Genomic DNA, 144,179 nt, shown 5'->3' on the forward strand with positions numbered 1-144,179 from the left:
CACAGTAATCCAAAGTACATGTTCAGATGATTTTTGCATTCAATTCCTGTTAGTATAAGTCTACTTGGTTCCTTCATGACCTTTCTCTCTCCACTCACTTTGAAGGATTTTGTGTTCATGCTACCTCCTCACTCCTGCACTGCTGTCGATCATATCCGTTAAATGGTATATGTTCAGCAGAATTAGGCCAATCGGCTCATTGTATCTGCACCACCATTCAATGACATCATGACTGATTTGATCAACTTTAAGTCTACTTTCTTGCTTCTAGCCCTTAACAGTTGATTCCCTTTCTGATTCTAGGCTGAGGGAGACATTTTTAATGTACTTAACAACCCAGCCCTGGCAGCACTCTGCGCTAAAGAACTCCACTGAATCACTACCTTGTGAGTGAAGGATCTCCTCAATTTTGTCTTAAGTGGGCAAGCCTTTATTCTGAGGTGATGCCCTCTGGTCTTGTGGACTCACATCTACCCTGTAACCTCCACAAAGAAACTTGTACATTTGACTGAAGACTCTTCTCAATCTTTTATGTTCCAATGACTACAAGAACGATTCCCTGAACCTCTCCTCCTGAGACAGTCCCTCGGTACTTGGTCAGCTTTGGGGACCTTCTCTGCACTGCCTCTGATGCAAGTATAGCTTTCCTTAAATAAAATGCCTAAAACTGTTCGCAGTCTTCAAGCTGTGGTCTAACTCGTGCCTTGTGTAGTTTTAGCAAAATCTCCCTATTTTTAAACACCATTCCCTTTGCAATAATGATCACTTTTGCAATGCATCACTTCACACTAAACTGCAGCTGCCAGCTATCTGCCCGTTCTCCCATTTTCTTGTCATTTTTCACTTCCTCCCAACATTTTACTATCACCAAGTAAACGGGTAGGCTATAACAAATTCTTTACCAAAACACACTACTAATTAGCCACTGCCTGCTATCGGAAAAGAAACCTCTGCTGTGAATTTCACTGTCCACTTGCACTGTGTGCTTATCCCTTACTCCTCAAATTTCACTGACAACACCACCAAATGATTCGAGTCAAAACGTGTGGCGCTGGAAAAGCACAGTGGGTCAGGCAGCATCTGAGGAGCCAGAGAGTCAACATTTTGAGCATAAGCCCTTCATCAGGAATGATGAAGCGATTTAATCTTTTGGGTAAGATTACAACCTCATGCTTTCAATATCTATTACTTTGTTCCCTCTCTCCCCTTCAATTGTCTTATTCTGAGTGAGTATAACATTAGTCTGGATTACAGTGTGCAGCTCCGGGTCTATAAACCATTCCCTTGAATGACATGCCTAACTAAGTACATGTTCAGATGATTTTTGCATTCTCTTCCTGCCGAATGATGAAAAGATCAGGCGTTCCTGATGAAGAGCTTATGCTCGACCCGTGGACTCTCCTGTGGCTCGGATGCTGCCTGACTGGCTGTGCTTTTCCAGTGCCACACTTTTGACTGACTCTACAGCATCTGCAGTCCTCACTTTCTCCTCCCTGAATCAAGTGCTGGAGCATGGTTTCTCCATCTCAATGGGACAGAGGTGAAATTGGAGTTGTGATAAGAGTGGGAAACTTGCTGCGTCATTGCAACACCAGCTCAAGTTATCTGCCTGATCCATCTCCACAAACCCCAGAGGCAGGGAGTCCAGTGCAATGCTAAACCCATCAGAACCACTCCCTGCATGGCATGACCACAGCGAAAATCCTCATGGGATAGTGAAGGTTCCAACAAACAAAAGGAATGCTATGGGCTAGTGCCACCCATCCCCCTTGACTCACATCACTGCTTCCCCTGGATCAAGGTATTGCCCAGGGATAGGGAGTAAACCTAATTCTATGGGTTGTGGGATGCAGCTCAAAGCAAAGCTATCAACAGCCTCTGAAAATCTAGTCTGTCTCTGGAACAAACCCATCTGGAGTCAACCTTGATCCCATTGTTGCATTTTTCCTGGTTTTGAAAATGACCACGGCCGGGGGGGGGAAGGAGCTTGGTGGGCCAGACTGGCTGCAGGTTTGTTAGTAAATTCCAAAAGGAGTTTGAGTAAACACTCAAATGAGAAATGAAACAGCCAGGGCTGTGAGGAAAAAGGAATGGGAGTAATTCAGTGGTGTTTCAAAGAGCTACCATATACATGATGGACCAAAAGCATACTCACTCAGAGTCTCAGTCTCTAATTCTATAACTGAGTAAAGAGATAGGTCCTTGTATAGAGCAGACACTCACTATTCTGTCACCTGACTCACATGCCAGTGGAGGTCTGTCTGTCTATTGTATGGAAATGGCCTATGTGATGACAGTGCATTCATGCCAAAAATATTCAGCTATGTCACATTACCACTGCCTACTCAGATCTGTGGATTACAAATCACCTGTCAGTGCACTGCTTATTATATTTCCTATTTCACAGACCAGCGCTCTATATCCTCTGTGACTTTGTACATTGTGATCAGGAAAGGCCCCATCTCATGTTCGAGGGAAATGTTATAATCCCCACCTTAAAGCTCTGACATCATGAATAAAGCATTAGAGCTACATTTTGACAGTGAGGGATAGTGTAAAAGGAATGATAGTGATTTGGAAGTTAATTTTATATCTCTCTCAATTTTCTTTCAGTCGAATTCAACAGCTTCCAGATAACTGGAGCCCCATATCTCTCTCAATTTTCTTTCAGTCGAATTCAACAGCTTCCAGATAACTGGAGCCCCACACTGACTGAATCACATTCGTCTTGACACCATGAACTCCCAACACATTCCAAGTTACTGATTCCAAGTCACAAAAAATCCCAGTGCAATCCAAACACTGATTTCAATTCACCAAAAATTCCAATACATTTCAAGTCACCAATTCCAAATCCCAATGTTTTCTAAATCACCAATAATCCCAGAAATAACTATTAATACTGACTGCAGTCTCACTCATGGATCAGCACTGTACACCTTTTCCCTACCCCAGCTCCCCAATACAGGGGAAAAAGGATGATGTAGCCAAATCACCCAACACAGACTGGACTGACCGTGAAACCTTACCTGCCTAGATAGCCCAGACTTCCATTAAACCAATCTCAACAGTGACTATGTTACTGGCCTAATAAGCCAGACACCTGGGCGAGTGATTTAGAGTTGCAAATTCCAATCCTGCCAAGGCGGCTTAAGTATATCCAGAATGAGAAATTATTGTCAGCAATAATGAGATTTTCCTCTAAAGTCAGAAGAGGTAGAGTCTCTTTTGAGGTGGTTTTCTTGATAAGCAAGGAGAGGTGAAAGGTTAAAGGAACTGGGAAGAAATGTGGAGCCCTCAGATCAGCCATGATTGTACTGAATGATGGAACAGCTTTGAAGGGCAGAGTGGTCTCCTCCTATTACTTATCTGGTTCACTGATGTCCTTCAGGGAAAGAAATCTGCCATCCTTACTCAGTCTGGCCTATATGGGACTCCAGACCAACAGCAATGGGGTTGGTTCTTAACTGTCCTCTGAAATGGTGAAATGCCAGACTAACAAGTTTCAGGTGTCCTTGTCAAGACCAATTAGGAAAGATGCTGCCTTTACCAGTTGTTTCCCCATTCCACGGGTGAACTGAGAAAAAAAACACTATTTTTGAGTAGGAAGGCATTGGTGGAGAGTGGGGATGGGAGGGGTGTGTGGGGAGGGGGTAGTGGTGAGATAGCATTGGGGAATGTATGGCATAGTTGGGGGAACATATTGTGCATGTCCTTCTCATGCAATGAGCTCAAAACACACAAGAATAGTAGCACGGCCGACTGTTTTGGTTCATGCTAGGGACCTGAGCAATGACACTGCCAGTAATAGGTTAGGCTAAATGGAAGGGGGATAAGCTGCTGCTTTATCTTATTTATTGCAACACCATCCTCTCCTACATTATCTTGACATCTGCTTGTCTCCCACACACCACTCAAATATTTCAATTAGCTCATTAAATAAAGGATGGTGATAATAACTTGCATTGGGTTCCATGCTGTTCAGCAGAGTTCTTCAACTCTAGTTAATCAGATTCAAAACCAAAGAATCAATAAATAACACTTGCATTTATGTGGCACCTTTCCCAGTCTCAGCATATCCCAAATCCCTCACAGACAACGAAGTACCTTTGAAGCTCTGTTGCATTGTCTTCAATGTCATGTGGAGGTGGTGATGTTGGACTGGGGGGGACAAAGTCAGATGTCATACAACACCAGGTTATAGTCCAACAGGTTTGTTTGGAATCGTAAGCAAGCTGAAGTGTCATTCACCTGACAAAAGAGCAGCGCTCTGAAAGCTTGTGATTTTAAATAAGCCTGTTTGACTCTAACCTGGTGTTGTGTGATTTTTAACTTTGTCTTAAATGTGACAGCACATTAATGCACAGTTAAGCTCCCACAAGCATCAAAAGGTAATAACTATATTATCCAGGTTGTTTTTAGTGATATTGGTTCAGGGATGCATTTCTTATCAGAATCATACTCCTGTCTGAATAGCCCCACAGTCAGCTGTTAGTCCATTTGAACAATGGAAGGTCCTGTCCAAAGAGCCTTGCTGAGTTGCTGCGATGTTAGTTCATACATTAGACACTGCTGCTACTGTGATCAGCAGTGCAGGGAGTGAATGTTGAAGATTGTGGATGTGGTGCCAATTCAGTGGGCTGATTCGTCCTGGATGGTGTCGAGCTTCTTGAATGTTGTTGGAGCTGCACCCATCCAGGCAGGTGGGGAGTATTCCATCACCCTCCTGACTTGTGCCTTCTGGCAGAAGATGGTTTCTGTTTTTACACTGATTTGTTGAGCTACCTCATCATCCTCCATTAGTTAGGAGTTTAATGATTCACTGCTGTCATAATGGGAAGAGGCAAAACTGAAGATATTGATCTGATCCAATGGTTATGGAGTTATTTCTCATTGTTTATTGCTTGTTATTGCAGGAGTTTGGCATACTTTGCAGCTTCACTAGGTTGATACATCATTTTCATGTTTGCATTCTCTTTGCTATTCCTCATTGAGACAGTGTTGTTTCCTCCATCCCCTGTCTTGATGGTCGTGGTAGAGTGGGGAATATGTGGCACCACAAGGTTACCAATTGTGTCTGAACATAATTCTGCTGATGGCCCACAGAGGCCATGAGATCTATTCTGAGTCTACCCATTTATCATGGCACATTGTACAATTATAATCAAGATTTCATTAATGACAGGATTGGAAAGGAAATCTTGTTGAATTGTTTAAAAGTGGATATACAAGGGAACTGGAGAGAAAGCAGGAAATGGGGATCATGTAAAATCAGCCCCTTCTCATTCAGAGAGATTGGAACCATAAAAGGACAGCACCTTCCAAACCCATGACCATTTCCATCCAGGAGGTCAGCAGGTACATGGGAATACCGCGTCCCGCCCCCACAAGTTTCCCTCCAAGTCACTCACCATCCTGACTTGGAAATATATCGCCATTACCTTAAGTGTCGTTGGGTCAAAATCCTGGAATTCCTTCCCTAAGGGTATTGTGCGTGTACCTACCTCACATGGACTGCAGCGGTTCAAGAAGACAGCTCACCCCCCACCTTCTCAAGGGACAGGTAATAAATACTGGCCCAGCCAGCGATGCCCATGACTCATCAGTGAATAAAACATTGATTGGCGCCTTCCTGATGTAAGGATTTCTAAGCCACGTAAGAGCTTCCTAGCTTATAAAAGTATATTAAAAGTTATCTTAGTGACAAATAGTGGCAGTTTGTCACAAATATAAATTTGAAATGTAAAGATGTCAGGAGATGCTCCCTGTCCATTAGAGAGAATTCCATGTGTATTGAAGAATGTTGAACATACTGATATGTTGCTCTGGTCAGGGGTTTTCCTGAGGCTGTGTAGGCTGGAGCTGGGGTATAGATATTCATTAACACGCTGAACCATCCTCCTTGGAGTATGCGTCCAGTTCCCATCGACGATCTCTTCAGTATCACTTGGAAGCAAATAATTGGAAACTAGAACAGGACCAATGGGTTCAGTAGGTTTCTGATTCCCTGATTAATGTGCATCAGCAGACTCATCCTCTGTGTTAAACATTGCATTGAAATCTCCAAAGCTTAAACGTCCCCATAAATCTGCAGCTGCAGCATTCCCTGATGTTTGATTTGTCTGCTCCATCAGCTCAGGAATATCCTCCCTAAACCTCTTTGCTTCTCTACCTCTCTCTCTCTCACTTAAAATCACTGACTGAAAATGACCAGTTTCACACATACTTAGCTCAAATGTCCTGATACATAACACTGTGGCTTGCTACAATATTTTACTCAGTAGACCATCTTGTGAAACAGCATGTGACATTGTTAAAGGTGCTACAAAAATGCAAGTGAGTATTTGGTCCTCGCATTTGGTGAGGTGGGTCTAGAGTTTGTGTATCTAACACTGTATTCGCAGAATCTGCCACTCTCTGTCCTTATGTAGTGCATTCCTTGTTCTGTCAGATTTCCAGAACTGGCTCTACTCATTACAGTTAGCCCAAAGATAACCAACTACAGGAGCTGGCAGCAAGGTAGGCAGTGAATTATTTGTCCTGCACATTATTGCTTTGCCCATGGATATGAAATATGTGCTGGAACATTTGTGCCTCAATTTGATGCCAGAGTTTGATACAATAGATTTTCTGGTCTTGTGCTGTTACTGTTTTTGTCTGGGAGCTTAGTGTGGTTCAGTAGATTGTATTTGATTTCACGAGTCATTACGTGTGCAACATGAAACAAGGTCCCCTTTCAGACAACTATTTGTTCCAAATTTTCAACATGAAATGTGACGGGTTTTCACGACAAATATTTGCTGAAAACGTTCCGCGTTGTCTATGGTTGCTACTTTGGGTTTTTTGTTTTGGATCCATTCTTGCCTTTATCTCCCAGAGGAATCCTGTTCCCTCCTGGTGTTGTCTGTGCTGCCTGGATTGCGCAGTGCAGGAGGGAAGGAGGAGGGGAGGTGAGGGGAAGGGAGCTGTGGTCGGGAGAATGGGGCGGGAGTGGGGAGGGGGCATGGGCAAGGGGAAAGGAAATGGAAAAATGATTCCGTCATGAAAGCGTGTGTAATGCCGCCAATCCGCCCCAACTCCCTCAGCACCTCCAGAGGTCAGACTGCAGTCAAAGCCTTGGATTGGTAGGCCTTCCTGATGATGCAGTGTATGGCGAAACGCACAGACTTAAGAAGCATCTGCTCAGCAAGGTCTGAAGCCAGGAGGTTGTCTGGGGGATAGTGTCTGTTCTGGTTGGCTCCGTGAACCATCATTGTCTGATCACAGTGGCCACTTGTTCACTCACATCCACCAGGACTCCAATTAATGTAGACCCAAGCTGCTAGTTACACTATAGCATCTTTTGTGTGTTTTGACAAGGAGATAATCTTTATTCCAGATTACGCTGAAATACAACAACGAAAGGAATTTGTCTGCATCACCAACTGGCAATAGGATCAGCTTTTGCGCAGCCTTGAGTCTTCTTTTCTCCAATGGTCGCACAATTCCCAGCTCTATTTTCAGAGCTGAAACTGGGCGCCTCCAAGCCTATTCAATGCTGACTCTGAGACAATGGGCACTGCCAATTTCGGGCAGTTTGCATCCTGGCTTTACCTCTCTGGCCCAGAACCCCAACTCTTGCTTGGGTGTGTTTCTGCTAGTGTTACCTCCCAATGCAGCACTCTCCCCATTGGTCAGTTGGTCACCCACTGTGTCCATGGATTGGAAGGTTAACAGTCTGAACGTAGTGCAGCAACCTCTCCCCCTTCTTCAAAAACTATTCCAAACATTCTGTATTTTTTAAAAAATGCCTTGCTGATTATTTTCCAAGATTTGCATTCAGTCGTGTCCAATAGAATTCCTCTAGCAGCTCCTGGATTAATTTTGGAGATCTGGTAACATTACCAGGGATTGAAAAAAATTCAGAGTATGGCAGCTTGAGACAGGATAAAGACAGAGTGAAAAAAGTTTCTAAAAAATACAAAAGAATTGCGGATGCTGGAAATCAGAAATAGAAACAGAAATTGCTGGAAATATTCAGCAGGTCTAGCAGCGTCTGTGGAGAAAAAGCAGAGTTCATGTTTCGGGGTCCTTCCTCAGAACGTTAACTTTGTTTCTCTCTCTACAGATGCTGCCAGAACTGCTGAGTTTTCCAGCAATTTCTGTTTTTGTTTCTGAAAATGGTTTAATCCCATTTGATCCCAGGTGTGGATAGTTGAAGGAGGTTATCCAACTACTGCATACCCCTGTGCGATTTCTCAATTAGAAGTTTGAAAGGTGACTACAACTGAGCTACAAGGATAAGGTTGGTGGATACATGAACCCCTGCAAGTTCCCCCCTGAGCCACTCACCATCCTGATCTGGAAAAATATCACCGTTCGTTTACTGTCACTGGTTCAAAATCCTGGAATTCCCTCCTTAAGGGCATTGTGGGTAAACTCACAGCAGGCGGACTGCAGTGGTTCAGGAAAGCAGCTCACCCCCACCTTTTCCAGGGGGCGACTAGGGACCAGTAATAAATGCTGACCCAGCCAGTGACACCCTCATCCTGTGAATGAATAAAAAGTAAGCAGTGCCTGAGTTGCAAACGGATCCGTCCCTGAGTGCCCAGGGATTTGTAAACAAGTTGGAAAACAATACAGGAAAATATAAAGCTGCATTCAAAAATACAGGAAATGTTTGTTTGTTAGATCTTTAAAATTGCAACCCTGTTTGTAAGTATTAGCATTTGTAGCTACAGATGTTCATAATTCAAGCACCCCTTGCACTCGTGGCACAAACTTTGTGCAAACTACTTCCATTTTCCTCCTATTTATAATTCTAAAACTATTAGATTTGGAAATACTACGAGACCAATGGCACTGCTATTACCCAGTCAGAAACAAAGAACATCTTCATTGCAATGGGGAGGAGTAATTGTTGGGGAGGGACCTCTCATGGTGCAGTGTTTGTGTCCCTACTCCTGGACCAGGAGCCTTGAGTTCAAGACCCACCTGCTCCATGGATCTGTAATAACATCTCTGAACAGGTCCTTTGGAAAATACCTGAGAGGGAATATTGCACCAAGATTGGTGTGCTACGTGACTCATGATAGAGCAGGAGAAAGTGAGGACTGCAGATATCTGGAGATCAGAGTCAAGAATGTGTTGCTGGAAAAGCACAGCAGGTCAGGCAGCATCCGAGGAGCAGGAGAATCGACATTTCGGGCATAAGCCTTTCATCAGGAATGAGGCTTGTGGGCCGGGAGGCTGAGAGATAAATGGAAGGGGTTGTGCTGGGGGTGGGGGTGGGTGGTGGAAGGTAGCTGAGACTGCGATATGGAGGTGGGGGTAATGGTAATAGGTTGGAGAGGAGGGTGGAGCGGAGAGGTGGGGAGGAAGATGGACAGGTAGGTCAGGTCATGAGGATGGTGCTGAGTTGGAAGGTTGGATCTGGGATAAGGTGGAGGGAAGGGAGATGAGAAAACTGTTGAAGTTCACATTCATCCTGTGCGGTTGGAGGGTCCCAAGGTGGAAAATGAGGAGTGAGAGGGAGGACATGCAGGTGCTGGGCCTCCTCCATCGCCAACCCCCAACCACCCAAAGCCTGGAGGAGGAGCGCCTCATTGTCCGCCTTGGGACCCTCCAACCATACAGCATTAATGTGGACTTGAACAGTTCTCTCATTTCCCCTGCCCCCATCTTAGACCAGATCCATCCTTCCAACTCAGCACCACACTCATGACCTGTCCGACCTTCCATCTTCCTTCCCACCTCTCCGCTCCACCCTCCTCTCTGAGTTATCACTATTACCCCCATCTCCATCGACCTATCGCACTCTCAGCTACCTTCACCCCCCCCTCCCACTTATCTCTCAGACCCCCAGCCCACAAGCCTCATTGGCTTATGCCCGAAACGTTGATTCTCCTGCTCCTCAGATGCTGCGTGACCTGCTGTGCTTTTCCAGCACCATACTGTCAACTGATGATAGAGCAGGGGTACTCATAACCAAAATTGTCAACTGTTAGCAACACAAAGTTATCAATGGGGGTAGGGCAATGAACCCTAAATCAGTGGAGGTGAGGAATCCACTATAAAAGCAAGCTTTTACCAGACCATGGGATTACTTTCCTCACTGGTGGTCTAATTTGAGGGTCACCACACCTCACTGAGGAGCATTCCTCACAGTAACCTCTGCTGGATCAAGAATTGATCCCTGTTTCAGTTAACACCACTCTGCATTGTAAACTAGCCAACCAGTTAACTGGATTAACCTAGCCCACTCAACAGATGTGCTGAATAACTGGCCAGAATCACAGCTCAAATCTCAGAACAATGACAGAAAATAGATAATAAAATTCCAGTCCAATGTGCCTGATGGTCCTGTGAAAGCGTTCTCCGATTAGTGGAATGCCATGCCCGCTTGCCCCAGATCCCTGCCATTGATGTTCCCCCATTCAATTATTGGAAAGTTATTATTAAACCTGTTTCCATTTCTCTTTTCAGCCCACACATTGCAGCTCAGAACAGGCCAGTCTTTTGAACGACTTGTGCCGTAGTTGAGTGTTATACCCCGAGGGGAGTCTCAGACAAGTTCTGTTTATGTTTGCGTTGCCCTGGGTAAGAGTTGAACCTGGGAGAATGCGATTAATGGATTTCTTTCAGGTTAAGTGGGGGACGGTCAGTGAGCTCTGTGATGTGTCGCTGACCTAGCAGGGAATCCTGTTTCATAGTTTACCCAGTGGTCTGGTCCAGCAGCAAAGATACGTCTCACTAACAGTCATTTGCTGTTCACTAATCTTCATCAAATCACTACCTTCCAGCCAAAGACTAGCCCATTTGGGAGGGTCTGAGAATGGACTGAATTTAAAAAAAATAGAGTAGGTTACCTCTTTGCCCCTGGGGAGTCCATGTACAAACAATACGTTTTGTTGTTGAAAACATTTCAGACCTCCAGAAAAGCTCACACCCAGCTAGCCCCCTCCCCACCTGTGTCCACCCTCCCACCTCCCACATATCCTCCGGCAGAAATATTTAATAGGTTTAGGTGCAAATGATGAATGAAAGCCACCCCCTCCTCCACCTCCTTCATCAATCATTATCAGAGGACTGATTGCCTGGAGCTGCCTGTATCAGTAAGAGATGAGCTGAGGCAAAGTTGTAAAGGTGTCAGCTTCCACTTCTTTCTTTAATTCCTTCAAATATCACGGGATTTTTTTTTTTAAATCGCCCTTTCTCACTCGGAGGCGTTGCCCTCCTGCTGCTTGTGCCTTTTGATGGCAGCTCCCCTCTGGAACCCAACACAAACTGACCGTTTGTCTACTATAGGTCCTGCCTTCTGGCTGTGTTTGCCAAACTGGCAACGCTCTGGTTGAATTTCTCACCCTTGTGCCCGATCTCTGTGACTTACTCCTGACAGACAATCCTCTGAGATCTTTGTTTTTCTCCAGTTCAGCCTTTTGTGCCTCCCTGGTTTTCCTTAACCCTCGTTAGACCATCGGTCCTTCACCTGCCTGGGTCGTAAGCTTGGGAACTCCCTCCCATCAGTCCATCTCTCTCCTCCTGAAAATCTTCCCCTTAATTCAGTTAAAAATCACACAACACCAGGTTATTGCCCAACAGATTTAATTAGAAGCACTAGCTTTCGGAGCGCTGCTCCTTCGTCGGGTGGTTGTAGAGTATAAGATTGTAAGATACAGAATTTATAGCAAAAGTTTACAGTGTGATGTAACTGAAATTATATATTGAAAAAGACCTGGATTGTTTGGAGCGGCACTCCGAAAGCTAGTGCTTCTAATTAAACCTGTTGGACTATAACCTGGTGTTGTGTGATTTTTAACTTTGTCCACCCCAGTCCAACACACGCATCTCCAAATCATGACCCCTTCATTCAAGCCCCTTGCTACCCTAATATCTCCTTATGTGCCTTGGGGTATCAAATTTTGTTTGATAATTGCCCTGGGGAGTGCCTTGAGTTGTTTTATTATATTAACAGCACTATGTAAACTCAATATATTGTTGTTGTAAATACTTTGAACATCTCAACTAGATTGCAGTGTATAACTCAATCTCAGGTACCTGCTTTTCTATATAAACCATCTGAATCCCATGACAAGATGAAAATTCATCTCTGCGTTGTTCATACCTTCTCTAATCCTTCCACAGTGAATCAATCCCTCTTAAAACTGAAAGCTGCTTTAGATGTTCTAATTATTCAACATATATTCCTAATTTAATTTAAATTGTTGGGTAAGTCAACCATTTGGACAATCAAAATCCTTCGAATAATAGGGATTGACTGACCTGGTGAAGGAGCAGTGCTCCGAAAGCTAGTGCTTCCAAATAAAACTGTTGGACTATAACCTGGTGTTGTGTGATTTTTAACTTTGTACACCCCAGTCAAGATCAGGCTAATTTTGAGTGAGATCAGGTCCTAACTCAGAGGTTAGAGGAACTCTCTATTCTCTGTTACCTGGAGAGACCTAGGGTATTCATGACAGCGAACAATATATCTTTATTTACTAGTGATCTGTGAATAATGTGGGTAAATGGCACTGAGGTAGGTGATCAGCCATGACCTGAAATAATAGCAACTTGAGAGACCGAATGGCCTTGTAATAATAGAAGTGTTGATTTGTTGCTATAATACATGTGACCTTTCTTACCTTTCAGATTAACACCTTTCTTTGATAATCCTCATCTCGCCCTGGCTTCACCTGTCCCTATTGCTGTTAAGGGTAACACGTTGGCTCAGTGGTTATAACGGCTCCCTCACTGCACCAGGGTCCCAGGTTCGATTCCAGCCTTGGGCGACTCTATGTGGAGTTTGCACGTTCTCCCAGTGTCTGCGTGGGTTTCCTCCCACAATCCAAAGATGTGCAGGTTAGGTGGATTGGTTATGCTAAATTGCCACGTAGTGTCCAGGGCTGTGTTGGCTGAGTGGATTAGCCATGGTGAATGTGGGGTTATGGGGATAGTGGGGTGCTATTCAGAGGGTCAGTGCAGCTGAATGGCCTCTTCCATAAACTCTTCTAAACTACAGCATCTCTGTGTTCCTATTGATCATTGCTCCATTGCCCCTAGTTTCTAGAATTCCCTCTGTCTGAGCATCTCTCTCTCTCTCTTTTAACAATCTCCCCTAAATCTACTTTTGACTAAGCTTTGCTCACCTCTCTCTGTGTCTGGGTGTTAAGTACTTGCCACTGGGTAAAAATGTGACATCAGTGCAACTGGTTGTTTTTAGCTGTGAGAGCTGGGATGCTTTTTGCTCAGCTCTCTGTAACACAGACTCAATATCAGACAATAAGGACACATTCAGCTCAGCAGCATTCAGGATAAAAACCTGTTTAACTCAATAAAGCCCTCTTTGCCAATTATTAGACATGTATAGTAATTCATTGTGATGTGTACTTATGAAAATACAGTAAAATGTGTATAAATCACCATAATTAATGTAGTGACATTTTATTTACATAAATTTTTAAAAATGAAATTATGCATCCAAATTTAAGATAAATTTCATGTTTCGTTCCAATCACGGCTTCTCGATTTCCTGAGTGGTTACGAGACATTGCCTTAATCCAAGGATGTAACACCGAGGAGGAAGCAGTCCTTGCTGCTGCTGATGGGACCCAGAATGCCGTTCCTGCCAAGCTGCCTCATCATTGCCAATATTCCAACCACCACCATAGCCCCGAGACTCTCCCAACCCAGAAGGACCTGGGGCCCTACCTCAACTTCCAAGAACTGCTTGACCATCCAAATTAACTCCCCCTTGGACCGAGGGATCATTCACTCCACTGTTCACACCAAAGGAAAAGAACAGGCCCCGATTCGTCGACACAGGAGTCATTCCTCAGGCCATGGCCATGAGGATCCTGCACTCGACATCTCCCCACAACCTCTCCATCACCACCTCAGCCACACAAGGAGGAAATTTGATCCAAAGTCAAATGAAGAAAAATAAAATAAGAAAGAAGGATGTGGTCAGCCATGTGAGAGGGAGTGGATGGGCCAGGAGCCCAAACACAGCCTACCCTGTCCCCTCCACCATCTTGAAAACAACATGTTGAATCTCCAAGCTAATGGCAGAGAGACAGAGGCTGAGTGGAATAGTCCAAGCTTCAGGTTAGTGCGTTGCAGGGAGGGAGGTTAAGAATTAAATCCCACTAGGACTGCTGGGAGAACTTAAATTCTAGTAATAAAATCTGGAATTGAAAGCTATTCTCAGTAATGGAGACATGGAATTATTGTTTATACTTTAAAAATCTGGTTCACTAAGGTCCCTTAAGGAAGGAAATCTGCTGTCCTTAGCTGGTCTGTCCTGTGTAGGACTCCAGATCCACAGCAATGGGGTTAACTCTTAACTGTCTTCTGAAATGACCCTAACAACCTTTGGTGCATGTATGGAATGAGCTGCCAGACGAAGTGGTGGAGGCAATTACATCATTTATAGAGTTTTGGAGATGTACAGCACAGAAACAGACCCTTTGGTCCAACTTGTCCATGCCGACCAGATATCCTAAATTAATCTAGTCCCATTTGCCAGCAGTTGGCCCTCTAAACCCTTCCCATTCACATACCTATCCAGATGCCTTTTAAATGTTGCAATTGTACCAGTGTCCACCATTTTCACTGGCAGCTCATTCCATACACACACCACCCTCTGCATGAAAAAGTTGCTCCTTAGCTCCCTTTTATATCTTTCCCCTCTCACCTTAAACCTATGTCCCTCTAGTTTTGGATTTCCCTACCCGACGAAAAAGACCTTGTCCATTCACCCTATCCATGCCCCTCATGATTTTATAAACCTCTGTAAGGTCACCCCTCAGCCTCCGACGCTCCAGGGAAAACAGCCCCAGTCTATTCAACCTCTCCCTGTAGCTCAAATCCTCCAACCCGGGCAACATCCTTTTAAATCTTTTCTGAACCCTTTCAAGTTTCACAACATCTTTCCTATGGAAACCAGAATTGAACACAGTATTCCAAAAGTGGCCTAACCAATGTCCTGTACAGCCACAACATGTCCTCCCAACTCCTACACTCAATGCACTGACCAATGAGAGCAAGCATACCAAATGCCTTATTCACCACCCTGTCCACCTGCAACTCCACCTTCAAGGAACCAAGTACAACATTTAAAAAGCACCTGGATGATTATATGCTTAGGAAGGGTTTAGAGGGATATGGGCCCATTGCTGGCAAGTGGGGCTAGGTCAGATTGAGATGACCAGTTGGTGCAGTCAAGTTTGGACCAAAGGATCTGTTTCCATGCTGTTTGACTCGATGCCGTTACGTTCCTGAACAGTGAGGGATGCACAATAACTGTTGGCCTAGACAGTGATACATACTTCCCATGAAAGAATAAAAGCTTTTTCTGATCATTGCATTATTCATTGTTTAATTTTTATCCTGTTGTACCGAACCTGCAATGATATCTTGCAAGCTTTATGTTTAGGCCTCTTTTAGTGCAATGGTAGTGCTCCTACCTGTGAGCTCGAAGGCCCTGTTTCAGGTCCGACCTCCTGTAGAGGATGTGATAACATATCTAAACAGATTGATTAGGAAATTAAATGCATCCCAATCTGTAAGCTCTATTGTACGGGCTCCTGTGGTGCAGTGGTAGTGTTCCTATCTCTGAGCCAGATGGTTCAGGTCCCACCTGCTACAGATGGGTGTGAAAAGATCTGTACTTGCAATCTTCAAACCCTTTTAATCTTCTGATGTGAAGTTTAGCTCCCAGTTAAACCATGCAACCAGAGAGTGATTTGGTTCTGGTGCGAATCAATGCACTTACGATGGAGAGAAACATTCTCCAGATTCATATCGTTAAACAAAATAATGACTAGGTACACCGACCACCAGAAAGCTCCCTGTAATTAGTGTTAATATCTGACCTGAGATGCAATGAGTAACCAATTGCTTGGCCACCCAAACTAGCTGCTTTTTTCTCAATCTACCAGCTACAGGTTTTGGTGATGGGGTGTGGATCTGAGTTACTCAGAGCCAATTGTCCATTTGTGGGATGTGGGTGTCACTGGCTGGGCCAGGATTTATTACCCATCCCTAGTTGCCCTTGAAAAGGTGGAAGTGAGCTGCCTCCTTGAACCTCTGCAGTCCTCATGCTGTGGATTGACCCACAATGCCTTCGGGAGGGGATTCCAGGATTTTGACCCAACAACAGTGAAGGAACAGTGATATATTTCCAAGTGGGGATGGTGAGTGACTTGGAGGGGAAATTGCAAGGGGTGATGTACCCATGTATCTGATGCCGTTGTCCTTCTAGATGGTTGTGGTCATGGGTTTGAATGGATTTGAATGATGCCATTGAAGGAGTCTTGGTGAGTTGTATGATGTGCATTTTTACTTATCAATGTTTCAGCCCAAACCTGGGTATGGTCCAGGTCTTACTATATTTGAACTTGACTGCTTCAGTATCTGACGAGTTGTGAATGGTGCTGAACATTGTGCAATCATTGATGAACATTTCCACTTCCTACCTTATGATGGAGAGAAGATCATATTCAAGACCTTGTATTTCTCACTAAGATCACCACCATCTCCTCAAGTGCAAGGTTAGATATCATGGAACACAGGGAGAACTAGCCATTTGGATACAGAACTGATTCAAAGGTAGAAGACAGAGGATAGTAGTGGATAGTTGTTTTTCAGACTGGACACTTGTGACCAATGGAGTGCCACAAGGATCGGTGCTGAGCCCATTACCTTTCATCATTTATATAAATTATTTGGATATGAACTTAGGAGGTACAGTTAATAAGTTTGCAGATGACACCAAAATTGGAGGTGTAGTGGACAGTGAAAAGGTTACCTCAGATTACAATGAGATCTTGATCAGATGGGCCAAGGGGCTGAGAAGTGGCAGATGGAGTTTAATTTAAATACGAGGTGTTGCATTGTGGGAAAACAAATCTTAACAGGACATATACACTTAAGAGTGTAGCTGAACAAGACTTTGGAGTGCAGGTTCATAGCTCCTTGAAAGTGGAGTTGCAGGTAGATAGGATAGTAAAGAAGGCGTTTGGTATGCTTTCCTTTATTGGTCAGAGTATTGAGTATAGGAGTTGGGAGGTCATGTTGCGGCTGTACAGATGTTGGTTAGGCCACTTTTGGAATATTGCATGTAATTCTGGTCTCCTTTCTATTGGAAGGATGTTGTGAAACTTGAAAGGGTTCAGAAAAAAAATTACAAGGATGTTGCCAGAGTTGATTTTTAGCCAGGGTTGGAGGATTTGAGCTGTAGGGAGAGGCTGAATAGGCTGGGGCGGTTTTCCCTGGAGCGTCGGAGGCTGAGGGGTGACTTTATAGAGGTTTATGAAATCATGAGAGGCATGGATAGGGTAAATAGACAAGGTGTGTTCCCTCAGATGGGGGAGTCCAGAACTGGAGGGCATAGGTTTAGGGTGAGAGAGAAAAGATATGAAGAGACCTAAGAGGCAACTTTTTCATGCAGAGGGTGGTGTGTGTATGGAATAAACTGCCAGAGGAAGTGGTGGAGGCTAGTACAATTACAACATTTAAAAAGCTTCTGGATGAGCGGGTTTGAAGGGATATGGGCCGGGTGCTGGCAAGTGGGACTAGATTAGGTTGGGATATCTGGTAGGCATGGACGGGTGGGACCGAAGGGTCTGTGATTGTGCTATACATCTCTATGACTCTAAGAGCAATTAGGGATAGGTAAGAAAAATCTTGGCTCAGTCCTTGATGTCCACATCCCCTAAAATAATTAAGGAAAGAAAATATGATGGTCCTAATGCTTTAAGCATTGTATTTTGTCCTGGTTGGGACAGAAGTACCAATTGGTCTGCTCCAAAGCCAATAAAGTAAACAGCTTGTGAAGCCTTGAGGTTTTTTAAAAGTTGGAACAATAGAAGCAGCCTGAATGGGTTGGGTCACACTCCCACAGGACCAGGATTTTTAGTTTTAACTTTCAGCAGTTGCTGGGGTCTTGAAGCTGGATGTGGAAGCTCTTATTCCTCTCTCAGTTACAGCGAAAAACTGGGGTTCCCTTCCTGCTGCTGGAATTGTATGTGAGACAATCTACTGAATTTGCCTTTGCCAAGGGTGTGTTTATGGACTGTTACTATATTGGAACAGTTAAGTAGTAGTAGTTAATACACATTATTTTATTAAGCATTTTGATAGTTAAGTTAATTCTTATCTTTTTTATTTTGTCTGTATTTTAATTATAGTGTACGAATAAGGAACACAATGTCTTACACTTACCTTTAAAATAAGAAAAAGTTTGGGTCTAGACTACCTTCTTATTATATTTTGAGGGGGTTTGGTCTGGTCCATAACAATGTTGTTACATTATGTACCATGAATCAAAGATGTGGATTGTTAACCTGGAGAATGTGAGCTGAAATCCTCCCATGTTGAATTTAATTCAAAAAGAGCAACTGTCAGAAAAGCCTAACTTGTTCCTTAATGTTTCTTAGGAAGACAGAGATAAGAGACCATTCAACCTGATGAACCTCTCCCACTATTGGATTTGATCATTGCTGATCAAAGACTTGCCTTGCAGTCACCCTAACCCCATAACCCTGCGCATCACTGGGAATCAGAAATCTATCAGTTGCTACCTCAAACACACTTAAATCTGAGCTTCCCCAGCTCTCTAGGGTAGACAATTCAAAAGGTTCACAACCTTCTGGATCTAAGTGGCATCCCCCTCATTTTTAAATTCTGCCCCTGGTTCTAGACTCCCCAACTGGGGTGGGGGAGGGGAAAAGATCTGACTGTGACTGTCCCTTTATTTGTAGGTTTGGGAATGAAAGCTGCTGTATTTACTTGGTCAGGATTCGATGCTGAGTGTAAGACCCAACTAGAGAGGTTGACCTTTCCTTGCCCCAAGCAAAGTAACCACCCATCGGTTTGTAAAGGAACGGCAAGTCAATCCATCTCCATTCCATCCCGGGAATGAGGAAAAATGACAACATCTCTCACTTTGCAATAAATGCTTGAGGGGATCTTGGCCACTAATGTCAGTGGAAAATGTGATCCAAATATTCAGAAGAAGGCATGAGAAAATAGCAAAGAAAAAGAGAGAAATGACCTGATAATGATTATGAATGAAGGATTTCAATGTCTGGGCTGCTACTGTTTGTGGATTATCTTGCTCTGTGTTATCTTGACTGAATGCCAGAAGCCCAGTCATTTGAAATGCTTCAGCCTGAAAGCTTTGACCCTCTGACAGTGCTGATAGAGAGAGTCAAGCAGAGTCATGGAGCTCAGTACGGAGCAAGGCATATACCTCCTGGGCAGCAGAGAGGGAGAAGGTATTTGAGAATCTACTGCATCCATGCAAAGACCTCCTCACATTATAATCTCACCACCCACTGACACACAATCCCAGAGCAATGAACTAGGGCATTGGCAGGATCGGCCTATCGCCCACTGGATTCCAGCCACATCCTCCATCTTTCATGCAACCTGTCAGCCTGAGCTGCCCTTTTCACTTGTTTTCCTGTTAGGATGAAACCATCGCCCTTTTGGTCATCTAACCAGCCCACCCTCACCCCATCACTCACCTTTCACTGTCCTTCCCCTTCATCTCACCTGTTCTCTGGCTCTGCACTAATTTACAAACAATTCCCTTTCCATTTCTAATCCTGGCTGTTTGGGAATCTAAACCCTGATATATGCTCCCACGGATGCTGTCTGACCTGCATTGTTCTACTTAAAAATAGGGAGACAACTGTCATAGTCATCGAGACATACGGCACAGAAACAGACCCTTCGATCCAACCAGCCTGTGCCGAACATAATCCTAAACTAAACTAGTCCCACCGGTTTGCTCCTGGCCAAACCTTTCTTAATCATGTATCTATCCAAATGTCTCTTAAACATTGTAATTGTACCCACATCCACCACTTCCTCAGGAAGCTCATTCCACATGCAAACCACCCTCTGTGCAAAAGGTTTGCCCCTGATGTCGTTTTTAAATCTTTCTCCTCTCATATTAAAAATGTGTCCCCTCATTTTGAAATCCCCCATCCTAGGTAAAAGACACCAACCATTAACCCTATCAATACCCCTCATGATTTTATAAGCCTCTATGAGGTCACCTCTCAACATTCTACACTCCAGTGAAAAATGTCCAGCCTTTCTTTATAACTGAAACCTTCCATACGTGGTAAATCTCTTCTGAATCTTCTCTAGCTTAATAGTATCCTTCTTACAATAGGGTGACCAGAACGCGACACAGTATTCCAGAGGAGACCTCACCAACCATTACTGCATGGACCGTCTTCCAACCTCGTGAACTGCCCTATAGTACCCCTCCGTCCATCTCTCCCTCAACAATACATCATTTACTCTGCTTGTGCACTTTACTTCAGCAATCCATGTTGAAGTGGAATTTACTTCCTCACACCTCTTTGTGTAAGGGACTCTGTATTGGAAGAGATGGGGTTTATTTAAGGGACGCTGTATTGAATGAGATGCCCGCCCACTCCCCGGTTTATCAGTGCCCACTCTGTGCTGGAGTCACCCACAAGTAGGAAACTTTCTTCACATCCACATTGTCACGGCCTGTTTATAATTTTGAAGATTTTAATCATTGGGTTTGTTGAGCTGTTCCAGGTGTGAAAAGACCCAAATTATTTGCACCCTTTCAACTTAATTCATCCTTGCCCCAATTGTTTTTCTGTATTTTCTGATGTAGAATGAAGATGATTTATAGTATAATTCCTATCAGACTGAATGATAGAAAGCTCACTCCCAGATGCCACCTGGCTGGAAAATGATTTTTATCGTTTCCCTGCCAAGTTTGAGGCATTATCCAAAGTGTAGGAGATAAGTGTTTTCTTTTTGATACCAAGATGTGAATTCAGCTCTGACTGATGTGATGAATCTCCCTTCTTGGACGATTGTAAAGTTGTGTATGAGATGAGGTTCCCAATGTTTGAATGAGTTACTATGAGCTGAGGAAACAAGATGTTCAGATTGGTTCTCTCACACTGGTCAAACAGAAAGTTGTGGTACGTAACTCTGTGTCACTCTCAGTGCAGTGCTGAGGGAGTGCCACACTGTCAGAGATGTTGTCTTTCAGATGAGATGTTAAAATGAGGCCCAGCCTGTCCCCTCAGATCTTTTGATTAACAGCAGCTGAAGTCTTCACTGATATTTATGTCTTAGTCAATATGTAGAAGATGATTATCTGGGTAATATATCAGTTATTGGAGTTTGTGTGTTATTTACGACACTACATCATGGTAGGGACTTACATAAAAAGCAGAAACCATACAGACACCTTCAGCCCAATGGGGAGTCATTTATATTGACAAATCTAATATCCATTTGACCTTCACCAGCATATACCCCTGGCATCATTCCTAATCAGAATCTCATTAAATACTCAGCACCAACTCAGCATTCTCTAAATAAACAAAATCTGATCCAGAAAGAGCCCCCAATACAGAGTACCTTAGAAAACCCTCCAGCTCCTCCAATACAGAGTCCCTTAGATAAACCCCATCTCCTCCAATATAGAGTCCCTTAAGTAAACCTCAACTCCCCCAATACAGAGCCTCTTAAATAAACCCCATCTCCTCCAATATAGAGTCCCTTAAGTAAACCTCAACTCCCCCAATACAGAGCCTCTTAAATAAACCCCATCTCCTCTAATACAGAGTTCCTTAAATATATCCCATCTCCCCCAATACATAACTTCTTAAATAAACCCCATCTCCCCCAATACGGAATCCCTTAAATAAGATTTTACCGAAGATCTTACCTAAGATTTTGTAACCTAAGATAGCACTGTGAATGGCAACAGTGTACACTTGCATTCCTGAACTTGAGTACAAGTGACAATAAAACCTAAATCAAAATTCTGAAGCTCCCCTCTCCCAATACAGAGTCCTTTAAATAAACCTAACATTTCCAAGACAGAGCTGTTTAAACAAACCAATGGCCTCCAGCTTCTCCAGTTCAGTGTAACAGTAAATCAACTGGATATAAAATACCCCAAAAAGAACAGGGGTGTTTGGCCAGATATAAAAATGGAAAATGTTGCAAGTATTTAGATGATCTAGCAGCCTGTTCAAAGAGCATCAACATTTCAGGGCTTTGTTCCCCCTCTGTTCTTTCATTGGATGTGAGCAATACTTTGAATACCTGTCTTTGAGTTGAGTGGCTTCAGTCAACGTCATTGCTGCAGGTCTGGAGTCACATGTAGGCCAGACCAGGTAAGAACATGAATGACCCAGATGAGTTTTTCAACGATTAATGAAAGTTTTATGCTTATCATTATTGAGAATGACTTTCAGTTCCAGATTTATGAATTAAACATAAATCTCACTCACTTTCATGGTGGAGATTTGAATTCACATCCCCATAGTGTAAGCCTGGGTCCACTAGTTATTAGGCTACATTGGCACTACACCAGCACATTTGTTTAAAAATGTTTGAGATGTAATAGGTTTTAGGTGTGTACAGAGGCGAGAAAAGATGGTGAGGGGAGAACAAAGCGAAAATCCTAAATGAAATTTGGAAGGCAGGAGTATTCAAACAACAGAAAGGCATAATGATGAAAGCAAAACATGATAGGAATGGAATTGGCAAAGAAATGAACGATTTTTTTAGAGCAACGCAATAACTAAATCCTACCAACAGCTGCTGTCTGAGAAAATAGGGGAAAGGATTGTGATTATAGGTAAATTATGGTAAATGCTGGAAATCTGAAATTAAAGTATGGAGTAAGTCTGGAAAGTTGGAAAATTCAACGCTGAGTTTCCGTCTCTCAAGCTTCACTTGAACAGTGCAGCGATGGATCGGGGACCGAGAAAGCAGTGTGGGAGCAGGCTAGAGATTTTAAACCTGAGAGCTGAAAGGCAATCGCTCTGTGTTTAATATCCTCAGAGTGCAGCAGATCAGTGGATTCAGCAACTTCACAGAAACAAGGAAGGTAGGTGCAGGAGGAGGCCATTCGGTTGTTCGCCATTCATGGCTGACCGTCCAACTTCGCAGCCTAATCCTGCTTTCCCCCCATAACTCTGCAGCCCGAAGTGCTGTATTTAGTCGCCTCTTGAATACATTCAATGTTTTGGCATCAATTACTTCCCGTGGTAATGAATTCCACAGGCTCACCACCCTCTGGGTGAAGAATATTGCAGCTTCACTTCGAAGGAGTGTTAGAAGTTTTGGAGCGTTACTGTGGGAACCCCTATGTGTCCGAGCTGTGCCAGCTCTTTTGTGGAATATGTGGAAAATTCCTTCTTCCAGTTCTATTCAGCCGTTTCTCATCACCTTGATGATTATATCATTGCCATTTCCTTCTCTTAATCTGATCAGAGTAATTTCAGCAACTTGCTCTTGTTTGACCTTTCTTCCACTTTCATTGTTAAACTCTTCCATCATCTCGTCAACTCCTCTGTGTCCAATTCCGGGGATACCCTGTCAATCAACATCCACTATAAGGCCACTGACTTGCACAGATACTGGGCTGTGTTTTCTCAACCCCACTTTCTGAAAGGACTCAACTCCATTCTCTCATTGTTTCCGTTGTGTCTCATCTGATCTGACAATGCAGATGACTACGTGAAGGTGAGAGAAGGAAGCAAATTAAGAAGCAATAAAATCAGAAATTCCTGTAAAATCTCAGCAAATCTAGCAGCATCTGTGGAGTGAGTCATAGAGCTGTACAGCACAGAAACAGACCCTTTGGTCCAACACATCCATGCTGACCAGATATTGTAAATTGATCTAGTCCCATTTAAGACTATAAGACATAGGAGTGGTAGTAAGGATTTGCCTGCATTTGGCCCATATCCCTCTAAATCCTTCCTATTCATATACCCATCCAAATGCCTTTAAATGTTGCAATTGTACCAGCTTCCACCACTTCCTCTGGCAGCTCATTCCATACACGCATCACCCTCTGCATGAAAAAGTTGCCTCTTAAGTCCCTTTTAAATCTTTTCCCTCTCACCCTAAGCCTATGCCCTCTAGTTTATGGAAAAAAGACCTTGACTATTCACCAAATCCATGCTTCTCATCATGTTATAAACCTCTATAAGGTCACCTCTCAGCCTCCGATGCTCCAGGGAAAACAGCCCCAGCCCTTTCAGCCTCTCCCCATAGCTCAAATCCTCCAACCCTCACAACATCTCTTGAAATCTTTTCTGCACACGTGCAAGTTTAACGTCTTTGCAATAGCAGGGAGACCAGAATTGAATGCAATATTCCAAAAGTGGCCTCACCAATGTCCTGTACAACCACAACATGACTTCCCAAAGAAACAGAGTTAACATTTTGAGTCCACTATGTCTCTTCTTCAGTGCTGAAGAACACCTACCTGTTTGGAAGAAAAGTCATTTTAGACCCAAAACATTAACTCTGTTTCCTCTCCCCAGATGCTTCATACCTGCAGAGTTTCTCCAGCAATTTCTGTTTTTGTTTCAGATCTTCAGCATTTGCAGTACTTCATTTTTATTCAAGTATGAAGCAGCGTTGTTTAAATTATTCAGCGCTTCAGATATGCCTACTCTTTATTTTGACAGAGGTTTCCTCTCCCCATCCCTCCTATCCACTGATAGAGACCTTGGCTCACCTACCCCCTTCTCCTGTACTTCTGTCCTCACTCTTTCTCCTCCCACTGAGAACGTGGCAGTCATTCCTCATTTTTCACTGGCCTCCACATTCACCTCTGTAACCTCCAATGTGATGCCACCACCTACTGCCTCTTCCAGTATTCCAGAAGGATTGTTCCAGCTGCAACACTCTGTCCACCTCTCTATCACCTTCATCATCCACACCCTTTCCCAAACAAGTGCAGAGGACACAAGACTCTTTTAGTACCCCCCTTCTCACTGCCCAAGTCTCCAAATATCCTTCACTAGTGAAACAGTGATTAATGTGTTCATTTTAATCTCTGGTATTTGCTGCTCCTGATGTGGTCTTATCTACACTGGGGAGTCACACACAGACTGGGATGTCATCTTGCAGGATACCTCTGGCAGACTTGTTCTGTCTGCAAGTGTGATCCTGGTCACCTGTCGTTTTCAATGCCCTCTCCCAGTCTGACCTTCCTGTCCTTGCTCTCCAAAGCCCAATGCAATTCAATGTGAGCTCAAAGAACAGCGCCATGAATTTCAATCAGGTACTTTACAAATATCCCAACACAACATTGAGCTCAACAATGTCACCTCGTAACCTGTGATCCTGACTGGCTTTCATACAGAGTTTATTGGTGATTGCACTGTTTCCATTCAAACCTCTTCGAGACATACTTTTTGTTCCTTGTCTCATTCCCAACTCCTTTTACCTCACATTGTCATCCTTTTCTTTATTTTATTTCTCTTGCGTTTCATCCTACAGCACAATCACCGAATGGCACAGAAAGAGACCATTTGGTCCATTCTGCCTGCACTGGCTCTCCAAGTGAACATCATTACTTAGTGCCAATATCCTGATCTTTCCCCATATTCCTGTGCACCATTTCTATCCAAATAATCATCTAATGACCACCTTGAATGTCTTAATTGAACCTGCCTCCACCACATTAATAGATGGTGCATTCCAGACCCTAACAACTCCCTGCGTGAACAACTCTTTCCTCACATCACTGTTGCTTTTTTTTGTAAATCACTTTAAATCTATGCTGTTTTGTTCTTCTTCTTTTTATAACTGGAAGCAACTGTCCACTCTATCTAGCCACTCGTGATTTTGAAAATCTCTATCAAATCTCCCCTCAGCCCACTTCTCTCCAACTTAGTCCCAACTTCCTCAATGTCTCCCTTATAACAGAACTTTCTCATTCCTGGAACCATTCTTGTAAATTGCTTCTGCACTCACTCTCTCTCTCTGTCTCTTTCTGTCTCTCTTTCTCTCTCTCTCCGATGCATTTACATCTTTCCTATAATGAGGAGCCCACAAGTGTACACAATACTCCAGCTGAGGTTTACTTTAAACTCCCAGAGCCTGATGTAGTCACAGACCTGTTGTTCTTACCTCACTATGAAGTATCTCTGCCTCTGTACATGTTCACTCATGTCAGTGTTCTTACAAAAGTGCATTCATCTGAAACGTTCTCCATAGGAGTTAGTGAGGACTGCAGATGCTGGAGATTAGAGCTGAAAAGTGTGGTGCTGGAAAAGCACAGCTGGTCAGGCAGCAGCCGAGGAGCAGGAGAATCGATGTTTTGGGCATAAGCTCCGTAGGAGCTGTCTAACTTGCTGAGTATTTCCACCATTTTCTGTCTTTGTTTTAGATTTTTTAGCATCTGCGGTATTTTACTTTTGTTAACCTTCCTCACAGGGAACTGGCCAATATTTGTCTCTCTTCCAATATCTTTCATTTCTATTTTGGAAAGTTCGTTCTGCACAAGTTGGTAGCTGAGTCGCCCATAATGGAAGTCTGTCTACATCCAACCAATCAGCAATTTCTTCTCATGTAGTATAAAAAGTTGTTCCACTACACTTTGGTATTCTTGCAAATAATCCTGATGAAAATCTTTGACAAAATGAAGCTTTTTTCAGCCAAATTCTACCAAAACCACTAATCTTATATGTTGTAATTTGTCTCTCAGCCCCCTTCCCCCTCCCCAGTCTCAATGAAGGGCCCTGCCCAAACCATTGACTCTCTTGCTCCTCGGACGCTGCCTGACTTGCTGTGCCTTTTCCAGCGCCACACCTTATCAACTCTGATTTCTCCCAGTCTTCAGTACCCATTGTCTCCTATGTTTTAATTTTATCATCTGAAGTCTATTGCACCACCCTTAGTCCGACTTGGATCCAACTTGATTCACCAACCTTTGCTTCATATCTTTGACAAAAAAATGTCCATGGATCTCAGTCTTCATCGTTTAATTTCACCATAAAAAATAGGAACAAGAGCCCATTAAGCCTGCTCCACCATTCAACAGGATCATGGCTGATTCAACATTCCTTACATCCACTTTCCTGCTGTTTCCCCGTAACACTTGGTTCCCCGACTGAACATGAATCCTTCTACTTCAGCCCCAAAGACTCTGTCCACACAGCTCTCTTGTTAAGCTGTTTCAAAGACATACAACCCTCTCAGAGGAGCAATTCCTCATCTCAATCTCAAACTGGTGCCCCTTTACTCTGAGACTATGCCCTCTGATCCTAGACTCTCCCGTGAGGGGAAACATCCTCTCAGCATTGACCCTGTCAAACCCCTTAAGTATCCAATATGTTTCAACAAGATCGCCTCTCATTTTTCTCAACTCCAGTGAGTATAGTCTCAACCTGCTAAACCTCTGCTCATAAGACAACCCCACCATTTTAGGGAGCATCCTACTGAATCTTCAACCACCAGCTTCCAATGAAATTATATCTTTCCTTAAATAAGGGAACCAAAACTGCTCACAGGAGTCCAGATGTGATCTCCTCAGCACCTTGTACAGTTGCAGTAAAACTTCCCTACTCTTACACTTCAACTCCCTTGAAATAAGGGCCAACATTCCATTAGCCTTCCTGATTACCTGCTTCCCCTGTGTTTTATGCACAAGTCTCTCCTAAGTCCCTCTGTGTCGCAGCTTTCTGCAGTTTTCCAAAATTCTGTTAGAGAGTCATAGAGATGTACAGCATGGAAACAGATCCTTCGGTCCAACCCGTCCATGCCAACCAGATATCCCAACCCAATCTAGTCCAATTTGCCAGCACCCGGCCCATATCCCTCCAAACCCTTCCTATTCATATACCCATCCAGATGCCTCTTAAATGTTGCAATTGTACCAGCCTCCACCTCTTCCACTGGCAGCTCATTCCATACACGTACCACCCTCTGCGTGAAAACGTTGCCCCTTAGGTCTCTTTTATATCTTTCCCCTCTCACCCTAAACCTATGCCCTCTAGTTCTGGATTCCCCGATCCCAGGGAAAAGACTTTGTCTATTTATCCTATCCATGCCACTCATGATTTTATAAACCTCTATAAGGTCACCCCTCAGCCTCCAACTCTCCAGGGAAAACAGCCCCAGTCTGTTCAGCCTCTCCCTGCAGCTCAAACCCTGCAACACTGGCAACATTTTTGTAATTTTTTTCTGAACCCTTTCAAGTTTCACAACATCCTTCCGATAGGAAGGAGAACAGAATTGCAAGCAATATTACAAAAGTGGTCTAACTAATGTCTTGTACAGCCACAACGTGACCTCCCAACTCCTGTACTCAATATTCTGACCAATAAAGGAAAGCATACCAAACGCTGCCTTCACTATCCTATCTACCTGCGACTCCACTTTCAAGGAGCTATGAACCTGCACTCCAAAGTCTCTTTGTTCAGCAACACTCCATAGGACCCTACTATTAAGTGTATAAGTCCTGCTAAGATTTGCTTTCCCAAAATGCAGCACCTCGCATTTATCTGAATTAAACTCCATCTGCCACTTCTCAGCCCATTGGCCCATCTGATCAAGATCCCATTGTAATCTGAGGTAACCTTCTTCGTTGTCCACTACACTTCCAATTTTAGTGTCATCTGCAAACTTACTTTAACTAGAATGCTCACATCCAAATCATTTATATAAATGACAAAACGTAGTGGACCCAGCACTGATCCTTGTGGCACTCCACTGGTCACAGGCCTCCAGTCTGACAAACAACCCTCCACCACCACCCTCTGTTTTCTACCTTCGAGCCAGTTTTATATCCAAATGGCAAGTTCTCCCTGTATTCCATGAGATCTAACCTTGCTATTCAGTGTCCCATGGGGAACCTTGTTGAATCCCTTACTGAAGTCCATATAGATCACATCTACCGCTCTGCCTTCATCAATCATCTTTGTTACTTCTTCAAAAAACTCAGTCAAGTTTGTGAGACATGATTTCCCACGCACAAAGCCATTTTGGCTATCCCTAATCAGTCCTTGCCTAGCCAAATATATGTACATCCTGTCGCTCAGGATTCCCTCCAACAACTTGCCCACCACCGATGTCAGGCTCACTGGTCTATAGTTCCCTGGCTTGTCATTACCACCCTTCTTAAACAGTGACACCACGTTAGCCAACCTCCAGTCTTCCAGCACCTCACCTGGGACTACTGATGATACAAATATCTCAGCAAGGGACCCAGCGATCACTTCCCTAGCTTCCCAGAGTCCTAGGGTACACTTGATCAGGTCCTGGGGATTTATCCACTTTTATGCATTTAAGACATCCAACACTTCCTCCTCTGTAATATGACATTTTCAAGAAGTAACCATCTATTTCCACACATTCTATATCTTCCATATCCTTTTCCACAGTAAACACTGATGCAAAATACTCGTTTAGTATCTCCCCATCTCCTGCGGCTCCCCACAAAGCTGTCTTGCTGATGTTTGAGGGGCTCTATTCCCTACCTAATTACCCTTTGTCCTTAATGTATTTGTAAAAACCCTTTGGATTCTCCTTAGTTCTTCCTTCCAAAATGAACAACTTCATATACACCCGATTTGTCAATTTTTTGCCCACTTATTTACCCTTCCAATATCTCTCTGTAAACCATTTCTACCACTCTCACAACCTGCCGTTGCATCTAATTTTGTCTAATGTTGTCTCACAGAGACCATTGTTTTTTGAGTTTGGACATGGGAATTGTTGTCAGTAATCTTTGTGCAAATAAAATCCATCCTAACTTCACTTCTAAATGGCTTGGGTCTAGGTTTAAGAGTGTACTTCCTTCAGTTATGACTGGGCTGCCATAGGGGCTTGAGTCTGAAAGACATGGGCTCCAACCTAATTTCTTTCTCTTTTTAATTAGAAAAAGGTTTGTCTGTGAAATTACAAACAAAGTACTCAGGTGGGGTGCCGTCAACTTACAGTACAGTGTAGAATGCAGTTTTGTTTTTGCATCAGCTTATAACCGTAGGAACTGCATTTGCAGATTGCCAAACATGAACATACTATAGCAATGTAAGAATCATTACAATTTCTAAAAAAAAATTCTTAAATCATAAAAAAGTTCAGGTGAGTTGCACTATTGAAATCAGCAGCAACAATTCAGAGCTAAACCTTATTTCTTATTGTCTTTGCAGAATTCCTGTCACAGATTGCAGGCTGTAGCTCTTGACATGAGTTCAAATCAACAGACAGATTAGTCATGACGAGGCAAATCTTTCTAACATTCTCACTCACTTTCTTTCTCTCTTTTTCATTGTCTCTCTCTCTCTCTCTTTCACTGCTATCCTCTTGTAGCTAATGTTCATAGTGCAGGTTGTCTTGTTAATATACAGTTATGTAATTGCCTTCAGAAAGTGCAGGCTTCCTGTTCCTTGCACAGAATGCAGCTTTGAATCCTTCTGAATGATCATTAGAAGCGGTCAGCAGCTTTTTCACTTAGTAATAAGGCATTGATGTACCAATAATAATAAAAAAAAACAGACTGTAGAAATTAGTTGCATGCAGCTGGTGCTACAGGGAGGTCCCTGTCACTTGACAACTACAGAAGCCTCGTTCTTCACTTTTATAAAGTCTCTTGCTTAATAGACAGTTGCACTGTTCCATTCGGGGAATAAAAAATAAAATTGCGAATGATAAGGTTCAGGATTTATGCTTTGTATTGCAATTCCCCCTATTGATAAGGAATATGCGATGATTTACTGAACATATGCAGCGGTTCACCATGGTCCCCGGGAGGTGTAGTCCATTCTTTAGTGCTTCACAGGATATTAATTAAAAAAGAAAAGCCATGCAGCTAAACTACAACTCCCCAAAATGCCACGTGCCTTCACGCATATCCCATGTTGAGGTGGCATTGTTGGCTGTGATCATGTCTGGTCAAGCCAGGCAGCGCGTTTAGGAGCTTTGCAGGTGTGAAAATCGACGGTCTCTTGGCACTCCTTGCACTTTACTGCACAGCACCAGTGGAACTTGCACTCACACTTAGTGACTCGCACAACCCGAGTGGTATCATAGCCCCGGCCACAGCACATCACTTCACATCCATCGGTATCCTTGGACGACTTGTTGCACATTCTTCCCGCTGTGCCCAAAGACCCTGGGAGAAAGACAAAGTGGCATGGTGGAACTGTTAACGGATAAGAAAGGCATTGAGACACACAGTGGCATTCCACAATTCATAGCCCGGACCAATCTCTTTGCAACATTTCAATGCTGGACAGATTTGAGGAGCAAAATGGCTTTGGTTGAAGATAAATATTGGCCAGGTCACTGACAAAGAACCCCGCTCTTGCTCAAAGTAGTGCCCTTAAATTATATCCAAATGAGTGAGACACAGGGAGACTGTATAACCATACCCGGCACTAAACTACACAGAAACAAGGGCTTATGCCCGAAACGTCGATTCTCCTGTTCCCTGGATGCTGCCTGACCTGCTGCGCTTTTCCAGCAACACATTTCCAGCTACACAGAGACACGAGTTAGACATCAGCTGGAATACTGTGAACAGTGGATGTAGGTTTGCCCTCTGAGCTAGAGGGTTCATTTCCAGGCGTTTCATCATCCCACTAGGTAACATCTTCAGTGGGCCTCAGGCGAAACACTGCTGATAATTCCTGCTTTCTATTTATATCTTTGGATTGGTGATGTCATTTCCTGTGGTGATGTCATTTCCACAGTAGGGTGACGAAACGTCTGGAAATGAACCCTTCAGCTCAGCGACAAACCTACATCCAGAACCTCAACCTGAGCTAAAAATCTTCTCAAAACTCACTACTGTGAACAGTTTTGGTCCCCTTATCCAAGGCAAAATATACTGGCAATGGAGGTAGTCTAGAGAAGGTTAATTGGTTGATCCAGAGCCTGGAGAGGTTTCCTTATAAGGAGATGTTGAGTAGACAGGAAATCATAGGAAATCATCTCATTTGTTTGGCCCCTTCCACCGACACTCTCATTCGTTTGGCCGAACTGGTCCTCATCCTTAACAATTTCTCCTTTGAATCCTCCCACTTCCTCCAGACCAAAGGGGTAGCCATGGCACACGTATGGGCCCCAGCTATGCCTCTCTCTTTGTTGGCTACGTAGAGCAGTTGATCTTCCGTAATTACATCGGCACCACTCCCCGCCTCTTCCTCCGCTACATGGATGACTGCATTGGCGCCACCTCGTGCTCCCGCGAGGAGGTTGAGCAATTCATCAACTTCACCAGCACATTCCACCCTGACCTTAAATTTACCTGGACCAGCTCTGACACCTCCCTCCCCTTCCTGGACCTCTCCATCTCCATTAATGACGACCGACTTGACACTGACATTTTTTACAAACCCACCGACTCTCACAGCTACCTGGATTACACCTCTTCCCACCCTACCTCTTGCAAAAATGCCATCCTGTATTCCCAATTCCTCCGCCTCCACCATATCTGCTCCCAGGAGGACCAGTTCCACCACAGAACACACCAGATGGCCTCCTTCTTTAGAGACCGCAATTTCCCTTCCCACGTGGTTAAAGATGCCCTCCAACGCATCTCATCCACCGCCCTCAGACCCCACCCCTCCAACCGTAACAAGGACAGAACGCCCCTGGTGCTCACCTTCCACCCTACCAACCTTCACATAAACCAAATCATCTGCCGACATTTCCACCACCTCCAAACAAACCCCACCACCAGGGATATATTTCCCTCCCCACCCCTTTCCACCTTCCACAAAGACCGTTCCCTCCGTGACTACCTGGTCAGGTCCACGCCCCCCTACAACCCACCCTCCCATCCTGGCACTTTCCCCTGCCACCACAGGAACTGTAAAACCTGCGCCCACACCTCGTCCCTCACCTCTATCCAAGGCCCTAAAGGAGCCTTCCATATCCATCAAAGTTTTACCTGCACATGCACCAATATCATTTATTGTATCCGTTGCTCCCGATGCGGTCTCCTCTACATTGGGGAGACTGGGCACCTCCTAGCAGAGCGCTTTAGGGAACATCTCCGGGACACCCGCACCAATCAACCACACCGCCCCGTGGCCCAACATTTCAACTCCCCCTCCCACTCTGCCGAGGACATGGAGTTCCTGGGCCTCCTTCACCGCTGCTCCCTCACCACCAGACTCCTGGAGGAAGAATGCCTCATCTTCCGCCTCAGAACACTTCAACCCCAGGACATCAATGTGGACTTCAACAGTTTCCTCATTTCCCCTTCCCCCACCTCACCCTAGTTCCAAACTTCCAGCTCAGCACTGTCCCCATGACTTGTCCTACCTGCCTATCTCCTTTTCTACCTATCCACTCCACCCTCTCCTCCCTGACCTTCATTCCCTCCCCCACTCACCTATTGTACTCTATGCTACTTTCTCCCCAAGTTTGTAAATGTTTGTAAATGACACAAATTTAGGTGGAGGAAGGGGGAGGCTGCAAAAGAACTTGGACAGGCTGGGGGAATGGGCAAAGGAGTGGCAGATAGAGTAGAATGTGGAGAGAGTGTGAGGTTATGCTCTTTGGTAGGAAGCTTAGAGGCACAGACGATCTTCTAAATGGGGAAAGGCTTTGGAAATCTGAAACAAAAAGGGACTTGGGAGTCCTAGTTCAGGATTCAATATGCAGCTTTGTTTAGCAGTTAGGAAAGCAAATTCAATGTTAGCATTCATTTCAGGAGGGCTACAAAAGTAGAGATGTACTCTTGGGGCTGTATAAGCTCTATTCAGGCCACAATCGGACCATTGTCAGTGGTTTTGGGCCCTGTATCTAAGGAAGGATGTGCTGGCCTTGGAGGGATTCCAGAAGAAAAAAAACTCTAGAATCCCTATAGTGTGGAAACAGTCCCTTCAGCCCAACAAGTCCACACCACCCTCCGAAGAGTAACCCACCCTGAACCATCCCCCCTACCCTATTATCCTAAATTTACCCCTGACCTACACATCCTTGAATACTACAGGCAATTTAACATGGCCAATTCATATCTTTAAATTGAGGGAGGAAACCGGAGCAAACCCACACAGACACAGGGTGAACATGCAAACTCCACACAGACAGGCGCCCAAAGCCGGAATCGAACTGGTGTCCCTGGCGCTGTGAGACAGCAGTGCTGACCAATGAGCCACCATGCCAAGATTTACAAGAATCTTCCTGGGGATGAAAAGCTTGTCTTATGAGGAGCACTTGAGGACTTTGGGTCTGTACTCAATCGAGTTTAGTAGGATGAGGATGGTTCTGATTGAAACACTCAGAATATTGAGAGGCCTGGATAGAGTGGACATGAAGATGTTTACACCAGTAGGAAGACCAGGACCTGAGGGCACAGCCTCAGAGTGAAGGGATGACCCTTTAGAACTGAGATGAGGAGGAATTTCTTCAGCCAGAGGGTGGGAAGTCTGTGGAGCTCATTGCCACAGAGGGCTGTGGAGGCCAAATCATTGAGGGTATTTAACACAGAGATAGATAGGTTATTGATTAGTAAGGGGGTCAAGGTTTATGGGAGAAAGCTGGACAATGGGGTTGGGAAACATATCAACTAGGAGAAAGTGAGGACTGCAGATGCTGGAGATCAGAGCTGAAAAATGTGTTGCTGGAAAAGCGCAGCAAGTCAGGCAGCATCCAAGGAGCAGGAGAATCGATGTTTTGGGCAAAAGCCCTTCTTCAGGATTCCTGAAGAAGAGCTTATGCCCGAAACTTTGATTCTCCTGCTCCTTGGATGCTGCCTGACCTGCTGCGCTTTTCCAGCAACACATTTTTCAGTTGGGAAACATATCAGCCTTGATTAAATGGTGGAGCAGACCTGATGGGCTAAATGGCCTAATTCTGCCTCTATATCTTATGGTACTCATTGGAATAAAGAGTAAAGAGATGAGACTTTATTGAAATGTACAAGATTGTTAGGGGCTTGACAGGGTAGAGATGGAGACGCTGTTTTCCATCATGGGAGACTCTAGGAGCAGAGGGTATCATCTCAGGGTATGGGGTCATACACTTAAGACAGAAATGAGGAAGAATTTCTTCTCTCAGTTAAAAATCACACAACACCAAGTTATAGTCCAACAGGTTTATTTGGAAGTATTAGCTTTCAGAGCACCGCTCCTTCACCAGTGCTCCGAAAGCTAATGCTTCCAAATAAACCTGTTGGGCTATAACCTGGTGTTGGGTAGTGTGCACCCCAGTCCAACACCAGCACCTCCAAATCCTTCTCTCAGAGGAGAGTGAATCTGAGGAATTCTTTACCACAGAGGGTTATTGTGGCTGGGTCATTGAGTATATTCAAGAATGAGACAGACAGATCTTTAATCTTTAAGGGAATCGAAGGTTATGGGGAAAAGGCAGGAAAATGGAACTGAGGATTATTGGATCAGCCACTGGTTGGTAGAGCAGGATTTAGCAGGATCCCGATATGCAACTCCCAGCTAACTGCGGAAATGATTCACTGGTGATCAGAAAATCCAGGATGTTTAAATTTGGTGAAGTTTCATTAATTGGGTGGAGGACAATTGCAAATCCGACGTGAAAATGGTGAAGACTAGCACTGGGGGCAGTCGCTGATGGTCGTTACCACTCAAGGCTGACCATCTGTGGGTGGCACGGTGGCAGTGGGCGGCACGGTGGCACAATGGTTAGCACTGCTGCCTCACAGCGCCAGAGACCCGGGTTCAATTTCCCGCCTCAGGCGACTGACTGTGTGGAGTTTGCACGTTCTCCCCGTGTCTGCGTGGGTTTCCTCCGGGTGCTCCGGTTTCCTCCCACAGTCCAAAGATGTGCAAGTCAGGTGAATTGGCCATGCTAAATTGCCCCTAGTGTTAGGTAAGGGGTAAATGTAGGGGAATGGGTGGGTTGCGCTTCGGCGGGTCGGTATGGACTTGTTGGGCTGAAGGGCCTGTTTCCACACTGTAATGTAATCTAATGTGATCTAATCATCTAATCTAATCTGGGAGAGGTGAGCAGTAAGATAAAGCTCCACTGACTGAGAAGAGGGCCCACAGAAAACAGAGGCTGGTGAATCAATCACTCCCACCCCCACTGTCTCCCTGTGCAGTCAACCCCACTGAGACGGCTGTGTCAGACTGGAGCTCCAGACAGAGCTTAACACAGAGGTGGCCATCAAGTGCATTGCATTGCGGTTCAGTGGTTAGCACTGCTACCTCACAGTGGGTTTGATCCCAGCCTCGGACGACTGTCTGTGTGGAGTTTGCACATTCTCCCCGTGTCTGCGTGGGTTTCCTCCCACAGCCCAGTTTAGGTGGATTGGGCATGCTAAATTGCCCATAGTGTTAGGGGATGTGCAGGGTAGGTGGATTAGCTGTGGGAAATGCAAGGTTAAACGGGTAGGATGCTGTTCAGAGGGTTGATGTGGACTCAGTGGGCCGAATGACCTGCTTCCACATTGTAGGGATTCTATGATCGAGATGCAAACCATTGTCTCACAAGACAGTGCACCATCACAGAGGTAATTCTTGGTGGGTATAAGTTGTCCAGGATTGAATTTAGTGGATTGTTTTGGTCATTGTGCTTCATTTGTTGTAATCTTCTCATTAGGGCATACCCAGAATAACTGTACAGCTTCTCGTTAGGGCATACCCAGAATAACTGTACAGCTTCCTTTCTGCATTTTCTGAAGGCTCATTTTCCAAATTTCAATTTAAATGTTAAATTCAGAATTTAATATCCAAAGCTGAGTAATTTTCCTTCTGTGATATATATATACATATATATATATATTTCTGATACTTGGACAGAGTGGTTGTGTGCAGTTTATTCAAAACCTACAAAACCTGATATCCTGAAGCTTCCCCAGCACGGTCCTGTCAACAGAATGAGCCTAATATTTGCTTTTGTGCCAAAATATCATAATGCCCAATGAATCATGAGAGTTAGTGGCAGGTGCAGTGCATTGTACTGGCCAAGTTGGTACATGCAGAAGCCCTTCGACTGCCCTACAATAAAATCAGAGAGTGCTGGAGAAACTCAGACACAGTGTCAGACAGCACTTGTGGTGAGAGAAACAGAGTTAACTGTTTGAGAATGCTATGACTCTCCTTCAGAAGTTTGGGGCAGTATGGTGGCTCAGTGGTTGGCACTGCTGCCTCACAGTGCCAGAAATCCAGGTTCGATTCCAGCCACGGTGACTGTCTGTGTGGAGTTTGCACATTCTCCCTGTGTCTGCGTGGGTTTTCTTTGGGTGCTTCGGTTTCTTCCTACAGTCCAAAGGTGTGCAGATTAGGTGGATTGGCAATGCTAAATTGCCCACAGTGTCCAGGGATGTGAAGGCTAGGTGGGTGCGTCATAGGAAAATGGTGTCTCTAGGTCGGCTGTTCTTTGGAGGATTGATGTGGATTTGTTGGGACAAATAGCCTGCTCCCACTCTGGAGGGATTCTATGAACTGCCCCTGCAATAATGCTATAGCTTTTAATGCAGCAGATATATGAATCTGGGAATGCAGATGTAGATGCACTGATGCTGAAGTGCAGTTGGATTGATTGAGGAGTTGCAAATACACTGATCTATGGGATGTGGGGAGATGGGACAATCACTGGATCAGGGAATGTACTGGGATTTGGCTTTGTATCCTGCCATGGCAGATGGTGGATTGTGAATTCAATAAAAGCCTGAAATTAAGAGTCTAATGGTGACCATTAAACCATTGTCAATTATCAGAAACAAAACCTATCTGGTTCACTAATGTCTTTTAGCTCAGGATATGGGACATGATCTGGCAGCGCAGGTTTACTTATGGAGGTGTTGTAGATTCACTGGTCCCTAGGTACAGATACTGATCTGTTGATATCGATACACTGCCCTGTCGGGTGCAGATATTGATCAGTTGGGTGCAGACACACTGATTGGACTGGGATTGCATATTCACTGAATTGAAAATGCAATTACATTGATCTGGACAGGTGCAGATTCTAAGTTTTTCATATCGAGGATTCAGGTCTTGGTTATTCTTCTTGTACAGTCACTCCCTGAAATCTGTCCATTTGGGGATGTGTTCATCATTACTCATCTCAAACTACAGCTGAAAATGTGTTGCTGGAAAAGCGCAGCAGGTCAGGCAGCATCCAAGGAACAGGAGAATCGACGTTTCGGGCATAAGCACTTCTTCAGGACACGTCGATTCTCCTGCTCCTTGGATGCTGCCTGACCTGCTGCGCTTTTCCAGCAACACATTTTCAGCTCTGATCTCCAGCATCTGCAGCCCTCACTTTCTCATCTCAAACTACAAGCAGCTGACTGACCGTGACCATATTGCAGATTGGTATCAAAGGCTGCTCTTGACTGACCAGACCAGGGCCCTCTGACTGAGAGCCTGACTTGACTGAAGGTTGATGAGAACCAGGCCTAGCTTCCCAGCTGGAGTTGGGTGGTGAGGCCAGAGAGGGGTAATGCGAGTCTGGTAGCTCGGTTATAGAGTCATACAGTCCTACAGCACGGAGACAGGCCCTTTGGCCCACATTGTCCATGCCGACCAAAATGTCCATCCACGCTAACCCCATTTCCCCGCACATGGCCCACATTGTTCTAATCCTTTCCTATCCATGTATTTGTCCAAGTGCCTTTTAAATATTGTTAATGTACCCGCCTCAACCACTTCCACTGGCAGATCAATCCATATGAATACCATCCTCTGTGTAAAAAAGGTTACCCCTCAGGTTCCCTTTTATTCTTTCACCATTAACCTTAAACTGATGCCCTCTAGTCCTCAATTCCCCAACCCTGGGAAAAAGACTGGTGCATTCACCCTATCCATGCCTCTCATGGTCTTACAAACCTCTATAAGATCCTCCCTCAGTCTCATAGGCTCTAAAACAAAAGTCCTAGCTTGTCCAACCTTTCCCTATAACTCAGACCATTGAGTCCAGGCAACATCTTTGTAAATTTCTTCTGCTCTCTTTCCAGTTTAATAACATCCTTCCTATAACAAGGTGACCAAAACTGAACACAATACTCCAACTCGCCAGCGTTCTGTATAATTGCAACATAACTTCCCAACTTCTATACTCAATGCCCTGTCTGATGAAGGCCACTGTGCCAAAAGCAGCATGGTGGCTCAGTGGTTAGCACAGCTGCCTCACAGCGCCAAGGACCCGGGTTTGATTCCAGCCTCGGGCGACTGTCTGTGTGGAGTTTGCACATTCTACCAGTGTCTGCATGGGTTTCCTCCGGGTGCTCCGGTTTTCTCCCACAGTCCAAAGATGTGCAGGTCAGGTGGATTAGCTGTGCTAAATTACCCATAGTGTTCGGTCCATTAGTCTGAGGGAAATGGGTCTGGGTGGGTTACTGTTTGAAGGGTCGATGTGGACTTGTTGGGCTGAAGGGCCTGTTTCCACACTGTAGGGAATCTAACCTCAAGCCTTCTTCACTACCCTGTCTACCTGTGACTCCACTGTCAGAGAACCATGCACCTGAACACCAAGGTCCCTCTGTTCCACTACATTAAGGCCCTACCATTCACCATGAAACTCCTACCTTGCTTTGACTTTACAAAATACAAGACCTCACACTTATCTACATTAAGCTCCATTTGCCATTTCTCGGCCCATTTCACCAGCTGATCAAGGTCCTGTTTAGGGGGCGAAACACTAAAAGGAATATAGTTAGCCTCCAGAGAGGCTGAAAGACAGAGAGTGGGGCTGAGAGAGCTGGAAGACAATGCTGAGAGACAACCTGACTCACTCTGTGAGCTGGGGAATTGCCCTGTATGCAGTGTGCTTGCTTAAACATTACAGTGAGAGTTGCCGGAGCAGCGGTCTCAGAGCGAGGACTCAGTGAGTGATGCAATGTTGGAGGTGCACCATTCCCTGCAAGTTCCCCTCTGAGCCACTCACCGTCCTGAGTTGGAAATATATCACCGTTCCTTCCATGTCGCTGGGTCAAAATCCTGGAATTCCTTGCCCAAGGGCATTGTGGGTCTACCTACAGCACATGGACTGCAGCTCACCCCCACTTTCTCAAGGGCCACTAGGGATGGGCAATAAATGCTGGGCCCAGCCCAGCAATGCCCACATCCCACAAATGAAAATAAATAAAAATCCTGAGGTGCAGGAGTGAAGAGCAGAAATGCCCTGCAAATGGATCAGAGATGGTGATGTGGAGGCTGGTATCAGGGGGTCTGACTGCAAGGTGCATGGACATGAAGTGTTGGTGGTCACTGCCCATGCAATGTGCCCTGAGATGTTGGTGCTCAGTGTCCAAGATGGAAGCCTGAAGGAGCACACTGAGAGCTGGAGTCACCTAGTAGCCGCCTGGACTTTCACTTTGAGAATTCTCGGCATCTAGTTTCCTCACGGTGGGTGGTAGCTGTTTATTAATGCAGTGAAACCCATAGGTAATGAGCCTGACAACAGATAATCATCCCTCTGCAACACCCCGGCTTTAACAGGTATCTCGCTGCTGCTGGGAAATAATCTTCTCTCTACATCCTGGAACTCTGTTGGAAAATGCAGTGAGTGCTCCTGACATCGAGATCGGCATCGCTGGAATTCTCACAGATTCAGGCCGATTTCTCATCATATGAGAAATGCAGGAGGAACCAGGTTTAACAAAACGCTGATAATCCTTGAGTTTCAGCTGCAAAATCAGTAGTGACTCCCAAAAGATTGTCTTGCTGCAGGTTCTGTTTGGCTTCTGTGGAAGTCAAGATTAAGTTGAGAGAGTTGAATGATGGGATCTGCCATGCGCTGTTTCTATGGCATGTTGCTAGGATTTATTAAGGGCCTGGGAGACATATCATGACAGCTGCAAGGTCACTGTCGTTGTTTATGACACGTCCTTTCTTGCTATGGAAATGTAATCGTGCTGCATACATTGGGAAATACAGTTAATCTTACATTTGGACAGAGAGAAAAGGAGATGTAATTTGCAGCACAGTTGTCTTGTTCTCCACTTACATTCAATATTTACTGAGAATTTATTTTTCAAGAAGATTAGATGTTGAAACCAGGGGAATTCCATTCAACTCCCTCCTCCGCCACAAGTTTGACAAGATTACCCCAATCAAAAGGTGGCACCCTTTCAATACCAGGGCTCAGTGCAGACACTAATGGACTCTGACACTTTTAAATGATTTTATTTTATTTTATACATTGATTTAGCTTCTACTGGGGTACGCAGTGAAATCCTGTGCACCACACTTTAAGAAGGGCAAGAACGCATCAAGGGGATGTAGAAAATGCTTACCCGAGTGATTGCAGGGAGAGACAGAGTGAGAGACTGCAGTTTTGTAGAAGGTTTGGAAAGGCTGGAATTAAAAACAGTAAATGCTGGAGAAACTCAGTCAGTCTGCCAGTCTGTACAGAGAGAGAGAGAGAAACAAAGTTAACATTTTGAGTCTGGCGTGACTCTTACTGTGGTTCTTGGTACGGTTCTAAAGAGGAGTCACACTGGACTCAAAACATTAACTCTGTTTCTCCCTCCACAGATGCTGTCAAATCTGTTGGCTATCACCTTCCTAATACAGTTGGATAGAGTTTGGGATGGAACCGTCAACTGATACACAGCCGAGCTCTCTACAGCACTGTGGTTTTCCATCTGATTCCTGATCCATGGGAACCTACTTTTTACCAGATTGTAGACGTTCCCCAGCAACGACAGCACCATCACCGCCTCCCCCCCAAAACAGATCTCTGCGTCTCTACCCTCCTACCACTATCCTGCTCTCACCATGAACAGTTCCTCTGGGAACTACCTTTTGTTTCTTGATAATTGCCTCATTAATCCTTTGGCCTTTAGTCTCCTGCCCTTCAGTTTGTCACATATGATTAGATTAGATTAGATTACTTACAGTGTGGAAACAGGCCCTTCGGCCCAACAAGTCCACACCGACCCGCCGAAGCGCAACCCACCCATACCCCTACATTTACCCCTTACCTAACACTATGGGCAATTTAGCATGGCCAATTCACCTGACCCGCACATTTTTGGATTGTGGGAGGAAACCGGAGCACCCGGAGGAAACCCACGCAGACACAGGGAGAACGTGCAAACTCCACACAGTCAGTCGCCTGAGTCGGGAATTGAACCCGGGTCTCTGGCGCTGTGAGGCAGCAGTGCTAACCACTGTGCCACCGTGCCGCAAATGATATGCTTCTGTTTGTTCTCTCTTGCCCCACCCACTGGCCAATTTCCCCGGCTCTGTGCTTGCTTAAACCTTTTCCAATTTCAAATTAGAAAATGTCATCAATACAAGACATTAACTCTGTTTCTATCTCTAAAGATGCTGCCATACCTGCTGAGTATGTCTAACATTTTCTTAAAACTTGATTAAAGATTAAAAGGTTAAAAGGACAATACAGCTGTAAAGTCTTTGACAGACAAATGGAAGGCAGTTGCTGCATGGCCAGGGACACCCACATCCCACGTGCAAAGAAAACAGCAAAGTTTGTGAGGGAGGATCAGGGTCTCCTTATTTCACACTGACAGATAGAATGACAATGGTGTTCTTAACAAATGATACCTATCAATCTTATCAATTAGTCAGCTGAGAAGATATACTTCCATTGATAGTTCATATAGTATCAAGAAATAATGACCCTCAAAAATGTGTGACCACTTATGGTGGACAACTGCTCTGGTTTGTTGCAGTCTTGGGCAATGTTTATCCCTCAACCATCAACATCGTATTTGCTATAGGATGGTTTACACTCAACACAAACAGAAAATTGCTGGAGGAATCCCACCGCTGCCATTTCTGGGGGTTGCTTGTGCTGCAGCATGTTACATTTCAGTGTTAATCGCTGCTGTGTTTAAATTCCAACAAGACCAGCTTGTTTTTTTGTGGGTGGCACGGTGGCACAGTGGCACTGCTGCCTCACAGGGCAGAGACCCGGGTTCAATTCTCACCTCAGGCACCTGACTGTATGGAGTTTGCACATTCTCCCTGGGTCTGCGTGGGTTTCCTCCGGGTGCTCCGGTTTCCTCCCACAGTCTAAAAATGTGCAGGTTAGGTGAATTGGCCATGCTAAATTGCCCGTAGTGTTAGATGTAGGGGAATGGATCTGGTGGGTTGCTCTTCGGAGGGTCGGTGTGGACTTGTTGGGCCAAAGGGCCTGTTTCCACATTGTAAGTAATCTAATGTAAACTCAACAGATCTGGCACCATCTGTGGGGAGAAAGCAGAGTTAATGGTTTGAGTCCAGTGACTCTTCATCAGCAGAGTGTTCACTGTGTCTGGTATAACAATGGTGAGCAGTGTGTTTAGTGAAAGGGGAAATGTGGACTGCCTGAATATTGCAGGTAGCCTCCCTCTGGGGATGATTGAAAAGTCTGTGACAATGGCTGGTGATTGGGGAGGTGGAGCAGAGTGAAAAAAGTTACCTCTTTAGCAAGATTATCATCACCCCTCTCTGTAATAGCACTTTCAAAATCCTTCTGCTCTCTCATGCTAACTTATCAAATGACAGTTCAAGGTCCTTGAATGCACTGTTGCCACCAACTCTGCTGGTCCCTACTTCTACAGTAATTGTTTCTGAAAGATTCATATATACCACTTGAGTCAAAGTCACGTTGTGTTTGACTTTGATCACAGCTTCCTGATGCACTTTGACCTCTTCAACAGTTTGTTGATGACTTCATTCTTTTTCACACCCAACCCCCTGGTCCATCTCCATGGTACCTGTGTATCCTGAATCTCCTGGTTATCAACTACAATCAAAGTCACTCCGATCATTTTCCATCTCATTGCATCAAGCTCCTGGGTTTCCCCTTCACTGTGTCCTTTTTTAATGGGATCCAAGGCTGAAGCTCACTATTTCCTCCTCCATCAGCTCAGCCACTGATCCTGCACTTTCTTTGCCACCAGAACACTAATTTCTGTACGTGCCTCACTTTTCCCAGTTTACAAATGCCCTTGTCTTGCTATCTCTCTCACAAACACTGCAACCTTTTCAGAGTCAGTTTTCACTTGGTGTGGTATTCCTGATGAAGGGCTTTTGCCCAAAATGTCGATTTTATAGTTCCTCAGATGCTGCCTGAACTGCTGTGCTTTTCCAGCACCACTAATCCAGAGACAGCTTGGATCTTACCTGCTGCTTTATCCATGACACAATAATCAGGCGAGTTCTCAAAGTACACCAAGTCGTTCTTGATCACCCTATCGGAGTGTTTGTTGGTGACAGTGAAACCAGTTCCGTCTTGATTCATGGTGACCTGAACCGCCAGGTGGTATTTCTTTCGCAGGTAATCTCCTGTCTTTCGAAAGTCCGACATTGCTAACCAACAAGTCCTTAATGTACAGGATCCACTGACACCGTGGCATTTACACTCCAGCTTCATGAACCTTTTCACAGCCTGCGGGGTTACAGAGACACTGAGTTATCACAAGAGATACAAATCACCAGTCTCAGATCTGAGAGGGCATTCAAAAAAAGAGTTGCCATTCTCAAATCTTATCCCTGTCCTGGGAGAGTTTGATGGGGACAGTGTAGAGGGAGCTTTACTCTGTATCTAGCCCCATGCTGTCCCTGTCCTGGGAGTGTTTGATGGGGATAATATAGAGGGAGCTTTATTCTGTATCTAACCCCGAACTATCCCTGTCCTGGGAGTGTTGATAGGGGACAGTGTAGAATGGGCTTTACTCTGTATCTAATCTCGTGCTGTCCCGGTCCTGGGAATGTTTGATGGAGGGGACAGTGTAGAGAAAGCTTTACCCTGTATCTAATCCCATGCTGTCCCTGTCCTGGGAGTGTTTGATGGAGGGGACAGTGTAAAGAAAGCTTTACCCTGTATCTAATCCCATGCTGTCCCTGTCCTGGGAGTGTTTGATGGGGACAGGGGAGAGGAAACTTTACCCTGTAACTAACTCTGTGCTGTCCCTGTCCTGGGAATGTTTGATGGGGTCAGTGTAGATGGACATTTACTCCCTTTCTAACTCGGAGCTATCCCTGTCCTGGGAATGTTTGGTGCGGCACAGTGTAGAGGATTCTTTACTCTATAGCTAATCCCGTGCTGTCCCTGTCCTGGGAGTGTTTGATGGGGACAGTGTAGAAAGAGCTTTACTCTGTATCTAACCCCATGCTGTCCCTGTCCTGGGAGTGTTTGATAAAGATAGTGTAGAGAGAGCTTTACTCTGTATCTAACCTCATGCTGCCCCTGTTCTGGGAGTGTTTGATGGGGGACAGTGTAGAGAGAGCTTTACCCTTTATCTAACCCTGTGGTGTCCCTGTCCTGTGATTGCTGGATGGGGGACAGTGCAGAGGAACATTTACTCCGTTTCTAATCATAGTTACTGATTGTACTGTCCTCTGGTACAAGGTCAGCCATTATTTATTAATGACCCTCCACAGTTTGATTGCCAGCTCCATTCCTATTGTTTTCTGAGGAGCACTACTGGAGATGTTTGTAGAACACAACGGCTTTGAACCTGTGGTCTGAAGCTGCTGCTAGTGAGGGTCGATAAATGAGACTGATCCCGTGGATGTATGAGCAGTGTATTGTATGAAACCTCAGTCTCTGCTCTGAATCAGAGTGTTGTGAGTGGACATTCCACCCCACAAACAGAAGCATTGTTTCTGGGTTGTCTCTCACTGGAATACCCGTGTACAATGACTTACAGGAGATGTCTCTTTAAAGGGTGATGACCTCCCTCAGTGCTATTGAATCAGTGGTTGAACCTATAAGTTGTACTCAGGGCCATTAGTTCAGCCCAAACCTCTCATGGGAATTTTTCTGCCTCTCATTTTCCTCTTTTTCGTTCAGCCAAGAGCTGTTAAATCATCTGGGGTACAGTCACTTGAGTGGTCCCTGTCTCCAGGGATCCCAGCCCAGTCTCGCTAGGCCTATGCATCACCCTCCTGCTTTCAGCCACAAGGTCATTAGCTCAAGATCCCCTCCAGAAACCCGAGTGTGGGCATAGCAGATCCCGCAGTGCAGTACCGAGGGAGTGCTGTGGTGTCAGAAAGAGATGATAGAACTAAGGCTCAAACCACTGTTTTCAGAACAGGGGAGTTCTTCTCTTGTCCTGGTCAAGATTCAGGCTTCCACCGAGACTCAAAACAAATGATCTGAACATTTCACAGAATCATTGATTTGCTACAGTGCATGTGGCCCCTTGAGTTTGTACCAAGTCTTCGAGCACCTTGACTCAGTGCCAACCTCGTGCCCTTTTTCTATAACCCTGCATTTAGTTCACTCCTTTCACAGGAGCTTGCTGTGCCTTTATTCCCCAGGTCATAGCAGCAATTACATTTCTAAAATGTATCATCAGTTGCAAAACCCATTGGGATTCTCTGCAGTTATACCGCATGCTCCATGTGTGCATACATTCCTTCTTTAGCAGAATGATGAACGTCAGTAAATGGACATGAACAGGGCTGACCATTTCAGATAGAGATAAGATGGAGGGTTGTGAATCTGAAGAAGTTTTACCATAGAGGGCTGTTGAAGCTAAGTATATTGAAAGTTGAGATAGGCAGCTTTTTAATCAGTAAGGGAATCGAGGGGAAAAGGCAGGACGGTGGAATTGAAGATTGTCAGATCAGCCATGTATGGCAGAGCAGACATAATGGGCTGAATGGCTTACTTCTGCTCCTCCATCTTACAGTCCTATTTAATAGTGGAAATTAAAAATACGGGGGTTTTATAAAGCATTAAAGATTACAGAATGAACAATTCCTGAAAGGCTATTCCACGATGAAGAGTAAGAATTAGAAAATAAATTTTCAGGGAATTGGAAAAAGACTTTGGAGTGTACTTCTTCTCGTTAATCAGGAGAAAACCATTTCTAAGTTCTGCGTTAAACAGTGAACAAAATCAAAATGTATACAGTAAAAGCAGGCCATTCCAAGCCGAAGCAGTCTATACTCAGCCTATTGCCCTTACAGGGATAATGGCACAGAGCTAGTGTCACCAGGATAATAGTCCAGAGTACTCAAATTCTGCACATGTTTCAGTTAATGACTCTGGAATTGAAAGTTTGTCTCAGTAATTTATTTTATTATTAACTCACAGGATGAGGGCATCTCTGGTTGGGCCAGCATTTATTGCCCATCCCTGATTGCACAGGGGACAGTTAAGAATCAACCACATTGCTGTGGGTCTGGAGTCACATCTAGGCCGGACCAGGTAAGGATGGCAGCTTCTTTCCCTAAAGGACATTAGTGACCGAGATGGCTTTTCCCCAATAATTGGTGGCACAGTGGCTAGCGCTGCTGCCTCACAGCACCAGGGATCTGGGTTTGATTCCATCCTTGGGCGACTGTCTATGTGGAGTTTGCACATTCTCCCTGTGTCTGTGTGGGTTTCCTCTGGGTGCTCCAGTTTCCTCCCATAGTCCAAAGATATGCAGGCCAGGTGAATTGGCCATGCTAAATTGTCCATAGTGTTACGTGCATTAGTCAGAGGGAAATGGGTCTGGGTGGGTTACTCTTTGGAGGGACAGTGTGGATTTGTTGGGCCGAAGGGCCTATTTCCACACTGTAGGGAATGACTTCATGGTCACCATTAGATTCTTTTATTGCTGTGGTGAGATTTGAACCCAAATCCCCAGAACATTAGCTAAGCTTCTGAATGAATAATCTAGCGATAATACCGCTAGGCCATTGCCACCCCTACAATGACTGAATGGCCTACTCCTGGTTTCTACATGTCAATGTGTTTTACTCTGAAATGACTGAACATAAAAAATCTCTGCATAATGCCTGTAATTAATAGATTTTGAAGTCATTTATTTTCCACTCTCCTTTCCCATGGTGCTTTATTTGGTGCAAAGCATTCTAGACTTTAATAACTTTGGGTGAAAATAGTTCTTCTACTGCCCCTCATGATTTTTCTGTTGAAAAGTCAGAGATTTAACAGATAGAGTGAAAGTGTTCCCATTGGAGACCAGGTTATAGTCCAACAGGTTTAATTGGAAGCACACTAGCTTTCAGAGCGACGCTCCTTCATCAGGTGACTATCACCTGACTATCACCTGATGAAGGAGTGTCGCTCCGAAAGCTAGTGTGCTTCCAATTAAACCTGTTGGACTATAACCTGGTGTTGTGTGATTTTTAACTTTGTACACCCCAGTCCAACACCGGCATCTCCACATCATGCCCATTGGTGACAGTTTTGAGGACATGAATTTAAAGTAATTGGTGAAAGGAGGAAAGACAATGTAAGGTAAAACCTTTTTGCCAAGAAATGGAGGCAGATTCACAAGGGCTTTCAAAAGGAAAACCTGGTAGTTTTCCAAAGAGGGAAAAAAAGATCCTGGGGTTTGGGAAAAGAGAGTGAGAATGGAGCTAGTTCAATTGCTATTGCAGAGAGTCAGCATCGGTGTGTCAGGCTGAATGGCCTCCTTCTGTATGGTAAGAATTCTTAGAACCTATGATGCAAAAACTCCCCCATCCAAAAGTACTCCTTAAACTTAACATTGAAAACCAAAAGACAATTCCTGCAGGGGCTGGACATCTGAAATGAGATCAGAAATGCTCGAAATCCTCAGCAGGTCTGGCTATGTCTGTGAAAACGTTAACTCTATTTCCACTTCCACAGACATTGCCAGACCTGAGCATTTCTAGCAATCTCTCTTTTGATCTTAGAAAACTAACCCTCCAGTCTCGGGACACAGTGATATTCCAAAATTTGTTTTAAATTTCATGAGAGTCAGGAAGGAGCAGGTTTCTGTAGACAGACAAGCAGCAGTTCGAACCTCACCTCCCTGCTCCACTTAAACCTAATTGTTTTTTGATTTGTTCAAAGGGATGTGGATTTCGTTGGCTGGGTTGACAATTATTGTCCATCCCTAGTTTCCCTGAGGAAGTAGTGGTGAGCTGCTTTCCTGAACTGCTGCAGTTCTCAGGTATAGGTGAGGGAGGGATTTCCAGGATTTTGACCCAGTGACAGTGAAGGAAAGACAATATATTTCCCAGTCAGGAAGGAGAGTGCTTGGAGGGGTACTTGCAGAGGGTTGTGTTCTCATGTATCTGCTTCCCTTGTCCTTCTAGATGGGTTTGGAAGGTGTTGTTGAAGAATCTTTGGTGAATTTCTGCTGTACATCTTGTATTTGGTACACAATGTTGTGACTGAGTGTCAGTGGTGGAGGGAGTGGATGTTTTTTGGATGTGGTATTCAATCAAGTGGGCTGCTTTGTCCTGGATGATGCGATGTATTTTGAGTGTTATTGGAGCTGCACTCATTCAGGTAAATGGGGAGTATTCCATCACACTCCTGACTTGTGCCTTGTAGATGGTGGTCAGGCTTTGGGGAGTCAGGAGGTGACTTACTCACTGCAGGATTCCTAGGCTCTGACTTGCTCTTGTAACCATATTATTTGTATGGCTAGTCCAGTTCTGTTTCTGGTCAATGGTAACACTCCTTGATATTAATGGGGATTCAGTGATATTAATGTCATTGAATGTCAAGGGCTATTGGTTAAATGTTCATTGTCTGTCATTTGTGTGACACATGTTACTTGCCACTTGTCAGCCCAAGCCTGGATATTGTCCAGATCTTGTTGCGTTTGAACATGGACTGCTTCAGTATCTGAGTCATGAATGGTGCTGAACATTGTGCAGTCATCAGCGAACATCCCTACTTCTGATTTTATGATGGAGGGAAGGTCATTGATGAAGCAGCTGAAGATGGTTAGGCTTAGGCCACAACAATGCGGAACTCCAGCAGAGATGTCCTAGAGCTGAGATGACTGACTTCCAGCAACCACGATGATCTCCCAATATCTAGGTATGACTCTAACTAGCAGCGAGTCTTCCCCTGAATCCCACTGACTCCAGTTTTGCTCAGGCACCTTGATGGAAGGACATCAAACAATGGAGAAAGCAGGACTGAAATCATTCCCTCTCTGCAAAAAGCAGAACCTGAAAGTGATGCCCAAAAATATCTAACAGGACAGCACAATGAGTAAAAAATATATAGTTCCTTTGAGAACTTTTTGTTTTGTTTTACAATGCTTTATGCAATAAAATTGATGATGAAATATGTTCTCTATGATAACTGATGCAAATTGATTTAGAAATCATTAACCCCTTGACAATAGTGTTTCCTTTGCATGTTTTGCACATGTGGATGTTATCTGTAATACATCTGATATCAATCTCACTCTCCTGGCATGTTGTCTGATACAAAATTCAACAGATTTTTCATACAGGTCTCTTGGAGACTATTTGTATCTCTAGCCCCCGTCTCACGGCAGTTCAGAAAAGGAAAATAGGACAAAGGAGGCCATTCAGTCTCTGAATTCATTTTCATTATTATCCAACTTTGGCTGATCTGAAACCCAACTTTGGCCATATCCCTAAGTCGCTCTCGTTGAGAAAAGAATATATCCATCTAATAATTATATAAGAACACTAAGAACATAAGAAATAGGAGCAGGAGTAGGCCGTCTGGCCCCTCAAACTGTTCCGCCATTCAATAAGATCATGGCTGATCTTTTCATGGATTCAGCTCCATTTACCTGCCCGCTCACCATAACCCTTAATTCCTTTACTGTTCAAAAATATATCTAAATTTGCCTTAAAAACATTCAACAAGATAGCTTCAACTTGCTTCACTGGGCAGGGAATTTCATAGATTCACTATCCTTTGGGTGAAGAAGTTTCTACTTGAATCAGTCCAAAGTCTGCTCCCCCTTATTTTGAGGCGATGTCCCAAGTTTTACTTGATCTAACAACATTTACAGGAGAGAGTTCCAAATTTCTACCACCCTCTGTGTATGGAATTGTTTCTGAATTTCACTCTGGAAAGGCCTGGCTCTACCTTTGAGTTTTGTCCCTTGTTCTTAATTCTCCAACTGGTGTAAGTTGTCCCTTGAAGTTTAACCAATCAGTTTCTCCTTAATATCTTAAAAAGTTGGATCAAGCCACCCTCTAAACTAAATTTTGTAGAACGTGATCAGGGTAGTTCTTAGCTATGGCCTTAAGTTGCAAGTTTCCCAGAACCAACTATTGCATTCACTGCAATGGAGTAACAGGAGCAGGCCATTCAGCCCTCAAACCTTTGCTGTCCAATTTGATCAATGCAAATTTGCATTTAATCACATTTGTTCAACATCCCTTGCTATCTTAAATGACCAAAATACAACTGACCACCAGCTTTTTGGCACAGAGGACTCCCAGCTTCTTCCACATGTCACGGGAGGAGCTGCTTCCTAATCTCCTTTGTGAATGGTTTAGCTCTAATTTTAAGGTTATGTCCCATAGTTCTGGACTCCCCTACCATTGGAGAAAATTCCTCATAACAAATTACCAGATCCCAAATTAGCCTGATCCCTGGTTGGATCTACAACATATTATTTTCTGAACCTAAATATACTCTATGAATTCTTTCTCTTAGTTATCTTTACCAATTTGATTTTCTCAATCACATGAAGACCAAAAAGACACCCATGATTAATATATTGCCTTTGTTAATGATCTCATTATCTCCTGATTTATTCGCTGTCCTACTGCTGGGGACCTACAGACTATTCTCACATTTTCTTCTAGATATTTCTTTTTTGTACTATATAGAGTCGACATCTTCTGATCCAAGATCATTTCTAGTTATCATATTTATTCCATTTGTTACTAACAAAGCCACCCCATCTTCCTGCCTTTCTTTCAAAAGGTTATACACCCTTGACTATTTGGTACCCAGCTTTGACCTCCTTGTAACCATATTTCTGTAAGAACATGCCCATTAACCCGTGTTTGTATCATTAATTAATGGTTCCTTACCTTTCTTTCCTGCCTTTACATCAATAATTCAGGACTTTATATTAATCACAAATAAATGGTCATTGGTGCCTTTAAATGGCATAAATAACTTATACTCAATAATAAATACTTTTCATTAATAAGTCGGGGTGTTTCATCAATAATTGGTCCCATTACTTCAAGAACTGTTTCTTCATCAATAGCTAACAACCTCTTATTATAAACCATGCAAATTAGTGACAAAGATTTTGCTGCACAGGTTACACCATTAGAAATTTTCTAGGCCTCACTTAAACACTTGCCGAGCTCTCTGGGTGTCAGTTCTGTTTTAAAAGTACGTTTAGCTCAAAAACTGGAGGCTGTGTGCAGCCAAGTCAGAATCAGATTGCATGTCAACCAGGATCCGATTGTCATTTGTTTGACTGGCCTGTTCTCTGTCATCTACTTACCGTCCTGCCGCACCGGTTATTGTGGAGGTTCATCAGCGCCCTGGCATCTTTTTCCTTCTTTTCCTTGGCATCTACAAAATCTTTGGAGAACTTGATTCCATAGTTGATGTTGTCGCTGCAGCCTCCCCAGTCAAACTCCCCTCTCGGGTCCTGGGCTTTGTCCCTCTTATGTGAATCACAATTGCAGCTGTTCAGTTCTCCCTGGCTACAAGCTCGAGTGATAGCGTACACTACACCAGCAGAGGAAATTGCGTAGACAAAAGCAGCCTCTCGGCTACCTGAGGAAACAGGGGGAGATGTGCTTAGAGACAAGGAACTGGACAATGTTCTTTCCCCCAGAGAACAAAAGCAAACAACACTCAATTTCATTATTCATTCATTCACAGAAATGAGTCATTGACCCAGACTGACATTTATTGCCTATATACAGATGTGCTCAAAATTCTTCTGCTGCTGCTTCTGGCCTCTCCTCAATCCCTGTGGAGGTCTGATTTTTAAAAAACACTTTTTCATGGGGTGGAATCATCCCCAGCCAGTCAACATTCATTGTCTATTCCTAATTACCTCTTGAATTGATTGATTGCTAGATCACTTCAGAGGCCCAGTTAAGAATCATTATGGGTTTGGAGTCACATGTAGGTCAGACCATATGAAAATGGCAGATTTCCTTCCATAAAGGAATCGAGTGAACCAGATGGGTTTTTTTTAAAACAACAAATGAATGTTAGCTTCAAGGCCACAATAACTGAAACTAACTATTCAACTCGCTCACTGAACATGGAAATTCTACCAACTAGTGAGATTTGAAGACAGGTCGCCAGGTCATTAGTTGGGGTCTCTGGATTGCTGGGACAATGACAAGAATGTTCTGTTACCACTTCCCCAGCCTAGCACCTCTGCAGGGGAATATGAAGAACAAGAATGGCCACAGGAATGATACTTCCCCTGGTCATGGGGTCTCGAACCAGGGGACACAGTCTCAGAATAAAAAAAGTAATCCATTTCATAGAACATAGAATAGTACAGCCTGGTACAGGCCCTTCAGCCCTCGATGTTGTGCCGACCTTTTATCCTACTCTAAGATCAGACTAACCTACACACCCTTCATTGTACTAACTCTCATGAGCCTATCTAAGAGTCACTTAAATGTTCCTAATGTATCTTACCCTACAGTATAAGCACCCACCACTCCCTGTGTAAAGAACCTACCTCTGACATCTCCTCTAAACCTTCTTCCAAGCACCTTAAAATTATGCCCCTTTGTAATAACCGTTTCTGCCCTGGGAAAAAGTCTCTCATTATTCACTCTATTTATGCTTCTCATCATCTGGTACACCTCTATCAAGTCACAGCTCACCCTTCACTCCAATGAGAAAAGCTCTAGCTCCCTCAATGTTTCTTCATAAGACATGCCCTCCAGTCCAGGCAGCATCCTGGTAAATCTCCTCTGCACCCTCTCTAAAGCTTCCAATTTTAGAGGAGGAACCTTTTCACTCAGAGAATGGCGTAATTTGGAATTCTTTACCCCAGAGAGCTGTGGAAATTTGAGGACATTTAAAACAGAAAGCAATTTAGATTAGATTAGTGTGGAAACAGGCCCATCAACCCAACAAGTCCACACCGACCCTCCGAAGAGCAACCCACCCAGACCCATTCCCCTACATTCACCCCTGACTAATGCACCTAACACTACGGGCAATTTAGCATAGCCATTTCACCTAACCTGCACATCTTTGAACTGTGGGAGGAAACCGGACCACTCAGAGGAAACCCACACAGACACGGGAGAATGTGCAAACTCCACACAGACAGTTGCCTGAGGCAGGAATTGAACCCGGGTCCCTGGCGCTGTGATGCAGCAGTGCTAACCACTGAGCCATTACTTCAAAGGATATGGGGCAAAATGGCGTGGAGATAGAGGACCGCAATGATCTGGTGGACTGGGCCAGAATAACTTGTTCCTACTCCAATAAAAAATAATCTTAAAATTAGAGTGAGGTGATTTTAAAGTAAAATTATTTTCTTGCATAAAGAAAATTTTGTTACTAGCTGAAAATCCTCCCCCAAACAGATGTGTATATCAGAAGCACCAGGCCAATATTTATTGTTCATCCCTAATTGCCCAGTGGGCATTTGACAGTCAACCAAATGTTGCTGGTGGGTCTGGGGTCACAAGTAATCCAGTGGTGCTCAAAGTGGTAGATTTTAAGAAGCTTCTCTCTTGAGGAGTGCGGAGCAAGAGGTGGTGAAGCATTTGGAGGGAAGTTCAAAGTTTGGACCCTCACAGCTATCAACATGAAGTAATTAAAATCAGACCCTTTTTTAAACATGTGCTGATGGATGTGGGCTTTGCTGGCTGGGTCAGCATTTATTGTCCTTGAACTGAATGGCCCGCTAGGCCATTTCAGAGGTTAGAGACAAAAAGACCCTGCAAATTGTACTGCAGTTGACAGGCAAGAGGCAGGAAGAACACAGCAAGCCAGGCAGCATCCTGAGGTGCAGAAGTCAACGTTTCGGATGTAACCCTTCTTCAGGTGAAGTCGTATTGAAGGGTTATACCCGAAATGTCAACTCCTCCATCTCCTGAGGCTGCCTGGCCTTCTACGTTCTTGCAGCCTCCTGCCTGTCTATTACAAGCCATTCCAGAGGACAGTTATGATCCAACCTGGTCTGGAATTACACGTAGGCCAGACCAGATAAGAATGACAGATTTCCTTCCCTAAACCAGATGGACGTCTACAGCAATAGTTACATAGGCTAGCCCGTTTATTCTAGAGCTTTGAAAAACATGAACTTAAAAACCTCAATTTTAGGACACAAACCCACATCCCCAGAAGAGGAACCCACAGTTTTGGATTTCTAGCCCAGGGACAGGAACACTACATCACTGTCCCCACACAGCTCTGCATGAAGCTGCAATTGCTAGGATGCAGACATTACAGAATGTGTAGAGTTGGAGGAAAATACAGAGCTAGGGTGGGACAATGTCATGGATGGATTTGAAAACAATATAGGAATTTCAAAATCAGGTGTTGTTTACTGTGTATACCTTTTTATATTTTTAACTGACAAAAACACTGGTGCAAAAGAGACATTTATTTCCATTCCACTTTTCCCACACACAGAGCCTTATCATTTATTTTCTTGTGAAAGGTGTCAGGTTACATGTTCATTATTTATTGAGGTCAACTAACTGCTAACAAGCAATTGTAAACAGCAGTAAATCCGTGCGCGTTGCTCACTCCACAGTGAACACATTATGCCAGGTCCTGACTGCACAGCACTTTCTGGTCATTGCTGTTGTGCTAACACACTGCCCTTTCACCCATTTCCACCTCTCTCATCCTCACCTGTTTATACTATCCATTCTTTCCCTTTCCTTTGATCATCTCCTCTAGTTGCCAACTCAAATCTTGTCCATTGAGTCAGGTGACTATGTTACAAAATTGTCCTTACCCTGCCTCCCATTCTTTCTTACTCTAGATGTCAGATGACCAAGGGGTTACCCTGATGTAATACAACAATAATAACAATTTGTATCTTTAGCATTTTGGCTGCAGCTTTCCAACATATCTCCTTGATTCAACATCTTATAATAGCATCTTGATTAGTGGTGCTGGAAGAGCACAGCAGTTCAGGCAGCATTCAAGGAGCTTCGAAATCGACGTTTCGGGCAAATTCCTGATGAAGGGCTTTTGCCCGAAACGTCGATTTCGCTGCTCCTTGGATGCTGCCTGAACTGCTGTGCTCTTCCAGCACCACTAATCCAGAATCTGGTTTCCAGCATCTGCAGTCATTGTTTTTACCTCATCTTATAATAGCATTCCATTGACCTGGTCTTGCATATTCTCAGTAACTAGGCACCTGGGGCAGAGAATTCCAAAGGTTCACAAACCTCTGAATGAAGAGATCGTCTCTTTCACAGATCTAAATGCTCCCTTGATTCTAGTTCTCTAGCTGCTTCAGAATTTCACTTTCCAATTCTTTCTTTTACTTTGTTCATGTGATGTGGGGTGCACAGGCAAGGCCAGTCCTTATTTCCCATCCGTAACTAATGCATTTATTACAGAATTACCACATTTCTAGAGGGTCACATATAGGCCAGGTAAGCACAGTGGGTTTCCTTGGCTACCAGTGAACCAGATGAGCTTTTCCAACATTCAGCAATGGCTTCGTGGTCATCACTAGACTTTTAATTCCCAATTTTATTAATTTCAAATTCGGCCACCAGCCACATGCAGACTTTGAACTAAAATCCCCAGAACATTATCACTGTCTCTGGATTAACAGCCTGGTGAAGCAATGTCGAGACTATCACCTCCCTTTCGTGAGAACCAACCAGGATCAGAATAGGTTCTGCTATAACACGTGTTTTGTCTTTGTGAATTTGCTGTAACGGGATTGATGAATTGGGGATACTGTTTCTAAAGCGTGAACCTTTAATTTGTGTGTTGGCTGTAATGTGGTTATATCACCAATACTCTAAACTCTGTTTCTAAATCGCAGTTTTTTTCTGTGGCACGGTGGCACAGTGGTTAGCACTGCTGCCTCACAGCGCCAGAGACCCGGGTTCAATTCCCACCTCAGGCCACTGACTGTGTGGAGTTTGCACATTCTCCCCATGTCTGCGTGGGTTTCCTCCGGGTGCTCCGGTTTCCTCCCACAGTCCAAAAATGTGCAGGTTAGGTGAATTGGCCATGCTAAATTGCCCGTAATGTTAGGTGCAGGGGTAATGTAGGGGAATGGGTCTGGGTGGGTGCGCTTCGGCGGGTCGGTGTGGACTTGTTGGGCTGAAGGGCCTGTTTCCACACTGTAAGTAATCTAATCTAATCTAATCTAATGTGGGGTTGCACAAGAACACAACTGCCACATTATGGAAGAACAACCTGTAATTCTGGCAGATTTCCTTTCCTAAAGGCGTTAGTTTTCGACAGTGGCTCCAGGCCACCATTAGGCCAGGGCTTTTTAAAAAAAATTGAATTCAAATTTTGTTATGTGCTATGGTGGGATTCAGACCAGCCTGGGGTTTGTAATTGCTACCCCAGTAACAACACCACTGCACTACTGCCCCACGGTGAGAATGGAGGATTTATAGAGTCATACATCACGGAAACAGACTCTTCGGTCCAACCAGTCCAAGCCAAACACAATCCCAAACTAAACTAGTCCCAACGACCTGCACTTGGCACATATCCCTCCAAACTTTTTTTTTATTCATGTGCTTATTCAAATGTTTTTAAACCTTGTAACTGCACCCACATCTCCTACTTACCGTAGAAATTCGTTCCACACATGAACCAGTGTCTGTGTAAAAACATATGCCACTCCTGTCTTTTATTAAGTCACCTCTCACCTTAAAAATATGCCCCTAATCTTGAAATCCCCCACTCGAAAAAAAAGATACCTGCCATTCACCTTATCGTTAGCCTTCATAGAGTCATAGAGATGTACAGCACAGAAACAGACCCTTCGGTCCAACCCATCCATGTCGACCAGATATCCCAACCAAATCTAGTCCCATTTGCCAGCATCCGGCCCATATCCCTCTAAACCCTTCTTATTCATATACCCATTCAAATGCCTCTTAAATGTAATTGTAACAGCCTCCACCACTTCCTCTGGCAGCTCATTCCATACACATACCACCCTCTGCGTGAAAAAGTTGCCCCTTAGGTCTCTTTTATATCTTTCCCTTTCACCCAAAACCTATGCCCTCTCATTCTGGATCCCACCCCAGGGAAAAACACTTTGTCTATTTATCCTATCCATGCCTGTCATAATTTTGTAAACCTTTATAAGGTCACCCCTCAGCCTCCAACGCTCCAGGGAAAACATCCCCAGCCTGTTCAGCCTCTCCCTGTAGCTCAAATCCTCCAACCCTGGCAACATCCTTGTAAATCTTTTCTGAACCCTTCCAGGTTTCACAACAACTTTCCGATAGGAAGGAGAACAGAATTGCACACAATATTCCAACAGTGGCCTAACCAATGTCCTGTACAGCCGCAACATGACCTCCCAACTCCTGTACTCAATACTCTGACCAATAAAGGAAAGTATCCTTTCTACCTGCGACTCCACTTTCAAGGAGCTATGAACCTGCACTCCAAAGTCTCTTTGTTCAGAAACACTCCCTAGGACCTTATCATTAAGTGTATAAGTCCTGCTAAGATTTGCTTTCCCAAAATGCAGCATCTCACGTTTATTGGAATTAAACTCCATCTGCCACTTCTCAGCCCATTGGCCCATCTGGTCAAGATCCTGTCGTAATCTGAGGTAACCTTCTTTGCTGTCCCGCACTACCTAAGGTTACCCTGCAGGATTCTCCTCTCAATCTCTCGCCTTGCCTGAAGTATGGTGACCCTTGGGTGAAACTCTCTCTGATAAGAGTAGGACTATGGCGACTTTACCTTTGAATGGGTCACCATTTGCCCTGAGGGCAATTAAGGATGGGCAATAAATGCAGAGCTTGCTGTCAACCCAAGAATGAATTTAAAAAACCCTTGAATAAAAGTGAAACACTGTAGACGTTGAGAAACTGAATTGAAAACGGAAATTGCTGGAGAAACTCAGCAGGCCTGGCAGCCTCTGTGGAGAGAAAGCAGAGCCAACGTTTCGAGTGTTGTATAACCTTTCATCAGAGAGTCTGAAGAACTCACCCACTGAAGAGTCATTTTGGTCTCAAAACATTAACTCTGTTTTCTCCCTGCACAAACACTGCCAGATCTGCTGAATTTCTTCAGTAAACTCTGTATTTGTCACTGTAATATTAATTGGGCCTGATTACTGTGAAATGTAGACTTTCCTGCTCCTCGGATGCTGCCTGACCTGCTGTGCTTTTCCAGCGCCACTCTTTTCAACTCTGACTCTTCAGCATCTATAGTGCTCAACTTCTCCTGATTCTAACCCTGTTTATCCACGCTCATTTTGAATTCACCCCTTTCACCAGCCAGTGACTACAAAAATGACACACACATGTTAAATCTTGAATGAGTTGAGGCTTCAGCTGTTAATGATGCCTCCCACAGCCCAATAGCCCACTGTCAGCTACTGTCCAGAATGAGCAGGTAAGGTACTAACAGGTATTTGGCAACACTTGGAATGTTAGGAGAAAAAAGGGAAATCAGCAAATCTGAACTGAGTCAGTTTCTGGATTAGTGGTGCTGGAAGAGCACAGCAGTTCAGGCAGCATCCAAGGAGCTTCGAAATCGACGTTTCGGGCAAAAGCCCTTCATCAGGAATAAAAGCACTGAACTGAGTCAGTGGCAAGGCCAGCACTGATGTGCCATCTTCAACTCTGTCTGTGAGTCTGTTGTTAATTTTAAGACTGAGATTGATAACTGTTTGTTCAGCAAATGTATTAAGGGATATGGGCTAAAGTCAGGCATATGCAGTGATCAGATATAATCTCATTAAATGGTGGCAGAACAGGCTCGAGGGGCTGAATGGCCTACACCTGTTCCTTTGTTCCTATTGAGTCTCCTGCAGCACCACAACCCTCCAAGACCTTCTGTGCTCCTCCCACTCTGGTCCATGGTGCATCTGTTCAATTACATCATCATTGGCGAGTGCTGTTCCTACAGCAAATAGTGTCCTCAGCCCTGGAATCCCCTCTTTAAAACATCCAGAGGTTTTACCTCACTCTAAGATGGTCTTTTAACTGAGTTTTTGATCATCTGTCCCAATACATTTGGTAAGGATCATTGTCAAATATTGTTTGATAAAATCAACTTGGGACAATTTATTACCCTAAAGGCAATGTATAAGGCAAAGCCAATTTTCTTTTAAAAACAATGACTGAATCTGCCTCTACCACCCTCTTAAGCAGTGCATTTCAAATCCCAGCCACTTAGTGTATAAAGCTATTTCCTTAATTATTTAAAAGAAATAATTGACCCCAAACTAAGTGTATCTGTCTTTGTTGAATGCACAATGGCTCTGATTTTCATCTCAATGGCTAATAGGAATATTGGGTCAACAACTTCAAATTGCCACCAGTGCAACTACAGTGAATATCATAGAATGATGCAGTACAGATGGAGATCATTCAGCCCAACATGACTAAGTCAGCTCTTTGACAAAGAACCTTAAATAGTCCTAACTCGTGTATTCTTTCTTTATAGTCCTGAAATGTTTTGCCCTAAGCAAGGTTTGTGATCATATTTGTTCAATCATTCATTGCCGTTGATTTTCTGGTGTATGATTTAAATTGTTACAGTCACATAGGAGATCAGTGAGAGAACTGAAAGGCTGGAGCAAGATGAGTAACATTGTGCTGTGTCTTACTGCCAGTTTTATGAAGACTCCTCTTTGGTGCCAGTTCTGGCTGTGTTTTCTGCTTTAGATCACACAAATCGAATCATATGTTTATATCAAAAAATCCATACAATGTACAAATGCAAGCTGCTGTTCCTATTCAGTTTGAAGCATGACCTTTTGCCCAAATTGATATTTTAGACCCCTCTGCGATAAAGGACAACATTTCATTCACCATTTTGAGGGCATTTTGTATCCTCTACAATCCTTTAGTGACTTGTGACAGGGTGACTCTCTTTGTCCCTGATTGTCCTTGGTCTTGCATCATTTAGCAAATGTATCAAACCGACTTCTGTCCACCCAGAGTAAGATGACCTCACATTTCCCCACATTGAACTCTATTTACCACTATCGTTTATCTCTGTGCTTTTGTAGCTTCCTGCTCTGAACATACTGTGACTCCAAGCTTGACACTGTCTGCAAAACCTGGGTGGAGAACTCTCTATCTCTTTGTCCTAGCCATCGGGGCGTGTAGTGAAGAACTCAGATCCTGGTGCTAATTCTTGGGAACAGTCCTTGGATTCTGCCAATCGGAACATTTTTACTCTTTCTATCCTACATTTCAACAAATTGCCAACCAGGTTTATTTCCAACTCCATGTAATAGCTCCTTTAATAATCTCTTCTGTGGCACCTTATCACATTTTGTTTAGAAATCCTGTGGTCAATGCTCATAAACACTTCCTGGTCTGTCATCCTTGTGACCCCTTTGAAAATCTCAAACAGATTAGTCAGGCCTGATTCATCACAAATCTGCACTGGTCCTCTTGAATCGACTGATCCCTCATCAATCAATCTGCCTCTAATGTCCAATCATAGTAATTTCCTTAGTTATGGCTTGGGCTGTGTGTACCTCACCCACTGGGGTCATGGTGGTCTCAACGGTGACCTTAAAAGAACGGTGAAGGAGGACAGAGGGAGTTCTCCAGACTGGCTTTCTACAGACTGCAGATCTCCACTTGACTCTAATGCTGTGGTCCTCGGGTCCACTGTATAAATCCTCTCCATTGGAACGGGATAAAGTAGGTTTTAAGGAAATATCTGGAGTAAGGTAATGGGGCAAACTGTGTTATTGACAGAATTTTAGAACCTAGGGGCCAGACCCCTGAAGGTACAATGGCCAGGGGCAGATGGAGAAAGTGAGCATAATTTAGATGTGTAGAAGCCTCATTGAACTGTAGGGTGGGTGGCAATTACAGATGTCGTGAGGGACAGGTTAATAAGGGCTTTGAAAACAAGAATGAGAATTGCAGAACTTTACCTGTCTTTATTCTGCATTGATACTCTTCCCTGTAACAACAACTGATCAAACTCACTCCTGGAAATTCCAAGTATTCCTGGGGCAACTTGTTGTGATTCCACTATCCTTGACATGGAAGCGTTTTCTGAGTTTAGTCCTGTGCAGTCGGATTCCAATTCTGGTGTTCTGTTGCTTTGATCTGGACTCCTGAACCAGAAATAATTTTCCGGGCAGAAAGTGGGAACAGGGGATTGAGTTGGATGAGCAGCCATGGTCATAATGAATGGGTTAAATGGCCTACTCCTGTTTCTATGCTTCAATGTTTTCCTCTACCTACACAATCAAACTGCTTTACTGCTTACATCTCAATCAGTAGGAGATGAACTCTGAGACAGTAGGTTTTAGTTACAGTATCTCTGCTGGCTGGAGTCTCAGGGTGAATGTAGAGCAAGCTGGGAGCTAGTGAGATTTGCAAGAAACAAGTCTCCGTCTTCACAGTTACTGACCAGGGCTGTACAGATCAATGCAGCCAAATATTTTCTGAATTATTTCTGTTTGACTTTTCACCAGTTTTCCTGTGGAAATATTTACATCTCTTATTACTGTTTACACAACTAGACATGCTCTAGCATCAGCTAGTTTAGGAAAGCAGCACACTGCCTGACCCCTCATAAACTCTTCTCTTTCCCTCTCTCTACTCAGAGCAACTTAAGCAGTGAGTAAAAATGCAAACATTGATCGAAACAATTTCGATGAATAGCTATGATGTTTTGGTCAGGAATGTCCATACCTAGATAGGTGCCAAACTATTTTCAGCATGCATGTGTACTCACACGTGTGTGTGCATGTTAGTGCATGTCCATATATATGTGTACATGAGTGCGTGCTTCTGAATGTGTCACAGTGAATGCATATGTATGAGTGCATTGATGTGAATCTGTACATGTGTTTGTGTATATGTAAGTGTGTGTGCGTGTGTGAATATGTATGTGTATGCATGCATGTCTGTTGTACATTTTTGCATGTAAGCATGTGTTTCTATGTATGTGTGTACATGTATGTGCAAGTGTGTGTGCGTGTGTGTATGAGAATGTGTGCATGTGTGTATGTGTATGTGTGAGAGTATGTGTGTTTGTGAATGTATATGTGTAGGTGCATGTATGTCCACACACGTGTGGGTATACATTCTACTTACAAATTATCACTGCTAATGTCTTCATTATTAAAGGATTTTTAAATTCTATTGTATGACTTCATGACACCTCAAAGTGCTTTGTAGCCAATTGAAGTACTTTGAAGTGTTGTAAAGTGGGAAGCACAGCAGCCTACTTGCACACAGCAAGTTCACACAAACAATTATGATCAAATAATCCATTTTACTGAAGTTGGATAAGGGATAAATATCTTCTAACACATTGGGCAGAACCTCTCCTGCTGTTCAACATCATACTCATGGAATCACTTTCCTTCAGCTGATGAAGCACAGTTTAATCCCTCCTCAAACATAGACACCACTGACAGTGCAACTCTCCCTCAGAAAAGTAAATATCCTTTTAAACCTCTGCACTGAGGTCTCCTGAGTGAGACCTAAACTCACAAACTCCTGATATGTGCTGTATCTAATGCAAGTTGTGGCAAAAATGACCTGGTCCCTGTGCTTTCATTGTGAAGAACTGTCAGGTATTTATGGTACAAGCAGGGCTCCAGCTGATGGAAAACCCTGTTTGAGCTGGTGTCCCGTACATGTTTGCTCCTGTGTAAGGAGCCTTGTTTACTGCAACATGAGATTTCATTTCCTTGTGGATTTTATTCCTTTCACTTTAAGTGAAACGGTTATTCGATCTCTGATTGTGGGTGGCTGATTGTTTGATAGATTAAATACCGGCAGGGCAGCACAGTGGCTCAGTAGTTAGCAATGCTGCCTCACAACACCAGGGAGCTGGGTTCGATTCTACCCTTGGGCGACTGCCTGTGTGGAGATCACATATTCTCCCCATGTCTCCATGGGTTTACTCTAGGTGCTCTGGTTCCCTCCCATAGTCCAATGATGTTCCAGATAGATGGATTGACCATGCTGAATTGTCCATAGTGTCCAGGGATGTGCAGGCAAAGTAGATTAGCCATGGCTCTGGGTGGGATGTTGTTCAGAGGGTTGTTGTGGATTTGATGGGCTGAACAGCCTGCTTCCACATTGTAGGAATTCTGTGATATTGTGGAGGGGTGCTTTCTGATTGGAGGTCTGTGACCAGTAACGTTCTGCAAGGATCAATGCCAGGACCTCTGTTTGTAATGCATATAAATGATGTAAGTGAAAATGCAGGTGGTCTGATTAATAAGTCTGCCGATGACATGAAAATTAGTGGAGTTGTGGATAGTGAGCATGGTTGTCAAAGGATACAGCATGGAGAAACGGCAGATGAAATATAATCTAGACAAGTGTGACATAATTTTGGGAGATCAAATGCAAGAGGAAAATATACAGTAAATGGCAGGACCCTTTGGAGCATTGATATACAAAGAAATCCGAAAGTGTGATCTATAGCTCCCTGAAAGTGGCAACACAAGTGAATAAGATAATGATATGGCATGCTTGTCTTCCTTTTTAGGGGCACTGAAAAATAAAAGTTGTCAAGTCATATTGCAGCTGTATCAGGCTTTGGTCAGGCCACATTTGGAGTATTGTGTGCAGTTCTAATACTCACACTATAGAATGGATGTGGAGGCTTTGGAGAGCATGCAAAAAGGCTTGAGCAGGATGGTGTCTGGATTGAAGTGTATTAGCTATAAGGAGAGGTTGTTTAAACTTGGATTGTTTTCACTAGGGAGTCGGAGGCTGAGGGACAACCTGAGAGAAGTATATAAAATTATGAGAGGCTTGGATAGGACAGGTAATCAGTCTTTTACCCAGGGTGGAAATGCCAAAAACTAGGGGCATAGGTTTAAACTGAGAGAGGGAAGGTTTAAGGGAGATGCGTGACGAACATTTTTTACACAGAGAGTGGTGAGTGCCTGAAATGTGCTGCCAGGGGGAGGTGGTAGAAGCAGATATATTTACAGGGATTAAGAGGCATTTAGACAGACATATGAACAGGTGGGAATAGATTCCTAGAACTTCACAGTACGGAAGGAACCATTCAACCAACTGGGTAAAAACAATGACTGCAGATGCTGGAAACCAGATTCTGGATTAGTGGTGCTGGAAGAGCACAGCAGTTCAGGCAGCATCCAAGGAGCTTCGAAATCGACGTTTCGGGCAAAAGCCCTTCATCAAAAATAAAGGCAGTGAGCCTGGAACGTGGAGACTTTCTCCCCACCCCCACCCTCCTCTAGCTTATCTCTCCACGCTCCTTTCTTCCTGATGAAGGGCTTTTGCCCGAAACATCGATTTCGAAGCTCCTTGGATGCTGCCTGAACTGCTGTGCTCTTCCAGCACCACTAATCCAGAACATTCAACCAACTGTGTCTGTACCAGCTCCTGAAAAAGCTACCCAGCCAATCCTATTCTCCAGCCCTATCTCTGTAACCCACTAAACTTATCACTTTCAAATTTATCTCCAGCTCTCTTTTGAAACCTCCGATGGAATCCTCCTCCCTCACTCTCCCAGGCAATGCATTCCAAATCATAACAACTCCCTGAGAAAAGGAGTTTCTCCTCATCTCACTCCTAGCTCTCTTGCTGATAAACTTGAAATTGTGACCCACTAGTTACTGACATACTAACCAGTGGAAACAGAATATCCTTTGTTATCCTGTCAAAGTTATTCATAATTTTGAACACCTCACTAAGGTCACCTTTTAATCTTCTCAGCTCCAAGTGGAGTAAGCCCAGTCTCTTTAATCTTTCCTTGTGTCTAAACCCCCTCATTCCTGGTATCATTCTCGTAAATCTCCTTCGCACTCTCTCCAAGGTTTTAACATCTATTGTTAAATAAGGTGCCAGAGCTGAACACAATACTACAAATGTGGTTTGACCAATGATTTGTAGAGGTGCAGCATCAATTCCTTGCTTCTACACTTGATGCCTTTATTTATAAACTCAAGGATCCTATAAGCCTTCCTACCAACTATTTCAGCATTCCCGGACACCTTGAGAGAATCATGTGTGTAATTCCAAGGTCCCTCTGCTCCTGTACCCCCCTCAGCGTTCTACCATCAGGCCTGTAATTTCTCTCTGTGTTTTGTCTACCAAATTACCTCACAGTCATCTGCATTGAAATCCATCTGCCAGATGTCTGCCCATTTCGCCAACTTGTCACTATCCCTCTGAAGTCACCCAGCATCATCCATGCAATTCACTCTTCTCCCTAGTTTAGCACCTTCTGCAAATTCAGAGATTTTGCCCTCAACACCCATCGTCAAATTGTTTATATAAATCAGAAAAAGCAAGGCTCCCAACACTGATCCCTGGGGAACATCACTTTCAACTTGTCTCTGATCTGAGAAATGCCTATCTATACTTTCCCTCTGTTTCCTGTCTTTTAACCAACTTCTAATCCATGCTGCTATGGACTCATTAATCCCAAACATTTCTAACTTACTAACCAACCTGCCATGTGCCACAGTGTCAAATGCTTTCTGAAAGTCCAAATATACAACATCCACCGCACTACCCTCATCCACTGCCTGGGTCACCTCACCAAAGAACGGAATTAAATTTGTCAGACATGACTTGCACTCGACAGTATTAACTTTTATTTCTCTAAGTGTACATTTATCTGACCTGTATTATAGTCTCCATCAATTTTCCAACTTTTGATGTCAAGCTGGCAGGTTTATAGTTTCCTGGGTTATCTTTTGCCACTTTCTTAAATAAAGGTGTCACATTTACAATCCTCCAGTCCCCCCAGGACTAAGTCTGTGTTCAGACAGACCTGGAAAATTTCTATCAAAGGCTCCACAATTTGTTTCTTTAACTGTAATCTAGGATGCATCCCATCTGGGTCTGGACACTTCTCTACCTGGAGCGCTGCCAGCCTTTTTAGGCCCTCCACTTTAGCCCTCATTATCCTGCTCAGACACTGAATGCTCATACTTTCAACTAGGCCACTTTCATTATCTACTAACTTGGTAAAGACAGAAGCAAAGTATTCATTTAGTAGCTCTGCCATAACCAGTACGATTCAGTAAGCAGCTGACCCTGCTTGTTCCTTATGTGCCCTACTCTATCCTTCACTAATCTTTTACTATTAATATGTTTGAAGAAAATTTTCCTACTTGTTTTACTGCAGCCTGCTATCTTTTCCTCATATTTCCTCTTAGCCTTCCTTATTCCAGCCCTGGCCTCTGTCCTGCATTTGAGATACTCTCCCTGATTTCTATTGTTATTATTAGGGTATGCATCCCATGCATCCTTTTTCTTCCTTAGTTTCTCACCAATACCCTTAGTCATCCACAGTATTCTAGTTTTGGATACCCTTTATTTATTTGTCATAGGTATGTATGTAGCTTGCACCCAATTAATTTCTCTTTTGAAGTTTTCCCATTTTTCATCTATTGTTTTATCTACCAAAATGTGTTTCCAATCAACTTCCTCCAGTTCAACTTTTAGACCATTAATGACTGCCCTTTCCCAACCTGGAATTTTAAACCTGAACTGATTTTTCTCCTTTTCTAACTTAATACTGAACCTTATTCTGTTATGATCACTATTCCCCAAATGCTCCCCCACTCTGATGTTCTCCACTTGGCCTGTCTCATTTCCTAGGAAATTCCAAGATTTTGAGCCAATGATCATGAGGGGCCTGGAAAGGACCAATAGACAAAGTCTTTTCCCTGGGGTGAGGGAGTCCAGAACTGGACAGTGTGGGCGGCACGGTGGCACAGTGGTTAGCACTGCTGCCTCACAGCGCCAGAGACATGGGTTCAATTCCCGCCTCAGGCGACTGACTGTGTGGGGTTTTGCACATTCTCCTCGTGTCTGCGTGGGTTTCCTCTGGGTGCTCTGGTTTCCTCCCACAGTCCAAAGATGTGCAGGTCAGGTGAATTGGCCATGCTAAATTGCCCATAGTTGTAAGTGTAGGGGTATGGATGGGTTGCGGGTCGGTGTGGACTTGTTGGGCCGAAGGGCCTGTTTCCACACTGTAGGTAATCTAGAGGTTATAGGTTTACTGTGAGAGGGGGAAGATATAAAAGAGACCTAAGGGGCAACGTTTTCACACAGAGGGTGGTACATGCATGGAGTGAGCTGCCAGAGGAAGTGGTGGAGGCTGGTACAATTGCAACATTTAAAAGGCATCTGAGTGGGTATATGAATATGAATAGGAAGGGGGGGCGGGTTCGGAAGGATGTTAGCCGGGTGCTGGCAAGTGGGACTAGGTTAGGCTATCTGGTCGGCATGGACGAGCTGGACCGAAAGGTCTGTTTCTGTGCTGTATATCTCTATGACTCTATGACACTGAAGGAACGGTGATATATTTCCAAGTCAGGATGGCGACTGGCTCAGAGGGAAATTTGCAGCTGATTGTGTTCCCATGTATGTGCTGCCCTTGTTCTTCTAGATAGAAGTGACCACGGGTTTGGAAGGTGCTGTTGAAGGAACCTTGATGAATTTCTGCAGTGAATCTTGTAGATAGTACACACTACTGCTATTGAGCATTGGTGGTGGAGGGAGTGGATGTTTGTGGATGTGGTGCCATTGAAGTAGGCTGCTTTGCTCTGGACGAAGTCAAGCTTCTTGAGAGTTGTTGGAGCTGCCCCCATCCAGGAAGTGGGGAGTATTCCATCACACTCCTGACTTATGCCTTGCAGATGGTGGACAGGCTTTGGGGGGGGTCAGGAGGTGGATTACTGAATTCTCTCTATGTAATGAAGAATTTCGTCTGAATACTTCCCTACTCACCAGGCTGTGTGTGATTACAGCTGGAATAAACACGACAGGAGGTTATCCCCTCTATTCCGGTCCTCAGTGAATATTATAGTATTTAGTTTTTGATTCACTTGTTCTTTCATAGGATGTCACTGGCAGAAACAGCATTTGTTGTCCATTGCTAAGTGCCCTCAGACTGAGCAATTTGTGGAGGTATTCCAGAGGGCAGTTAAGATTATGGAAGGTTGCTGCACAAGTGGATAGAGTGGTCAAGAAGGCATATAGGATGCTTGCCTTCATTGGTCAGGGTATTGAGTATAAGAGCTGGCAAGTCATGTTAACATTGTACACGACATTGGTTCGGCCGCATTTAGAATACTGTGTACAGTTCCGAGCGCCACATTACCAAAAGAATATGGAAGCTTTGGAGAGGGTGCAGAGAAGGTTTACGAGGATGTTGCCTGGTATGGAAGGTGCTAGCTATGAAGAAAAGTTGAATAGGTTAGGTTTATTTTCATTAGAAAAAAGGAGATTGAGGGGGGACCTGATTGAGGTTTACAAAATCATGAAGGGTATAGACAGGGTGGATAGAGATAAGCTTTTTCCCAGGGTGAAGGATTCAATAATGAGAGGTCATGCTTTCAAGGTGAGAGGTGGAAAGTTTAAGGGGGATACACGTGGCAAGTACTTCACACAGAGGGTAGTCGGCATTTGGAACATGTTGCCAGCAGAGGTGGTAGAGGCAGGCACAGTAGATTCATTTAAGATGTGTCTGGATAAATGCATGAGTAGGTGGGGAGCAGAGGGATACAGATGCTTAGGAATTGACTGACAGGTTTAGACTGTACATTTGGATCGGCTCAGGCTTGGAGGGCCGAAGGGCCTGTTCCTGGACTGTAAATTTTCTTTGTTCTTTGTTCTACCCACATTGCTGTGGGTCTGGAGTCAGGTGTAGGTCAGACTAGGTGAGGATGGCAGATTTCCTTCCCTGTTGGACATTAGTGAATCAGATGTTTCTTTTATGACACAAAAACAGAAATTGGCTGGAAAGGCTCAGCAGGTCTGGCAGCATCTGTGGAGAGAAATCAAAATTAATGTTTCAGGTCGAATTCTGAGGAAATGTCACTCGACCCGAAACGTTAACTCTGATTTCTCTCCACAGATGCTGCCAGACCAGTTGAGCTTTTCCAGCAATTTCTATTTTTGTTTCTGATTAACAGCATCCGCAGTTCCTTCAGTTTTGTTTTTTTTTACAACAATCAAAGATACTTTCACAGTGACCACCACCAAGACTAGCTTTTAATTGCAGGGTTTTATTGAATTAATTTTTCAATTTCACGAAAGGGATGTGAATCTGTGCTGCCACAGCCTTTGTCCTGGGTCTCTGGAATATCATTCCAGAGACTTCACCATTTCCCAACAGCTTATGTTCCCTCTAATCCTTCCTGCTGCTGAAAGGGCCTTCCAGAAAATCAATACGTCTGCACACCAATCCAGGGTGCACGCACCCTCTGAGGAGTTGTACTGTTTAGTGCCAACCTTGCTGACAGCACCGCCCCTCCTGTTTTAATCTTAAAGCTCTGTAAGTTTTCTGCGCACTGCCCCTTTAATTCAGAGCATTGTGTTTTAGGTAATTTCCAGAAAGCGCTGTGCTGGCCAAGCCTCAGCACCCAACAGCTCATCAGGGATTTTGATTTTGTGCAGGCTGTTGGCTCGACATTGGTGCACTTGAAAAGCACAGACAGCAATTCGAGCCAGGAATTTGTGTGTTTGTGATAAGTCTTTAATTGCAGGAGGTCTGCAGTGTGCTTTCTAACAACAAGATATCACCCCGTGGCATCCACTAAGGACTCAGTCACTTATAGTGAAAAGGTGGTAAAAGATAGAGTAGGGTCGATGAGGGTTTTGCACTCAAAGGCAGGAGGCATAATTGAGGTATTAATGAATACTTTGCATCTGTCTTTACCCACTAGGCAGAGCTACCCAGGTCATGATAGCAGAAGAGGAAGGTCAGTCACAGAAAGTTATAAAATTGATAAGGAGGTGGTACTGGATGAGCTGTCAGTATTTAAAGTTGGACACTGGGGCTGGATGAGATACATCCAAGGATATTGAAGGAAGTGAAAGTGAAAATTACGGAGGCACCAGCAACAATGTTTCAATCTTCTGTAGATTCAGGACAGTGCCAGAAGTTTGAAGAAATTCAAACAATACATTCTTGTTCATAACAGATTTTAATGACAGACCCAGCAACTATAGATCAGTTAGTTCAACTTTGGTGTTCAGGAAGCTTCTCATAACAATTATTTGCGATGGAGTTAATCATCAAATGGAGAAGCTGAGGTCAATTTGGAAGCACGGGTGTGGATTAGTTAGGGGGACATCTTGTCTAACTAACTTGCTGGAAGCGGAAACAGAGAGGGTTGATCAAGTAATGCTATTGATGTCGTGTACACGGACTTCCAGAAGATGTTTAAAACTGCCGCACAAGAGACTTGTGAGGTTTTGCTATACATAAATGATCTGAATTTTGGTGTGCAGGGGGGCAATTTCAAAGTTAGTGGATGACACAAAACTTGGGAGAATTGTAAACTGTGAGAATGACAGTGTAGAATACAAAAGGACATTGACATGTTCTGTAGAAGGTGGATAGATGGCAGATGAAGTTCAAATGTGGAGAAGTATGAGGTATAAAAAACATGGAGAGACAGTGTAAAATAAAAGGTTCCACTCTAAAAGCTGTTCAGGAGCAGTAAGACCATCCATATGTCATTAAAGATGGCAGGTCGGATAGAGAGAACAATTGATAAAGCAGACAGTCTTCATTAACAGGGGCAATGAGTACAAGAGAAGGAAAGTAATCAGGAACCTTTGTAGGAGATTGGTTAGAAAGCAGCTGGAGTATTGTGTACAGTTCTGGGTGCCATGCTTAAGTAAGATGAAAGTGCATTGGTGAGAGCGCAGAAGATGTTTAAGGATGAGAAACTTCACTAATGAGAAAAGGTCGGAGAATTTGAGACAGTTTTCCCTCAAGAGGCTAAGACTAAGAAGAAATTTGTAAGCCAACAGAATAGGTGACAGCCATTCTCTGGTTTAGGGCAAAGCCTTGACCATTCATAATCCACAATGAGTTTCTTTAAAATTTAAGCCCAGCTTAATAGTTAACAGTCAGTCATCATTAACCAATGCATTCTCCATGGCAACGTCTCTATCAATCAGAGTCCACTAGCCAACTCAGCACTGTCCTCTCATACAATATGAATGCTGATATTCTTGTAAGCTGTCATGATGAAAAGCTTTGTCTAAAGTGTGTCTTTTTTTAAACCAAGACTCAGTTTCCATCCTCACAAATTATTATATGGCCTATATGTCTAAGATCCTACATTACTCATGTCTGACCTACCACTACCCATTCAGACTTTTATTCAGACCGTAAATTATTTGAAGTAATCCAAAAATAATACTCAGACATTCCAATGGAATTGATTCAACTTCTGTTTGGAAATGAGTTGATATTTGCTGTAAGGGTTGCCAACTTTAGTTGGAAATATATTTCCGGAGTTTCACATGACATCCTACCAACCTAGAATATTGGAATAGTCGGTTTCTTCATTCTCCAATCAGCTGATTCTTGATTTTCCACCTCCAGTAACATTTATGATTAATAAGTTAAAACATCAATGAAAATTAAAAGAAAAAATAAGATTTTTAGCGACTTTTTTTATATCTGGCAATCCTGGAAGTTTGGGAACACCCAGTTATTATTCATATTACAAATGATAATTTCCAATTGAATGCTTCACCTTCATTCACTGAATGAAGCTGTGAATCCTGTGGGGTTTTCGTTAAACTGGGGGGACAATTTAACTCCAGCATGTTCCCCTTCTCGCTCCAGATATCACCCACTTCGCAAGGTTTGCTTTCTTATCATTTTAAACTGAAAAACTTATTAAAAGTAAAACAACAACTTACTACGTAACATTACTTTGCCAAATACAGTGTGGTCCCTGGCTAGGGTGCTACAGTTCCACCTGTGGTGTCGGAATTGGTGTTGACATTCATGGATCCACTCTTTGGCTCCCTCGCCAATGGACTGCATGATGTCTGGGTGCTTTTGACACAACTGTCGCTGTTTGTTGACCAGGCCTGGGATATTGTCACAGATCACCCGTGCTCCCAGAGCTCCGATGTACCTGCAAGAGAGATCATCGCTGTTAGATCACAACACCTCAACAAGAACGTCCCACATTTTTCATGCATTCATTTTCAGGGAATGTGGGCACCGCTGACAAGGACAGTATTTGAGGCCCATCCCTAATTGGCCCTTTAACTGAGTGACTTCCTTGGCCATTGCAGAGGGCAGCCAAGAGTGAACTGCATTGCTCTGGGCCTAGAGTCACATGTAGGTCAGACCAGGTAAGGATGGCAGATTTCCTTCCCTAAAGCACGCAAGTAATCCTGATCGGCTTTGATGATGATGGTCAAAATTAAAATAGCCTTTTTAAACCAGATTTTCATCTGCCGCTTTGAATTTAAAACCTTGCCTTCAGAACATTAGTGTGGAGTTCACAGAATCATAGAATCCCTACATTGTGGAAGCAGGCCATTTGGCCCATCAAGTCCACACTGACCCTCCAAAGAGCCTCCCACCCAGACCCACACCCCCTCCCCCACCCTATCCCCTGCCTTCCCCTGGCTAATCCATCTAGCCTGTACACATGGGCAATTTCCCATGGCCAATCCACCCTAACCTACACATTTTTGGACTGTGGGAGGAAACCGGAGCAGCCGGAGGAAACCCACGCAGACACGGGGAGAATGTGCAAACTCCACACAGACAGTCACCCGAGGCTGGAATCAAACCCTGGTCCCTGGCGCTGTGAGGCAGCAGTGCTAAATACTGAGCCACCGTGCCACCCCCGGGTTCTGGATTACTAAATCCAGTGACATTGCCACCATATAGAGAAGTTTATCAGATCCCCTCTCTTAAATGTATGGGAGGGGGGGTATTTTGTACGATATAAATAAATGCCAATCACAGTCAAACATTCTGCCCAGTATCAGTTATGTGTTAGGTTGGAGAAGCTGGGGTTGTTTTCCTTTGAGAAGAGATTAAAAGGATATTTTAATTCATGAGGAACCTGAACATAGAGGAAAGCTGTTCCCATTGGCGGGAGGTTTGAGAACCAGCGAACTCAGAGTCAAGAGGACTGGCAAAAGATCCAGAAGTGACTTGTTTATGAAAGAATGGTTAGGATCCAGAGGAATGCACAGTCTGAGAGTGGTGGAGGCAGATTTAATCATGGCTGTCAGTAAGGAAACAGATGGATACTTGCAGGACTGCAGGGAAGGATCTGAGATGGAGAATGAACTAACCTGCTCTTGCAGAGAGCTGGCACAGGCTGATGGGCTGAATGGTCACCTTCTGTGTTGCAATAATTTCATTATTAGCCACTACAGAACTTGAATATTACAGAAAAACGCAATTTATGAAGCTTTTTGTTTGCACTCATCAGGACATTTTGCAAGAATACCAATTCAGAGGTAAACCAACATTTAACCAGGTGTCTCTGAATATGCAGTATAAATATTGATGTTCCCCTTGAATTTCTATTTTTGAAGACTGTCCTGATAACTCAAACCTCACTGTTAACTGAAGGGTCATTTTGCCTCCATATGTGCCTGCAGCAAGCAGGGGCTTAGTTCCTGGTCCTCTCTGAATTAGATTCCCTACAGTGTGGAAACATGCCCTTTGGCCCAACAAGTCCACACCGACCCTCCGAAGAGTAACCCATCCCCCTCTGACTAATGCACCTATCAACAATTTAGCATGGTCAATTCACTTGACCTGTACATCTTTGGAATGTAGGAGGAAACCGGAGGAAACCCACGCAGACACGGAGAGAATGTGCAAACTCCACACAGACAGTCCCCCGAGGCTAGAATCGAACCTGGGACCCTGGTGCTGTGAGGCAGCAGTGCTAACCACTGAGCCATCATGCCACCCTGAATGATTGTGGTGGGATGCAGGGCTGGTGAGGATTGACCTACAACATGAACCAGCTTCCTCTCCCATTCCTTTTGCACTAGATTCCTGAAAAGCTCAGCAAGTTTGGACAATGCGGCTCCCCATGTTGGGAATGTTTGTTGGGAGATCTGGGAAGGAGATACCAAACCCATTGAGGACCCTGGATATCAGTGTCAGTGTCTGGCTTTAACATACACTCCCAATCCTTTTCAGACCAGTCCAAATCCATTTTGTCATAAACGTCATCAATTAGAAGTAACCTCCATTCTCTAAACTGTTTCCCTGGAAACTTTGTAAAAAGAAAATCCAAAGCAGGGACTACACCAAACAATGCACGTGCAAAACTCTCCAAACAGAAGATATCTAATGACCTTCTCATTCCAAATATATATATATGAAACACCAATTAAAGAACATTGAATCTTAAACACAAAATGATTCTAATGAATGGCAAACATGGAAATTATAGTAAACCCAAAATATAGAATGACTTTCCACCAGAGAATGTGGACATGTCCACATATCATTAGCATGTATACAGACACATATACACACATGCTCACACGCACACAGCTCCACACACAGACACGCACACATTCTCATACGCACAACCACACACAAGGGCACGTACACACATTCTCACACGCACACAGCTCCACACACAGACACATATACACACATTCTCACACACACAGCTACACACACACACACACACAGCTACACACACATATGTTCTCACACACACAGCTACACACACAGACACACACAAGACACAGACACACAATCTCAAACACACACAGACACAGATACATATTCTCACACACAGCTACACACACACATTCTCTCACGCACACATTCTCACATGCACATAACTACACACAAGGGCACGTACACACATTCACACACACAGCTACACACACAGAGACATATGCATACATTTCACACACACACAGACACATGCACACATTCTCACACGCATACACCTACACACACACATACTCACACACACACTCACACACAGCTACACACATACTCACACACAGCTACACACACAGACACATACACAGCTACACACACACAGCTACACACACATTCTCTCACACACAGACACATACACACAACTACACACACAGACACATACACACATTCTCATATACACAGCTACACACACACATTCTCACAGACACACTCTGTTATGATCACAATGAAGCTGATGTGGAGTCATTTCTGGAGTGTGGGCCTTCTCAGATTGAACCTTATGTGCAGTGGCTTCTAGGTATTTTAAAATCAATTAAATCACGTTCAATCAAATGATATCAAATCAAATTAACCTGGTTAAAAGAGGTTGTGATTGAAATGGAGCCTGCAAATTTAAATGATCAAACTTCAAATTGAAATGTTGCTTCGAAAATGAATAAGTAGGCCACTGTTGGAACTTTGTGTGCAATTCCGGTCTCCTTCCTATCGGAAAGATGTTGTGAAACTTGAAAGGGTTCAGAAAAGATTTACAAGGATGCTGCCAGGGTTGGAGGATTTGAGCTACAAGGAGAGGCTGAACAGGCTGGGGCTGTGTTCCCTGGAGCATCGGAGGCTGAGGGGTGACATAGAACATAGAACATAGAAGAATACAGCGCAGTACAGGCCCTTCGGCCCTCGATGTTGCGCCGATCCAAGCCCACCTAACCTACACTAGCCCACTATCCTCCATATGCCTATCCAATGCCCGCTTAAATGCCCATAATGAGGGAGAGTCCACCACTGCTACTGGCAGGGCATTCCATGAACTCACGACTCGCTGAGTAAAGAACCTACCCCTAACATCTGTCCTATACCTACCCCCCCTTAATTTAAAGCTATGCCCCCTTGTAATAGCTGACTCCATACGAGGAAAAAGATTCTCACTGTCGACCCTATCTAAACCCCTAATCATCTTATACACCTCTATCAAGTCACCCCTAAACCTTCTTTTCTCCAATGAAAACAACCCCAAGTGCCTCAGCCTTTCCTCATACGATCTTTCTACCATACCAGGCAACATCCTGGTAAACCTCCTCTGCACCCGTTCCAGTGCCTCCACATCCTTCCTATAGTATGGCGACCAAAACTGCACACAATACTCCAGATGTGGCCGCACCAGAGTCTTATACAACTGCAACATGACCTCAGTACTCCGGAACTCAATTCCTCTACCAATAAAAGCCAGTACGCCATATGCCTTCTTCACCGCACTATTTACCTGGGTGGCAACTTTCAAAGATTTGTGTACATGGACACCAAGATCCCTCTGCTCATCCACACTACCAAGTATCCGACCGTTAGCCCAGTACCCCATCTTTTTATTACTCTTACCAAAGTGAATCACCTCACACTTACCTACATTGAACTCCATTTGCCACCTTTCTGCCCAGTTCTGCAGCTTATCTATATCCCGCTGTAACCTGCCACATCCTTCCTCACTGTCTACAACTCCTCCGACTTTCGTATCATCCGCAAACTTGCTCAACCAACTTTCTAACTCCTCCGCCAGGTCATTTATAAAAATGACAAACAGCAATGGTCCCAAAACAGATCCTTGCGGAACACCGCTAGTGACGGCACTCCAAGATGAACCTTTGCCATCAACTACTACCCTCTGTCTTCTTCCAGCCAGCCAACTCCTAATCCAAACCTCCAACTCACCCTCAATGCCATACCTCCGTATTTGTTGCAGTAGTCTACCATGGGGAACCTTATCAAACGCCTTACTAAAATCCATATACACCACATCTACTGCTTTCCCCTCGTCCACCTCCTTAGTCACATTCTCAAAGAATTCAATAAGGTTTGTGAGGCACGACCTGCCCTTCACAAAACCATGCTGACTATCCTTGATCACATTATTCCTATCCAGATGTTCATAAATCCTATCCCTTACAATTCTCTCTAAGATTTTGCCCACAACAGAAGTGAGACTCACCGGCCTATAGTTACTAGGGTTATCCCTACTCCCCTTCTTGAACAAGGGAACCACATTTGCTAGCCTCCAATCTTCTGGCACTACTCCTGTAGACAATGAGGACATAAAAATTAAGGCCAATGGCTCTGCAATCTCCTCCCTTGCTTCCCAGAGAATCCTAGGATAAATGCCATCAGGCCCAGGGGACTTATCTATTTTCACCCTTTCCAGAATTTCCAACACCTCTTCTCTACATACCTCAAAGCCATCCATTCTACTTAATTGTGACTCAGTACTCACATTGACAACAATGTCCTGTTCCTGATTGAATACTGACGAAAAGTATTCATTCAGTGTCTCCCCAATCTCTTCAGCCTCCACACGCAACTTCCCACTACTATCCTTGACTGGACCTATTCCTACCCTAGTCATTCTTTTATTCCTGACATACCTATAGAAAGCCTTAGGGTTTTCCCTAATCCTACCAACTAAGGACCTTTCATGTCCCCTCCTTGCTGCTCTTAGCTCTCTCTTCAGGTCCTTCCTGGCTACCTTATAACTCTCAATCGCCCCAATTGAACCTTCACGCCTCATCGTTACATAGGCCGCCCTCTTCCATTTAACAAGGGATTCCAATTCCTTATTAAACCACGGCTCCCTCACACGACCCTTTCCTCCCTGCCTGACGGGCACATACTTATCAAGGACACTCAATAGTTGCTCCTTGAACAAGCTCCACATATCAATTACACCCTTGCCTTGAAGCTTACTTTTCCAGGCCACACATCCTAAGTCATGCCTCACAGCATCATAATTTCCCTGCCCCCATCTATAACTCTTGCCCTGTAGTGCACACTTATCCCTCTCCATCACTAGAGTAAAGGTCACCGAATTGTGGTCACTGTCCCCAAAGTGCTCACCTACCTCTAATTCTAACACCTGGCCTGGTTCATTACCCAGAACCAAATCCAGTATGGCCTCACCTCTTGTTGGCCTATCTACATATTGTGTCAGGAAACCCTCCTGCACACATTGGACAAACACTGACCCATCTAACGAACTTGAGCTATAGCTTTCCCAATTAATATCAGGAAAGTTAAAGTCCCCCATAACAACCACCCTATTACTTTCACTCTTCTCTTGAATCATCCTCGCAATCCTTTCTTTTACGTTTCTAGGACTATTAGGAGGCCTGTAAAAAACTCCTAACAGGGTGACCTCACCTTTCCTATTCCTAACCTCAGCCCAAACTACCTCAGATGGCGAGTCTTCATCCATCGTCCTTTCCACAGCTGTAATACTATCTTTGACAAGCAATGCCACACCTCCCCCTCTTTTACCCCCACCTCTGACCCTACTAAAACATTTAAACCCTGGAACCTGCAACAGCCAATCCTGTCCCTGTTCTACCCATGTCTCCGTAATAGCCACAACATCGAAGTCCCAGGTACCAACCCACGCTGCAAGTTCACCTACCTTATTTCGTATACTTCTTGCATTGAAGTATACACACTTCAAACCACTTTCCTGTTTACAGGCACCCTCCTTTGAAATTGATGCCATGTTCCTAACCTCCCTACACTCCAGGTCCTGCACCCTAAAGCTACAGTCTGGGTTCCCATGCCCCTGCAGAGTTAGTTTAAACCCCCTCCAATAGAGGTTTACAAAATCATAAGGGGCATCAAGAACCATCCAGAAGCAACCCACCATAGCCCGTCAGCTGTGAAGGCAGTTGACATAGTCAGCAGAGCTGAACATTACAACAATTAAATAATGTATTTACATTTCTCTAGCGACTTAAAGTAATTCAGTATATCCCAAAGCGTTTCACAGCCAATGAGATGCTTCTGAAGAACGGCACCGAGTGGTTGCAGTGTATTCTAAGGGAATGTAATTATGATCCCTGTTCATTAATAAAAAGAGGATTGACAGGCTACTGGAAGGATTTAAGGAATTACAGAAGAAAGTAGCAAACAGAAAATTAAAGGCAGTAATCTGTGGATTACTCCCAGTACCACACACTACTGACTGTTGTGATGATATTGACTATTTGTAGAATGTTTTTATTTTGTACTGAGCAAACCATCAATCTATAACCTGTAGCATTTATGGAACAGCCAGTTCTAAGAGTTGTCAGGTGGCAACGTTCAGCCTAGCCTCAAGACTGGGGCTAACTTCAAGATTTTAAATAGGCAACTTAGATAGTTTGGGGTAACTGAAGTGGAGTTCAAAGGTTATAGTTAAGGAGACAGACAGGGATAGAAGCAGAATCCATGAAGCAGTGCTTCAGTGCTGGGTTGGCAACTGAACAACATAGATTCTGTAGATGGGATTCAGTGAGCTGTCAAAAACAAGACCAGCTCTGTACAGTTACAACTCAGGAAGAAGTTTTAGAAATCAGGAAGTAGCTTAGTGTTGGAGTCAGGTACTCCCGCGTCCAGACGTCCTGGGGATATGTGAATGTCACTGGCTCTATATTGGAGAACACCACGAGGGACTTGGAAGAAGATTGCGGGTGTTAATATTTCAGTGCAGCTGAGAGACTGGGGTTTAAATGCTCACGAACTTCATTTGCTTGAAGCAACTGGGCAAGGTTGGAGCTCAGGAAAACCCCAGGGGTAGTACTGGCTCAGGGAAGAGCTGGTGTTACGTTTGTGAAGGGGTGCGAGGGGGCAGTTTCAGAGTCCAGGAGAGCATTGACCTGGGAAAAGTGGGTAATTGATCAGAATGGGAGTGGAATTAGAGGCAGTCTATGTTGAAGCAGCTCTTCAGAAGGAATTTCAAGGCCAGATCAATAAAAGTGCAGAATTGTGATCCCTCATGAAAGTTCATGAGATTTGATGACCCACCATGCCATCAATATCAGAAAGAAGTTGTACACATATTGTAGAGTATATTACTGCTCTGATGTTTTACAGTAAATTTTATTGCTGTTGTTCAAAACCATGGAATCTTGTGATTTTAATTTCTTTCATAAGTCTCCAGCAAACCACATCTTGTAAACTTTAAAAAACAAATTACTGGTTCCTAGCCAGATCGTAACATAAATTTGGAGTCTGGTCTAGGTTTGTAACAGTGTAGGAGTTTACAGCAAATAAATGCATGATTGCAAAAATGGTGCAAGGAGGGAAGGAAACAGATTCCTGGGACACTGGGACCAGTTGTTGGGGAAATGACAACTGTACAGAGGGAATGGTTGCACCTGAACAGAACTGGGACCAATAATTTTGCTTGGGTGATTTGGTAGTGCTCCTGAGAGGGTTTAGTTCAATTTGGCTGTGATGTGAGGAATCAGGTCGTAATATTAACAAGGCAAAGCCTGGTGAAAAGAATATTGAGAGAAATGGAAAACATTAGAGTGGGAAATAATTTCTTGCTAGGAGGAGTCAGAGAGAGAGGAATGTAACAGGCCATGGTGGGTTTACTACGAGAATGTGTAGAGAGTGACAATTAAGGCTGGGGAACCACAGGAGCAGATAGCCATTTGGTAATATGACATTGCAGGTGCTCCAGTTTCCTTCTGCAGTCCAAAGATGTGCAGGTGAGTTGGACTGGCCATGTTACATTGCCCATAGAATCCAGGGGTATGCAGGCTCGTGGATAAACCATGGGAAATACAGGGCTACAAAGTTGGATCGGGTGTGGGCGCGGGGGGGGGGGGGGGGGGATGGCGCGTTTGGGTGGGATGCTTTTTGAATGGTTGGTGTGGATTTAATGGGCTGAATGGCCTGCTTCCGCACTGTAGGGGTTCTATGACATGGCTCAATAAAGCTAGCACAAATATTCTTGGATGTCATGTGTTGAGGAAAGATACAGAATGAAAGGACAGAACAGAACAGGGGTTGTTGTATTACTAAAGGAGAACATTATAGTTTTGCATACATATAATGACCCTGTGGCGGTGTTGGGGGGGGGGGGGGTGGGGGCGGGTGGGTCAAGTCGGAATCTATTATACTATTGGGACTTTTCTATCAGCTATCAATGATAAAGAGAATCAAATTTGCAATCAAATTACAGAGAGACATAAGCACTATAGATTATTTATAGTGAAGGGCTTTAATTATTCTATTATTGACTGGCATAGGAAAATTGTAAAGAGTAGAGAGGGGGAGAAATACGTTCAGTGGAATTTTCTAGATCAGTATGTTTTTGGCTGAATGAGGAATAGGTGTTGGATCTGATTCCAGGGAATAAGGTGAGTCAAGTGGATCAAGTGTCAGTCAGGGCACACATCGGGAAAAGTTATGGTTTATAAGGTTTGGGCTAAATAAGAGAAAGGACAAGGAGCAATTCAGAGTAAAGTTAGTAAAGGTATTCGACAAGGTGCCACACAAAAGGCTGCTGCATAAGTTAAAGCTGCAAGGTGTTACAGGCAATGTTTTAGTATGGATAGAGGATTGATTAACTACCAGCAAAGAGTGGGGATACATGAGTGCTTTTCTGTTTGGCAATCAGTGACTAGTGGTGTGCCTCAGGGATCAGTGTTGGGACCGCAATTATTCACAATTTACATAGATGGTTTAGAGTTGGTGACCATGTGTAGTGTGTCAAAGTTTGCAAATCACACTAAGATGAGTGGCAGAGCAAAGTGTGCAGAGGACTATGAAACTTTGCAAAGGGACATAGATAGTTTAAGTGAGTGGGCAAAGGTCTGGCATGTGGAATACAATGTTAATAAATATGAAGTCATCCATTTTGATGGAATAACAGTAAAAGGACTATTATTTGAATGGTAAAAGTTGCAGGAAGCTGATTTGCAGAGGGACCTAGCTATCCTTGTGCATGAATCACAGAAGGTTGGTCTGCATGTACAACAAGTAATTAAGAAGGCAAATGGAATTTTGTCCGTCATTGTTAAAGGGATTGAGATTAAAAGCAGGGAGGTTATGTTGCAGCTGTATAGGATGCAGGTGAGGCCACACCTGGAGTACTGCATGCAGTTTTGGTCTCCTTGCTTGAGAAAGGATGTACTGGCACCAGAGGGGGTGCAGAGGAGGTTCACTAGGTTGATTCCGGAGTTGAGAGGGTTGGCTTATGAGGAGAGACTGAATAGACTGGGAGTATATTCATTGAAATTTAGAAGAATGAGGGGGGAACCTTATAGAAACATATAAAATGATGAAGGGAATAGATAAGATAGACATAGAGAGGATGCTTCCATTAGCAGGTGAAACTGGGACAAGAGGGCATAGCCTCCAAATTAGGGGGAGCAGATTTAGGACTGAATTGAGGAAGAACGACTTCACCCAGAGGGTTGTAAATCTATGGAATTCCCTGTCTATAAAATTAGTTAAGGCCTTTTCGGTAAATGCTTTCAGCCTAAAATAGATAATTTTTTTGACTAGTAAAGGAATTAAGGGTTATGGTGAGAGGGTGGGTGAGTGGAGCTGAGTCCATGAGAAGATCAGCCATGATCTTATTGAATGGCGGAGCCGGCTCAATGGGCCAGACGGCCTACTCCTGTTCCTAGTCCTTATGTATGTCAATGGGAGATAGCCAATTTCATTGTGTTGAGAACAGATCCAGTCCAGATAATGACATCAAAGACTGACAGACAAAACATATAATGGAACTTTGGGTTGCTTTCAAAGAGGAGATGGTATAGGTACATTAGGGATACACTCCATAGATGATGGAAGAGATGGTTAGATGTCAGTAGAATACAATTGAGAACCAGTTTGAATATAGAAAATTGAGAAGTGGAAAGAGAAAGAAAAGAAACTTAGAGAGAGTATGAGGAGAGACTGGTAGCAAACATAAAAGAGAATCCAAAACCTTCCTTAGACACTGAAATAGTGACAGGTTTGGAAAAGGAGCAGTGGGGCTAATCAGGTACAAAAAAGAGGATTAATGCATAGAGGCAGGGAGCATTGTGTTAACATCATGTCACTCATTAGTTAAGGTGAAGGATAAACAGGTAATGGGTGTTAATTAATTAATTGTTTTGAGCTCATAATAAAAGGGAGATAGTGGTGCTCATCAACAAACTCAATAACTGAAAACAACAAATGCTGGAGAGATCACAGCGGGTCACACAGCATCCCTGGGGGGAGAGAGAGAGAGAGAGAGAGAGAGAGAGAGAGAGAGAGATGCAAGCTAACATTTCCAGTCTAGATGACTCCTCATCTCAGTTCTCTCCTTGCCTTTGGAGAGAGGTAGGCATTGCGGGGGATGGAGTGTTTTATCTTTACTTCCATATCCATTTTAATTTAGTTCCCTCCTTCTCACCCCGTATCCCCCCACCTCACATTTTTTATGTCAGCATTGCCCTTAACAGGGCCTGCTTGTTAATATAGAATCGGCCACGCAGGTGTTGTCCTGGTGGTGGAAAAAATATACATCATAAAGTCTATTCACAACAGTGTCTTTTTTCTGTCTCACTCTATAGAGAGAGGTGGGCACCATGCTTTATCACCTCCTCCAAATCCAATTTAATTTAATGCTTTTCTAACATCCCCCCTTTACCTTTGATGGTTTGAACTGACCATAACAAACTTTGCTTGTAAATACTGAGTTAGACACACTTTAGGTGTTTTTACTCATTGCTAGATAAAAACAAAATAAAAGCAAAGAGTTAGGACTCTTCTGGTGCTCTTGTAGCATCCTTACCTCAAGATCAGCTGGCCTGGGTTCAAATCCCACCAGCTCTAGATGTGTGTCATAACATGTCTGAGCAGGCTGTTTAGAAAATACCTAAACAGGGAACTTTAAAATTAATTAACTATTCAAAAGAGAATAAACAGGGTACAACTATGGGCAGCAGGTCTGTGGGACTGCACAAGAAACTAAAATTGCTGTCAAGTTTTAGTCTACTGCTGTTCTGGTTTCCTTACTTGAGAAAGGATGTACTGGCATAGGAGGGGGCGCAGAGGAGGTTCACTAGGTTGTTTCCGGAGTTGAGGGGGTTGGCTTATGAGGAGAGATTGAGTAGACTGGGATTATATTCATTGAAATTTAGAAGAATGAGGGGGGATCTTATAGAAACATATAAAATTATGAAGGGAAGCGATAACATAGAAGCAAAGAGGATGTTTCCACTGGCAGGTGAAAGTAGGACATGAGGGCATAGCCTCAAAATTAGGGGGAGCAGATTTAGGACTGGCTTGGGAAGGAACTGCATCACCCAGAGGGCTGTGAATCTATAGAATTCCCTGCCCAGTGTAGTAGCTGAAGCTTCCTCACTGAATGCTTTTAAAGCTAAGATAGATCATTTTTTGAGCAGTAAAGGGATTAAGGGTTATGGTGAGAGGGCGGGTCAGTGGAGCTGAGGCCACAAAAAGATCAGCCATGATCTTATTGAAAGGGGGAACAGGCTCGAGGGGCCAGATGGCCTACTCCTGCTCCTGGTTCTTATGTCCTTACATTCTATGTTCTAAGGAGAAGCTTGTTGGCTTAATTCACTGCCTGGATAAGATCCACCTAACACATGGCTGAGGTACTAAGTGAATACTTAGCACCTTTCTTTAGCAAGGAATATGATGTTCATAAATGCAAGGTGAAAGAGGTGATAAGGTACTGACTGGACTCAAATTGTGAAAAAGGTGTTAGCTGGTTGCACTTAAAGTTGAAAAGTTAACCAGGAACAGAGGATGATTCATCTAAGGATATTGCTGGAGTGAAAACTGCAGAGGTCGAGAAAACATTTAAAATTAATAATTCTGAATAAAATTAACAGTCACTTTGACAAATATACGTTTACTAAAGAAGAGAAGCAAGGATTTGATCGGGCAAGTGGGGTTTAACACAAATTGCATGAGTTTTTTTTGACATTGCAAAGAGGTTTGGTGAGAATAATCAGTTGAGGTGGTGGACATGGACTTCTGAAAGACACTTGATAAAGTGCCACACAAAGGCTTATCAGTAAGGGTAAAGTTCATGGACTAAAAGGGATGATCAAAGCGTGGCAATGAGGCTGTTGCCTGTCATTTGGTGAATAGGCAGTTCTTCAGACTACAGGAAGGTATAAAGTGGGATTCCTTGATTGGGTGGGGGGAATAAGGTGGGTGGGGGAGGGGTTTACTAGAACTGCTTTACTTTTGGTATGTATTAGCGAACTTGGGTGTATCGGGCAAAGTCTCTCGAGTTGTGGACGACAGAGAACGTGGAAGTACAGTGAAGGTAGTTACAAGCTTTGGGGAGGGAGTTGGTGAAACAGGTAGAGAAGATGCAGATGAAATTGAACGCATAGAAGTGTGAAGTGTTTCATTCGGGTAGGAAGAGCGAGGATGGGCAATGTAAACTGAAGGTTAAAACTCAGGAAAGGATGCTGGGGCAGATATACATGCTCAAACCGTTGAAGGTTGTTGTCCAAGATGACAAAATGGTCAATAAAGCATAAGGGACTACAGTAATTATAAACAGGTGTGTGCAGTATAAAAGCAAGGAAGTTATGACAATCCGTATGGAAGAGTAACTGAGGCACTGCTTTCATTTCTGGGCAACACCTTTTAAGAAGCTTGTGAAAGGAATGGAGACAACGCAGTAAAGATTCACGACAACGGCCCCAGGGATGAGGAACGTCAATGAAGTGGATAGATTAGAAAGGCTAGGGCTGTTGTTCTTTTTGGAAAAGGGAAGATTAAGAGGGGATTTGATAGACTTGCTCAAGATCATGAGGGACCTGGACAGGGTAGATAGGAAGAAACAGTTCGTGACAGATGAAGGATCGGGAACTGGAAACAGTGGGCTCTGGCAAAAGCAGCAATGGAGACAAAAGAAAACACATAGTTACGCAATGCATTGTTAGGATCTGAAAGTATGGTGGAGGCAGATTAAATCGTGACAGTCAAAACAGAATTACATGAGCACCTTTGGAGAATTAAGTTTGCAAGGTGACTGGGAAAAGGTGGGTGAAGGGGACCACTGAGTTGCTCTTGCAGAAAGCAGGCATGATGGGCTCAATGGCCTTTCTCTGTAGTCATTCTTTGGTTCCAAGTAGTTATTGTTGTAATGTTGGAAACACAGCAGTCAGCATAGGTATGACAATGTGAACATGACGAGTTACTGTGTTTTGTTGATTGAGGGATAAATATAATCCAACTGCTGTTCTTTGAAATGGATCACTCTCAGCAGACAAGGTTTAAAGTCTCATCGGAAAGGCAAATCCCCGGAATCAGATCATACCCATGACCCTTTGACTCTGAAGTGACAGAGCAATGTCTGTCAGTAAAAATGTCATGAGGATTAGGACAGACAAGGCACCATCATCCCAGTCACACAATATACTTGTTAACACTGTCTACCGAGACTGCAGTGTTCTGACCAGATTGGGGTGGAAAGGGGTTCAAACAGGATTTGGGGACAGTGCAAAGCCTTACATCAAATGTGCAACACAGAAATAGGCCATTCAGCCCAATGGTGCTGGTGCTGCACATTCCACTCCATCCTATTTAATCCTACCCTTATGTTTACACAGTTTCCCTTTAAAGACATTTTTGCTATAAGTCGCACTTAGCAATTTAAAAAGTCCACATTCTCACCATTCTCTCAAGGTTTCTCCTGAATTTATTATTGGGTTCATAATCATTAATGCTTCAGATCTGGTCATACCCATGAGTAAAAACATCTACCCAATTGAATGATGTTATGACATTTTAAAAAACCCTACCTGGATTATGCTCAGCCTTCAAATTTTCTACAGCAAGGTTTCCTAGCCTGTTCAATATTTATTGGGAGTTTTAACTTCGGTTTTGACATCGTCTGAGTGAGTTTATTCTAGTGCCTCTTGTATGCGTTTGGTATTGAGGAGCCCACCCTAGGGAAAGAAAACGCTCCCCATCCCTCAGACCAGTCAGCAAACCAAGTGCAAACGATCTTTCTCACGATTTTGAATGAATTGGACTTACCACCAGGAAGAATCCACTCGTGGTGTCAAGGTGAGTAATATTAATATAAAGGCAAGGTAAAGTCTGGAGCAGGCTCCGTCATTGCTGGTTTTCCTATTAATCTGCTTCACACCTTCTTCCCCTGAGGTGTGGGACATTTTCCAATGCTGCCTGGACTCCTCAGATCTGATCCACCTTGATATTGTGATTTAACAAAATAAACCTTCACAATCTTGAAGAAGATGAGCAAGGTCTGTGCACAAACAATTCTTCCCGATGTCTTCAAATGGTCAATGGTCGTGCTTTAAATACCTCGGGGACTTTAACATTTTCAATTCATCTTCTGATGTGGTCGGATCTTCATTCTCCGCACTGACACCTCAAATTAATCTGTAAATTTCCCTTTTGTAAAGTCGGATCTGAGGCGAGTGAGCGTGGCTTTTAACTGAATGCCTTTTTCTTTCTCTTCCTCTCTCTCTACCTCTCTCTCTCTCTCTCTTTTCTTCTCTTCCTCTGTGTTTGCTTGGTTGCTGACACTGGGAGCACCTCATTCAGATGGACAGTGAAGCACTGGCAGACTGGGTCTGTCTCTGTCGCTCTCCCACTGGATTGAGTGAATAACAGTGCTGTGCGAGGGACGAACACTGGCACTCCTGGCTGTTGACTGGTGATTTACTCGCTGACACCAAGGCTGGAACTGGAGCTGCAGGCACGAAAAAGCACCACACCCCCACCTGCTGGAGTAAAATTAGACACAGCACTCACAGACACAGACACATAGAGTTCAGGAGATCTATAAAGGCTTAAAGCGATTAAATACCTGATACTAATTTGTTGCATCTGGGTCCTAGCGCCCATCAGAATTTGTTGAACATATAGCTCTTACAATGCTACTTGTCGATGAACAAGTTGGTGACCATCTTTGAATGATTTGGAGATGCCGGTGTTGGACTGGGGTGTACAAAGTTAAAAATCACACAACACCAGGTTATAGTCCAACAGGTTTAATTGGAAGCACTAGCTTTCGGAGCGACGCTCCTTCATCAGGTGGTTGTGAAGGACACAATTGTAAGACACAGAATTTATAGCAAAAGTTTACAGAGTGATGTAACTGAAATTATACATTGAAAATACCTTGATTGTTTAAGTCTCTCATCTGTTAGAATGACCATGTTAGTTTCACTTCTTTCATATGTAAATCACAAAACTTTTTTTTATAAGTTACATTCTCAGGTAAACTTTAACAATTGGTGTCAGTCCAGATAATGTGTTGAGGGTGTTAGCCCCCTGTGTTCCCTGTCTGTACCGTAATGTTTAGACTGATTCTAATCTAAAAAATGAGTTAACAGAGTCTCACATGGATTCATGCAGTTTTTGAGCAAAGCACAATGTAACTCTGCAAATCTTTGAATGGTTGCTTTTAAAGTTGCAAATATATATAAGGCAACCTCAGGATGTCCCAAACTATTTTGCAGCAACTTAAGCACTTCTGAAGTGTACACACTGTGTAATGTAGTAACAATGGCAACCAATTTGCTCTCAGCAAGTCCCCACAGACCAGTAATATAGACAGAATAAGCTATTATTTTAGTCATTTGGTGAGCAATAAATGTTGGTCAGGACACTGAGGAAAAGTCACTGTCCTTCTTCCAACAACTGACTTGAGGTTTCTCACACCCTGAGAGTGCAGATTGAGTCAGTGCTGGGATTGGATTCTTTAACATCTAAAAGATGACAGAATGAGACTCCCTCATTGGGTATCTTAACCTCCATTATAGGCTTAGGTCTCTGGATATGGGTTTGAACTTATAACTTTCTCACAGTGGGACATGAGTGCTATCTGCTAAGCTGCAGGTGAAACCACTCAGGAATGATATAGACATAGATTTTATCATTTGCAAATACAATCCTCCCAATTTAAATTTCAAATAGACTGTACATCATTAATCTTATTGAATCAGGTCTGATCTGGAGGGAACTGCATAGGGTAGATACCTGGAGAATGTTTCCACTCATGATTAAAACTAGGGAAGATAATTTAAGGTAAAGAGATAAGATTTTTCTCTCCCAACAGATCATTCGAGTGTGAAATTCACTTCTTTTGAAGATAACGGAGACACGGCCTTTAAGACTGAGTTTGATACATTGTTGATAGACAAGGGAGTCGAGGAATCTGAAGTGTAGACAAGGAAAGTGAAGGTGAGAGCAGCCATAATGAATGGCAGACCAGGCCCAAAGGGCTGAATGTCCTCCTCTTGATCCTAATGCCTCTGCTATGATGTCAGTTTTAAAGACTTGAATGGATGGGGTACCACTCCTGTCATAGGCATTTCTGAGTGCTTTACTTATCATGTGGAACCCTGGGCTTTACTGGCTGCTGTAATGTGGGAATCCAAATATTGGTACTTTCAAAAGAATAGACACTAGGTTGAAAAAAAGCAAAAACGAATGAAGGCTTTTAATGACTTCATGGATCTCAACTAGAATTACATTCACAGGAATGTGATGGATAAGAGCAACATTTTCCATTTACATGGCAAATATGAAATCATGGAAAGCCCCAAAGTTCTTCCCAGGAAAGGGGTCAGCAAAGAATGGGCACTAAAACCAGAGAAGGAAATATTGGCAGAAAGAACCACAGGTTTGAGGTATGGGGCTTAAAGAAAGAAAGGTGGACAGAAAAGAGAGGGTCGAGATGGGGAAAAGTCGAAGGGGAGAGCTTAGACAGCTGAAGAACCCACCGACTCCCACAGCTACCTGGATTACACCTCTTCCCACCCTACCTCTTGCAAAAATGCCATCCCGTATTCCCAATTCCTCCGCCTCTGCCGTGTCTGCTTCCAGGAGGACCAGTTCCACCACAGAACACACCAGATGGCCTCCTTCTTTAGAGACTGCAATTTCCCTTCCCACGTGGTTAAAGGTGCCCTCCAACGCATCTCGTCCACATCCCGCACCTCCGCCCTCAGACCCCACCCCTCCAACCGCAACAAGGAGAGAACGCCCCTGGTGCTCACCTTCCACCCTACCAACCTTCGCATAAACCAAATCATCCTCCGACATTTCCACCACCCCCAAACGGACCCCACCACCAGGGATATATTTCCCTCCCCACCCCTTTCCGCCTTCCGCAAAGACCGTTCCCTCCGTGACTACCTCGTCAGGTCCATGCCCCCCTACAACCCACTCTCCCATCCTGGCACCTTCCCCTGCCACCGCAGGAACTGTAAAACCTGCGCCCACACCTCCTCCCTCACCTCTATCCAAGGCCCTAAAGGAGCCTTCCACATCCATCAAAGTTTCACCTGCACATGCACCAATATCATTTATTGTATCCGTTGCTCCCGATGCGGTCTCCTCTACATTGGGGAAACTGGACACCTCCTAGCAGAGCGCTTTAGGGAACATCACCGAGACACCCGCACCAATCAACCACACTGCCCCGTGGCCCAACATTTCAATGCCCCCTCCCACTCCGCCGAGGACATGGAGGTCCTGGGCTTCCTTCACCGCTACTCCCTCACCACCTGACGCCTGGAGGAAGAATGCCTCATCTTCCGCCTCGGAACACTTCAACCCCAGGGCATCAATGTGGACTTCACCAGTTTCTTCATTTCCCTTGTCCCCACCTCACCCCAGTTCGAAACTTCCAGCTTAGCACTGTCCCATGACTTGTCCTACCTGCCTATCTTCCTTTCCACCTATCCACTCCACCCTCCTCTCTGACTTATTGCCTTCATCCCCACCCCCATTCACCCACTGTACTCTTTGCTACCTTCCCCCACCCTCCTCCCTGACCTATCACCTCCATCCCCACCCCCACTCACCTATTGTACTCTATGCTACTTTCTCCCCACCCCCACCCTCCTCTCATTTATCTTTCCACCCTTCAGGCACTCTGCGTGTATTCCTGATGAAGGGCTTTTGCCCGAAACGTCGATTTTACTGCTTCTCAGATGCTGCCTGAACTGCTGTGCTTTTCCAGCACCACTCTAATCTAGAATCTGGTTTCCAGCATCTGCAGTTCTTGTTTTTACACAGAAAGAAACCAGTTTGGTAAATGACTTTGAAATGTGAATTTGAGTGAGAAGGAAAAGATCAGATTAGATTAGACCAGATTCCCTACAGTGTGGAAACAGGCCCTTCGGCCCAACAAGTCCACACCTACCCTCCGAACAGTAACCTACCCAGACCCTTTTCCCTCTGACTAATGTACCTAACACTATGGACAATTTAGCATGGCCAATTCACCTGACCTGCACATCTTTGGACTGTGGGAGGAAACCGGAGCACCCGGAGGAAACCCACGCAGACATGGGGAGAACGTGCAAACTCCACACAGACAGTTGCCCGAGGCTGGAATCGAAAGATGAGAAGTAACAAATAATGAATGAGTGAATGAACAAAGCAATTAATTGGATGCAATTAGGAAAAGGTAGACCATCTGGGCAGAGTACACCCTAAGAAGAATTGGACTGATACGAGACATCCCGGAGAAAATAATTTGAGGAAACAGCAGGAAGACGAGAATATCAATGCTGGAGGTTGTGAGAATTGGAGGAAGTTATTGAAAAGTAAAAAGACTGGCACAAGATTGAGAGGGGTGGAGGAGAGCATGAACTCGGTCCAGAGATAGGGTGACAAAAGGCTGTAAACTGAAGGGTGAGGAGAGTGGGGGGGAAGCACAAAATGTGGAGAATGATCCAATCTTTTACAGGTGCCGTTAGATGAACTGATTTACCAAAAAAAAATGCTTTTCTTACTTGTAACTTTGTGAATTGATTTCAACTTATGGAGGGACATATTTTACCGGAATTTGAGAATGACAACCAAAACCGGAGATATGGCCAATGGTGAATAACATCAATGTTTCTCAGGTTTATGCTATGGAACATAATTAGCTGCTTGACATATCCAGATGATCCAGGCATTGAAGACCATGACAAATTATCATCATACAACTGACAGATTATGTGTATGACTGGGTGCTGTGAAAATAGACAGCTGCTTGCTGAGTTAAAGCTCAGTCCCATGAGGTCCCGAACTTAGAATACAAATAAATAGACAAAGTAATTCTCCGGTTGGACAAGTCAGCTGGGAATAGAACTGAAATGAAACCTGCCCAACATCTTTCGAAATGTCCACAGAGCATTCCTCCAAACACCAGGGGATGAAAACACTTGGCGTTTCACTGTATAGTTTCTCCTGAAGACAAATAATCCAATTTTATAACGACAAATATGATCTTTTCAACCTTTGTCAATGTGCCAGCCATAATTCAGCTGGTAGCACATTTGGCTCTGAGCCTGAAGGTTTCATGTAAAAGTTCAGATTCCAGTTTTCACAGAATCACAGAATTGTTACAGTGTCAAAAGAGGCCATTTGGTCCATTATATTCACACTGGCTCTCCAAATAGGCATAATAACCTGATGCCAATCTTCAGTTTTTCCCTTGTAACCATGGACATTGTTTCTGTTCAGATTGTCATCGAACCACCCTTTTGCATGCCTTGATTCAACCTACCTCTGCCACACTTCCAGGCAATGTGTTCTTGATCCTAGCTACCCAATGTGTGAAAGATATGCAAATGGCATTGAAATATCTATTGTCATGATGATGGATCATAACCCTGTATTATTTAGGGACATACTGAACTCTTAATTACCATTCAGGCAGCATCCGAAGACAGGCAAAATCGACGTTTCGGGCAAAAGCCCTTCATCAGGAATAAAGGCAGAGAGCCTGAAGCGTGGAGAGATAAGCTAGAGGAGGGTGGGGGTGGGGATAGAGTAGCATGCTACTCTATCCCCATCCCCACCCTCCTCTAGCTTATCTCTCCACGCTTCAGGCTCTCTGCCTTTATTCCTGAAGAAGGGCTTTTGCCCAAAACGTCGATTTTGCCTGTCTTCGGATGCTGCCTGAATTGCTGTGCTCTTCCAGCACCACTGATCCAGAATCTGGTTTCCAGCATCTGCAGTCATTGTTTTTACCTCTTAATTACCATGTATAGTTTTAAAAAAGAGATGTAACCAAAAGCTAACTCTGAAACAAAATTCAGTGGCTGCCTGGAAAGGAACCTTGGATTGTCACACCTGAAAGTATCGAGGAAGGTTTCAAGGGAGAAATGCATGACAAGCAGATCTGTAGTCTCCTAAATCACTAACTGCGAACATGATGGGAGAAAAGGCAGCAGGCTGGATGGGAGACATCTTTGTGTTTTCTCCTTAATGGAAGAAAGGGGCTAACAGTACATTCTAGCCCTGGTCTGTGTGTGCTTATGGGCCGATGCTCATGTATATTAGCCCATGTTTGAGCACACATGTGCTGTGAAAGTCACACAGGCTAAGAACTAGTTGCTCTGCATTCCAGGTAAAGGCTTCTATTGCTCTGAACTCTAAAAGCCTTGAACCAAGGCAAAAGAATTTCAGCTGACCAACAAAGTCAAGAAACCCAAAATCAACTGCTTAACTATCAATGCTCCACTATCCACACTTCACAAATGACCCAGAGAGAAACCTATTTATTTTAACTTTTATCTTTTTGGACTGATTTCTCATTCTAATCCATTCATGTGTGTTGCGTTATTATTTCTTTGCCAGTTTAGTAGCTAATAAAACTCATTATTTCACTAACCCAAGAAAGCCTGGTTAAATTAGCTCCTTTTAAATTATGAATTCACTTGGATCTGGGAGAAGGCTATCCAGTTGGGAAGGAATCCTTTCTCATTAACCTTGTTGTAACTAATTGATGGGGCAGCTGAATAAAGAATGGGAGTTGGATCATTCCTCCTTACCCAGGAGTTAACAATTTGGGATAGAACTTTCCTAAATTAGGGAACTTCACCCAGATCTGATTATAACACTGTGCTCTCTGGTTCCTAATTCTTTTATGACTAGGAATAGTTTCTCCCTAACTACTGTGTCTGGGTCCATCATGGTTGAGGCAAATTCTATCAAAACTTGCCCCCCCCACCAAAAAAAAAATTCTCTTCAAAGAACAAAGAAATCCCAACCCAATCATTCCTGGGAACTGTAATCTCTCATCCCTGGAATCATGTCAGGAAGGGTCACTGGAAATGAAACATTAACTCTGAATTCTCTTCAGAGATGCTGCTGAGCCTTTCCAGCAATTTCTGTTTTTTTTCTGTTGATCATGCTCAGAAACCTTTTCTGCACTCTTTCTAATACTTTAACATCCCTCCCAAGGTGCAGTGCCCAAAACTGCACACAATAACTCCAATTTTTACAAAATTCATTTACAGGATGTGAGCATCACTAACTTGGTCAGCGTTTATTGCCCATTCCTAATTGAACCAAAATGGGGAAAAGGAGGAGTCAATTGAGAGTCAACTACGTTGTTGTGGGTGTGGAGTTACATCTAGGCCAGACCAGGTAAGGATGGCAGTTTCCATCCCTAAAGGACAGTAGTGAACTAGATAGATTTTTACATGACAATCAGCAATGGATTCATGGTCATCATTAGACATTTAATTCCAGGTGTTTATTGAATTCAAATTCCACCATCTACCATGGCAAGATTTGAACCTGGGTTTCCAGATTAATAGTCCAGTGTTAATATTACTCGGCCATCACCTTCCCTAAGGTAAGGTCTAACAAGTGTTTTATACAAGTTCAGCATTCTTTTTTATGTTCTGTATACTTCTATTAATAAAGCCTAGGATACTGATTTTTTTGGTTAAAAACTTTCTTCACCTACCCTGTAAAGACTAATGCACATATACATCTAGTTCTCCCCATTCCTGCCCTCCCTTTAGAGTGCTACCCTTTACTATAGCTCATTTCTCCATGCTCACGTGAACAAAACATATCACCTCACACTTCTCCACATTGAAGTTCCTCTACTACCTGAACACAAAAATCTGTGGCACAATGGCTCAGCAGTTAGCACTGCTGCCTCACAGCACCAGGGTCCCTGGTTCTGATCCCCGCCTCGGGCAACTGTTTGTGTGGAGTTTGCACATTCTCCCGGTGTCTGCGTGGGTTTCCTCCCACGTCCAAAGATGTGCAGGTCAGCTAAATTTGCTATGCTAAATTGCCCATAGTGTTAGGTCAATTAGTCAGAGGAAAATGGGTCTGACTGGGCTACTCTTTGGAGGGTCAGTGTGGACTGGTTGGGCCAAAGGGCCTGTTTCCACACTGTAGGGAATCTAATATAATTTAAATTCCAGTGTTGTACTAGGGGAGCTGCATTGCCAAAGACTGCTATCTTTGCGATGAGATTTTATACCGAGATCTCACCTGCCCTCACAGGTGGATGTAAAAAATCTCATCACACTATACAAAAGGATAAAGTCAGAAGCCAGACGAAGTCAGGTTATAGTCCAAAACATTTATTTCAAATCTCAGAGAAAGAAGCAGCGCTCTGAACACTTGTGATTTCAAATAAACTTGTTGGACTATAACCCTGAGTTGTGTGACTTCTGACATTGCCCACCCCAGTCCAACACTGGCACCTCCACATTATATATAAAAAGGGGATAGAACAATTCTCCTCAGGTTATTCGACAATATTTATCCTTCAACCATCATCATTAAAAAGTAGATAACCTGGATATTATCACATTATGGGACCTTGCTGCGTAAACATTGCCTGCTCTGTTTCCTACATTACAACAGCACTTACATTTCATTGGCTACAATATTTCAAGACATCTGCAGGTTATCAAAGTTACTATGTGAGTGAAAACCTTTCATTTTTCTTGCTTTTCACTGGATATATTATTCCAGTAAGTTTTTTTACAGATTTGAAAAACACCGAGGGGTTTAGGGAAAAAGCAGGAGTGTGACATTGAGGTGTATGATCGGTCATAATTATACTGAATGGCAGAACTGAAGGGCCAAATGGCTTACTCCTGCAACCAGTTTCTATTCACTGACCACCAACCAATCGTTTTGTACAATATCAAGAATTCTACAAACAAGGAGCTGCTCCTACTTTCACTGAGGTAGCTTGGAAATTTACATGTGCAAATGATATCATAAAATAATAGAACCCCTACAGTGTGGAAACAGACCATTCAGCCCATCAGGTCTACATCAACCCTCTGAACAGCATCCCACTCAGACCCACATCCCCATTTCTCATGGCTAAACCAACAAATTACACATCCCTATACACTAGGGGCAATTTAAATTAGATTCCCTACAGTGTAGAAATAGGCCCTTCAGCCCAACAAGTCCACACTGAACCTCCAAAGACAAACCCACCCAGACCCATTCTCCTACATTTATCCGACTAATGCACCTAACACTATGGGCAATTTAGCATGGCCAACTCACCTGACCTGCACACCTTTGGACTGTGGGAGGAAACCGGAGCAAACCTACACAGACACGGGGAGAATGTGCAAACTCCATGCAGACAGTTGCTCAAGGCGGGAATTGAACCTGGGTCCCTGGCGCTGTGAGGCAGCAGTACTAACTGCTGAGCCACCATGCCACCCCATCTAACCTGCACATCTTTGGACTGTGAGAGGAAACACAGACAAAGGGAGAATCTCTCTAATTCCACACAGCCATTTGCCCAAGAGTGGGATTGAACCTGGGTCCTTAGCGCTGTGAAGAGAGCGGTATTAACCACTGAGCCACCACACCTCCCGAAGGATATTCCTGATAGTTTTCTGGTGAAATTATATTGACCCATTAATCTTAAATTTCTATTTCCCTAATTAAAATGGAAATGTCAAATGTAAACATGTCACAGTGTGATTATACTCTCTGGCCTTTAAGGATGCCAATCACTGTTCTTTCTCCACATCTTCTAAGTTTTTTCTTATGCAGTGACTTAGCTACATTCCTCAAACAAAAATGATAGTTAATTCTTCTTCCATCATAGATTCTGCTCAGGAAGTCAATGTTCCAGTGTGTTATAACCCATTGTATAAAACATTATGTTGACTTCTCCTTTTCCCCATTTTGGTGATAATCTTAAATTAATTCTTTCTAGTGACTGACCAGTTAATATATATTTTCTCCATCTACCTATCTTGTAGTTATGGACAGCTTGATTTGATCTCTGGACAGTCTCAGCTCTAATAACAAGAGCTCCAGGTCTTGTCCTCTTTCCTACCCATGACCAATACAATTGCAATCAAATTGCTGGAGAAACTCAGCAAGTCTGGTAGCATCTGTGGAGAGAAATCAGGTTGGGTTCTGAGGAAGAATCATTCGACCCGAAATGTTAATTCTGATTTCTCTCATAGATGCTGCCAGACCTGCTGAGCTTTTCTGGCAATTTCTATTTTTGTGTAAGAAACAGTCATGGATTTGGGCAGGGACTGTATGTTTTCCCACTCCTACCTGCTGAATGTCCTGTGAAATTGCGTGGTCATATTTGGTGCAATAACTTGCAGTGTCAGCATCAAACTGATGAGACGTTTATGACAATTGTGATACTCCATTATGTTTGGAGACAATACTGTCACAGGTACAAATGGAGAGAGATTCACAGAGATAGAATGAAGGAGAAATGAAGGGCAGATAACTGCATGTAAACAGAGGAAGAGATGAGAAGAACGAGTGAGAGAGAGTGAGAAAAAATGGATATAAAGGCACGTTGATGTAGTGAGATAGACAGCGAAAGACAGAGTGATAAATTGGGAGAGAGTATGAAATATAAGATCAGTATCAAGGAAGAGGTATGAGCAACATTTGCACAGTGAACAGAAATAAATGTATAAGAGATTTTGTACGATGAGAGGGAGAGGATTGCTGTTTGATTTTTGCTGTGTCCGAGAATTGAAACGCACTCGAGTCCCAGCTGTTGCAATTGAACCTGCCCCATGAAAAGAGCACTGACTCACAAACCCCATTGGTCGGTCAGAGTCAGTCTCTCTCTCTCTCTCTCTCTCCTCTCTCTCCTTTGTAACAATGCAATCAGCTGTCAGCTCACAGAGTTCAAACTGGATTGTTGCGAATAGCCTGAAGTCCAAGCACCTCCTGCTGTTTGTAATGTAATCCTGTCTAACGTCTGGCCTGGCTGCAAGGACAGAGAAATAGAAACAGTCCACACACCATATTCAGTTATGAACTAAACACAATCCCCCGTGCCCATCAAGTACTGACATAATAGGAAACAGAACGTAAGGGAGAGAGACCCAGAGAAAGGGTGGTATAGAACGACACAGAATCAAAGCAATAGATATTGGAAAAGACAGATAAAAATAGAGAGAGGTTGTGAATCAGAGGTAGATAAAAAGAACAGAAAGGCACACTTAAAATAAGACAACCAGCCAAAAGGACAGTGATAGAAATGGTGCCCTAAAGATGATAGCTGTCTGTCTGCACTGTACCTTCCAGGGTGCATGTGCATAGTCAATGGGGAATATTGTTTTTGGACCTTTTTAAGAAAGATTTCATCAATGGCCAGAGATGATCTGAGGGTACAAGATAAAGATCCAGTGATGTAATTCAAAGGACACCAGAGGGTTCTCCGAGAGTCCAGTGAAATGTTATGTGATTGGGAAGTCTCGCTGAAACTGAAAGGAAAAGTCTGCAATTTGCACTGTGAGAGTGGCCTGGTTATATATCGACAGAAAACTAGTCAAGACCAAAAGGAGAGGGCCATAACTATCTACTAATGAAATGGCTGTGTGGAGTAACAACAGAGGACAAATCCAGAACCAGGGCATCGGGGGTTGGGAGATGCAGGGAGGATCAAGAAAATTAGCCAATAAGAGATTGAAATGTCGTGGACACTTATTGCAGAGAGCGCAGGGCAATGTGGTGTGGTGATTGATGTACCTGGGACAGCCTGAAAGGAGGACAAGAAGGCTTATGATCAGATGGAATTGTGTGGTGCTGGAAGAGTTCAACATAATGGGATTGGAAGATGAAAGGGTGATTGACAAGAAGAGATGGAGAACCAGCATGGTAGAGACCTCAAACAAAATGGGAAAAGTTGGAAGAAGTGATATAGGGCCAGAAAAGGATCTGCAAATAAAGAGAGACAGACAGGAGGACATGCAGCAAACTACTCTGGCCCCAAGATCATTATGCTTTGATTTTAAAATTCACTTCCTTCTTTTCAAATCCTTCCATGACCTTGCTCTAATCAATCTAGACAACCTCCTCTAGCCCTACAAACCCCCAAAATATTTGTACACTTCAATCCTGGCATTTTACACATCCCTTGCCCCGCCATTTATTTTCCAATTGCCTGTACCCCTGAAACCACTCCAACTTTACCTTTTTTTATTCATTAATGGGATGAGTGTGTCGCAGGCCAGGCCATCATTTATTGCCTAGAGGGCAATTAAGAGTCAACCCCATTGCAGTGGATCTGGAGTCACATCTAGGCCAGACCAGGTAAGGATGGCAGTTTCCTTCCCCGAAGGACATTAATGAACCAGATGGGATTTTCCTAACAATTGACAATGGATTCATGGCCATCATTAGACTCTTAATTCCAGATTTGTTTTGAATTTAAATTCCACCATCTACCATAGTGGGATTTGAACCTGGTTCTCCAGAATATTACCTGGGTCTCTGGATCAACAGACAGAAAGTGATGACTGCAGATGCTGGTAAGTCAGAGTTGAAAATTATGGCACTGGAAAACCACAGCAGATCAAGCAACGTCTGAGGAGCAGTAGAGTTGACGTTTTAGGTATAGATGAAAGGCTTAAGCCTGAAATATCAACTCTCCTGCTCATCAGATGCTGCCTGGCGTGCTGTGCTTTTCCAGTGCCACACTTTTCGTCTCTGGAATTAATAGCCCAGCAATAATACCATCACCTCCCTCCCTCTTACTACAAGAAGTCAAAAGATGAAGTTAACCAACAGAAATTTCTTGCTCAACAATTGGCTTGTGGATGGGACATTCCGGACTGAACACAACATTTATAGCTTACTCTGAGCTTTAAGTTGTATGTGACTCAGTGCCCTATCTCCAATAAGTAATATCCAAGATTGGTCTTTCTAATGTGATGTTCATTTAAGTTTATTCAATATGTGTTCCATTACAATTCAGTAACAAAGTAATTTCAGATCCTTTGACCAATTTCTGGTTTTTAACAGGGTGCACTTAAACCCTATGAGTCTGAGATGTAACATAAATTTCAAGTTGCAAAGTTTTGAACAATATATGGAATACACTCTTTATTCAGTCACTAAACCTGGACAATTTATTGCCCTGAGGAGGAGGTACCGTGTTAAATGCAATTGCATTCTCTGTCAGGACAATTCATAGGACAGTTAAAAATCAGCCACATTTCTGTGGATCTGAAGTTAGGTAAAGGCTAGATTGAACAGAGTCAGCAGATTCCCTTCTCAGAAGTATAGTTGTGGACAAGTTGGATTTTTACAACCGTCTAGTGAAAAGTAAAGTTGCTACAATCCTACCAGACTGCTCTCTCATTACAGAGGGATGACTGGTGGTGCTTTAACCTGAAGGTCACTATGTCTCAGGCAAGGGGACAGGATGAAAAGTGGGACCTTCGTGGTATCCTCAGTTGGTGTAGGAACTGAACCCAAGCTGTTGGAGTCATGCTACTTAACAAACCAGCCATCCAAGCTAACCAGTCCCCAACAGTTTAGTAGCTTCATGCTAATAGTGGCAATTGAACAATTGTTTACGAGGGATTCTTGGGGATTACAGGCCCAGTAACATAACCACTATGCTACTGTACCCCATAATTCCGTGGGTGTTCTGAATGTTAAACAGTACAGAGAGAACTTGTGCAAACAAAGCACAGGGGCTGCAAATATTTTCTACATTAATATCAGGTTCACTGGGTTCAATCGTGATCCGTCACTCTGCTGGTCTGACATTATAACCATGGGCTGGAATCTCAACTAATGCTCAATGTGTCAAACCCTGGCTTTACACAGGAATCTCATGTGGAGTTAGGTTAAGGACAAAGCCTTTCCTGGAACTGGCCCGGTCTGTCTCTCAGAGTTGGGAGCTGAAAATGTGTTGCTGGAAGAGCGCAGCAGGTCAGGCAGCATCCAGGGAACAGGAGAATCGACGTTTCGGGCATAAGCCCTTCTTCAGGAGAAGGGCTTATACCCGAAACGTCGATTCTCCTGTTCCCTGGATGCTGCCTTACCTGCTGCGCTCTTCCAGCAACACATTTTCAGCTCTGATCTCCCGCATCTGCAGACCTCACTTTCTCCTCTCAGAGTTGGGTCAGGGCTGGGGCCCTCTGGCATCACTGATTGTAATGGGAGCACTGAAACGAACGGTCCTGCTCAAACTCTCTAGAATAGAACTGAACCACCAACTTCCGACTCTGAGAGGCAAAATATTTCTCTTCAACTTGTGCAGGGATGTTATTACAGGTAGGACTTGAATACAGGTCTCTTAGCTCAGAGGTAGGGAAACTCTAACTGTGCCTCAAGAGCCCTCTCCTGAGAGGGATTCACAGTGATAGTTGACACCTGTAACACTAATTGCTTGTAACATCCAGAACAGTTGGTGCATGGAAATGCATCACAGGAGCATAAAAGTCAGTTATAACTGTGCGGTTAAATAGCACCAACAGCAAATTGAACAGCAACGGACAGGGAATAAGGAACGAGATGAAACAAACGTTTTCTCTGACCCTCTGTGAATTCCCACTAATAGAAAGACAGGGATTTCACCTCTCTGGTGAGATTACAAATAAGAACCATCTAATTGGACAAAAGACAAGTTTAGCTACATTAAACTCTTCTGGGAGAAAGTGAGGACTGCAGATGCTGGAGATCAGAGCTGAAAATGTGTTGCTGGAAAAGCGCAGCAGGTCAGGCAGCATCCAAGGAGCAGGAGAATCGACGTTTCTTCAGGATTCCTGAAGAAGGGCTCATGCCCGAAACGTCGATTCTCCTGCTCCTTGGATGCTGCCTGACCTGCTGCGCTTTTCCAGCAACACACTTTCATCTTTTCTAGCTGCATTAAACCCCTGGTTTCCAAATTTAGGAAAGGTTCCAATTTTTAAAATTTCGAATGAATGCCTTAAATGACTTGCTGATGGGGACACTGCTGGTAAATATTTTCCATTGCCGAAAGCCAGACTTTGTGGTTACAGATCCCTCTGTTTTTGCTGCCACTGGGGATCTGGATAGGTAAGTGCTCTGTCACTTTGAGGCTAACCTCCCCTCCACAATGCAGTGCAGCAATAGTGGCTCAGGTACTCACCGAACCTTCAGCCCATGCCTGGGCTCCCTCGGCAGGGTCCATGTACTGTCATCTGCTCATTGGGCGGAGCTGCTGGGAACACATGACTGATCTGATGAATGTTAATCGTCGCAAATCCACAAGCATTAGTCATAAACTTAACAAAAGGACCAGGAACAATGCAACACCCTAAAAATAACTCCGGTTCCATCAGTCTGCAAAAATTGGTTTCTAGTTTCTGCTCATACACCCGCAGTCAACACCACAGGGAGGGAGGTGAAAGCGTGTTGGAAAATGATACCAAGTGGAGCTGATCATTTCAAAAGACAACGCCAAAGATCTACTGAGTTTTTCCAGCAATTTCTGCTTGGGCTTGTGAACTGATAATTTACCTTGAACCAAAAGAATTGTGCAGGCCAGAGTTTATAATGTGACATTCGCTGTGAACCACAGAGACCTGTACAAATGAATGTACATAAGCAGCAGATTCTGCTAGGATACAGGGTTGCCATATGTGAAGCTGATCTGCTGCACTGCAAAACGTTACAGGCTGTGTTCGTTATCGGCTGTCCTTGCGGAGGGAGCACTCTTGAGAGAGAGGTGGGCTCTGCAGGGATATTTTATCTCCTCCCGCCCAGTTCTGTTTTGATTTAGCCCTGTCCCCCTTACTTTCATGGTTTTTCAGTGTCCAAAGCCGGGTTTGTATGTAAATACCGAATGGACTATTCAGGTGATTTACCAGTAGCTAAAAACAAAAAAACGGTCGTGGTGATTGGGGGAGAGAAACAGTTCAAATCCCTACATTGTGGAAGCAGGCCATTTGGCCCATCAATTCCACTCTAACCCCTTGAAGAGCATCCCACCCAGATCCAACTCTGACCCAACCCCTGTACTGCTGGTTAATCCACCTGGCCTGCACATTTTTCAAAACTCCGATACAAGCCCACCTTGCTGACCCTGAACTCTGGTCTACTGGCTTTTAAAAGACTTTTACCGGTCAGATGCAGATTTACCTTCAAACAGCTACTCCAAGCCAATTTTTCCAGTTCCTGCTTAATACCGTCATAATTAGCCTTTCCCAAACTTAGCACTTTCACCTGAGGACCAGTCTTATCCTTTTCCATAGCTGTCTTACAACTAATGGAATTATGATCACAGTTCCCAAAATGCTCCCCCACTGAAACTTCGATCATCTGTCCAGGCTCATTCCCCACACAAAAACGTAGAAGCAGAGGAAAAAGAATAGGCCATTCAACACATTAAACCTGCTTCAGTATTCAATTTTTTTATGGGTCTATCAATTTTGACTAGAACATATGCAATAATTGAGCTTCCACAGTCCTCTAGGGTAGAGGATTTCAAAGATTCATCACCCTCTGAATGAAGAAATTCCATTTAATCTCAGACCTAAATGGCCTATCCCTTATCCCAAGAGAATGTTCCCTGGTTCAATGTTCACCAGCCGAGGGGAACGTGGCAACTGCATTCAACTTGTTTCTAAGTTTCAATGCAATAAACTCTCATTCTTTGAAATTCTAGTGAATACAGGTACAGTTACCTCAAATCAACCTCATAAGACAATCCCACATCCTAAGAGAGGTCTGGTGAACCTTTGTTGCACTCCCTCAAATGGATATTGTCCCTTAGATAAAGAAACCAAAACTATACACAATACTCCACATGGTCACATCAAGGCTGTACACATATGAATCAAACATCTTTATTTATGTATTCAAATTCACTTGTGACGAAAGCCAATATACCATATGAACATAGAACATAGAACATCACAGCGCAGTACAGGACGTTCGGCCCTCGATGGTGCACTGACCTGTGAAACCAATCTGAAGCCCATCTAACCTACTACTCTCTGAGTAAAGAAACTACCTCTGACATCTGTCCTATAGCTATCACCCCTCAATTTAATGCTATGTCCCCTCATGCTAGCCATCACCATCCAAGGAAAAAAACTCTCACTGTCCACCCTGTCTAACCCTCTGATTATTTTATATGTCTTAATTAAGTGTTCTCTCAGCCTTTTGTCTCTCTAGCGAAAACAACCTCCAGTCCCTCAGCCTTTCCTCGTAAGACCTTTCCTCCATACCAGGCAACATCCTAGTAAATCTCCTCTGAACTCTTTCCAAAGCTTCCACATACTTCCTATAATGCAGTGACCATATGCTTTCTTTATTGGTTGATGAACCTACATGATAGCTTTTAGTGATTCATGTACAAGGTCACCCAGGTCCTTTTGGACACTGACACTTTCAAACCTCTCACCATTCAAGAAATATTTGCTGTGTCTGTTTTTTTTTCCTACGCAGTGATAACTTTTATTCATGTTACATTCCATCATGTTCATGCCATTCCACTGTCCTGGTCCATTTGAAGTCTCCTGACATCATCCTCAGAAATCCTTTAGTATCAGCAGATTTTGGAAATATTACATTTTGTCCATGTGCCCAAATCATTGATGTTGTGAACAGCAGGGCTTAACTGATCCTTGCAATCACTCACTTGTGACATCCTGCATTCTGAGAATGACCTGTTTCTTCCTGCTCTCTAATTTCATTCTATTAGCTAATTCTCAACCCATTGCTGAATATTACTCCCAATCTCACATACTCTAATTTTGTTTATAATACTCCAGCCTAGGATGTCAGAAAAAGACTTCATAAAATGCAAATATACTACATCTACTGGTTCCCCCTTTACCTATGTAAATCCAAGGTTGGTCAAACATGATAGCCCTTTTTGTAAATCCCGTTTTACTGTCTTCTAGTAACCACTACAGATATTTGTTGTATTTCTTTTAACACTAATCATTGCTTGTCTAACATCAAATCTTTTAGTGTATTATCCCAATCCACTAATGCTAACTTTCTCCTTAAACCCTCATAGTTTCGCTTGTTCAGATATGAGACTCTTATTTCAAAATAAACTACCTCACATTAAGTTTAATGTGAAATTCTGTCATATTATGATCACTATTCCCCAAATGTTCCTTTTACAACAAGTTTATTAATTAGCATTTTCTCACTTCAATCTAAAACAGCTTGATTCCTAGTTGGTTCTTTAAACTACTGACTCAGAAATTTAGTTCTGATGAAGAGTCACCAGACTTGGAACATTAACTCTACTTTCTTCCCACAGATGCTGCCAGACTTGCTGAGTTTCTCCAGTAATTTCTGTTTTTGTTTCAGTTCTCCAGCATCTACTGTTCTTTGTTTTTTTCCACAAACTCATCTCATATAACTCCTGAAATTCATCCTCCACAGCATTTGTGTCGATTGGATTTATCTTGTATATCTGTAAATTGATGTCACCCATGAATACAGTTTTATTCATGTTATATGTGTGTGTAATTTCCTGATTAATATTGAGCCCCGCATTACCAGTGTACTTTGGTGACCTATAAACAATTCCCATTGCGGTTTCCTGCTCTTGGCTGTTTCTCAGCTACTCCTAACATGATTTTATACTTTGATCCTTTGATCAAACATCCTCTGTATTCAATGTATCAATCTCATTTCTTAATAAGAGCAACTTCTTTCCTCTCTTCCCCTTCTTTCCTAAAGTGGATATTCATTTCCAAAGCTCAATCACCCTGCAACCACATCTTTGTAATGTCATATCCATCGACCTCAATTTTGGCGTTCAAATCATCAGTCTTGTTGTGAAGGCTGTATGTTTTAATTCTGCTTTTCTAATATTATTTTGTGTTTGGTTTCTATTTGGTGCTTGACATATTGTTGCCTGCCTTCTGATTGTGCCACTACTTCCTGATTCCTGGTCCCAGGTTTGTTTCTGTCCAAACTATGGCCCCTCACAAGGTCCCTCTCTGTAGAGAGAAAAAATACAGTTAATATTTCAAGTCAGTGAATTATCTGAAGAATTTCTGTCAAAAGGTCACGGATCTTGTAATCTTGACTCTGTTTTGTTTTTTTCATTCATGAAACGTGTGCGTCACTGGCTGGCCCAGCATTTATTGCCCATCCCCAGCTGCCCTTGAGAAGGTGGTAGTGGGTTGCCTTCTTGAACCACTGCAGCCCAGCTGCTGTAAGTAGACCCACGGCATTGTTAGGAAGAGTGTTTCAGGACTGTGGCCCAGTGACACTGAAGGAATGACAATATATTTACAAGTCAGGATGGTGAGTGGCTTGGAGGTAGGCATTCACATGTATCTGCTGCCCTTGTCTTTCTAGAGGTAGTGGTTGTGTGGTTGGAAGGTTCTGTCTCAGGAGCCTTGGTGTATTTTGAATTAATGAAGCTTGGGATGCCGTTTGCTTTACTACCTGCTCTCTCCACCTGCCATATCACCTTTAATAAGTTATGCACATACACACCAAGGTAGGTCTGCTTCTGCACAGCCTTTAGAGTTGTAGCCTTGATTTTACATTTACTCTCTATTTTTTGTATAAACATGTATCATGTCCCATTTCTTTCCATTGAAATTCATCGGGCATCTATATATTCATTCCACCAACTTGTCTATGTCTTTTTGAAGAACAACACTGTGCAGCTCATGGTTTTCAATGCTACCAGGTTTTGTATCATATGCAGTTTTTACAATTGCCCCCTGCACATCAAAATCTAGACCATTAAATTATATCAGAAAAAGTAATTGTCCCAAATGGATCATTGGGGAATGCACTGAAAATATTTATGAAGCATCTGGATACGCACTTAAAATGCTGGGTCACACCAGGCTATGGACCAAATGCTGGTAAATGGGATTTGCATAGTTTTATATTTGTTGGTTGGCATAGACATGATGGGCCAAAGGGCCTGTTTCTATTTTGTATGACTTTAATTCTTTGAAAGCTGCCTCCAACCTGATAAATACCCATTAACCATTACTCTCTGTTTTCTATCTCTTGTTCACTTTTGCATCCATGCTGCTAACTATTTCTTTTATGCCATAATCTGTCACTTTTGCAGCACGGTGGCACAGTGGTTAGCCCTGCTGCCTCACAGCTCCAGAGACCCGAGTTCAATTCCCGCCTCAGGCAACTCTCTGTGTGGAGTTTGCACATTCTCCCCGTGTCTGCGTGAGTTTCCTCTGGGTACTCCAGTTTCCTCCCACAGTCCAAAGATGTGCAGGTTAGATGAATTGGCCATGCTAAATTGCCTGTAGTGTTAGGTGAAGGGGTAAATGTAGGGGAATGGGTCTGGGTGGGTTGCTCTTCGGAAGGTTGGTGTGGACTTTTTGGGCCGAAGGGCCTGTTTCCACACTGTAAGTAATCTAATCTAATCTTATCTAATCTAATCCTTTCTCAGAAGTCTGGTTTAGTGGTACTATACCAATGCCTTTTGGAAATCGATGTACGTTACATCAAGGGTATCTTTTACCTCTTCAAAACTCTTTAGCCAGTTAAAATCATAAGACTGTAAGAAATAGGAACAGGAATAGGCCATTCGGCCCCTCGAGCCTGCTCTGCCATTCAATAGGATTATGGCTGACCTGACAGTCCTCATGTCCACTTTCCTGCCCTTCCTCCATACCTTGATCCCTGGCTGCTAAAGAATCTATCCTTCTCAGTCTTAAACGTATGTAAGGTAGAGAATATTTGCAGCAGAGAACAGGAAATTGATGGAGAAAGTGAATAATTACTTCACTGAAGAAATACAAAAGACCTCCTGAAAAAAATTGTAGGTCTTGTGAAACAGAGGGACTAAAATAAATTAGAGTTAGTAAAGAGACAGTATTTGACAAGTCAGCTCGATAAAAGGTTGATAAATTCCCTGGAGCCTATGATCTATCCTAGAGTTTTGATGCAGTTGGTTAAAGCGAAAGTGATTCATCGGTGATTATCTTCCAAAATTCTATAGGTTTTGGAAAAGTTCCTGATGTCAGGAATGTAGCAAATGTCAGGTAAAGGTAAAATTGTCATAGTATTAGAGAACCATGGGGCCACTCTCTCATTAGAAAGAGATGACCAGTGATGGGTTTGTAATGTAACCGCACTATTAAGGAAAGGAGGGAGAGGGAGAATGGACTACAGACCTGCTAGTTTGACATCAATAGTACGGTACTGGAAAAGCACAGCCAGTCAGGCAGCATCCAAGGAGCAGGAGAATCGATGTTTCAGGCATAAGCTCTTCATCAGAAATCAGGATCAATTAATATTACAGTGACAAATACAGAGTATACTGGACAAATTCGGCAGGTCTGACAGTGTCTGTGCAGAGAGAAACAGAGTTAACGTTTTGAGTCCAATATGACTCTTCAGTGGACGGGTTCTTCAGAGTCTCCGATGAAGGGTTATACCACACTTGAAATGTTGGTTCTGCTTTCTTTCCACAGAGGCTGCCAGACCTGCCGAGTTTCTCCAGCAATTTACGTTTTCGTTTCAGTTTCTCAGCATCTACAGTGTTTCACTTTTATTAAAGGGATTTTTAAAAATAATAGGGAAACTTTCAGACTTTATTATAAAGAATGTGATAACATAGAAAAATACAGCACAGTACAGGCCCTTTGGCCCTCGATGTTGCGCCGATCCAAGCCCACCTAACCTACACTAGCCCACTATCCTCCATATGCCTATCCAATGCCCGTTTAAATGCCCATAAAGAGGGAGAGTCCACCACTGCTACTGGCAGGGCATTCCATGAACTCACGACTCGCTGAGTAAAGAATCTACCCCTAACATCTGTCCTATACCTACCAGCCCTTAGTTTAAAGCTATGCCCCTTTGTAATAGCTGACTCCATACGTGGAAAAAGGTTCTCATGGTCAACCCTATCTAAACCCCTAATCATCTTGTACACCTCAATCAAGTCACCCCTAAACCTTCTTTTCTCCAATGAAAACAGCCCCAAGTGCCTTAGCCTTTCCTCATACGATCTTCCTACCATACCAGGCAACATCCTGGTAAACCTCCTCTGCACCCGTTCCAGTGCCTCCACATCCTTCCTATAGTATGGCGACCAAAACTGCACACAATACTCCAGATGCGGCCGCACCAGAGTCTTTTACAACTGCAACATGACCTCAGGACTCCGGAATTCAATTCCTCTACCAATAAAAGCCAGTACGCCATATGCCTTCTTCATCGCACTATTTACCTGGGTGGCAACTTTCATAGATCTGTGTACATGGACACCAAGATCCCTCTGCTCATCCACACTACCAAGTATCCGACCATTAGCCCAATACCCCATCTTTTTGTTACTCTTACCAAAGTGAATCACCTCACACTTACCTACATTGAACTCCATTTGCCACCTTTCTGCCCAGCTCTGCAACTTATCTATATCCTGCTGTAACCTGATACATCCTTCCTCACTGTCAACAACTCCACCGACTTTCGTATCATCCGCAAACTTGCTCACCCAACCTTCTAGCCCCTCCTCCAGGTCATTTATAAAAATGACAAACAGCAATGGTCCCAAAACAGATCCTTGCGGAACACCGCTAGTAACTGCACTCCAAGATGAACCTTTACCATCAACTACTACCCTCTGTCTTCTTCCAGCCAGCCAATTCCTAATCCAAACCTCCAACTCACCCTCAATGCCATACCTCCATATTTTTTGCAGTAGCCTACCATGGGGAACCTTATCAAATGCCTTACTAAAATCCATATACACCACATCTACTGCTTTACCCTCGTCTACCTCCTTAGTCACATTCTCAAAGAATTCAATAAGGTTTGTGAGGCACGACCTGCCCTTCACAAAACCATGCTGACTATCCTTGATCACGTTATTCCTATCCAGATGTTCATAAATCCTATCCCTTACAATTCTCTCTAAGACTTTGCCCACAACAGAAGTGAGACTCACCGGCCTATAGTTACTAGGGTTATCCCTACTCCCCTTCTTGAACAAGGGAACCACATTTGCTATCCTCCAGTCTACTGGCACTTTTCCTGTAGACAACGAGGACATAAAAATCAAGGCCAATGGCTCTGCAATCTCCTCCCTTGCTTCCCAGAGAATCCTAAGATAAATGCCATCAGGCCCAGGGGACTTATCTATTTTCACCCTTTCCAGAATTTCCAACACCTCTTCCCTACATACCTCAAAGCCTTCCATTCTACTTAATTGTGACTCAGTATTCACATCGGCAGCAATGTCCTGTTCCTGAGTGAATACTGACGAAAAGTATTCATTCAGTGTCTCCCCAATCTCTTCAGCCTCCACATGCAACTTCCCACTACTATCCTTGACTGGACCTATTCCTACCCTAGTCATTCTTTTATTCCTGAAATACCTATAGAAAGCCTTAGGGTTTTCCCTAATCCTACCAACTAAGGACTTTTCATGTCCCCTCCTTGCTGCTCTTAGCTCTCTCTTCAGATCCTTCCTGGCTACCTTATAACTCTCAATCGCCCCAATTGAACCTTCACACCTCATCTTTACATAGGCCGCCCTCTTCCATTTAACAAGGGATTCCAATTCCTTATTAAACCACGGCTCCCTCACACGACCCTTTCCTCCATGCCTGACAGGTACATACTTATCAAGGACACTCAATAGTTGCTCCTTGAACAGACTCCACATATCAATTGTGCCCATGCCTTTACCATCAACTACTACCCTCTGTCTTCTTCCAGCCAGCCAATTCCTAATCCAAACCTCCAACTCACCCTCAATGCCATACCTCCATATTTTTTGCAGTAGCCTACCATGGGGAACCTTATCAAACGCCTTACTAAAATCCATATACACCACATCTACTGCTTTACCCTCGTCTACCTCCTTAGTCACATTCTCAAAGAATTCAATAAGGTTTGTGAGGCACGACCTGCCCTTCTTTTCCATCCTAAGTCATGCCTCACCGTATCATAATTTCCCTGCCCCCAGCTATAACTCTTGCCCTGCAGTTCCCATTTATCCTCTCCATCACTAGAGTAAAAGTCACTGAATTGTGGTCACTGTCCCCAAAGTGCTCACCTACCTCCAATTCTAACACCTGGCCTGGTTCGTTACCCAGAACCAAATCCAGTATGGCCTCACCTCTTGTTGGCCTGTCTACATATTGTGTCAGGAAACCCTCCTGCACACATTGGACAAACACTGACCCATCTAACGAACTCGAGCTATAGTTTTCCCAGTCAATATCTGGAAAGTTAAAGTCCCCCATAACAACCACCCTATTACTTTCACTCTTCTCCTGAATCATCCTCGCAATCCTTTCTTCTACATCTCTAGGACTATTAGGAGGCCTGTAGAAAACTCCTAACAGGGTGACCTCACCTTTCCTATTCCTAACCTCAGCCCAAACTACCTCAGATGGCGAGTCTTCATCCATCGTCCTTTCCACCGCTGTAATACTATCTTTGACAAGCAATGCCACACCTCCCCCTCTTTTACCCCCACCTCTGACCCTACTAAAACATTTAAACCCTGGAACCTGCAACAGCCAATTCTGTCCCTGTTCTACCCATGTCTCCGTAATATCCACAACATCGAAATCCCAGGTACCAACCCACGCTGCAAGTTCACCTACCTTATTTCGTATACTTCTTGCATTGAAGTATACACACTTCATGACACTTTCCTGTTTACAGGTACCCTCCTTTGAGATTGATGGGAGGTTATGTTGTGGCTGTACAGGATGTAGGTTAGGCCACTTTTGGAATATTGAATGAAATTCTGGTCTCCTTCCTATCGGAAAGATGTTGTGAAACTTGAAAGGGTTCAGAAAAGATTTACAAGGATGTTGCCAGGGTTTGAGGATTTGAGCTATGCGGAGAGGTTGAATAGGCTGGAGCTGTTTTCCCGGAGTGTCGGAGACTGAGGGGTGACCTTATAAAGTTTTATAAAATCATGAAGGGTATGGACAGGATAAATAGACAAGTCTTTTTCCTGGGGTGTGGGAGACCAGAACTAGAGGGCATAGGTTTTCGGTAAGAGGGGAAAGATATAAAAGGGAATCAAGGGGCAAATTCTTCACGCAGAGGGTGGTATGTGTATGGAATAAGCTGCCAGAGGAAGTGGTGGAGGCTGGTACAGTTGCAACATTGAAAAGACATCTGGATGGGTATATGAATAGGAAGGGTTTGGAGGGATATGGGCCGGGTGCTGGCAAATGGGACTAGATTAGGTTGGGATATCTGGTCGGCATGGACGAGTTGGACCAAAGGGTCTGTTTCCGTGCTGTATACCTCTATGACTATGACTCCAGAAGGAAAATGTCTAACTATTGGGGCAAACCATCCCAAATGCTCCATTCCAAACAAATTCTGGGCCATTTTTTTAATTTGTTGAGACCATCACTGATTTTCGTTGTGGGTTGGTTTGGATCTTAGATGAAATTGAGAATCAAACTTTGAATTTTGAGTAGCAGGTTTGTTTTGAAAGTAGGAGAGAGCATATAAACTAATGTTTGCAATTGGGAACTGGCCTGGAGAGATAATTGCAAGTTAATTTATGTTCTAAGAACACTGTAGATGGTTTGGCACCAGGAAGTGTTATGCTTAAGGACTGACATTTGGTTGGATGTTGCATTGGCCAATCAAGGGAAGGTTGGTGTTGACCAGCCAATCACACAAAATGCTGAAGAAGAAAGAGAAACCATTGATTTAGACTGTGCTTTTGTGCAGAAGGCTGTGTGCTTGTAAACTGCTGGACTAGGAAGCTATGTTTGAGTTTTACTTTTTCTTGCTAATGTTATTTTCAGTTAAAGAATTATTGAATGTTCTAAGAAAAGAATCCCAGTTCATAAGAAGTAAGTTAATATTCCTTGGAGCCTGCTGGAAGCTATTTGCATTACCAGTTACTTTGGAATTCAAGCAATATACAATCTCATGTGCCTGTGATACAATGCATCATCAAGGATCCCATTAAAAACTGATAATCGTTGTTGAAATGGTTGTCGAACTGGCAAATTACAATTCTTTTATTTTCTTTTCAATTTATCCCATAGTTCACACAGAGGGTGGTGCGTGTATGGAATGAGCTGCCAGAGGATGTGGTGGAGGCTGGTACAATTACAGCATTTAAGAGGCATTTGGCTGGGTATATGAATAGGAAGGGTTTGGAGGGCTATGGGCCGGGTGCTGGCAGGTGGGACTAGGTTGGGTTGAGATATCTAGTCGACATGGATGGGTTGGACCGAAGGGTCTGTTTCCGTGCTGTACATCTCTATGACTCTGTGACTCTATGTGTGTCTGTCTATTTGTGAGAGTGGGGATTACACTCAAAGAAGACTCTGTTTAGGTCATGGACATTAATTAGATTATCTTGTTGTTTAGCTTCACTCTACTAAAGTTACAGTAGTAATATTAAATTGATAATTTCTGTTTAAGTTATTAATTTGGTGTCTGATATCTGTTATTCTTAATATCTGTTTACAAACAACTGGGTATTTTGATGGCCATTGAATGTTTTCATTTTACTGTGTTGCGAATCCAGGGTTTGCGAGTCTGATTTAATCTCACTTGCTATCCCTGAGTCATTACAAACTCCTCCTACTTCCTACTCAACACAAAATAATTAATTAAAATAAAATCTATTACAAAATATTTGGAAAATGGAGTTGTTAATTAACCTTCCCGATGGAATCAATTCTACCTTCCCTTCTGTTCTTCCTTCTCTTTCACCTTTCCTCTCTCTGTACTTTTCAAAAGAAAATTGTCTAAATATTTGCAAAGGAAAATGTTGCAGAGCTTTAAGGAAGGGAGAGAGAAAATGTACAGAGCTGGTACAGAGACGACTGGTCGAAGGGCCTCATTCTGTCTTCTATGATTCTTTGATGCTTTCTGAAACCACTGGTTGGTTCAAATGTTGATTTTTTTTGTTGTAGACAGATCAGAGCAACAGATTGGAAACATCAGAGCTCCTACAGAGGTAGCTGCCAGGTCTTACTATGGAGGCCCTATGAAAGGGGAGGTTATTTAAAGGGGTTGGTGACTCTGGCAACTTTAACAGTTTACTTACCAGATAGAGAAGATGGGACATAGCTGACGTAGTTCTATTATGGCACAGCTAGATCTGAAGATAATTTTGGAAGCTGTATACATTCGCAAGCAAATTTCCAGTTGTTAGTCACCAAATTGTCACATTCAGAATAGTCAATAAGAATTGAAGGGATTTAGAGTCTGTGTTTAACAATCTTACACAGTGACAACTTAAGCAAACAATTTGGGAACAATAGTGACACCTTTAGGAGCAGTGAGATCTCACAGTTCAAATCTTATCATCAGTGTAGCCTCAATTGCAATGCAATGGTTCACTGGTATCGACTGACCCTGACTCATGGGTACAGAGTGACCCCTAGTGCAGTGTCTGGTGTGGTGCCATCTATGGGCACAATTAACCTGGTCTGGTATTGAACCAGTGCATGCGAAAGTGAGGACTGCAGATGCTGGAGATCAGAGTCAAGAATAGAGCGGCCGAAACATTGATTTTCCTGCTCCCTGGATGCTGCCTGACCTGCTATGCTTTTCCAGCACCACTCTGATTTTGACATTGAACCAGTGCAGGTGAGGAGAGAAGGCAAGCTAAGTGGTGGCTAATCAACTCCAAGCTTAGAATTTGAGAGGCTATAGATTGTAATAAGAAGGAGGAGGGTGGGGGGTAACACAGTGAGGGATTGATTTCTGGGTTTTAAACCTTGGGAAAGGAATTGTAGGCAGAATGAGTCTTGATCTCAATACAGTGACTGAAGAGAAAGGGAAAGGGAGACAGAGAGACACAGAGGGGGAGAGAGAGGAGAGGGAGAATGTTAGAGAGGGATAGAGAGAAGGATAGGGAGGAGTGAGTGAGGCAGAAGGGGAAGGGAGAGAGAAAAAGAGAGAGAAATATGGAAGCAAAAACTGTGTATAGGACTTCATGTATGATCTCATTAAAACACAAAGAATTAGATCAAGAATTTGTTATATGCTATTTGTGTATTCAATCTCTGGATCCTGCTAAACAGAAAGAGATTTCAACATGTAAACAAGCTGCAAAATCTTCAATATTTATAAGCAACCTCTCACATGCTAACACTTTTCTATGCCACTTGTTATGGAAAGGTTTCAATGAATCAGTCAGATTAGAGAGAAAAAGATAGGACCAAAGAATTCACAGCTCTGCAACATCTGAGGCAAAATTAATCATGGGGCAAAGCCAAAAATCTGCATTAAAGATGAAACATGAGGATGGGCTGTCCACTAAAATAAATACACAAATTTGAATGGTTGGTGCTATATCTGAAAGGATCTGAAAAAGTTAATATTTCATTGAGTTAGCACCACCGACTGTAATGATGTCTCAAGGACTTGGTTAGAATTAGGAAGGAGCTTGTTAGAGACAGACCTGAAGCAAATATGTTCCTCTAACAGATTTAGTTTTATTCACTGGTGGGATGAAGACATCACTGGCCAGGCTGGTACTTATTTCCTGTCTCTAGTTACCCTTTAGAAGGAGGTAGTGACCTATCTTCTTGAACTGCAGCAGTCCATGTGCTGTGGGTTGACCCTTAGGGATGGAATTTCCAGCGACAGTGAAGGAACAGTGACATATTTCCAAATCAGGATGGTGAGTGGCTTGCAAAGGAACTTGCAGGGAATGGAGTTCCCATATATTTGCTGTCCTTGGCCTTCTAGATTGTAGTTATGTTGATCATATTCATGCAATCTTAATTAGTAATAGACTTCATACTCAATGAGGCTGTGTTAGTTGGACCAGGAATGTGGCTTCACTGATTCATGCTTGACAAGTTTGAATTTGAAATAGTCCCCATGAGTAGTGCAGGAGGGACAATGGAAGGTCCATCACAACTTAGAGAGCAGCAGTGACCGGCACTACCTTGGAATGGTGCCAGCTGAGAGAAATTAGACTTCAAGGTTCTGAGAAAGTAGACAAAGGGGGGAAAAGGCATGCTGGTGACTCAGAACATTTAAGATAAACATGTATCACTGATCATTGACAGCAGCAAACCCTGGAAACCCTATGGCAATACACAACACGGGCGAGGGAGTGGTAGTGGCATTGTGGTATTGTCATTGAATTAGTAATTCAGACTCCCAGATAATGTATGAGACAAAGCAAGTTGGGAAGGCAAGTGGTGAGGATGACACAAGGAGTGAGCAAAAAGTTATGGACAGGTTAAGCGAGTGGGCAAAAAGTTGACCAATGGAATACAGTGTGGGGAATTGTGAGGTTATGCACTTTAGTAGGAAGAATTATTTAAATGTCAAAAAACTGAAGATTGCTACAGAACAATGAGAGTCCTTGTTAATGAAACACAAAAATAGTCCTCTCCATGGGCGGCATGGTGGCACAGTTGTTAGCACTGCTGCCTCACAGCGCCTGAGACCCGGGTTCAATTCCCGCCTCAGGCGACTGACTGTGTGGAGTTTGCACGTTCTCCCCGTGACTGCGTGGGTTTCCTCCGGGTGCTCCGGTTTCCTCCCACCGTCCAAAGATGTATAGGTCAGGTGAATTGGCCACGCTAAATTGCCTGTAGTGTTAGGTGAAGGGGTAAATGTAGGGGTATGGGTGGGTTGCGCTTCGGCGGGTCGGTGTGGACTTGTTGGGCCGAAGGGCCTGTTTCCACACTGTAATGTAATCTAAATCTAAATCTAAGTAATCTAATCCAAGTTCAGAAGGTAAGTGGGAAGGTAAAAGGAATGTTGGCCTTTATTTCAAAAGATATGGAATGTGAAAGTAGAGTGGTTTTGCTAAATCTATACAAGACACCAGTCAGAAAGCAGCTGGAATGCTGTGAGCAATTTTAGGCTCTGCAAGAAGATAAGCTTTGGGCAATTTAAAAAACAATGAGATTCTGTGCTAACTCAGAAACCTTTTAAGAAATCTTCCATTGTACCCTCAAAGTACGAGATGTCAATAATTCCTGTACAGTAATAAATAGAATAAAAACCTTTACAGAAGCTAAAATGGATGTTGTAAATTAGGAAACCTAAAATAAAGGATTGCTAATAAGAGTCAATTTTAGAGATAGGTCAAGTAGAACACAAAGTGATATACTCTGGAGAAGACAACTCCAGAGGTATAGGATCGATAGAGCTCATGGCTTCACCAGGGATGAGGTGAAATACAGTCAGTCCTTCTACAATGCGATGGTTGAAATTCTTGTGCAACCCCGCATTATAGAAAAATCGCGCTTTAGAAACAGCATTTAAAGTGTTGCCGTTACAACCTACACACGTTTTAAAAGTTTGAGCTTTAGAAACAACATCCCCAATTCGTCAAACATGTTACAGTGAGTTCGCGTTGACCAAATGCACGTTATAGCAGAACTACCTGTAGCAGACAAATTCAAAGAGGTACTGAAATCCTATAACATTTTTGAAAGGACAAAATTCAGTAAAAGAGTGCAACATCCAGGAGATGCCATAGCTGTTTTCATTAATGAGCTCTACATGTTAGTGGGGAGATGCAACTGTGGTGACATAACGTCGGAAATCATGACAGATCGGATTATTGGAGGCATTACTGATGACTCTTTGTCAGATTTGGCAGTCTGAAACAGATGTAAATCTGGACAAGGCCATTCCAATGCTGAGTGGCTGGAAGCAAAACTAATCAGTTCAGGGAGGCACTGGCGTAATAGTAAGCCAGAATGATCCAGAATGATGATCTAGAAACCCTACTAATGCTCTGGGCATATGGGTTGAAACCCCACTCATCAAATTAGAATTCAGTAAAAATCTTGAATTAAAAGCTGGCTTGACGATGACCATTGCAAGCCAGGCAGCATCAGGAGGTGGAGACTTGAGTACTGAAGAAAGGTCACACCAGAAACGTTGACTTCTCCACCTCCAGATGCTGCCTGGTCTTCCAGCCTCCTGCTTGTCTACTTTGGATTCCAGCATCTGTAGTTTTCTTTTTGCTTTTAATGATGACCATTGTCATAAAAGCCCATCTTGTTCACCAATGATCCTTAAGGAGGGACGTTGCTGGTCTATATGTGACTCCAGACCCACAGCAATGTAGTTGACTCTCAATTAGGAACAGGCAATAAATTTTGGCCTAACCAGTGATGCCAACTTCCCATGAATAGATTAGAAAAGAATTCCTAAGAGGGGAAGGTAAACCTTAGTGCAGGGGATTTATGGGGTCCATTACCTTCTTGACGGATAAAGACACACCAGATAAGTCAATGCAGTGACAGAAACCAGTCTGGCTAATACTGTGGAGGAAAGAACCCTCACATGTGAACAGTGTGCAGCTTTTAATAACAGAATGCTATTGTCATAAAAGAGTAGGACACTTTCAGAAAATGTGTTGTAGCACGAAACAGCTGCAGAAAAGCAAAAGACCGATCAACTTGACACCCCAAGTGATAGGTGAGGTGGAATAGATTCCAGTAGAAAATAAACCCAAAGTGTTATTCAGCAGAATCAATGACTGAGACTAATCATTCAGCATACAATTATATCATAGGGTATCTCCCAGATTCCAGATTAGACACAGTGGCTAGTGTCACAACATTGTGAGATAGCAAGCCTTGTTTGTCAAAACTCTGCTTACAGCTATTGGTTGTTCAACTGCATGGTCCAGGAGGCATTGCATTTAATGATAAAGGCATGCTACAAGTAACTTTTCAACATAGGGGACATCAGATAATAGAAAAATGATATGTACTTCACATCTAAGCATCTCTCGCCTGGGTAGCAGCATGCATGTTGAACATAATCTTGTTCAAGATCAAAGAGGTTAAAAAGCAAAAAGTCAAGGAAAAGCTGTAGAATGGTTTGCTGACTCTATGGAAACTAAATAAAGAACTGAATCTCTTGGGGTTAGTCATGTTGGAATAAAAAACACTTTCATACCATAAATTAGACGGAAAGCTATGACTATAGTAGTTTGTCTAAAATGGTTTCCATAACTTAGAAATCTGAAGGAAGTTCAGTATCCAAATGGCCAATATGAAGTCCGAGAAGAATTGCAAGCAAAAAGGCATCAACACCATTAGATGATGTACATTTATATCCAGACAATGGAACCATTTACACCATTAGATGATGTCCATTTATATCCAGACAATGGAACCATTTACACCCACTAGATGATGTCAATTTATATCCAGACAATGGAACCATTTACACCACTAGATGATGTCCATTTATATCCAGACAATGGAACCATTTACACCACTAGATGATGTACATTTATATCCAGACAATGGAACCATTTACACCCACTAGATGATGTACATTTATATCCAGACAATGGAACCATTTACATCACTAGATGATGTACATTTATATCCAGACAATGGAAGCATTTACACCATTAGATGATGTACATTTATATCCAAACAATGGAACTATTTACACCACAAGGTGATGTACATTTATATCCAGACAATGGAACCATTTACACCCACTAGATGATGTACATTTATATCCAGACAATGGAACCAATTACACCATTAGATTATGTATATTTATATCCAGACAATGGAACCAATTACACCACTAGATGATGTACATTTATATCCAGACAATGGAACCATTTACAGCATTAGATAATGTACATTTATATCCAGACAATGGAACCAATTACACCATTAGATGATGTCCATTGATATCCAGACAATGGAAGCATTTACACCATTAGATGATGTCCATTGATATCCAGACAATGGAAGCATTTACACCCACTAGATGATGTACATTTATATCCAGACAATGGAACCATTTACACCATTAGATGATGTCCATTTATATCCAGACAATGGAACCATTTACACCCACTAGATGATGTCAATTTATATCCAGACAATGGAACCATTTACACCACTAGATGATGTCCATTTATATCCAGACAATGGAACCATTTACACCACTAGATGATGTACATTTATATCCAGACAATGGAACCATTTACATCACTAGATGATGTACATTTATATCCAGACAATGGAAGCATTTACACCCACTAGATGATGTACATTTATATCCAAACAATGGAACTATTTACACCACAAGGTGATGTACATTTATATCCAGACAATGGAACCATTTACACCCACTAGATGATGTACATTTATATCCAGACAATGGAACCAATTACACCATTAGATTATGTATATTTATATCCAGACAATGGAACCAATTACACCACTAGATGATGTACATTTATATCCAGACAATAGAACCATTTACACCATTAGATAATGTACATTTATATCCAGACAATGGAACCAATTACACCACTAGATGATGTACATTTATATCCAGACAATGGAACCATTTACAGCATTAGATAATGTACATTTATATCCAGACAATGGAACCAATTACACCATTAGATGATGTACATTTATATCCAGACAATGGAAGCATTTACACCATTAGATGATGTCCATTGATATCCAGACAATGGAAGCATTTACACCCACTAGATGATGTACATTTATATCCAGACAATGGAACCAATTACATCCACTAGATGATGTACATTTATATCCAGACAATGGAACCAATTACACCACTAGATGATGTACATTTATATCCAGACAATGGAACCAATTACACCACTAGATGATGTACATTTATATCCAGACAATGGAACCATTTACAGCATTAGATAATGTACATTTATATCCAGACAATGGAACCAATTACACCACTAGATGATGTACATTTATATCCAAACAATGGAACTATTTACACCACAAGGTGATGTACATTTATATCCAGACAATGGAACCATTTACACCCACTAGATGATGTACATTTATATCCAGACAATGGAACCAATTACATCCACTAGATGATGTACATTTATATCCAGACAATGGAACCAATTACACCACTAGATGATGTACATTTATATCCAGACAATGGAACCAATTACACCACTAGATGATGTACATTTATATCCAGACAATGGAACCATTTACAGCATTAGATAATGTACATTTATATCCAGACAATGGAACCAATTACACCATTAGATGATGTACATTTATATCCAGACAATGGAATCATTTACACCCACTAGATGATGTACATTTATATCCAGACAATGGAACCATTTACACCATTAGATGATGTACATTTATATCCAGACAATGGAACCATTTATACCCACTAAATGATGTACATTTATATCCAAACAATAGAACCATTTACACCACTAGATGATGTATATTTATATCCAGACAATGGAACCATTTACACCATTAGATGATGTACATTTATATCCAGACAATGGAACCATTTATACCCACTAGATGATGTACATTTATATCCAGACAATGGAACCAATTACACCATTAGATTATGTATATTTATATCCAGACAATGGAACCAATTACACCACTAGATGATGTATATTTATATCCAGACAATAGAACCATTTACACCATTAGATAATGTACATTTATATCCAGACAATGGAACCAATTACACCACTAGATGATGTATATTTATATCCAGACATTAGAACCATTTACACCACTAGATGATGTACATTTATATCCAGACAATGGAAGCATTTACACCCACTAGATGATGTACATTTATATCCAAACAATGGAACTATTTACACCACAAGGTGATGTACATTTATATCCAGACAATGGAACCATTTACACCCACTAGATGATGTACATTTATATCCAGACAATGGAACCAATTACACCATTAGATGATGTACATTTATATCCAGACAATGGAACCATTTACAGCATTAGATGATGTCCATTGATATCCAGACAATGGAACCATTTACACCACTAGATAATGTACATTTATATCCAGACAATGGAACCAATTACACCACTAGGTGATGGATATTTATATCCAGACAATGGAACCAATTACATCCACTAGATGATGTACATTTATATCCAAACAATGGAACTATTTACACCACAAGGTGATGTACATTTATATCCAAACAATGGAACCAATTACATCCACTAGGTGATGGATATTTATATCCAGACAATGGAACCAATTACATCCACTAGATGATGTACATTTATATCCAGACAATGGAACCATTTACACCATTAGATGATGTCCATTTATATCCAGACAATGGAACCATTTACACCCACTAGATGATGTCCATTTATATCCAGACAATGGAACCAATTACACCATTAGATGATGTACATTTATATCCAGACAATGGAAGCATTTACACCATTAGATGATGTCCATTGATATCCAGACAATGGAAGCATTTACACCCACTAGATGATGTACATTTATATCCAGACAATGGAACCAATTACATCCACTAGATGATGTACATTTATATCCAGACAATGGAACCAATTACACCACTAGATGATGTACATTTATATCCAGACAATGGAACCAATTACACCACTAGATGATGTACATTTATATCCAGACAATGGAACCATTTACAGCATTAGATGATGTACATTTATATCCAGACAATGGAGCCATTTACGCCACTAGATGATGTACATTTATATCCAGACAATGGAACCAATTACACCATTAGATGATGTATATTTATATCCAGACAATGGAACCATTTACAGCATTAGATGATGTACATTTATAGCCAGACAATTGAACCAATTACACCATTAGATGATGTACATTTATATCCAGACAATGGAACCATTTACAGCATTAGATGATGTATATTTATATCCAGACAATGGATCCAATTACACCATTAGATGATGTATATTTATATCCAGACAATGGAACCATTTACAGCATTAGATGATGTACATTTATATCCAGACAATGAAAGCATTTTGCACTGAATTGAGTCAGACTGTGACAAAACCCATTGAATGGCTACCTGCTCCAAATTAAAGTCGGCTATTGGGAGCTGCGGTAATTAGAAAGGAAGAAGTTCAAACAAAATATCCAACCTCCCCACTTCCAAAGAAGAATTCCCAAAAACAATAAACAGTATCACTTCAATCAAAGATGAATCTCCAGGTAACACAATCGAGGAAGTGACCAAATTGATTTCACTGATAGTTCGTTCGCTGAGAGAGAAGTAGAAGGTCCAAAGTGTCGAAGATTCCAAGACAATGGGTCAACCTATTTCAGCACAGTCCAACTGACTGAATCCCACTGACAGGAATTGAAAATGTGGTGCACAAACCTCCAGGGAAGACAACACTAAGACAAATGACTCTATGATTGAAATTGGTAAGTGAATATTACAGAAATGTGGTTGCAAGTGGATCCTATTGAAGGACATGAAGATGGATATATAGGGTGAGGTTGTTTTGTTAGTAAGAAATGGGACTAGATTAGGTTAGGATATCTGGTCGGCATGGATGAATTGGACCAAAGTGTCTGTTTCTGTGCGTTGTATCTCTATGACTCTATCATGTGTGAAGATCCAAGATACTGAAAAGAAAAAAAATCACTTGCTACAACAGGAACTATACTGACAGAAATAAAAAAAAGACATATGCAATCAAAACCCTTCACAGAAGAAAAACGAGAGGTTAAATTTCCTTCACTTTAAGAGAAAGTCCTGGAACCATTAGGAAGATCATTCAATAAATTGTCTTCCATCCAATAAACTGTCATTAGGATAGAACAACACAGGAACAGGCACATTGGCCCACTATTCTTCCAAGTCTGAAGAGAAAAAAATTAAACCTTCAGGTCGTCTGAATTTGCAAAGTAACTACTTGAGTGAAAATTGCAATAATAAGACCATAACAAATAGGGACTGGAGTTGGCCATTCAGTTCCAACAGCCTGCTCCACCATTCAATGGGGTGACATTTTTCACACCCACATCCTTCCCTTTTCCCAAAACCTTTGATTCCTATTCCCCAGATTCGATAAATATGAACAAACAAATCTATAACAACAGTAGTATGAGAAAAAAGACTGATGGAGAGATGTTATATTTGTGCTTGGAAACTAAGGGGACAAAGATGAGTGTCGTGGCCATCATTAACAAGATAGTAGTGGGGAAGCTGAAAGGGTTGAAGGTGGATAAATCAGATGGACTGCACCCCAGAGTTCTGAAGGTGATAGCTACAGACATTTTGGAGGCATCATTGGTGATCTTTCAGGAATCACTGGGGTCAGGGATGGTCCCAGAGGACTAGAAAATGGCTAACATAACACGTCTGTTTAAGAAGTGGGGGGGAGCAGAAGGAAGGAAACTATAGGCAGATTAGCCTGATCTTGGTCATTGGTAAGATTTTAAAGTTCATTATTAAGGATGAGATTGCAGAGTACTTGCAAATGCATGGTAAAATAGGGCTGAGTCAGCACGACTTCGTCAAGGGGAGGTCTTGCCTGACAAATCTATCAAAATTCTTTGAGGAGTAATGAGCGAGTCAGACAAAGAAGAACCAGTGGATGTGATCTATTTGAATTTTCGGACGGCCCTTGACAAAGTTCCACAGAGGAGGCTGCTAAATAAGACAATAATCCTTAGTGTTAGGAGCAAGGAGCATGGATAGAGGATTGGCTGACTGGCTGAAGGCAGAGATTAGGGAAACAGGGGTATTTCGCAGGATGGCAGCCAATGGGTAGTGGATTGCTGCAGGGGTCAGTTTGGGAGCACAGCTATTCACATTATGGACAAAGAAACTGAGGGCATTGTTGCTAACTTTGCAGATGACACAAAGATAGGTGGAGAGAAGTTAGTGCTGAGGAAGTGCAGAGGCAGAGGCAAATGCAGAGGACTTAGGCAGGCTAGGAGAGTGGGCAAAGAAGTGGCAGATGTAATACAATTTGGGAAAGTGTGAGGTTCTGTCCTTTGGTAGGAAGAATCGAGGCATAGACTGTTTTCTAAATAGGGAAAGATTTTTGAAATCTGAAGTGCAAATATACTTAGGAGTCCTATTCAAGATTCTCTTAAGGTTAACATAGAGGTTCAGTTGGCAGTTAGGAAGGCAAATGCAATGTTAGCATTCATTTCAAGAGAGCTACAAGAACAGATATGTACTGCTAAGGCTGTATCAGGCACCAGTCAGACAGCATTTAGAATATTGTGATCAGTTTTGGACCCCATATCTAAGGAAGATGTGCTGACTTTGGAGGTTTACAAGAATGATCCTGGGGATGAAGGGCTTGTCATTGAATGAGTGATTGAGGATTCTGGCTCTGCGCTCAAGGGAGATTAGAAGGATAAGGGGGATCTCATTGAAACTTATAGAATACTGAGAGGCCTGAGTGGAGTGGATGTGGAGAAGATGTTTCCACTACCAGGAGAGACTAGGGCCCGAGGGCATATCCTCAGAGTAAAGGGATGAGCCTTTGGAACTGAGATGAGTCGTAATCCAATTTGATGGGCTGAATAGCCCAATTCTGGTCCTACATTTTATGGTCTTATGGAAAGGTTCTATTTGCAGTAAGCATCACCCATTGAGTTACCGAGAGGTGGACTTCATTACCCAGAAGTGGGAAAAATACTGTAAAACCCATGAAAGAGGTCAAATGGTCTGATTTTGTCATGTTTGGGTATTTTGTTCAGGTGAAGAAGTTAAAGTGATGACCTATTTCAGCAGAGATATACAGATAGAATATGAACCACATCCAACTGGAATTAATTGAAGATGTGACACATAAACGTTAAGGCAGACACCACTAAGAAAAGAGAAACAATGTACAAAGATCCAAAATACTGCAAAGGAAACAATCATTTACTGTACAAGGAACCTTACTGTTCTCATTCTTCGAAATGGAGATCAAGTATGACCAGTTTTTTACATATTTTATTTCTGGGCAGGAGCTAAGGATTTGTAGTAGGCCATTCAGCCCATCAAATCTGCTCCACCTTTTAATACAACATGGATGATTGAACATCTCAATGCATTTAGCTACACTATTCCTATAACCCTATATTGGTAATCATAAATCAATCAATCTCTATTTTAAACACCTTCAAAGACTGAGCTTCCACAGCCCTCAGTGGTAGAGAAGTCCAAAGGTTCATAAACATCTGAGTAAAAGATAATTCTCCTCATCCTGGACCTAAGTAATAACCCCCTTATTTTTAAATTGTGTCCCTGTTTCTGGACTCTGCAAGCAGGGAAACATCTTACCTGTGTCTTTGTAAGTACTTACTGTTGCAATATAGGTCACATTCATGTAACCTGTAAATAGTAGCAGTAGTAAGGGTTGTTAAGAAGGCATATGGTGTGTTGGCTTTCATTAGCAGGGGGATTGAGTTTAAGAGCCATGTGGTTATGCTGCAGCTCTATAAAGCCCTGGTAAGAGCACACTTGGAATATTGTGCTCAGTTCTGGTTGTCTCATTACAGGAAGGATGTGGAAGCTTTAGAGAGGATGCAGAGGGAATTTACCAGGATGATGTCTGGACTGGAGGGTATGTCTTATGAAGAAAGGTTGAGGGAGATAGAGCTTTTCTCTTTGGAGCGAAGAAGGATGAGAGGTGACTTGGTAGAGGTGTATAAGATGATGAGAGGCACAGATAGAGTGGATAGCCAGAGACTCTTTCCCAGGGTGGAAATGTCTACCATGAGGGCCATAATTTTAAAGTGATGGGAAGAAGGTTTAGGGAAGATGTCAGAGGTAGGTTCTATACACAGAGAGTGGTGGGTGTGTGGAATGCACTGCCAACGGTGGTAGTAGAGTCAGAGGCATTAAGGACATTTAAGTGACTCTTGGATAGACACATGGATGATAGTAAAATGTAGGGTATGTAGGTTAGTCTGATCTTAGAGTAGGATAAATGTTCGGCACAACATTGAGGGTACGGACTGTTCTTTGTCTATGTTTAATACAATAAACCTCACATTGTTCCTCAACAGGACTCTTGTAATTAGACTAAAGAAGTGGCTACCGTTATCCACATTAGAATACTTCAGGTCTGGGTATGAGGTAAACACATTGAACAATCTACCTAACATTATTTGGACATATTGCAGGAGGTTTCATCACATTACTTCCCAAACTAATCGCCCTGTTCAGTTAAACAGATGAAACTAAAACGAAGAAGTGTGGATGCTGGAGATCGGAAACAATTGCTGGAGAAACTCAACAGATTTGGCAATATCTGTGGAGAGAAAGCGGGCACCCAAGGGTCGCTAGACTTGAAATATTCACACTACTTTCTCTTCACAGATGCTGCTAGACCTGCTGAGTTTCTCCAGCAATTTCTGTTTTTGTTCTGAAGAAGGAACACTGCATCTGAAACGTTAGTTCTGCTTTCTTTCCACAGATGCTGCCAGACATTTTCCACCATTTCCGTTTTTGTTTCTGATATCCATCATTGTTTTTTCTGCTTTTGTTAATTTCAGTTAAATAGATGTTTGTTTTATCCTTTATAAAATATTTTGTAACCAATAAACAGAAACGAAAAGTCTGAATCACATATTGCAATGCCATAAATGTGATCTAATCAGTTAAAATTCATCTAATCTGATCTATTGCAATGTGATCTGATGAAATGTGAAATAATCTAGTGTAATGCGATTTAATCAGCATAATACGATCTCATCTGCTCTAATGCGATCTAATCGGGTGTAATACAATCTAAGTTAATGGAATGTGCTCTAACCTAGTGTGAGTGATTGAGAATGACGGTATTCACCTGACTTGGAGCATGATGGACTGCCCACAGGGCGTGTGTCTCTACTAGACTGAAGTATTGATGTATTCTATATTGTATACCTGGTCTAAACTGGTCTAATGTGATATCACTGTAATGTTGAGTAATGTGGGATCTAATGTGACATGAAGTGGGATAATGATACCTTTTTTTTAATTAGCTGTCCCTGTAGATATAATATTAAGTAGAAACTTAGAAAATAAGGGCAGGAATAGGCCATTTGTCCCTTCGAGCCTGTCCCGCCTTTCAATATGATCATAGCTGATCATCCAAGTAATAGAGTCATAGAGATTGACACCCAAATTAACCACATAGACACTCGTCATTTGTGACAAGGCTTGCATGGTATAACAGGCTACAAAATGAAGTCAAACAGAATTGCAGGCAACAGTACATCCCTACCCAATCAGTTCAATTCATTCTACGCTCGCTTTGACCAGAAGGTCAATGAAATGATATCCAACTGTCCCAATACCCTTGGATACACCTGTAGCCACAGTCACCACTGCAAACGTTGGATTGACCTTCTTATGGATCAACCCATGGAAACCCTGGATGGAGTCCTCAGCCATGCACTTAGATCCTGCACAAGCCAGCTGGTAGGAGTGTTTGCTGACTTCTTTAACCTCCCTTACTGTTATCTGAAGTGCCCACCTGCTTCAAGAAGACCACCAGCATCCCAAAGCCAAAGAAAAATCATGCAGTGTGGCTCAATTACTACTGCCTGGTGCCTTTGACCTCTGTAATTATGAAGTGCTTTGAGAGGTTGGTTATGGCTCACATCAACTCCAGCCTCCCAAACTGCCTTGATCCCATCCAGTTCGCTGACTGGCAAAACAGGTCCAGGTTAATGGACCTCTTTAATGTTCATGTTGATCTCTCTGTCTCTGCTCCTTCTCTGCGACTGTAGCACTTATTCTGCACTCTGCTCTGTTACCCTGAAGCACTTGTATAGCGCAATCTGCCTGTAAAGCATATAAGACAACAATTTTCACTGTATTTCGGTACATGTGTCAGTAACAAATCAAGTTATAGAACATAGAACATAGAACATAGAACAGTACAGCACAGAACAGGCCCTTCAGCCCACGATGTTGTGCCGACCATTGATCCTCATGTAAGGTAAACCTAATGTATGAACTCTCAAATTTCTGTGACCATATGCATGTCCAGCAGTCTCTTAAATATCCCCAATGACCTTGCTTTCACAACTGCTGCTGGCAACGCATTTCATGCTCTCACAACTCTCTGTGTAAAGAACCCGCCTCTGACATCCCCTCTATACTTTCCGCCAAACAGCTTAAAACTATGACCCCTCGTGTTAACATTTTCTGCCCTGGGAAAAAGTTTCTGGCTATCAACTCTATCTATGCCTCTCATTATCTTGTACACCTGTTAGGTCCCCTCTCTTCCTTCTTTTTTCCAATGAAAAAGTCCGAGGTCAGTCAACCTCTCTTTGTAAGATAAGCCCTCCATTCCAGGCAGCATCCTGGTAAACCTCCTCTAAACCCTCTCCAAAGCATCCACATCTTTCCTATAATAGGGCGACCAGAACTGGACACAGTATTCCAAATGCGGTCTAACCAAAGTTTTATAGAGCTGCAACAAGATCTCATGGCTCTTAAACTCAATCCCCTTGTTAATGAAAGCCAAAATACCATATGCTTTCTTAACAAACCTGTCCACTTGAGTGGCAATTTTAAGGGATCTATGTACCTGCACACCAATATCCGCCTGTTCCTCCACACTGCAAAGAATCCTGTCTTTAATCCTGTACTCAACTTTTAAGTTCGACCTTCAAAAATGCATCACTTTGCATTTATCCAGGTTGAACTCCAGCTGCCACCTCTCGGTCCATCTCTGCATCCTGTCAATGTCACGCTGCAGCCTACAACAGTCCTCTATACTGTCAACGACACCTCCAACCTTTGTATCATCTGCAAACTTGCTAACCCATCCTTCAATCTCCTCATCCAAGTCATTAATAAAAATTACATAGAGTAGAGGCCCAAGAACAGAGCCCTGTGGAACACCACTCACCACTGACTTCCAGGCAGAATATTTTTCTTCCACTACCACTTGCTGTCTTCTGTCGACCAGCCAATTCTGTATCCAGACAGCTAAATTTCCCTGTATCCCATTCCTCCTGACCTTCTGAACGAGCCTACCTTGGGGAACCTTATCAAATGCCTTACTGAAGTCCACATACACAACATCCACCGCTCGACCTTCATCAACTTGTCTAGTAACATCCTCAAAGTACTTAATAAGATTTGTGAGGCATGACCTGCCCCTCACAAAGCCGTGCTTACTGCCTCTAATCAAGCCATGCTCTTCCAGATGGTCATAAATCCTATCCCTCAGAATCCTTTCTAACACCTTGCAGACAACAGACGTGAGACTGACTGGTCTGTAATTGCCGTGGATTTCCCTATTTCCTTTCTTGAAGAGAGGAATTACATTTGCCTCCTTCCAGTCCTCAGGTACGACTCCGATGGAGAGTGAAGATGCAAAGATCTTCGCAAGCTTCCCAAAGCAGCCGAGGACAAATCTGGTCTGGCCCTGGTGACTTGTCAATCTTAATGTTTGTCAAAATTTTCAACACATCAGCTTCCTCAATCTCTATCCGTTCCAGCATGCTTACCTGCTCCTCAATGGGTTTATTCACTACAAGGTCCTTTTCTTTAGTAAAGACAGAAGCAAAAAACTCATTTAGGGCCTCCCCTAACTCCTCAGACTCTATACACAAGTTCTGTATGCTATCCCTGATCCGCACTACTCTTTCTTTGAACATTCTCTTATTCCTCACATACGTGTAAAATGCCTTTGGATTCTCCCTAATTCTTCCTGCCAAGCCTTTTTCGTGCCCCCTCCTGGCTCTCCTCAGACCATTTTTGAGCTCCTTCCTCAACTGCCTGTAATCCTCTAGAGCTGAGCAAGACCCTAGCTTCCTTCACCTTATGTAAGCTGCCTTCTTTCTTTTGACGAGAAGCTCCTCCGCTCTCGTCATCCAAGGTTCCTTTATCTTACCCCTTCTTGCCTGTCTCAGAGGAACACATTTACACATCACTCGCAACACATCACATCACTGCTTGATTAGGGACAGCCAGCACGGATTTGTGAAGGGTAGGTCTTGCCTTGCAAGTCTTATTGAATTCTTCGAGGAGGTGACTAAGCATGTGGATGAGGGTAGAGCAGTGGATGTAGTGTACATGGATTTTAGCAAGGCATTTGATAAGGTTCCCCATGGTAGGCTTATGCGGAAAGTCAGGAGGCATGGGATAGAGGGAAATTTGGCCAATTGGATAGAAAACTGGCTAACCGGTCGAAGGCAGAGAGTGGTGGTAGATGGTAAATATTCAGCCTGGAGCCCAGTTACAAGTGGAGTTCCGCAGGGATCAGTTCTGGGTCCTCTGCTGTTTGTAATTTTTATTAATGACTTAGATGAGGGAGTCAAAGGGTGGGTCAGTAAATTTGCAGATGATACGAAGATAGGTGGAGTTGTGGACAGTGAGGAGGGCTGTTGTCGGCTGCAGAGGGACTTAGATATGATGCAGAGCTGGGCTGAGGAGTGGCAGATGGAGTTCAACCCTGCCAAGTGTGAGGTTGTCCATTTTGGAAGAACAAATAAGAATGCGGAATACAGGGTTAATGGTAGGGTTCTTAGTCAGGTGGAGGAACAGAGGGATCTTGGGGTCTATGTACATAGATCTTTGAAGGTTGCCACTCAGGTGGATAGAGTTTGTAAGAAGGCCTATGGAGTATTATCGTTCATTAGCAGAGGGATTGAATTCAAGAGTCGTGAAGTGATGTTGCAGCTGTACAGGACTTTGGTTAGGCCACAGTTGGAGTACTGTGTGCAGTTCTGGTCGCCTCACTTTAGGAAAGATGTGGAAGCTTTGGAGAGGGTGCAGAGAAGATTTACCAGGATGTTGCCTGGAATGGAGAGGAAGTCGTACGAGGATAGGTTGAGAGTTCTCGGCCTTTTCTCGTTGGAACGGTGAAGGATGAGGGGTGACTTGATAGAGGTTTATAAGATGATCAGAGGAATAGATAGAGTAGACAGTCAGAAACTTTTTCCCCGGATACAACAGAGTGTTACAAGGGGACATAAATTTAAGGTGAAGGGTGGAAGGTATAGGGGAGATGTCAGGGGTGGGTTCTTTACCCAGAGAGTGGTGGGGGCATGGAATGCGCTGCCCGTGGGAGTGGTAGAGTCGGAATCATTGGCGACCTTTAAGCGGCATTTGGATAGGTACATGGATGGGTACTTAATCTAGGTTAGAAGTTCGGCACAACATCGTGGGCCGAAGGGCCTGTTCTGTGCTGTATTGTTCTATGTTCTATGTTCTATGTTCTAAATGTTCCTTAAACAGTCTCCACATGTCTATAGTGCCCTTTCCATGGAACAATTGCTCCCAGTCCATGCTTCCCAATGCACATCTGATACTATCATAGTTTCCTTTTCCCCAATTAAATATCCTCCCATTGTGCTTGCTTCTCTCCTTCTCCATGGTTATGTAGAATGTGAGGCAGTTGTGGTCACTATCCCCAAAATGCTCTCCCACCGCAAGATCTGACACCTGCCCCGGCTCATTGCTAAGCACCAAATCCAAAATGCCCTCTCCCCTCGTCGTACTGAGTTAGGAAACCCTCCTTAACACACCTTACAAAAACAGCTCCTTCCAAACCATCTGCTCGAAGGAGGTTCCAATCAATATTGGGAAAGTTAAAGTCACCCATTACAACTACCCTACTACATTCACACTTTTCCAAAATCTGCCGACCTATGCTTTCTTCACTCTCCCTGCTGCTATTGGGGGACCTGTGGTAAACCCCTAATGAGGTGACTGCTCCCTTACTCCCTTATACAGCATGGAAACAGACCCTTCGGTTTAACTTGTCTGTGTCAACCAAAACTTCCAATCTGATCTAGTCCCATTGGCAACATTTGGCCCATATCCTTCTAAATCTATCCATATACACATCCAGGTGCCTTTTAAATGTTGTAATTGTACAAGCCCCCATCACTTCCTCTGGCAGTTCATTCCATACACACACCACTCTCTGCATGAAAAAGTTACCTCTCAAGTCCTTTTTAAATCTTTCCCCTCTCGCTTTTAACCTATGCCCTCTAGTGTTGGCCTCTCCTACCCTTGGAAAAACACCTTGCCTATTCCCCTATCCATGTCCCTCATGATTTTATAAGCCTCTGTAAGGTCATCCCTTAGCCTCAGACACCCCAGGGAAAATAGCCCCAGCCTATTCAGTCTCTTCCTGTAGCTCAAACCCCCAACCCGGGCAACATCCTTGTAAATCTTTCCTGCATCCGCTCAAGTTGAACATCTTTCTTATAGAAGGGTGACCAGAGTTGTGCGCAGTATTCTAAAAGTGACCTCACCAATGTTCTGTACAGCCCCAACGTGATATCTGAACTTCCATACTCAATGCTCTGACCAATGAAGGCAAGTGTGCCAAACACCTTCTTCACTATCCCTTCTACCTATGACTCCACCTTCAAGGATATATGCACCTGCACCCCTAGATCTTTTTGTTTGGCAACACTCCCCAGGGACCAACCATCAACTGCCCTGGTTTGCCTTACCAAAATGCAGCACCTCACGTTTATCTAAATTAAACTCTATCTGCCACTCCTTGGCCCATTGGCCCATCTGATCAAGGTCCTAATGTACTCTGGGATAATCATCTTCACTGTCCAAACACTGCCTATTTTGGTGTCATCTGCAAACGTACTAACCATATTTCCTACATTCACATCTAAATAATTTACATAAATGACGAAAGCCAGTGGACCCAGCACCAATTCTTGTGGCAACCCTCCACCATCACCCCTGTTTCCTACTTTCGAGCCAATTTTGAATCCAATTGGCTAGCTTCCCTGTATCCATGTGATGTAACCTTACTAAACTTACTACTCTGTGGAACCTTGTTGAATACTTTGCTAGAGTCCATCTACACAACATCTAATGCTCTGCTTTCATCAATTTTTTTGTTATCTCTTCAAAAAGCCCAAATTAATGAGACACAACTTCCCACACATAAAGCCATGTTGACTTTCCCTAATCAGCCCTTGCCTTTTCAAATACATGCATATCCTGTCCCTCAGAATCCCCTCCAACAACTTGCCTACCACTGACATCAGGCTCATCCATCTATAGTGCCCTGGCTTTTCCTTGCAGCCTATCTTAAATAATGGCACAATGTTAGCTACTCTCCAGTCTTCCAGCACCTCACCTCTGCCTGTTGATGATACAAATATCTGAGCAAGGGGCCCAACAATGTCTTCCCTAGCTTCCCATAATGTTCTGGGAAACTCCTGATCAGGTCAAAGGGATTTATCAAAATTGCAATTTAGTTTTTTGATGTACTCTATCCTTTTCCATCACTATTTTAAAACTAATAGAATTATGGTCACTGGTCCCAAAGTGCTCCCCCACTGACACCTCAGTCACCTGCCCTGCCTTTTTTCCCAACAGAAGGTCAATTATTGCTCCTTTTCGTGTAGGTACATCCACATATTGAATAAGAACGTTTTCTCATCCACACTTAACAAATTCCTCCCCATCTAAGCCATCATCACAATGACAGGCTGGCTTTTAGCTTCCTGCTCCCAATTTCTCCCCATACCCTTAACTCCTTTTGGACCTAAGAGCTATGCCTAACTAGATCCCAGGCCCATAAAATTAGACAGGAAGCAGACAAGTCCAAGAAAGAGGATGATGCTGCTTTGGAAACTCAGATGTAATTTTTGAAAATTTAAATAAAACGAATGAAGCTAAAGAAAATGAAACTGTTCATGTCAACCCCATCTTTTTTAATAGAAATAATTTTATAATCAAACGCATTGTACCAAACAACCTACTCAGAAATCAAATTATAAACAATGTCTGAGTGTTACTTGAAAAAAAAAACAAATCGTAAGTGAGGAAATAGTGAATACCTGAGCCACTAAATGATGAGCAATAGACAGTGATCATTCACATCCCAATCCCATTTGTGTATTATAATGATATAAGAGGTTCATAAAATTGAAATGGAAAGTCCCAGATACTGGAAAGACAAAATGTTTTTATTGGTCAGGATTACTGAAAGATTCCATCAATTGTTGTTCACCATGTCAGACATGGCAGGTTTTGGTTGAACCCCAACTATACCTGTGCCTTTAATCTAATACTGGTTTTGGAAGAACCATTATATAGTTTCTTAATAGATCATGTAGGACTCCTAGTACCTTTTGAAAAAGAAACTATTGCTGAAAAGTTAGTTTTATTTGCAATGTATAGATTAAGCAAAGAAATACAATGAGATCAAAGTTCAAACTTTATCTTTCAAATATTCAAATATTCCAAAACAAGATGACTAATTTGTGAATGAAATTTATTTTCTTGTGAGGCTACAAGATCTCATCCTTGTGAACTAATATCTGGACATAAAGTGAGAGGACAGCTAATTTAATTAAAAATACAAGTGATAAACCAAATCTCAGACATTATGTTTCCAGCCTATTTCAGAGGGAATTTCAGAAAGAAACTGATCAAAGCATGTAAGCTGGATAAAAACCATCTGAAGGGTGTTCAACAAATGATCAAATCTAGAGCAGATAAAAAGGCCAAAGTTTTAAATGTTGTTGTAGAATTTTTTTTTTGTCTGTGGGGGTACCATTAAAAACAAGGTTCACTGGATCTTATCAAATCAACCAGAAGTGAATTATATGAAATATATCATGAGTATTCCAGACAGGAGTAGGAATGAATGAGTATAGCATGTTAAATGTTAAAGAGATATTAGGGATGACAGTCAGGAGTAAATGATACTTATTACAGTGAAAGAAGTAGGGAGAGTAATACTAATACCAGAACGATTGGAAATCGAAAGTTCTAAAGTTCAACAGAGAAGAAAATGTTATGGTGGGCACTTTAACAAAAGCAGATATGAAGGGTACTGAATACCATGATGACAATGGGCCTACATAAAATGGGGTTCCCATAGAACTCATTGTATGTTTAATGTCAACATGTTACTGCTGTTATTACTCTTTAATCCAACTCTGCATAGTGGGACTGTTTGTAACCTTCATGTAAATGCTCAATTAACATTTTCTTCTTCATTAACCCCTCTAAAACAAATTGTATCATTAGCTTGCATTAGTGATTGACTTGCTGCAGTGTTTCTCGATATCTCGATTGGTTTATTTCCTTGATAATGAAAAATAAGAAACCATCTCTCCCTTTGAGATAAAATCGTTGAATTTCCAGTGGTCTTTATCAATAGTTGAGGCTGGATTTTCTTGACTGTCCTGATCATTTCTCTCACATTCTAAGGAAACAGACTCTATTCATTCAACAGGCCCATAGTTTTAGCATCTGTTTCCCTTCCTGGTGCTCCCATCCCTGAGCTTCTTTAGGTTTCCCTGATATACAATGTTTACCCAAAGTCAATTTGGTTATATATCTGGCTAAAAGTGAACTTGTCAAGGCACAAGTGACAGATGTGAGCCACACATCGAGACAAACTCAGGGTTGCACATTGAGAAGCAAACATAAGGGCTATTTGGGATCCTCCTGTGCCGAAAACAAAATGTGAAATTTGAGTTACAATAGCATGAGGGGGTTTTATTAGAATTTCATTATGAATTTCAGCACTTTGCTGGCTCCTTTGATAAATTAATTGAAGAAAGGCAAGAAATTTGAATGGATGACAGAATACCAGAGAGTCTTTGATAATTTTAAAGCAGGGTTGACAATTGCAATGGGATCAAATTATGAGAAACCATTCAAACTGGCTGTTGAGGCCTGCAACATCAGTATGGGTATTGTTTTATTACAAAAGATGACACAAGGATCAAATAGCCAGTCAGTTATTTTACAGTTCTGGTTGCCCCAGTACCAAAAGGATGTGGATGCTTTGGAGTGGATACAGAGGAGGTTCATCAGGATGTTGCCTGGTATGGCGGACGCTAGCTATAAGGAGAGGCTGAGTAGACTAGGATTATTTTCATTAGAAAGAAGGTGGTTGAAGGAGGACCTGATTGAGGCCTACAAAATCATGAGAGGTGTAGACAGGGTGGATAGCAAGAAACATTTTCCCAGAGTGGAGGACTCAATTACTAGGGGTCATGAGTTCAAAGTAGAGGGGAAACATTTAGGGGAGATATACGTGGAAAGTTCTTTAAGCAGAGGGTGGTGGGTGCCTGGAATGAATTGCCAGCGGAGGTGGTAGGGGCAGGAACAATAGTGTCATTTAAGAGGTATCTAGACAGATGCATGAATGGGCAGGGAGCAGAGGGATACAGATCCTTAGAAAATAGATGGCAGGTTTGGACAGAAAATGTGGATTGGCACAGGCTTAGAGCCCAAAGAGCCTGTTCCTGTGCTGTAATGTTCTTTGTTCAATTAAATTGAATACTGCTCAACAGAAATATTTAATTCTGGAGCAAAAGAGATTGAGTCTCATGCTCCCTCTTCCATTCATTTGCAATTTTCATATCCAACAACTCTCCAGATATTACTATTTACACAAATCAAAATCCTTTAGTTTTTTTTAATGAGATTTCTGGATAAGAATTTAAGACTGTTTCATTGGGGTTTAATATTACAGCCATACAATTTAAAAATCATTCATATGACCAACATGAATAATGTTTCAGCAAGTATTTTGTCAAAGGAGAATAGAAAGGAAACTGCATGTCATTATCAAAATGCATTTATGTTGAATATGATTGTGTTGAAAATTAGTGCATATATGATGTAAATGCATTATTACACTAGCTCAACTTAGAAATAATGCTCAGAAGAAGTTTTTGACAGAAAGTGGAATGCCCCTTCAGGATACATTTTCATTCACTCTTTGGGGAGGGATGTGAAGACGTGATAAAAAATGATGCGTTATCATTTTCGGAAGTTGGATTTTAACATACAGGCAGAGGGATTTTGGTCAGGTTTGTGAGTTTTTTTAGAATTGTCATAAAGTTTTCTGGTACAGTGAAATAAATACGTCATTGCTAACAAAGTACGTGACTACAATCAATGACCTGAGAAAATCCTGGAGTGGGGATTAATGAATAAAATGTTTATAGTGGTGAATTTAGAATAAACAAAATGCTAATTCAGATTTCTCTCCCCAGACACTGCCAGACCTGCTGAGATTTTCCAGCAATTTCTATTTTTGTTTATTATTAATGCCAATAGTTTTTGTTTCTACATCAGTTCTACATCAGTTTTTCAGTTCATTTCAGAAGAAATAGAATGTAGCGTAGTTCAAGGGAACTAGTCATCTCAAGAGAAGTGTGTTTTCAAGTCTGTGGTTTCCAAGGTTGGATTATTTCTATAAAAATATTCAGGTGTTAGAACTGAGAATGTTCAGGCCCTCAGAATTGTGAAAGGTACATGTTTGCATATTCAGAAAGGAATGATAAATTGTTTTCACAATCTACAGAAAATAGAGCCGCAGGTAGATAGGATAGTGAAGAAGGCTCCGGCAGGTCAGGCAGCATCCAAGGAGCAGGAAATTCGACATTTCAGGCCAGAGCCCTTCATCAGGAATGAGGCTCCTGATTTTCCTGCTCCTTGGACGCTGCCTGACCTGCTGCGCTTTTGCAGCAACACACTGTCAACTCTGATCTCCAACATCTGCAGACCTCACTGTCTCCTAGTGAAGATGGCGTTTGGTCTGCTTTCCATTATTTATCAGAGTACTGAGTATAGGAGTTGGGAGGTCATGTTGCGGCTGTACAGAACATTGGTTAGGCCACTTTTGGAATATTGTGTGCAATTCTGGTCTCCTTCCTATCGGAAGGATAAGAAATGAGCTATAGGGAGAGGTTGAAAAGGCTGGAGCTGTTTTCCCTTGACCATCAGAGGCTGAGGGGTGACCTTATCGTATTTATAAAATCATGAAGGGCAAGGATAGGGTAAATAGACAAGATCTTTTCCCTAGGGTGGGGGAGTCCAGAGCTAATGGGCATAGGTTTAGGGTGAGAGGGGAAAGATATAAAAGAGACCTAAGGGGCAACTTTTTCACACAGAGGGTGGTACGTGTATGGAATGAGCTGCCAGAGGAAGTGGTGGAGGCTGGTACAATTGCAGTATTTAACAGGCATTTGGATGGGTATATGAATAGGAAGGGTTTGGAGGGATATGGGCCAAGTGCTGGCAAGTGGGACTAGATTGGGTTGGGATATCTGGTCGGCAAGGACGAGTTGAACTGAAGGGTCTGTTTCCGTGCTGTACATCTCTATGACTCCATGACTCTAAAAGAAACTGCAAAGAGTCAGTGAGGTAGAAAATTAAAGAGGTAAAAACAATGACTGCAGATACTGGAAACCAGATTCTGGATTAGTGGTGCTGGAAGAGCACAGCAGTTCAGGCAGCATCCAAGGAGCAGTGAAATCGATGTTTCGGGCAAAAGCCCTTCATCAGGAATAAAGGCAGAGAGCCTGAAGCGTGGAGAGATAAGCTAGAGGAGAGTGGGGGTGGGGAGAAAGTAGCATAGAGTACAAAGTAGCATAGGTGAGTGGGGGAGGGGATGAAGGTGATAGGTCAGGGAGGAGAGGGTGGAGTGGATAGGTGGAAAAGGAGATAGGCAGGTAGGACAAGTCCGGACAAGTCATGGGGACAGTGCTGAGCTGGAAGTTTAGAACTAGGGTGAGGTGGGGGAAGGGGAAATGAGGAGACTGTTGAAGTCCACATTGATGCCCTGGGGTTGAAGTGTTCCGAGGCGGAAGGTGAGGCATTCGTCCTCCAGGCGTCTGGTGGTGAGGGAGCTGCGGTGAAGGAGGCCCAGGACCTCCATGTCCTCGGCAGAGTGGGAAAATTAAAGAGTTGAGGTAGGAATATAATATCTCTCACGCCGAGTCTCTGTGTTGGATAGTATTGGGAAACAGGGTGAAACTTTGTTTTAATGTTTGTGTTAATATCTTTTTAAACTGTTTTCTTTTGTTTTGTTGTCCCTTTTCTGTAGTAAGCTAATGTTCTGTTGTTAAAGAACATTTGCAGCTTTGTGTGACTATGTTTTCAGTAGCTAATCACAACATTAACAAAATGCAATATTTGAAACATATCAAGTTGGTGATCATTCTGGAATTTGATTTGTTCAGTGTACCATCAGCTGGGATCATAATGGCTTGCTTTTCTGCATCACACATACCTGAATCTAAAACCTCCAAACACCGTTCATACATTTTAATGTTTGTTAGGAGGTCTTCTTTGTCCCAATTTAAACTCAGGAATTTTGTGGACATTTTGGCTATATGTCTTTTATCGTGTTGTTGATCAGCACATACCCTGATTGCTTGCCTTTCTCAAGTAAGTTAAACTGGCCTCTCAGTAGAGATTTGTCTTCTTGCCAGCAAGCTGTGTTTTGCACTCACCAACATTGTAAAAAACAAAGACATTAAGGGTTGTCTCATATACATTAATGTGATTGAAGACTTGACCATGTGTTTCTCCTGCAGACTAACTTGCTTTTTCAAGCATGATTGGCCTCATCAGTGCAACTGGTCACTATGCCAAGCGATTAGTAATGGTCTAATAACCTAACATGCATTTGGGATCTATTAACTCCATGGGCTAGTTAATTTGAAACAGTGGAACACATCACAAGTTATAGAGCAATAATTACAGCAAAACTATCTATGTGAGTATAGCTTTCAAACCTGTAGAAAATTAACTGGGAGGCAGATTTGCAACATTGTATATACGCAGTACATGACTTCCTTCAAGCAACTTTCTTAAAGGCAAGGTACACATACAAAAATCAACCTCACTGTTTCGATTCCCAGTTAAAGGATGGCTCCTTAGTGAGGTATCAGTGCATACTTGCAGAACCAGACTGTCTTAAGAATCAGTGAGGAAGTTTCACACAAGGATAAACGGGGGGAAATCAACAATCAACTGAGAAGAAGAGTGCCAGAGAGTTCACCCAACTTTGTCCCTCCTTGTTTTTTTGGACAAAGGACTGTGGGTACTTTAAAACTCACAAGGAAGCCAGGCAGGACAACAGATAAACACAGATCTCATTAAAAGGCAAGTGAGGAGGATCTTCTTCAGGATTTGTGACTGTATCTATATCCTTTTTCTGTCTGTCTCTGTGGGTGTATCTGCGTAATTGTGCCTGCGTGGATGGGTATCAAACAATAATTCATGTCGCATAAAGGTGTATTGGGGTCAGGATCTTAAAGGAGGACGGAAGCGTGGATAAGTTTAGGTAGGGAATGCCAGAATAAAGACAGTTTCTCATGATGAAAATCAAGGATGCAGCAGAGACCAAAACTGGAGGAGTGCAGATACCAATAGAATCCCTACAGAGTGGAAACAGGCCCTTCAGCCAAACAAGTTCACACCAAACCCTCCAAAGAGTATCCCACCCAGACTCATTCCCTTCCCCTATTACTCTGCATTTCCCCATAATGATGCACCTAACCTATACATCCCTGAACACTCTGGGCAATTTAGCTTGGCCAATTCACCTAACCTGCATATCTTTGAACTGTGGGAGGAAACCAGAGCAAGCCCACACAGACACAGGGAAGACATGCAAACTCCACACAGACAGTCACCCAAGGCTGGGATTGAACCCAGGTCCCTGGCACTGTGAGGCAGCAGTGCTAACCACTGAGCTACCATGCTGTCTGTGGAGAGGTACAGAAACAGAGGAGATGACAGAGATGGGGACAGATTTCAAACTAAAACTGAGAAATCCTAAACTCAAAGAGTTGTCAGTTTGGGGGGCAATGTAAGTTGATACCAGAGATAATGAAGTATTGAGCAAACACATTAATAATTGCAATACTGTTTCAGACCTTGGTAGTTCTATTCCTATATTCTAAGAATCTATCATGAGATCTCTACAAACCCCATGCTCCCATTAATAAGTAGCAGAAGTTAAACTTCCCAGGATGTGGAAAATTGCGTTGTCAGGAATAAGAAGTCTGCAAGAACATCCCAGTTTAAGGAATGTATGTTGAGGCGGTTGCAATCAAAAACCCTTTTGCACAAAATGTCAGGGCAACTTAATAAATTTGGCTAAACCTTGGCAGCCATTCCAAGTCTTTATTGGAAATTGATTTACTGGAGGTCAGTCCAGTATGACATTGACACAATTGGAATGCCAAACAATGCCTTGCACTGACTTGACTGAAACTCCAATTTTTAACTTCTCCACAACTTACTCATGAAGAATGTTTGAAACAAGATATAGTCACAAATCAGGTGGATATTTAAATATCCAAACAGGATTGCATGTCTGTGATCACCACACAGGTAAATGTTCAGGAATATTTCATGAAATAACAACAATTCAATGAAATCCCACACTGGATAGAGAATGGAATGGTCTGTTGACTTGGTTGAGAATTTCATGAAAGCTATTGAGGAACTGATCCAGATAAATTGTTTGCATGAACAAAGGTTCAAATCCCAATGAAGGATGGAGAAGAAAATAACATATTTATATTGCACCTACATCACTTTGCATGAAACACAGAAAGCTAGCATGCAGATGCAGCAGGTAATCAGGAAGACTAATGGAATATTGGCCTCTATTTCAAGGGGATAGGAGTATTAGAGTAGGGAAGTCTTACTGCAACTGGAGAAGGTGCTGGAGAGACTACATCTGGTGTACTGTGAGCAGTTTTGGTTCCCTTATTTTCAGAAAGATATTATTTCAGTAGATGAAGCTCAGAGGAGGTTCACTAGGATTATCCCTGGGATGGAGGGATTGTCTTATGAGCAAAGACTAAACAGGTTGGGATTCTACTCACTAGAGTTTAGAAGAATGAGAGGTGATCCCACTGAAATGTATAGGATTTTTAAGAGACTTGACAAGGTAAATGCTGAGAGACTGTTTCTCTTCACGGGAGAGTCTAGGACCAGAGGCATACACTCAGATAAAGAGGTGCCAATTTAAGACTGAGATGAGGGAGAATTTGTTCTCTCAGAGGGTTATGAGTCTTTAGATGTCCTGGCCTCAGAGTGCTCTGGGAGAAGAGTCCTTGTGTCTATTTAATGATGCGGTGCTGGATTGGGGTGGACAAAGTCAGAAGTCACATGACACCAGGTTATAGTCCAATAGGTTTATTTAAAATCACAAGCTTTCAGAGCGCTGCTCCTTCATCAGGTGAGGTGCACTTCATCAGGTGACTTCACCTGACGAAGGAGAAGCACTCCGAAAGCTTGGGATTTTAAATAAACCTGTTTGACTATAACCTGGTGTTGTGTGACTTCTGGATATGTGAATTTAAGGCTGAGATAAATAGATTCTCCAGGAATAGGGAAGATTAAGCAGGCGATGTTCAAAATAAATTTGGTCCCAGCTAATATCAAATGGAAGAATTGTTTTGTTTCTGTAGATAGCCGAAAACAGGACCAGTCAATAGAATCCTTGCAAAAATTTTAATCAACAAATAACTGAAACAGCAATGAACAGTGACCACCCTACAGTCAAAACGTGTGGTGCGAGAAAAGCACAGCAGGTCAGGCAGCATCTGAGGAGTAGGAGAATCAACGTTTCCTAATGAAGGACTTATGCCCGAACTCTCCTGCTCCTCAGACGCTGCCTAACCTGTTGTGCATTCCCAGCACCACACTCTCGACACTGATCTCCAGCATCTGCAGTCCTCACTTTCCCCTCGTTACCACCCTACAAACAGCCTAGAGCAACAACTTGTCAGGAATACAATTAAATGTCTTAAATACTGTCTTAAATCAGAAAGGATGTTTTGGTTAGTATTTTAGTTAGACGATTAAATCTGTTCTGGACACCCTGATGCTCCATTAGAGTCTAAACTTGAAAATCCACTTTGCTGCACTGAAGGGAAAGTTTACATACTTTGGATACATGGCTCAGAAATAACAACTAGTCCAAAAGGGGTCATGCTGGTGTTTAAAGGTAAAGTCACCATAGTCCCGCTCTCTCATTAGAGAGAGAAAATTGGTGGTGGTTTAACCTGAGGGTCACCATGCCTTAGGCTAGGGGAGAGGTTGAGAAGGAGAGTCCTGCATGGTAACCTCAGCAGGAGTCAAACTCACAGCATTGACATTGTCCTGTATTTACAAACCAGCTGCTCAGCCAACTGAGCTAACTGACCCCATTGCCAGCATGTATACTCCACTCAAGTATCCTCCCTCGGCTATATCTGCCATTTTAACCCTCTATTTCCTTCTCCCTCATGTGTCTATTCAGATTCATTTTAAATGTACTTAAATGTACATATACTTAAAGGCATTTATTTTTAGATTAGATTAGATTAGATTACTTACAGTGTGGAAACAGGCCCTTCGGCCCAACAAGTCCACACCGACCCGCCGAAGCGCAACCCACCCATACCCCTACATTTACCCCTTATTACCTAACACTAGGGGCAATTTAGCATGGCCAATTCACCTAACCTGCACATCTTTGGACTGTGGGAGGAAACCGGAGCACCCGGAGGAAACCCACGCAGACACGGGGAGAACGTGCAAACTCCACACAGTCAGTCGCCTGAGTCGGGAATTGAACCCGGGTCTCTGGTGCTGTGAGGCAGCAGTGCTAACCACTGTGCCACCGTGCCGC

At 43.0% G+C, this 144,179-nt stretch overlaps 1 protein-coding gene across 1 annotated transcript; it reads right to left on the reverse strand.

Moving 5' to 3' along the window:
* Positions 1-29,661: 29,661 nt before the first annotated feature.
* wnt2bb (wingless-type MMTV integration site family, member 2Bb) lies at positions 29,662-102,195 on the reverse strand. The gene is made up of 6 exons (XM_087973444.1): positions 102,167-102,195; positions 87,049-87,761; positions 72,213-72,433; positions 51,884-52,161; positions 43,824-44,088; positions 29,662-30,922 (listed from the first exon to the last, which is right to left on the reverse strand). The coding sequence occupies exons 2-6, from the start codon at positions 87,183-87,185 to the stop codon at positions 30,693-30,695; spliced, it is 1,131 nt and encodes a 376-aa protein (XP_087829570.1). The 5' UTR covers positions 87,186-87,761; positions 102,167-102,195; the 3' UTR covers positions 29,662-30,692.
* Positions 102,196-144,179: the final 41,984 nt, after the last annotated feature.

The sequence above is a fragment of the Chiloscyllium plagiosum genome, unplaced genomic scaffold (genome assembly GCF_037043375.1).
Source record: "Chiloscyllium plagiosum isolate Xiang-an unplaced genomic scaffold, Cpla_swu_hap1 HiC_scaffold_26, whole genome shotgun sequence".
In the NCBI taxonomy this organism is placed as follows: domain Eukaryota; kingdom Metazoa; phylum Chordata; class Chondrichthyes; order Orectolobiformes; family Hemiscylliidae; genus Chiloscyllium; species Chiloscyllium plagiosum.

What these genes read in the sequence shown, in the direction of transcription:
- wnt2bb (XM_087973444.1), bottom strand. Translation starts at nt 87,185, where the DNA reads ATGTCCCACACCTCAGGGGAAGAAGGTGTGAAGCAGATTAATAGGAAA. An exon ending in TGGCAAAGTAATGTTACGTA is followed by an intron (nt 52,162 to 72,212) that starts GTAAGTTGTTGT and finishes CTGTTTCCTCAG; the next exon opens with GTAGCCGAGAGGCTGCTTTT. An exon ending in ATAACCGGTGCGGCAGGACG is followed by an intron (nt 44,089 to 51,883) that starts GTAAGTAGATGA and finishes GTAACCCCGCAG; the next exon opens with GCTGTGAAAAGGTTCATGAA.